Here is a 144,179-nt window from a genome sequence, read left to right on the forward strand (position 1 = left end):
AGAGCTATTCAATCCAAGCACCGGCTTGTTTACGTCAGAAGCAGCAGTGGATGGACAGACAGACACTCTCCTACTTTCTGGGGTGTGTCTCACCTGCAGGCACACGGGAAGCCAGTGCCCAGCCACAGACTCAGAGGAAGGAATTACACTGAATGATAAGTATAATGAGGCTGATAAGTCCCAGGCCTTCCTGCCAGCCCTGTTTAATTGTTCTTATCTTTCTTTATTCCCTGCATCAACCTGCAAGGAACCGAGATGATCCCTGTCTTGTGCATGAACTCAGAAAGGCTGATGGCCTGGCCAGGTCCCACACTCTTCAGCTAATCTCAACAGAAGGAAAACTAGGGCAGATGCGTGTTTCCTCCTGAAAAGTGCTGCTTGCTCCACCAACAGCCTGGTGGGACTGACCAGGCTGCTTAAGATGGGGCATGATCTGTCTCTGATTAGCAAGATCCCCAGAATAGTCCAGAGTACAGGCTCACCCATTGACTCAACACAAACCTGGACCCCCCAACCTGCCTGGAACACACAACAGTGGCAGCTGGGCCCGAGTCAAAGCTTTCGGTCACCATGACAAAATACTGGAGCTATAAACTTAACGTGGGAAAGCTTTCTTTTGGTCCCTACTTCCTGTCCATGGTTGGTTGGCACTATTGTGCTGGGCCTGTGGCAGCGTCGTAGACCATAGCTGAATGATGGAGGAGGTCTGTTTGCCTTATGGTGTCCAGGAAAAAGCAGAGAAACAGGGCCCCAAGATCCCCTTCAAATGCATGTGTTCAATGACCTAGCTTCCTTCTGCTAAGCCCACCTCCTGAAGGTTTCTCTATTTCCTAATAGAGCCAGGACTGGAGACCAAGACTTGAAGATGTAAATCTTCAGGGGACATTCAAGATCCAAGTTATAGGACCCCTGAGTGAGAACAAGGCTGGTGCCCACGGCATCCGGGCAGCGACTCAGAAATGAATGCACCCACTTGATGAGCTGTCTGATGGGCTACCAGGGTCAGGTCACAATAGTCAGTAAAATGGTTTGTCCTAGTTCCCTAGTTGTCCCTGGAACTGCTGAGAGTCAGCTTAGTGTTGCACCCTCCTGGCCTCAAGGGTTCTAACTGACAGCCAGAGCCTGCCACATCTCCCATGGAGAGATTTCTGATCGGGGCCGAGCTCAGCCCTGGCTCTCCTACAATATCAGAGGCTGGATGGGCACAGTTAATCCACAGGCAAAGTGCCAGTGGTTAACTGAATCAGGCACAAACAGGCACACACACACATGCGTGCACACACACACACCGTGCTAATGCACTTTCAAAGTATCTTTTCTTCAGCTACAGCTTAAAGCTTTTGTGGAAAGAAGTCTTCTAGGATATTCTTTGTGCTTCACTGACAGCCTCCTCTAAGCAGAGAAATTGCTACACAAGCAGCAAGAGGTGAGGCTAAAACAGACGACCACCAAGGTGTTTCACAAGAGTTACTGGCTGGCATCACGTGTTGTGTGAGTTTTGTATCTTTATGATGCAAGTTGAACAAGCCCAGGAGTATGCCTGTCCACAATTTTTTGTTGCAAACTAAGTACAGTTTTACTTTTTTGTTGCTATTATTTTATAAATTGGTGTTTTCCCTGCATGCATGTCTGTGTGAGAACATTGGATCCCCTGGAACTGAAGTTATAGACAGTTGTGAGCTGCCATGTGTGTGCTGGGAATTGAACCCAGGTCTTCTAGAAGAGCAACCAAGTATTCTTAACCTCTGAACCATCTCTCCAATCCCAGTCTCTCTCTCTCTCTCTCTCTCTCTCTCTCTCTCTCTCTCTCTCTCTCTCTCTTTCTCTCTCTCTGTCTCTGTCTCTCTCTGTCTCTCTCGTGTGTGTGCGTGTGTGATTTCCTCTCTCAGTTTCTCTTTTTCCCATTAACTAGATGAGATGGGTAGCAGATATCTAACTAAAGGAGAGCCCACTAGGGTGGGTTCCTTCATTACTTAGGCTACTAAAAATAGATGTTCAGGACTGAAGGTCTGAAAACAGGTCTTCAAATGATAACATTATCTTGCAAACAGAATTATTGTGCAAGGAAAATGGGGTGGAATTCCCTATGTGTATTTATGGCTCATCTCAGAATAAGCATCTTCAAAAGAAAGGACAATCGGCTGGGCAGTGGTAGTGCACACCTTTAATCCCAGCACTCAGGAGGCAGAGGCAGGTGGATCTCAGTGAGTTCAAGGGCAGTCTGATCTACAGAATGAGTGCCAGGAAAGGCTCCAAAGCTACACAGAGAAACCCTGTTTCAAAATAAAAATAAAAAAGAACAAACCTTTGATTAGAAAGGGAAACACCCGTACAGTGTTTGAAGGTCCTCTTGTGTATGACTCGCTCTACCTCCCCGGGTCAGGAGGGATGTGACCTGCCTGCACTGCTTTTGGGTTTCTGCCAAGTAAAGGATCAACCTCTGCTTCTGCCACTCCAAGATCTTTTCCTTCTTTTCCCAGAGAAGCGGTACCAAGACTCTCCCCTAAACCTATGGAGCCCCTCTTCCTGAGAAAACCACATAATATGGGAGCAGTTCCAAGCCAAGAAAGGGGATATTTACCCATTGCCAAGTTCCAAATGAAGAGGGCAGCGAGTATGCTTTTCATTACTTCTGAGTTGTGTAACTTGGGAAGACACGCCCCAAGGTCTGAGTGCAGATCCCAGAGGATTTATTTCTACTATGAGGGTGATCTTTATCACTCCCACTCCCACATGAGCAGATTCAAACGGCCTTTCCAACTCTTCTGATGGGAGAAGAAGAGTTAGCTGTGTTGACAGAAGCTAGCTGGTAAGCAGCGTGCTGATCAGCCTGACGACATAGCTCAGAGACCTAGGGAAGAGGCGACACCAGGGATTCCTCCACTTGGGACCTAACACTGGGGAGGGTAGGCCAGTTTAGAACATTTTAGGGGCGTGTGTGCTTTGAGGCAGCCAGTCTGGACTGGATCTGGAGTCACCTAGGAGATACACCTCTGGATGTGTCTTTCAGAGAGATTCCAGAGAGGTATAACTGGGTGGGGAAGACACACTCTAACTGTGAATAGCATCACCCCTTGGTATGGAAGTCGCAGTCTAAATACAAAAAGAAAGAGGAGGGGGCACTCTAGAGGTTTGCACTGCTCTTCTAGAGGACCTGAGTTCTGCTCCAGAACCCATGTTGGTCAGTTCAAAACTGTAACTTTACACTCCCCACTTCGATGGGCCATATCCCCGAAACTGTAAGCTAAACTCGTCCCTTATTTCCTCAGACTGCTTTTGTCAGGTGTCCTGTAGCAGCAAAGAGAGAAGTCACCAATACAGTCCCCAAGGGGATGCAAGAACCACTGCAAGCTAATAAACCTGCAGCTGATTGGAATAAATGGAAGGGCGCCAGCAGATGCCAGCTGAGCTCCCTTTAGCATTAATGCAGAGGCCAAGGGGATGTCTTCAAAAACATGCCTCTTGTGAGGATAGTGAGATGACCCAGTGGGTAACGGCGCTCTCAGATCTCAGTACCCAGATTTGTATTTTTAAGCTACATTTGGCTCTGTGCCCATGCCCATAGTATCTGTTCCCCTGCCATACCATATAGAATAAGGAGTCAGGAGGATCTCTGGGGTTTACTGTGTCACCGGACTGATTCCAAGTTTAGTGAGAGACTCTGCCTCCAAGAAACAAAGTGGAGAGTGATGATGTAGGACCCCAGATCTCTTCCTCTGTCCTCCACATGCACATAAGCTTATGCACCTGCATACCCAGCACATACACGTACACCACCACCCCAAACACACCATATGCACACATATACATAGCAATGTGTGTGTGTGTGTGTGTGTGTGTACACACATATACTTTCACCCTCTGTAATTCTAAAAGGAATAGCAGCCAGATAATATTGGGCAACTACTTCATATCTAAATAACTTCACACGTAGAGAGGAAATTACAGCAATTGTTTATAGTCCAAAGACTAATCTTTCTCAACAGGTAGAGACTGCCCTTATGGTTTTCAACAACAGAAATGTGGCTGAACAGGAGACAGAGAAGGGGGGGTTAAAGCGATCCTCCCCTTGGCAGCTGCCCTGCAGTTCCCTCTGTAACCCAGGAGGAAGAAAGGAGCCATCTCCAGCCAGAGTCCGTGGCTTCCTCCCTGAAACCTGTCACCCACTAAAACTGGCACTGAAGCAGTGTACATTCTGCAAGTAGGAGGGACAGTGGCCAGGGGACTGCCCAACTGCTCTTGGGAAGGAGGGTAGGGGACCAAATCAGTTCATTTCAGTTCTCTCTTGAAAAGAAAAAGACTAACAGGGTTAAGGGGCTCTCAGCCTAGCTCCTTTAGGACCATCCAAGTGTGCACCAATGAGGCCTGAGTTACCTGGGAAACAACTGGCAGGGAAGTTGAGATCTTACTGACATCCCAGGCTGGTCACTAAATAAGGTACCATATCCAAAAAGGACTGAGACAGAGGTTGGGAAGAGGAAAAACTAAACTTTTTCTCAAGCTTTTCACTTATGACATGGGTTCCTTTTTAAAAAAATAGAAATTAAAGACATTTTTGTTTATAGCCAGGCAGTGGTAGCTCACACCTCTAATCTCAGCCCTTGGAAGACAGAGGTAGACAAATCCCTGTGAATTCCAGGCCAGCTTGGTCTACAAAGTGAGTCCCAAGACAGCCAAGGCTGTTACATAGAGAAACCCTGTCTCAAAAAAACAAAACAAACAAACAAGCAAAACCAAACAAACCAAAGAGCGCTGGTTGCTCTTGCAGAGTACCTAGGTTTGGTTCCCAGTACCCACATGGCAGCTCACAAGCATCTGTAACTCCAGTTCTAGAGAGTCTGTTGTCCTTTTCTGATCACCGTGGGCACCAGGCATGCACATGCTGTACATACATGCGAGCAAAACACTCACACCAATAAAATAAAAATAAATAAATCTTTAAAGTGAGGCTCAACATGCTTCTTCAGGCTTTCCTATTTCCATCTTACTGGTTAAGAACCAGGGATGGGAGAATGTAGGGTCTGTGAATCATAAAAGAAATTATGTAAAATATTCATCCTATTTTTTCTGATCCCTATGCTTTATTGGCAAATATTCCTGGGGTAATAAGTACCCTGGATTTAAAGGGCTCCTGTGTTCCACTGGACTGAGTTATTTGCCTTCAAGTGGAAGGATTAGAGACACTGCAGGACTGTGTTCCCACATGGATTCAAATTCACCCCCGTGAAGGACATACCATACTCCCTCTGACCAGGCTTGAGGAACATGGAGGAGGAGAAAGCAGAAAGGTTGTGAGAGTCAGATGTTGAAGGAGGACAGTTGCAGAATGGTGTCTTCTGGAAATGAGACGATCGCTGCGCTCATGAACTGTGGTCGCCTGCGCATGGCCTGTACTAGGTCAAGCGAGTTAACATCCCAGCACAGATGGGGGAGGGACTCACCAAGCCCTACCCCGAACTTGGGGAGCTACAAGCATTTGACGGCTACGAGGGGAGGGAAGGCAAGTTTTCTTCAGGAATGTGGCTGCTGGTAGGTTACCCATGCTTCCAAAGGACAGCTCCTGGAACATAAGGATAGCATGGCCTGGACTCAGTGAGTTATTAAAAAGATAAAAGGAAGACATAAGGTTGGGAGGGGGATTGGTGAGGGGCCTGGAAGGAGTTGGAAGAGGGTAGGAGAGTGGATATGTTTAAAATACATTGTATACATGTATGAAATTCTCAAAAAATAAGTTAAAGATGCATTTCAAAAGGAATTCTCCCTACACGTTTCGGAGAAATCTTGAGCAAGAACTGAAGACAATTAAGTCTGAAAGATGAACCTTGTTACCATATGTAGACAAACCGCAGAGTGAAAGCCAGTTAAGGAGACCTCGGACAGAGACAGTAACAGTCTTAAACTGGTTGACTGATAAGGCCTCCAAGGCCTCCAGTGGGAAAGCACAAGTATCTAAATACATGTTTAGTCTAGTTTCTGTAACTGTGATAAGCTCCATGACCCAAACAATAACATGGAGAGGAAAGTGTTTATTTCAGCTTACAGACCGGAGGAAACCAAGGACAGAAACTTACGGGTTGATGGGAGCCATGCAATTGAGCCTTTAATAAACTCAAGTGGTCACTACTGAGTGACCCCACATTCAGTCTTCCAGACATAAATAAGCCACTTGATGGATATGGTCATGAGCAAGAGATGGCTACTGGTGTATTGGTGCAGTTGTTGGATCCCTTAAGAGGGCTAGTAGCTTATTTCTCTAAACCATCAGTTCCTGTGTGGTGGGGTTGGCCACCTTGTTTGGGGACAGTTGCTACAACTTGCCTTTTCGTTGAAGAGGCGGAAAAACTATGGAGCACTGACAGATGTGGTACCAGGTCCGCATTGTTCTAGGAACAAAAGGCCGACTCTGGCTGAGAAGCAGTCAAAGGTGACAGATCACCCTTTCCATCTGACTTCCCAGACCCTCAACCCTGCTCCCCTGCTGCCTGGCTCACAAGAGACCTGAGGGTCAAATGGCCTTTTCACAGGGTCTACCTAAGGCCATTAGAAAACACGGATAATTACATTATGATAATGGTAGCAAAATTATAGCTATGAAGAAGCCATGAAAATAGCTTTGTGGTTGGGGGTCACCACAACACGAGGAACTGTTTTAAGGGCCACTGCATTAGGAAGGCTGAGAACCACCACTCTGGTACATGACTGCCTGGAAGGGAAGGATCCACCACACCCAAGCAGATCAGACCTACTTTTGTGAGACGCTGGAGAGTGTGGTGGTAGACAGGAGCGGCAACAAGAGCAGAGTCTATCTGTGGCTCTTACTCATCAGTCTCCCTGATCTAGGCCAGTTCCCCAGCCCAGAACATATTGCTTTAAGGCAAAGCCAAGTATCTTTCTGGAAGAGCCCGTCAATGAAGCCAAGAGTGTACACAACAGTGGTTTCTCCCGGTCGCTTCCCATGAAGGATCTGTGGCCTTTTCACCACAGCAACTCTGGCGGGGTGGGAGTGGGGGAGAAGAGTAGGAGCTGGTGTCTGTACTGGAGCAGGAAGCAAGTCACGGGCTCTGTTACTATCTGCATGAAAAATGTCCCTCTCAGGCTTATGTGCTTGAACACATGGTCCCCTGGTGGGAGTATTTGGGGGAGATCTTGAATACCTTGAGGCAGGAGGCATAGTGGAGGTGCGTCCCTGGGAGAGTTTCTCTGAGGTCTCTAGCTCAATCTCACTTCCAGTCTGGCTTTCTGCTTCCCACCGCCTCACACTCCTGCCAGCATGGCTTCCTGCCACAATGGACTGTACGCTCTGATTCCTAAATTAAAATAACCCCCCCCCCCCCCCCCCCCCCCCCCCCCCCCGTCTCTCTGTTTCTCAAGACAGGGTATCTCTGTTTATCTGTTTAGCCTTGGCTGTCCTGGAACTTACTCTGCAGATGAGGCTGACCTTGAACTCAGAGACCCACCTGCCTTTTACAGGCGTGCACCACCACTGCCTGGTGAAAAAAAAACAAAAAAAACAAAAAAAAGAACACCTCTTTTAAGCTACTTCAAGAGCGGTACTTGGTCACAGTGGCATAAAGTAACTAATAAGCTCCAACTAGGAAGAATTGGGGGGGGGTCTTATGAGAACTCGGTGATAAATGAAGTTCTTAGACAAACATGAGTCTCAGTAAGCAAGTTTCTGAGCTGTCCTAATGCAATTGCGAAGTCTAGGGGGATGGAGAATGTGCCAGATAGCTTTCCATCACTATAGCCAAACATCTGAGATGATTTGCAAAGATAAAGGGTTATTTAGGCTCCTCATTTGCAGGATTCAGTCCATGCTGGTTGGCCTATTGTTGGGGCCTGGAGCAAAGACGTACTTCATTCCTTGGGCGTGTGGCAGAGCAAACACATTTACTTGAAGCAAATGAGCAGAAGAGAAGCAGGAGGAGTCGGGGGTCCTTTTGAGAACACACCTCCAATAAGTCACCTAAGGTTCTCCTGTAAGGTTCATCCCTTAAAGGTCCCACCATCTTTCAACAAGGCTACCCAAGGGACACATAGCCTGTGGGAAATGTTTAAGATTCAAACTACAGCAAGGTGGGGAGAGCTTAATGGGAATCAGTCAGGTTCCCTAGGCAGAGTCAGTGGAAAGGCTATGGGAAGGGCTGGCTCAGGGGTTAAGAGCACTTGCTGTTCTTGCAGAGGACCAAAGTTCGGTTCCCAGAATCCATGTCAGGAGACTTACACTTGAATATAACTCCAGTTTCAGGGGATCCAGTGCCTTATTCTGGTCTCTGCAGGTACCCATACACATGTGCACATATATGCAGTCACACACACAAATAAAATAAGATAATTCTTTAAAAGGTTAGGTTGAAATTTTGACTTAAATCCCATCCTTGGTAAACCACCAGGACCACTTTACCTTCTCGTGTGCAATCATTCTGGCCTGTTAGGCCTGCTTCTTCCCTGTTTAGGACAGCCAAGGCTAAACAGATAAACAGAGATACCCTGTCTTGAGAAACAGAGAGACGGGGGGGGGGGGGGGTATTTTAATTTAGGAATCAGAGCGTACAGTCCATTGTGGCAGGAAGCCATGCTGGCAGGAGTGTGAGGCGGTGGGAAGCAGAAAGCCAGACTGGAAGTGAGATTGAATAAATAAACTTCATTTATCACCGAGTTCTCATAAGACCCCCCCCCCAATTCTTCCTAGTTGGAGCTTATTAGTTACTTTATGCCACTGTGACCAAGTACCCGCTCTTGAAGTAGCTTAAGAGAGGTGTTTTTTTTTTGTTTTGTTTTTTGTGTGTGATTGTCTGGCCTGCCTGCCCCTGCTTCTCCCTATGTGCTACCCTCTCACTCCAGAACAATTTTGCCCTTCACATTATCCCATCCCTCATATCTACAGCTAGTGTTGGCTCCTAGTCTTGAATGAAGTCCCGATCAAGAGAAAGCTACATGGTTTGTCCAAGTATGGCACAAGTTTCCTACCACTTGGCCCATATAAGCAGTGTTTTCCTTCTGAAAAGTTTTTAAAAAGGTTTGCTGTAGTTGGTCTTTTCTTTGGGCTGCCGGCTCACAAAAATCCATACCAATGTAAAATATTTGAGACTAGTGATTGTTTAAAAGTAGACTCAACAATTCACTCTTCAATTCCATCATTTCTATATTATGTATATTTCTATATTATAAATTATATGTAGAAATAATGATATAAATATATATTAATTACATTATTCAAATTATGAAATTATATAGATATATAAAATTATAAAACTTTAACATATATTTTTATATTATAAATTATATATAGAAATGATGGGATAAAAGGGTGGATTGTTGAGTGTTATACTAAACAACCACTAGTCTCAAATATTTTACATTGGTATGGATTTCTGTATATTGATACAAATTTAAAGTTACTTTTGTTAGACTGTATCTATTTTTCTACTTTTGTTTAAGGTATTATACCTATGCAACTCTTTTTAAAAGTTATATAAAGTTTTAGTCTTTGAAAACTATTTAGGATATTAAAGAAATACGGGCTAGTAGTCTATCTATAACAATCAAACTTATAGTCATGTTAGGCATGTTTCCAAGGTCAAACAGAAATATATTTTAAATTATAGATGGTCTTCAAACACTTCAAAGACATATAGAATATAATATCTAAACTGTTTTAATAATATAAGGCTTTTCATGACAATAAAACATGTCTGCTCCTGGCAGCACCATTCTACTTCAGAGAATATGATGGGCGTCACAAAAATCTTCATATAGCATTTGCTTTCTTTGTGGCAAAATTTAGTCACTGGGAAAGAAACTGTCCTTGCCTTGACTGTTGAGAGTATGCTGTTCAAATTGAACAAACAAGATACAAAAGAAAGTTATTGCCAAACTTTGCCAAGACAGGGTTGGACAGTTGTTCAAGAATACCTGCTTTACAGAAAAGTCTGTCAGATATTCTAGGCCTGTAGACCAAAGACGGATGCCCCAACATTACAGAGGAATCCTGGGTGACTGTCCACATAGTCAGCTATTTGTCATTTCTCCTAGTTTTGAAAGTTACTTGGTCTGCACTTCCTGTTTACTCAGGTAATATTATATCCTTCTCGGGTCTTTGAAAGGGTTGAAGACTAGATAGTTACAGTTACCATTTTCCTTAGTCTTAATAGAAAGTAATTAGATCTGAAACTTAAGATTCATCAAGATAAACTAGGTAAGGGAGTATTTTCTCTTAATTTGCCAAATACAAATGGACTGGACATTGTGAATGTAAACCTTACATGATAATTGTTTTTATTGTATATAGTTCCATTTGTTAAAGTTAATACCTTTCTTTTCTAATTAGATAATACCTGATCATTGTTCTTATTGTACATAGTTTTACTTTGTTAGAGTGAAAATCTATCATTTTTATTTACACAGAAAGGGGGAAATGCTGTGGGATAATCATTTTGTACACTGTGAAGGTGTATCCCTCTGATTGGTTTAATAAAAAGCTGAGCAACGGTTTCAAAACAACAAATTGGCACCCAACATGGTTGACTATATTCACATAAAACCTGAGAAAGTATAAAAAGGAATCCTAAACACAAAAGAACTGTGTTAAGCATCATTTGGTAGTGGCATTTTTCTCGGGTGGGCTCTGTTTGCTAGAAGCAAGTAGAGACATGATTCCTTTAAGAGATCTCTTCCTGATTCAGTGGTAGAAAAAATAAAAATAAAAAACATGTGGTTTTGAAATGGTGACTTTCTGGGCCAAAGGGCTCTGACTCTTTCAGGAGGTCCCACTACAGAGCACTTGAATGGGATTTGTGGGCCCATGTGCTTGTATGCCTTCTTGGGGGATAGGAGGAACTGAGACCATGCCTGTGGCTCAGTGTTCCTCCCCCACTACCCGCCTGGGCAGGCAGCAGGATCAGGTGTGCTAGGAGTGCACAGGCAGGAGACCATGGCAGATTTCCGCCACCACACACAGAGATATTTCCAGGCTGCGCATTGCGCTGCATGACAGATTTAGCTTTTACTCAGAGAAGAAGGGTTTATGTGCTGCACACTCTTCTCAGAGTTAAGTTGATGAGCGTGGCTGCCACACAGCAGTCTCAGGGGCAGTGAATGGACTTTTGTCACATTGGACTGGGCAGAGCAAGCAGGCAGGACTGCATTTGCCCTAGCAATGCCACCACTTAAGAAGAATTACAGATATGCAATAGGACAGATTCAGACATAAAAGATCTCTAAATGGGTCACAGTGTTGGATAAATATACACAGGCTTGGGAAAGAGAAGGAAAAGAGTATAGAGGGTTATAAAAAGAAGGAAATCATTTAAAAAAAATAAAACCAAGTCTTTAAAGAGACAGAGTACAGATAGTAATAGATGAAAGAAGTAAAGATAATAAAATAAATATTAAACTTGAAAAAAAGTAATAGAGTAAGAAAATAAGCCTTGTAAAGATGGAATATACACAGAGAGTCTAGATTGTGTATATTATTATGTCTTATTTGCATTTTGACTGTGAATGAGCTAAGTACAGAGAGACATTTCATTGTATGGACTACTAAGATTAACCAATATAAAGGTATCTTGACTTTAAAATTTGGGTCTAAGGATTTGTTGCTTTGGAAAAGTGTTCTACTTTTTCCACAGAAGATTAGAACCTATGGATTTTTTCCAGAATAATGTGGTTTGATGGATCAAGATCCCCCAAAAGGTCACCATGAACACCCCCCAAAAATTACTTCACACAACAGAAAGCAGGAAGAAGTTTGGAGAGAACTATACCCAAATTTCCAAAATGATTGTTTATAAATGTTTGCTTACATTTAAAGGGGAATATGCATGGAAATGTATACTTTGCATTGATATGGATCTTGGTCTATCAATACAAATTTTACATCAGTCTTATTATGTGTATATTTCTGCTCTTGATCAAGGTATTGTGATTGTGCAGTTCATTTAAAAATGTAATGTATAATTAATAAATATAGGCTAATAGATAATCATCTATAATAATCAAGCTTGTAGTCATGTTAGTTGTGTTTTCTAGATACATAGAGATATATTTCAGTTAGATAGGTATTCTCCAAATCAGAGACCTTCAGAATAAAACATTTAAAATGTTTTAGAAGTTATGACTTTTCATGACAATAAGACACATCTGCTCCTGGCAGTACCAATCTACTTCAAAAGGATGATGGGCACCAAAGAGGCTCCTTATGGCATTGGTTAGACATTTGGGCAAGAAACTGCTCTTGTCTGGACTGCTTGATGTTATACTGTATGAACTGGACATGTAGGACCCACAGAAAGATGACTGCTGAACTTTCCTAAAGGTGAGACCATCCTTCGGGGTTCCTGCTTCATGAAAGTGTCTGCCAGACATTCTGCAGGACACAGAAGAAAGTGACTGACAAACTGCCAATATAAGTGGAATTGTCTTTGAAATTTCCTGCTTCATGGAAAAGTCTTCCAGATACTATGGGCCTGTAGGCTGAAGATAGATGCTCCAATGGTATAGAAGAACTTTGGGTGACTGTCCAAGCAGTGAGATGTCTCTGTCAATTCTAGAGTTTTGGAAGTTCCTTACAATGCACTTTCTGCTTACTTAGATAATATTATATCCTTCTGGAGTCTTTGATAGAGTTGAAGAATAGATAGTTATAATTATAGTTTTCCTTAGTTATGACAAAAGATAAAGTAGATATAAATTCTTACTTAATACCTGTTTTGTTATATGTAATTTTTCTGTGTTTAAGTTAAAACCTTCCATTTTATTTAAACAGAAAAGGGAAGGTGATATGGGATTCCCCTCTGTATGCTGTGAATACCATTGGTTAATAAAGAAATCTGCCTTGGCCTGTGATAGGGTAGTGTAGAGCTAAGCGAGGAAAACTAAACTGAATGCTGGAAGAAAGAAGGTAAAGTCGAGGAGATGCCATGTAGCCGCCACCAGGAATAGACATGCCGGAACCTTGCCACTAAGTTACAGCCATATGGCAATACACAGATTAATAGAAATAGGTTAAATTAAGATGTAAGAGTTAGTCAATGAGAAGCTAGAGATAATGGGCCAAGCAGTGATTTAATTAATACAGCTTCTGTGTGATTATTTTGGGGCTGAGCAGTGGGGAACAAACAGACTCCTACAACAAACAGCCAATAGCTAGGCAGAATTTTTGGACAGAGAGAACGCTGGGGAGAAGAAGGTAGATGCCAGGAGACACAGAGTAAGCAGGGTGGACAGTAAGGAGATAAGGTAATAAAGCCACAAGACAGAAAGTAAATTAATAGTAATGGGTTAATTTAAGTTACAAGAGTTAGAAACAAGCTTAAGCTAAGGTTAATCTTTCATAATTAATAATAAGTCTCCATGACATTTTTTGTGAGCTGGTGACCCCAAAAGGAAAGTCTATCTATAGTACTCTTAGCTCTGGACCCAGTAAACTTATTTCCAACTGCTTCCTAACACTATTGATAATGTGTGTAGGGGTCTCTGTGATCACTACAGTCAGCAATTTAACAATCCATGGAAGACAAGGAGGTAGTTTGGTTCAACATGACTAAGTAGCTGGTGCTGGAGTATTTAAGCACAGCATAATTCTGTGGAAATTTCCCTAGTGATAATTAACTCGATCTATGTGCACAATAAAGCTTATGACACAACTGTACCAAAATCCTTTGGAAAGTACATGTGACATTGTCCATAAAGATAGGTTGTGTAGACAGTCAAGCTCATGATAAGGGTCTGGGGAAGATCTGGTGCAAAGATCATCAGGCTATTGACTATGTCCATCCCAAGCCTTCTGGGCAGATAACAGGCAGTGCATCCCTCCCTTTGAAGAGACAACCCTGTGCTTAACCAGCAACATTCCTGGTTCCCCTCGTGCTTACCTGTGAATACAAGAACCTTCATACCTCCTGCAATGTGGTGACTTTATTGTTGCAAGATATTTGGTTACTCCGTGTAAAGTTTGTTACTGTGATTGGTTTAATTAAAAAAAAAAACAGCTAAATGGCCAATAGCTAGGCAGAAAGTATAGCAGGGACTTCTGGACAGAGAGAACTCTGGGAAGAAGAAAGGTGGAGTTGCCAGCCGGACACAGAGGGAATAAGACATGCAGGAGAGGTAAAAGTCATGAGTTATGTGACAACACATAAATAGAAATGGGTTAATTTAAGTTATAAGAGCTGGTGGGACAAGCCTAAGCTACAGACTGAGCTTTTATAATTAATAATAAGTCTCTGTATCATTTTTGTGTGTGTGTGTGAACTGGCAGCCCAAAGAAAAATCTGTCTGCAATTTATTCCAGTTTTTTCTCTGGCTAGAATCTTGTGATGGTTAACTTTGTCAATTTGACATAACCTAGAATTGCTTGGGAAGAAAGTCTCAGTGAGGGATTGTCTACATTGGGTTGAACTGTGAGCATGCCAGTAGGGGATCATCTTAATTTAATATATGTGGGAAGACCCACCCCAGTGTGGGCACCACCATTCCCTAGGCAGGGTATTCTGAACCGTATAAGAGTGGGAAAATGGAGCTGAGTACAGTGAGCATGCATTCATTTCTCTGGGTTCTTGACTGTGGCTATGACTAGTTGTTAGAGGTTTCTGCCTTGACTTCTCCACAATGAGAGACTTTAACCTGAAGTTGTAAGCGGAAATAAACCCCTTTCTCTCCTAAGTTGCTTCCTGTTGTAGCACGACAATAGAAATGAATGCAAAAGAGATCTATTACAGACTTAAAACTATTTGAGCTGGGCACAAGGCTGAAGTGGGAAGATCCCTCAGGCCCAGAGGAGTTTAACAGCTGCCTGGACATCTTAGCAAGATCTGTGTCTACTTGGTTGGTGGAGTGCTTGCCCAGCACCCACAAAGCCCTGGCCAATGTCTGATGCCTCACATTGCATCAACCAGGCATTGGGGTACACATTAATATTTTAATAGTCTTGATATTGTAATGTTAGTCAACTAACATTTAATATTTTGTTGTTGGTTGTTTTTTTTCTCTTTTGACTTTTTGACTCTTTTGGGGGGGGGGCCTCACCACCCAGCTCCCAAATAAAACATATGGGGGCTTAATTACTACTAATAAATGCCATGCTATAGCTTGACTTGCTTCTTGCCAGCTTTCAACTTAAATTATCCCGGCTACCTTTTGCCTCTGGGCTTTCTTCCTCCCCCGACCCCCGCCTTTTAGCTTCTGTATATCTTACTCCATGGCTAGCTGGGTAGCTGGCCCTTGAAATCCTCCTCCCCTTGTTCTTCGTTGCTCCCCCTTGCCTCCTTTCTCCTTCTATTTATCCTCTCTGCCTGCCAAGCCTGTCTGTCCTTGCTCCTGCCTCCCTACTGGCTGTTCAGCTCTTTATTAGACGGTCAGGTGTTTTACACCGACACAGAACCACAACTTCACACAGGTAAACAAATACAGCATAAACCAAAGCCACATGCCTTAAAACAATATTCTCCAACAGATCATTAGTCAAAAGTAAACTGCTTCATATAAGTTCTTGTCTCTGGTTGGGTTTTTTTTTTTTTTTAGTAGTTTGAGGTGGAAGACAGACATAGAGGCATACATCTTTAATCCCAGCACTTGGGAGGCAGAGACAGGCAGATCTCTGAGTTGAGGCCAGCCTGGTCTACATAGGGAGTTCTAGGACAGTCGTGGCTACATATAAAGACCCCATCTCAAACAAACAAATAAAATAAAAATAGAAGGCATAACCCAGAGCTGTCCTGGCACATTAGGCAGCATGGTCTTAAATGACAGGAAAGAAAACTGAAGTGGTGGGAAGTCGGCCTAATAGTAGGGGTAAGACTGGAGGCTGCCAAAAACAAGAACAAGCAGAAGTCCCCTTCATTCTCTCAGAGAGGGTCTGGAGAAGCAAGCCCGTTTGTGCAAAATGATGGGTTCCTCAGTCTGTCATATCGCCAGCCCCATGGATCCCAGCCTGGACTAGGACAAGATGTTCTCAGGGCCTTAGATGTGGATACTGAGCAGAGAGAGGAAAAGGCCCTCCTTTGGCCACCCTGGCAGATTTGAGAGCCAAATCTCACTAGTTTGTCCTCGTTCTCTTCCTTATACCCTTGATTCCTGGACAGGGAACCGGCCTTTCTGCAATAGAAGGCTTTCCTGTCCAAAAGGCTTTGGCACCCTGCCGCAATGAAGAGCCCTGGGTGCCTGGAGAGTGCAAAAGGACAAACACCAGAGCCCTGGTGAAAAATACGACTCCATTGCTCCCTAGTGGGCCTGCATCCCTCTGGTGTCTCCTATAGAGGTCCCAGGAAATCTTCAAGAGGACACAGGGACAACTCGGAGGCCTGTGACCCGGCCCTTTTAGTCCAGGGCGTGTCTCTGACTCAGCACGACTTCGCGAGTCCCAGGCCACAGTTTCTTCTTTTCAAGGTGAGGATCCTGCTGTTCCAAGGACATTTCTCCGGTCCCCCGCTGTCCAGTGACGAGCTAGAGCCACGCAGAGGCACAGAAGTGAGCTCCCACGCGGGTGTGTGTGAAGAGGTGGCATTCCTGTCACCCACAGAGGTCTCCTGCGAGCACGGATTTGATTGTCAGGTCCGCTCGCCGGAGCTCAGACTCTAGACTGGCACCGTAGAGCAACGGACACCACCCCCGGGCTAGGCCTGGCACGACGTGGACATTGAAGCCAGGGTCAACCCCTTAGAGACCTTGTTCTCCGGACGCGGCCCCTCCCTGTTGCTCACCCTCCCACGTGGGGCTGAGAAAATCGGAGCTCCGGACTTGCTGCAGGCACGTTGCACAGCAGATTCCTAGCTGGAGGCCCTGAGTGGAACCGAGCTGGAGGCGGAGCCGACCCGGGAGCACCGCCCCCAACGGTGAACGGACTAGCCTCTAGGTGCCTCACCCGCACGGGGGGTGTGGTCCCAAGGACTTGGCTTTCCCCAGCTCCGCGCCAGCTCCTGGGAGATTTGTAGCACCTGCAGCCCGTTTGCACGCAGCCACACCGGGAAGGCCCCGGCCGGGAGCCTCAATCGCCAGATCCCCTCTTAACCCTCTCGTGCAAATTGTGAAGGAAGCATGCGGGATTACGACGAGGTGACCGCCTTCCTAGGAGACTGGGGCCCCTTCCAGCGCCTCATCTTCTTCCTACTCAGCGCCAGCATTATTCCCAACGGCTTCAATGGGATGTCAGTCTTGTTCCTGGCAGGGGCACCGGAGCACCGTTGCCTTGTGCCTGACACCGTGAACCTGAGCAGTGCATGGCGCAACAACAGCATCCCGTTGGAGACGAAGGACGGACGACAGGTGCCTCAGAGCTGCCGCCGCTACCGACTGACTACCATAGCCAACTTCTCTGCGCTGGGGCTGGAACCAGGACTAGATGTGGACTTGGGACAGCTGGAGCAGGAGAGCTGCCTGGATGGCTGGGAGTACAGCAATGACGTCTTCTTGTCTACCATCGTAACCGAGGTAGGTGACAGTGCTTTGCTGGAGACAGACAGTAGGAATGGACACTCCATTGCATCAGTGCTCCCCAGCAGTCCCTGGCAGTGCCTGGGCTAATGTCGCACTCAGTCTCAAACCTCCCAGGCACGGAGTGAAATTATAAGTTCATTTTCAGCACAGGCTCAGAGCTGATAAATTTCTGTGTGGCATGGAAGGGATGGAAAGGAGTGTTGTCACCAACTGCCTTTTCCTTTCTGAGTTTCACAACAGATAGATTTTCTCAAGAGCCTCAATGCTTCCTTCCCTGGGCAGGCCAAACCCCATTCCGTCTCGATACACAGAGATACTTCCTGGCCACAGAGGAGAGAAGGAATGTGGTAGTCTGTTGAGCTCAAGTAGGGACACACACCAAGGAGCTTACGACAGAGAAGGGCCTCTGTGTTGAGGCCCCAGTTTCTCCAAAAGGAGGCTGCTGTCCCTTGTTGCTGGTTGGAAGCAAGGAGTCAAAAGCAGAAGTTGGCCTTTGGACACTCATGGAGGGACCCGTACTCCTGTGGGAAGTGTCAGCTGGTGGGCAGGGGCTCCAGCTGGGACCACTACCTCTAAGTAGTCTAAGAAGGGGTTCCCCAAGTCACTCGAGTCTGGATGTGGACCTGTTCCCTTTCCCTGCTTTCTGCTGCACAGAATACTCACAGGCTCTCGCCTCTTAACATATTGTGTTATTGGAAACAGGTATTGTGTTTCTTAATAATGACCAGGTGATATCAGGTCAAGACACACGCTCTTTCTGGAAAGAGCTTCCCCAAGGACTGATTTCCTGCTTTCCCACCTCCCAAAGCTGCTTCTGTTCTAGCTTTCTCCCAAGGGGGGGGGGGGGGCAAGGGCAGGGGTAAAAGCAACAGTAACAAAAACAAAAACTATGTTCTTCTCAAGGGAGGGGGGCGACAGCTAACAGCAGCCTCGCTTACTTCTTTATCTCTTTCCCTCAGCACCACATCGCAGTCATCAAAAACATGTGTCTGGCCCTAGGGTGCAGACAGCTAGGGTGTGGGTCCCAGCTGCAGACCTGAGATGCCTGTGGGGGCATACCAGCTGTGTTGAGAGTTAACGTCAACCCTACTTAGTGTTGGATGTCAGAAACCAAAATTCAAATCTTGGCTTGTTTTATGTGTGACTTTGGGTAAATAAACTCCCTTCTCTTCATGGAATAACTAGATCTGGAGATACATCAGGAAGGAGTCATAGAATGTGAGGCAAATCTGGAGACAAGATATGGCCCTGTTTAGCAAAGAGCATGGCCGGTTCTGGAAATAGGAGCCCTGTAGATTGGGTAGGTGGAGTTCAGGAGCGGTTAAGAGGCTAGAGCTGCCTCTAGGGCCAGCTTGCGCGTGTTCTGAAGAACTGACTATATTTTGAGGACCCTGGAAATAGCAAGCCTATGACTTATGTTTTTATTTTCTTTTGAGACAAGGTCACAGGATATAAGCTTGTCTAGTGTGTAACTCACTGCACAGCCCAGACTGGCTTTGAACTCACAGTAATCCTCTGCCTCCTAGATACAGAGAATTAGAGCTATATACCACCTCTCCCAGCCCTATCTGTGCTCTTAGAGTCCAATCTAACTGTTATGGAAAGCAAGATTGGGAAAAGGCTGTGGAAGTCACTCCTGCAAGAGAATACTCAGTCAAGGGTGGCAGCTGTGGAGGATGCAGGGCTCATGGAGAGTGGGTGAGCCTGTGCCCCCCCCCTCTGAATCCCTGATGCTAGCACCTGCCTGTCTCGGGTGGCTTGCCGTGCCTGGCCCGGGGCATCTAAAACTGAGAACCAGCTCATTCTTCAGTTCTGGAATTATTTCCTGCTTTAGAGTTGGAGGTTAGACTCACTAGCTGCAGCCTTCATGGGTGTCTGGCTTAACCTGGCTGCTGTCCTGGATGGTTTTGTTTGCCTGAGGCTTGTGATGGGGCGGGGGGGTAACTACCAGCTTCCCAGTCTGTAGGTGCCCCACCATGCTGTCCCTGGGGGCCTCTTGGCACTCCTAGTGACTCCTTCCTCACATACTCACATGTGCACACGTGACCTGCTTTACTCGGTGGCCTTTCTCTCCCTCGCTTGCTTTTTTGGATGATGGGAGTCAAAAGGCAAAGGGCACTGGTAGCTCGAAAGAGAAGGAGAGGAAGCAAGGACCAGAATGAGTAGGGTGGGGTGGGTCTCTCCAAAGAGGGCAGTAATTCAGAGTCTGGGTGGCAACTAATCAAAATAGAAACAAGTATTGAGGAGAAAGGGGGGACGATGGAACTTCCGTGTTTTACCAGTGAGAATATGTCGCTCAGTTTCAGTTACCACTGCAAGCCCCTGACATAAGCGGTTTATAAAGAGACAAAGTCCAGGCCTGTGATCATTGCCTCTTGTCACTCTGAAGACCTGTGGTGAGGCGGAGCATCCTGGTAAAGCGTGTGCGCTAGAGTGAAGCAGCTTTCCTTGTGGAGAAGACACGTAAGAGGAGAAGGAGAAAGAGACCAGGGCCCCCAAATCTCCTTCCAAAGACCTAGCTTCCTTCCAGTGGGCCTCACCCCTTCAAGAACCCCCAACCCAACCCACAGCAGCTTTAAGCTGGGAGCCAAGCCTTCAATAAATACCTTTCAAGAGACACGTAAGATCCAGTCTATGTCCCAGCACCCAAGCAGCTGAGGCAGAAGGATTGCTATGAGTTCTAAGCCAATCTAGGACACAGCATGAAACCCTGTTTCCAAACCAAAAAAAAAAAAACCCTCAAACCTCAGGAGAAGGCGCAATGACACAGCTGCCATGAGAAGAGTTTTACTGTCCTTCAAAAAAGTAAAAATAGAAGAAACTGGGTGTGGTGGCGCATGACTATAATCCCAGAGGCAGGAAATGGAAGCAGAAGCCCAGAGTCATTCTTGGTTAGATGATGAGTCTCAGACCAGCCTGTGATACAATGACCCTGTGTCAAAGAGTAGTAGTAGTAGTAGTAATAGTAGTAGTAGTAGAAATAATAGTATAGAATTACCATACAAACAACCCTTTCCACTTTAGGTACACACCAAAAGAATTGAAACCAGGGTCTCTAAGACTTACCTGTTAGGCTGGGAGAGACTTATCTGTTAGCAGCCTGTGCTCTTGCAGAAAATCGCAGTTCAGATGCCAGCATCCAAGTTAGGGGGCTTCCGAGCACCTGTAACTCCAGCTCACACCTGCACTCTCCCATGTGCACATTTATTTTTTATTTTTATTATTTATTTATTAAAAATTTCCACCTCTTCCCTACCTCCCTTTTTCCTCCCCCTCCCCCTTCCCCTCCCTCTCCAGTCCTAAGAGCAGTCAGCAATGTGCACATTCACAATGAATAAATATTGTAAATTACCCACCCATGCGTGTTCATAGCTGCATTATTCTCACTAGCCCAAAGATGAATGCACCCTGATCTCCATCAACTGTTCAAATGGATAAGCAAAATGTTGTTTATATGAGCAACAGAGTTTGATCTCACTCTAAGAGAAGGCAAGTTGTGGGCACAGACTCTATGAATGGCTGGTGAAACAGGCTAGTCCCACAAACACATCACTTACAAGACTCCGGCAAAGCACAGACATGATAGTGCACCCCTGGAATAGCACTGAGGAGGGGGAGGCAGGAGGATCGAGGTCAGCCTGGGATATATCATGAGACTCTCTCTCAAAACGTGAAGCGGGGAGGGAGATAGAGATGTTGAGGAATATTATTTTCAGGTATGTGACTTTTGTTTACACTGCATTTGTTTAATTCTGAAGCTGTGTTACTGTGCCTGTCTAAAACACCTGATGGTCCTAATAAAGAGATGAGTGACCAGAAGCGAGGCAGGAGCAAGGACAGGCAGGGCTGGCAAACAGGATAAATCGAAGGAGAAATTAGAAACAAGGGGCAAGAGAAGAAGGAGAGGAGGACATCAGGGGCCAGCCACCCAACTACACAGCAAGCCATGGAGAAAGAAGTAAAGTCAGGTATACAGAAATGGAGAAAGATAAAAGCCCAGAGGCAAAAGATAGTTGGATAATTTAAGATAAGAAAAGCTGGCAAGAGACAAGCCATGCTAAGGTCAGGCATTCACAACTGATGATAAAGCTTCTGTGTGATTTGTTTGGGAGCTGGGTGGTAGGCCCCTGAAAAAGCCAAAAGAGTAAAAAACATCACACAGCAGAGAGAGAAAGAGAGAGAGAAGGAAGAAAGAAAGAGGAGGGTGGGATATGAGATAGTTGTAGGTTACTGTTGCTTAATGTGCTTTGGGGACACACCGCCATTCCCAGCATTTTTGTTGTTGTTGTTGTTTTGTTTTTTTGAGACAGGGTTTCTCTGTGTAACAGCCCTAGCTGTCCTGGAACTAGCGCTTGTAGATCAGGCTGGCCTTGAACTCACAGAGATACATCTACCTCTGCATGCTGGGATTAAAAATGTGCAGCACTACAGCCCAGCTCCAGAATTTTTTTTTATTATTATAGATGCTAGAGTCTTCATTCAGAGCCTCATGCCTATGTAGCCAGTGCTCTTACCCACTAAGCCGTCTCTCCAGCCCTCTTTATACAATTTCTCAAAGAGTAGATGAGCAGTGTCCCCCTCAGAGCAGTGGCCTGGTGTTGATGGGCCATATCATTTGTGGCACCAGCAAAATGGCGTCACAGGTTGAGTAGTGAATAGCACTAAGGATAGACCCTGGTCATCTTCTTGCCTGCATCTCTGTCTTTGGGCATTGTGGGCATTTGGGGAACTTTCCTCAATGCTTGGGTTGTGGCAGATGGAAAACGTGATGACATTTGTCGGATGAGAGTTGAACCCGTCCCCACAGAGGCAATGCCAGGACTCTGAGAACAAGAGATGTGCCAGAGCCCGTGCTGACTTAGCCAGTGACAGTGAGCAAAATGACCTCATCCTGTAAGACTGAGCCCAGGGCTCCTGACAGGTCCCTACATCCTGTGACAAAAATAGGACTGTCCTAAGAATGTGCCTCTGCCTCATACTCCACACCCTGATATTCTCCAGAAGAGAAAAGTCCCTAGGCCCCTCCCCAGGAGGACAGGGTCGGCCAGGAGTCCAGAGAAATGCCTTTCATAGATGCCAGGAGATGGGAACCTGGTGTCTGGATTGTGGCTCCCATGTGTACACCTGTGGGAGCCCATGTGTCTCTGGGCTTCCACATACAAGTCATTTTCTTCCTTAGGGGCTGTGTGTGTGGTACAAGCCATTCAGTCTGTGTAGTTACTAAGAATCAAATTTCTTATCCTTATTTTGAAATAACTTATGATTCAAAGAAAAGTTATTAAAATATACAGCTAGCTTCCTCTGACCTTAGCAATTTATTGTTTTTCTCAGACAGGGTTTCACCCTGTAGCTCAGACTCACTGTATCATCCAGATCGGGCTCCTCTTGACTCCGCCCCCCACCCCCATGCTGGGATGGCCGACACGTGTCACCACACCCAGATCTGGCACTATCAATTTAAATTGCCCATCATGCATTTATCGGAGCCGGGAAATTAACATTGGTCAAAGTACCACTAGCGTCGCATGTCTGTGTTCTGACCCGGTCCATCGTCCCACCACACTTCGCAGTCACGTCCCGGTCTCCAGCGTGAGACAGTTTTTCTGCCTTTCCTGATCTTTTAGGACCATGATGTGTTTTCTATGTTGTTTTAATGAATGTCTCTCAATTCAGGTTTGTGTAACTTTCCTCTGCAGTTTGAACTATGCAGTTTGGGGTAAGAATGCAGCTGAAGTGTTACGTTTTCAGGCCAGATATATAATGCTGACAGGGTCTTAATATGGACATTGTTCATTTGGTTAAGTTGGTGTCTGCTGGATTTTCCCGCTATCACTGTTACTGTTTTCCCTTTCGTAGTTAATACACATTTGAGGAGAGATATTTGGAGGTAATACAAACTTTACCCCCTGAGTTTGACTGAGATGACTAGTTCCATAGTCTTTACCTAGCGGCAATCTGAGATGGTTCTAGAAATAAATGCTTCCCCTCCACAGCCGTTTGTTTCTGTGTATATTTATTCATGTATGCATGGGCTCACGTCTATCTATCTCATTTAACCAGTTATGCCTGTGACTGTCCTTAATATGTCAGAATATTAAGCTATATGACTTTGAACTAAGTTGTTATTTGCTTTAAGGAAAAAGAATAAGAATATGAGGTGAGGGTTTTCCATCTCTGGACTCTGGGCTGGAAGATTCTGTGACCACCCCGGGGAAAGGAGTGTCTATCCTATCTAGTAGCTAAGTTACCCACAGGGTGGTGTCTGTGCAGGAACAGAGAGAGGCAAAGATGTGTGGGACTTGAGATAGGGAGCTTCTGTTGGGGAAGGAGGGACCCTGCGCACCCTAAACAACCTGCGTGATAGTGGACGATTTTCTGTCATGGTGGTCCTACCCTTATCTCTAGGGTCATGATTTAGTGCTCCAGTAGCTATACCTGAGTAAACTCAGATGTCTCGTGCCGAGGCTGAAGGAGCAGAAAAGACAGGCAAGGGTAGGGCACTGGGCATGAGCTGGCTCTTGCGTGTCTTCTTTCCTCACAGAACACCATTCGGTATCCTTGGCCTTAGTCCACAAACTAGAAGCACCTACGTGAACCAGACACAGATTCACCTAGGCTCTGTGCTTCAGGCCTCGAGGGAGTCCTGTGTCCTGAGGGCCAACCTGCTCCAAAGACCCTTCAGTAGCCTAACATGGAGCTGCTGTCCACCCTAACTGCTTTTGCCCTCTTCTGCATGTGGCTATATCCCTGGGAGTCTGGGGATGTGGTAGCTGGAAGTGTGACTCCCTCAGATAGAACCTGCACAGAGGGCCTGTGTCCCGGGAGGCACCAGCCTTGTGCCACCCTTCCTGGGGTCAGGTCACTGGTTTCACTCATAGCCCCAAGGTGGGCCAAGTTTTCCGAGGAACATAGGGCCCCATTCCAAGTTCATAGGGAGCTTCAGAGGATGGGAAGGAAACAGGGGCACTCACTAAATCAGTATGGGGCTGGCCACTCCAGCAGACTTCATCTTGCCACTGAACTTAATACAGACCATTTTCTCTGGGGTCTAGGCAGGCCTGGCCAAGGGAGTAGTGGACAGTTCACTTTGTTCTACTCCGGCTACTGGAGTTGTACAGGTCAGAGCCTGTGACAGGTCAGAAGTCCACCACTGGGGTCCTGACATGAGGCTCAGGTTTAAATGATCAAGGTGTGGTCCCGCCCATCATCCCCGTCTGGACTCCAATCTCTCCGGCAAAGTGAGCTGACAGGCTGCCAGACTGTGTGAGATTTCTTTCCAGAAAGCAAACAGGCCCTCTGGCTGGCACCAGCTTCCCAGAATTTTCCTTCTCCCAGGAGCTCCTAGGAAAATTACAATTTCTCCAGGACCATTATTGCAGAGAGGAGAGTACAGGCGTCTCTTTAGATTACTTTCATTCCTGCCAGGATGGGTATACTCTAGGATACTGCTGGAGGCCAGGATGAGACACTTGTGCCCTTCCTGGAGTCATTAAACTAAAACAATGGAACCCAAGACACCGAATTGGCAGCGTGTCTGTCAAGACGACTTAAGTATTAACTAAATCCCTCCACACTCAGATTTGCTCTCATGGTTCCAAAGCCAGCGTTCCAGCCAGCTCCAAGGAGACTTTATTTCCTGTCAACCTTCAGAAAACATGCATTTGCCAGTAAACAGAGCAAGACTCGGGGACTGCCCCTGACTTGTGTGTACTTCCCTGTCGGTTGGCTGCCCCGACACCTTAGGGCTGTGTTCCTCTGACAACCGGCTCTAAGATGTCAGAATGCACCTTTGTTCTCAGGCTGTTTCACCTGCTGCCAAGGCTTGGGATAAACAGACTTTGTCCATCCCTCCCAGTGGGTAGCAGAACCCATAGACAGAGTTCAAGGTGGCATGGTGGCAGCAGTCAGGCAAGCTAGTCAGGAGGGGGCCTGGCAAGTGCCGTGGGTCTCAGGGAGCACTGCTGTTCCTTCCTGTTGCTGGTTATTTCCTTATGTGGAAGGGCTGTGTTGGTACCTAACGCATATCTCCAACCCCCACCACCACCACCAAAAGACAAAAATCTCTATGTGACCTAGTCAGTGTGGAGGGAATTGGGGGGAGGGAGTGGAGAAAGGATGGGGTTTACTGCTATTATGCCACAGGTTCCCAACCTGCTGCGCTCTTATAAGAAGTATGGGTATCCCAGGCTAGCAGCTCCCGCTCAATGTTTGCAAGAGGGCTGACAGATGCAGCAGCCCATGCCTGCAATCCCAGAACAAAGGAAGCAGAAGCAGGAGGATTCCAAATTTGAGGACAGCCTGGGTTACACAAAGAAATCCTTCTCAAAATGAAATAACAACAACAACAAAAAAATCACTGTGCCTGGAGCCAGACTCATCCTGACACCACTGATGGGGGGGGGGGGTCCCTGAGCAGCTGCTGGAACAGATCCAGTCTATTTGTTCATAGTCCCAGAGTTGGGCCTGGGAGGGCCATGATAGACCCTGTCCCCAAATACAAGGACAGATTCAGGGCCCCTAGGGCCTCTTTTCATCTCCTTAGCTCGCTTTTCCAACTCCATCTTGTTTCTCAAACTTTCAACTCACTGCTGTTAGCAGAGCCCCTTGCTCCTTGGCCATTGCTCTAACCCAGAAGTTAGACGCGAGTCAGTAAAAGATGGCTTTTTTTTACACTTTTGGACCCCAAAGAGAAAAATTCTTAGCTTAAGTCCACCTTGTCTATAGCTATATTGCAATTTATAGAAAGGATTAAACAAAAACCTACTTAGGAGGCTGGGGTGTAGCAGGGTTTGATTCCTGATGTTGCATAAACTGGGTGTGTTAGCCACACCTGTAAGGCCAGCATCTGGCGGGCAGAGGCAGGATTGCCAGGAGTTCAAGGAGCTGGGATACATAAGAGCTCGCCTCAGAGGAGAAAACAAAAGCCTGCATATGATTTATAAGTCTGCACATGTAGATTTGATGATAAGTTAACCAGAACTATAAAACAGCTCTTTTCCCGTAAGTCAGCTCTTCTGGCCGCAGCTCACAGTCTGCCCCTCGCTGTTATGCAAAACTTTCTGGATAAAATATAACTTTGTAGATCGTGTTACACTGTTACAGCCAGTTTTTGTTATGGTGGTGGTGTTGGTAGAACCCCAGACCTCTTGCATCCTAAGTGAGTGCCCTCACACGGAGCTGCTTCTCCAGCCTTGGGTAACCGCAGAACTCCTCACTGACACCTCTCCACCTTTGGTAGCTCTTTCTGTAACCCAGTCCAAAGGAAGGAAGACACCGAGAACATTATTAGTTTTAGCACTTGCTTGTCTTCCATTGTTTATAAAGAAACATATGAGCTGGGCAGCGGTAGCACACACCTTTAATCCCAGCACTTGGGAGGCAGAGGCAGGTGGATCTCTGTGAGTTCGAGACCACCCAGGTCTACAAAGTGAGTTCCAGGATGGCCAGGACTACATAGAGAAATGCTGTCTCTCAAAACCAAGGAAGAAGAAAGGGAAAAAAGTATAATAAGTAAATAGCCAAGAGGACCAAAACAAAACAAAACAAAAAACTTGAAGCAAAATATTTGCAAATCATGTATGTAACAAAGGCGGGTGGGGAGATGGCCAATCATTAAAAGGAAATACTGCACCTACAGAGGACCTGAGTTTGGTTCCCAGAATCCACATCAGTTTTCAGTCCAGGAGATCTGATGCTGTCTTCTGACCTCTGAGGTCATCTGCTCTCTTGCTCTCTGAAAAATAAGACAAACTTTTATGTCAGAACATATGCATTAAAAGACTTGTATCCAGAATGTGAAAAGAACTCTTAGAATTTAATAATAAAATGGCATGCTTACTTCGGCAGCACATTTACTAAGATTGGGAAGATACAGAGAAGATTAGCGTGGCCTCTACACAAGGATGGCATCCAAATCTATGAAGTGTTGCTTATGAAAAAAAAAGACAAACCAGCTTTCTTAAAGGGAAAATCACTTGGTTATTTTGGAGAACAGGCATTTCTCCATTTCAGAGAAAATTTACAAACCAGCAAGTAAATGAAAAGATTCGCAGACTTCCCAAACAGCAGTGTCTGCTTCCTGATGAAACAGACTTGTTACAAACTCTCTCTCCAAAACAAAGCTAGCGTGACAACCCTTCTCCCCCACACCTTGGCACACAGAGATGGATACAGTCAAGAAAACAGGATTCTTATTCCCTGTGACTCACACTGTTTCACCCAGAAAGGCCACCAAGGCCGGCCCCACCTCATCCCTGCATTCCCTAAGCTCTGGGTTACAGCAGCTAAAACTGGTGAATGCAGCCAGGAAGTCAGAGGCTGCTGTCCTTTCTCCACCCAGGCCCTGCAAACAGTGGCAGCTCTGTCCACCAGCCATTAGGTCCAGAACCCCAGGGCCTTGATTGCTTTTTCTCCTGCTTATTTCTGGGTCACAGGTTCCATGCAAGAGAAGAAAGCCAAGAAAGTTGGTGGGGAGAGAGAGAGAGAGAGAGAGAGAAGCCAAAACCACACAAAGGGCTTGCCCATGCTCAGCAACTTCCTAATGAAGAGGTGCCACCCTGAGAGGAACAGGCCGCTTTCCCTGCCCGCTGCTCTTACGGTTTCACCTAGGATACAAGTGGCCCAAAGATCACTGAAACTGTCTGTACACAGGGGAAGAAGCCTAGGATTGCTCCAGAAAACAGCAGGGCTGTTATGGTAACTCAAAGGTCTCTCTAATAGAGCAACCAGCTAATCCACAGGTCACCTCATCACCAGAAAAAAAAAAAAAAAAAACACTGAAAAAAGCAAAAAGCAGCTGAGAGCATCCTTTCCGAGGTCAGAGCAAACCTCAAAATGACTCCACCCAGTGTCTAACTAGAGGTGACCCAGCTTAGTGGTAAACAGGGGCAAAACCTGAACTTTAGTCCACCAGGAAGTGACATATCCTTGTAAAAATAAAGAGAAGTAACCCAGACTTCTGCTTCTTCAATTTTTAAGTTTTATTTGCAATTCTTGATTTATTTTGTACGTGTGTGCGTGTATGCAGCAGCATGTAGACTTCAGAAGATAACTTCTCCCCTTCCACTCTGTGAGTAACAGGGGTCAGTCTCTGGTTACCAGCCTTGACAAGTGTCTCTACCCACTGAGCCTTCTTGCCACTCCCTGCTTCTTCAATTTTAAATAAATGAGTTGAATAGTAAACTCCAAAATATTTGCCTAATTTTACATTATTACATATTTAAACTTTCTATTTTATGTGCATTGGTGTTTGGCCTGCATGTATGTCTATATGAGAGTGTCTGATGGCCTAGAGTTGGAGTTACAGACAGTCGTGAGCTGTCATGTCAGTGCTGGGAATTGAACCTGGGTCCTCTGGAAGAGCGGGCAGTGCTCTTAACCACTGAACCATCTCTCCAGCCCTCATTATTCCATTTTTTTTAAAAAAATATTAAATTTTTCATTTATTTTTCATACCAACCACACAGCTTCCCCTTCCTCCTTTCATCCCATTCCCTTCCCCCACCTTCTATCTTCCCCATCCACTCCTCCTCTGTTCAGAAAGGAGCAGACCTCCCGTGGGAGTCAACAAAGCATGTCATATCACATTAAGACATGACCAAGCTCCTCCTGCTACATCAAGGCTGGGCAAGGCATCCCTACATGGGAAATGGATTCCAAAAAGCTAGCTCAAGGACCAGGAACAGGTCCCAATAGCACTGTTCCACTGCTAGGGGACCCAGAAACAGACCAAGCTACACAACTGTCATTCATACGCAGAGGGCCTAGGTCAGTCTCATGCAGGTTCCCTAGCTGTTGGTCCAGAGTCTATGAGCTCCCATTAGCTCAGGTCAGCTGCCCCCGTGAGTCTCCCCATCATGGTCTTGACCCCCCCTTCCTCTATAATCCCTCCTCCTTCTTGTCAACTGGACTCCTGGAGGTTGGCCCAGTGCTTGGCTGTGGATCTCTGCATCTGTTTCCATCAGTTACTGGATGAAGGCTCTCGGTTGACAATTAGGGTAGTCACCAATCTGATTATAGGAGACCAGTTCAGGCACCCTCTCCACTATTGCTTGGAGTCTTAGCTTGGAGTCATCCTTGTGGATTCCTGGTAATTTCCTTTGTGCCAGGCTTCTCCCTAACCTCAAAATGGCCCCCTCTGTCAAGATATCTCTTTCATTATTCTCCCCCTTCATCCCACCCCCAACTCAACCAACCAGATTCCTCATGTTTCCAATCCCCTCCCTGCCAGCTCCCAGTTTACCCATGAGACCTCATCTATTTCCTCTTCCCAGATAAAAACATGTGTCCCTCTTAGGGTCCTCTTTGTTACCCAGATTCTCTGGGGCTATGGGTTGTAATCTCCTTATCCTTTGCTTTACATCTAATATCCATCTGCTTATGAGTGAGTAATAACATGTTTGTCTTTCTGCGTCTGAGTTATCTCACTAGGGTGATTTTTTTTCTAGTTCCATCTATTTGCCTGCAAATTTCATGATGTCATTGCTTTTTACAGCTGAGTAATACTCCATTGTGTAAATTTACCACAGTTTCTTTATCCATTCTTTGGTTGAGAAGCAATAATACTGCTATGAACATAGTTGAGCAAGTGTCCGTTTGAAATGATTGAGCATCCTTGGGTATATGACTAAGATTGGCATAGCTGGGTCTTGAGGTAGATTGTTTTCCAATTTTCTGAGAAACCACCATACTTATTTCTAAAGTGGGTATGCAAGTTTGTACTTCCACAAACAGTGGAGAGTGTTCCCCTTACTTCACATCCTCTTCAACATATGCTGTCCTCAATATTTTTTTTTAATCTTAGCCATTCTGACAGGTGTAAGATGGTATCTCAGAGTCATTTTGATTTGCATTTCTCTGGTAGTTAAGGATGTTGAACAATCATTTAAGTGTTTCTCAGCCATTTGAGATTCTTCTGTTGAGAATTCTCTGTTTAAATCTGTATCCCATTTTTAATTGGATTATTTGGTACCTTTATGCCTAATTTATTGAGTTTTTTATATATTTTGGAGATCAGCCCTCTGTCTGATGTGGGGTTGCTAAAGATCTTTTCCCCTTCTGTAGGCTGCTGTTTTGTCTTGTTGACTGTGTCCTTTGCATTAAAGAAGCTTTTCAATTTCAGGAGGTCATTTTTATTAATCATTGATCTCAGTGTCTGTGCTATTGTTGTTATATTTAGGAAGTGGTTTCCTGTGTCACAGTGATCAATGCTACTTCCCATTTTTTCTTCTATCAAGTTCAGTGTAACTGGATTTATACTGAGATCTTTATCCAGTTCTCTCACTCAGGATGAGTGAGTTTTGTGCAGGGCAATAGATATGGATCAATTTGCATTCTTCTATATGCTCCTACCCAGTTAGACCAGCACCATTTGTTGAAGATATTTATTCTTTTCCCTCGTATAATTTTGGCTTCTTTGTCAAATATCAGGTGTTTATAAGTATATGGATTGCCAGGCAGTGGTGGCACACACCTTTAATCCCAGCACTCTGGAGGCAGAGGTATGTGGATCTCTGTGAGTTCAAGGCCAGCCTGGTCTACAAGAGCTAGTTTCAGGACAGCTAGGCCTTTTACACAGAGAAACCCTGTCTCACAAAACCAAAATAAATAAATAAATACTTATGTGGATTTACATCAGGGTCTTCAATTCAATTTTATTGATCCACCTGTCTGTTTATATGCCAGTGTGATGCTGTTTGTATTACAGGGATGGTGATACCTCCAGAAGTTCCTTGATTGTGCAGGACTGTTTTAGCTATGGGGGGGGGGGGTTGTTTTGTTTTTTTTTCATTTTTTTTTCATATGAAGTTCAGTATTGTTATTTCAAGGTCTGTGAAAAATTGTGCTGGGATTTTGATGGGAATTTGCCTAAATCTGTAGATTGCTTTTGCTAAGATTCCCATTTTTACTGTGTTAATCCTACTGATCCATGAGCATGGGAGATCTTTCCATTTTCTAATATCTTCTTCAAGTTCTTTCTTCAAAGACGTAAAGTTCTTGTCATGCAGGTCTTTTACTTGTTTGGTTAGAGTTACCCCAAGATATTTTAGATTATTTCTGGCTATTGTAAAGGGTGTTGTTTCTCTGATTTTTTTCTCAATCCATTTATCATTTGTATATAAAAGGCTGCTGATTTTTTTTAATTGATCTTGTATTCAGCCACATTGCTGAAGGTGTTTATCAGTTGTAGAAATTCCCTGGTAGAATTTTTGGGGTCTCTTATGTATACTATCATATCATCTACAAATAGTAAAAGTTTAACTTCTTCCTTTCCAATTTGTAGCCCCTTGATCTCCTTTTGTTGCCCTATTGCTCTGGTTAGAACTTTGAGTACTATATTGAATAGATATGGAGAGAGTGAACAACCTTGTCTTTTTTCTGATCTTAGTAGAATTGCTTTAAACTTCTCTCGATTTAATTTAATGTTTTCTGTCAACTTGCTGTATATTGCTTTTATTATGTTTAGCTACATTCCTTGTGTCCCTGATCTCTCCAGAGCCTTTATCATGAAGGGGCATTGGATTTTGTCAAAAGCTTTTTCAGCATCTACTGAGATGACCATGTGGTTCTTTTTCTTTATATGGTAGATTACATTGGCAGGTAACTGAAACATCTCTGGAATAAAGCCGATTTGATCATGGTGGTTGCTTTTTTTTTAATATGTTCTTGTATTTGATTTGTCAGAATTTTATTGAGTATTTTTGCTTCAATGATCATGAGGGAGATTGATCTGTAATTTTCTTTATTGCATCTTTGTGTGATTTGGGTATTGGGCTAACTGTGGCCTCATAAGAAGAATTTGGCAATGTTCTTTCTGTTTCTATTGTTTGGAACAATTTGAGGAGTATTCTTTGAAATTCTGATAGAATTCTTCACTGAAATCATCTGATCCTGGGCTTTTTTGAGGGGAGGGGATTTTTAATGACTGTTTTTATTTCCTTAGGAACTATAGCTCTAATTAGATTGTTTATCTGGTCTTGATTTAATTTTGGTGTGTGGCACCTATCAAGAAAATTGTCTTTTACATTTTCCAATTTTGTGGAGTACAAGTTTTGAAGTATGACCCAGTGATTCTCTGGATTTCCTCAGTGTCCGTTGTTATGTCCCCCTTCTCATTTCTGAATTTGTTAATTTGTGTATTCTCTCTCTGCCTTTTGGTTAGTTTGAATAGGGGTTTATCTATCTTGTTGACTTTCTCAAAGAACCAACTCTTTGTTTCTTTGACTCTTTGTATTGGTCTCTTTGTTTCTAATTCTTCATGTAGGCATTTACTTAGTGCAATGAACTTTCCTCTTAACATTATTTTCATAGTGTTCCATAAGTTTGGATATGTTATGGATTCATTTTCACTGAGTTCTAGGAAGTTCTTTATTTCTTCCTTGACCCATGGTGATTCCGTTGAGAGTTGTTCAGTTTCCATGAGCTTGGAGGCTCTCTGTAGTTTGTGTTGTTGTTGAACTCTAACTTTAACTCATGGTGAGTTAAAGGGGTTATTTCAATTTTTTTTTGGTATCTGTTGAGTTTTGCTTGATGACCAAGTATGTGGACAGTTTTAGAGAAGGTTCCATGAGGTGCTGAGAAGAAGGTATATTCTTTTGTGTTTGGATGAAATGTTCTGTAGATGTCTATTAAATCCACTTGAGTCATAACATTTGCTAGTTCCCTTGTTTCTCTTTTTCTGTCTGGCAGACCTGTCCATTGGTGAGAATGGGGTATTGAAATCTCCCACTATTAATGTGTGGGGTTTGATGTGTAGTTTAAGCATTAGTATTGTTTCTTTATAAATGTATTTGGGACACAGATGTTCAGAATTGGGACTTCATCTTGTTGGATTTTTCCTTTAATAAATATGAAATGTCCTTCTTTATCTTTTTAAATTAATTTTAGTTTGAAGTCCATTTTGTTAGATATTAGGCTAGCTATACCAGCTTGTTTCTTAGGTCCATTTGATTAGAGAATCTTTTCCCAACCTATTACTCTAAGGTAATGTCTATCTTTGAAGTTGAGGTATGTTTCTTGTATGCAGCAGAAGGATGAATCTTGTTTTCATATCTATTCTGTTGTGTCTTTTTATTGGCAAATTGAGTACACTGATATTAAGAAATGTTAATTAGCAGTAATTGTTAATTCCTGTTATTTTTTGGTTTTGGTGATAGTGGTGGTAGTGAGATTTTAATTTTTGCTGGTGTGAGATTATCTATTACCTATGTTTTCATGGATGTAGCTAGCTTCCTTGGGTTGGCGTTTTCCTTCTAGTACTTTTTGAATGGTTAGATTTGTGGATAAGCATTGTTTATATCTTATTTTGTTATGAAATATCTTATTTGCTCAGTCTATGGTGATTGAAAGTTTTACTGGGTATAGTAGTCTGGGCTAGCATCTCTGGTCCCTTAGTGTCTGCAGCACATTTGTCCAGGACCATCTGGGGTTTAGAGTCTCCATTGAGAAGCTGGGTGTAATTTTGATAAATCTTTATATGCTACTTGGCCTTTTTCATTTGCAGCTTTTACTATTCTATCTTTATTCTGTATGTTTAGTGCTTTGATTATTATGTGGCAAGGAGACTTTTTTCTTTTTCTTTTTTTCCTTTTTTTTTTTCAGCCTATTTGGTGTTCCGTAAGCTACTTGTACCTACATAAGCATGTCCTTCTTTAGGTTGGGAAAGTTTCCTTCTATGATTTTGTTAAATATGTTTTCTGTGCCTTTGAGCTGGGATTCTTCTTCTTCTATCCCTATTATTCTTAGGTTTGGTCTTTTCAAGGTGTCCCAGATTTCCTGGATGGTTTGTGTTATGAATTTATTGGATTTAATATTTTCTTTAACTGATGAATCTATTTCTTCTATTATATCTTCAACACCCAAGATTGTGTCTTCCATCTCTTGTATTCTGTTGGTGATGCTTGCATCTGCAGTTCCCATTAGTCTACCCAGATTTTCCATTTCCAGAATTCCCTCGGTTTGTGCTTCTTTATTGTTTCTATTTCAATTTTCAAGTCTTGAACCATTTCCTTCACCTGTTTGATTGTTTTTTCTTGGCTTTCTTTAAAGGATTTATTGATTTCTTTCAATTTTTTCTTGATCTTTTCCTCGATTTCTTTAAGGGAATTTTTCATTTCCTCTCTAAGGGCCCCTATCATCTTTATAAAGTTATTTTAAGGTCTTTTTCTTGTGTTTCATCTGGGTAGGAATGTTTAGGTCTTGCTGTTGTTGGATCACTAGGTTCTGGTGGTGCCAAATTGCTCTTTCAGTTGTTGAATGTATTTTTGTTGTTGTTATTTGCTTTCAAGACAGGGTTTCTCTGTAGTTTGGGAGCCTGTCCTCGATGGAACTCACTCTGTAGACTAGGCTGGCCTCGAACTCACAGAGATTCGCCTGCCTCTGCCTCCTGAGTGCTGATATTCTTACACTGGCATTTACTCATCTGTTCTTCCAACTGAATGAGTTGTGCCTGTGCCTGTTCTTCTAACTAGTGTGGTTTGTGCCTGTACCTATGTAGTCTGCTGGTGTTGTAGGGAAGGGGTTGCTACGGAGAGGATGTTCAGATGAGTGGGGTTGGGCAGTAGAGTGGGTCTTGGAGGGACAGAGTCCAGTGGTTAGCAGGGGTGGTGGTGCAGCAGAGGTAGGTCTCTCACCTGCTTGCAGACTGGTAGGGACTACACCAGAACTATGGACTTCCACCAGAGTTGGAGGCCCAGCTGCCTTATTGGTGCTGGCATGGGAGGGGGAGAGGCATGGGATGCACCCTGGAGTTTAGGGTCTGGACTTTGGGGCAGTCCAGTTGGGAAGCCAGTCACTCACCTGTTTTTCCGACTGGTGTGGTTTGCGCCTGTACCTATGTAGTCTTCTGGGGTTTCAGGGGAGGGTTGGCCATGGAGAAGATATTCAGGTGCATGGGGTTGGGTCATGGAGTGGGTCTTGGAGGGACAGAGTCCAGCGAGTGGTGCAGCCTGGAGGAAGGTCTCTCACCTGCTTGCCAACTGGTGGGGACTGTACCACAGTCCATTATTTCATTTTTAATAATGTTTTAAATACTGCTTTATATTTCATCTGAAACTTTGTTTAAACACCTAATGCCTAAGCATGAGATGCAAAGCAATGGGAAAGTGTGACTCCATCAGTAGGGAGAGGGAAAAGAGGTGGCATGAGCTGTGCAGAAGGCCTGCTTGTCAGATCTAACAAAACCTGCTGCTATAATATGTTCAAAGAACTAAAGGGAATTAGGATGGTAAAAGTTAAAGGAGGCATGGAGGACATTCTCATCAAATACAGAATACCAATAAAGAGGCAGACGTGTGTGTGTGTGTGTGTGTGTGTGTGTGTGTGTAAATAGAAACTCTGGAGTGAAAATAAACAAGAGCTAAAAATAAAAATCCCAAGAAGGTGTTGGTGAAGAATTGGACTGGCAGAAGAAAAAACCAATTAATTTTCAGCTAGAAGATTAAAAATTATAAAATTCAAAGAACAAAGAGAGGAAAGGAACAACAAATGCACAGTCTCAAAGAAACGGGGATGTCACTAACGCACCAATATATACACAATGGGAATAAGAGGAAGATAAGAAAAGAACAGCAAAAAAAAAAAATATGCCCCAAGAAGACAAATTTGGTGAAAAACGTTGCTCTCCCTGTCTTAGCAGCTCAACAAACAAAGTAGAGTAAGACAAGGAAATCATTAGTCAGATATGTCATAATAAAAATAGTGAAAGATAAACACAAAAAGGAAAGTTTGAAAGCAGCAAAAATATGACTTGTCACATACAAGTGAATTCAAATGTGGTTAGCTTTTCGTGTTCATAAATAACCAAAGACCAAAGGTAGTGGTGGTAATGGTGGAGGCACTCTAACTGCTGAGAGAAAACAATGCTCACTCCTACCAGCACCTCTTGGTGTATACCTCTTTAATTTAGACCATCCATTGCCGGGGGGGGGGGGGTTGTAAAACAGGACTGCCACTTTGGAAAATAGAATGAGAACTCCCCTAAGGGTTTAACAGAGACCTACCCTATATCCTAAGTATTACACCACTATACATATAACTAAGAGAAATGAAACTACATGCCTCCACACATAAATACTTATGAAGGCATTTTACACTGTAGCAAAAAACAATGCAATGCCTGTACATTTAGATATAAAACACATGCTATAGCAATACTGTGAGTATCATCCATCAATAAAGAGGAAAGAAGCACTGACCCAGGCTTCCACAGCATGATGAACTTTGAAAGCATCACCCTAAGTGAAAAGGGCCTATGATAAAAGACAGTATAACAAGTCAAAGATGTGGCTTAGCATCAACATGCTTGCCTAGCATGGGCAAAACCCTCTGTCCAGCCCCTAGTACTACAAAACAAAACAAAATCAAACAAATTTAGGTCTATATGGTATGAACTATTCCCCCAAAAGAAACTCACATGATCAGAAAATAGATTAGTGTCATAGGCTGGGAAGAGAGGCCAACAGGGTTGCCTGCTAACGGGCTTGAGATCTAGTTCAAGAGTGACGAACTATTCTAAAAGTAGGTGTTGGACCCGGGAGATAGCTCGGAGAGTAAGGTGCTTGCTGCACATGCATGAGGACCTGAGTTTGGATCCCCAGCACCCATGTAAAGACAGATGCAGAATTGTGTGTCCATGATCCCAGGGCTCCTATGACCAGATGGAAGGCAGAGACAAGAGAATTCCCAGAAGCTCATGGGCCAGTTAATCTGGCATACACAATGGCAAGCAAAAAGAAACCCTACCTCAAACAAGGCAAGATGCCCCAACTTCTCTGACCTCCATACATGGACCATAGCAATCAGACACTAGCATTATCACACATAAACACACATATGCATATATGTATACACAAACACACGAGAACACAAGGACCATGGCAATCAGATACTAGCACTATGACACAGAAACACACATAACATACATGCACGTGTGTGCACACACATAAACACACAAAGGATAGAAAATACTGCTGACTCAACTCTATGGCTATAGTAAGAACTGCAGAGCTACGCATTTTACAAGCATGACTTCTGTAATGTACATTATATCTCAACAAACCTGTCATTAACAGAAGGAATTAAACACTCGGGGTTCTTGTTTGTTTCTGTTTTTTTATTTTGCAGATGATCAAGAAATTTCACAGCCAAGTTATAAAGAAGGAGCTGGGGTGGATTTGTACTTTGTGGTTAACTGTCATCTCTTCCTTTCCTCCTGGGAGGAGGATGGCCCGAGAGGACACTGTAGAGACCCGTTGCTAATTCTTAAGTGGACTGATGCTAATTTCTCACTCACAGTCATCTCTGGGATTAAGTCTGTTTAGAGAAGGATTTTATACCCTATGGTAAGAGCTTTCTAACTTTCTTCATACTTGAATGGAAGTTTTATTTCTAAGAATCTTTCCTCAAGCCGCATTCAAGAGTAAACACTTAGCTTGTTACCCATGCCTCTTTAAGCCATGACTTTCCTTAGTGGAGAGGCACAGGTCATTTGAGAGGGAATTTTTTTCCTTAAAGAAGTTTGCTTGCACTTACGCTTCCTGTTTCAGGAGGGACAATGGTCTCTTCTTTAAAGATGACGAGAAGGGAGACTGGGGAGATGGCTGCATCAGTAAGGTCCTCATGCCTATCTCGAAAGCTTGAGGACTCTGTTCAGATCCCCAGTAACCACATAAAAGCCTGATATGATGGTATGTGCCTGTAACCCCAGTGCTGGCAGGTCGTGGAGACAGGCAGACTCCTCTGACTCCAGGTTCAGTGAGAGACCTTGACTTGACACAGTGGATACACAGGCACCCTGACCTATGGCCTGCACAAATACACCCACAGGCACAGGTATGTCTACCTGTGTGCATGCATACAAACACATGCATGAACTCCACATACATACAATTTTTTAAATAAAGCAGCAGGCTGCTAGAGATGAATGTGCGGGCAAAGTCACATGTCAGAAGTGCCAGAATCTAAAAAAGACTGTGTTCTTTTCTCAGCATCAGACTGCCTTCTGGGGTTTCCAGTTTTGTGCAGGATGCATATTTATGATCCTTCACAGCTTTGATATCAGCTCACAGTCATCTCTGGCTTGAACTGCTTGGAGAATTAAAAATCAAAGGTGTCTTTCAAGTGCAGTGCATGGTACTCCCTAGCCCTAAGCCCTATTTTTCTGTTACTCTTAATTGGTTAGTATTCATTCATCAACAGTTTAGGTATGTACCACATGTCCAGCCTGTGTTGTTCTAGGTCATCTAAAACACAATTGTACCGATTATTCAGGTATGGGAACATTACCCTTCTGATGAAGAAGGAAGGCTGCCTTTTTTTTTTCTTTCCCTCTAGCTAGAGAGCAAGGATGCAGTAGCCCAGACTAGAACCTGCTCACAACAATGTTGGGTTCATGCAGACACATGGGCATAGCTGGTCTGTCTTGCTTGACCTTGAGCTTTATGAAGGAAAGAACTGTCTTGTGCATGCGCAACACAGACCCTGGCCTGGGGCAAGTGTTTAAACCCAGCTGACCAAATGATTAATTAACTCCACTAAACCAGTCCACTAAAAAAACAATTTGGACAAGTCCCTTCATTGCTCCCATGCCTTCATATATTCACTTATGAAACAAGAAAAAAAGGAGTACCCATCCCATAGGACAATGTTGAGAACTCCTGAAGCAGTAAAACATGCACACTAAGCCTCTAGTATGGTCATTGGGTGTGGGTACATGTCTGTAATCTTAGCACTTGGGAAGATCAGAAGTTCAAGGTCATCCATGGATACATAGCAAGTTCAAGGACAGCCTGGGCTATCTGAGACATTGTCTCAAAATAAAAATACACTATGGTTGTTATTCTTATTATGATTGATGTTGGGAAATGTAAGAAGCCGAGAGTGACCTTCCATCTCTTCTTCTCTTTTTTGTTTTCTTCCCAGCAGTGATAAGGTTGAATCCAGAGCTTATATAAGCTGGTCAAGCACTCTGCCACTGACCTACATCCCCAGCCTGTTCCTCATGACCTTTGTGACCTGGTTTCTATCTACTGAAACAGAACCGAAGGACACATGATGCAGCTAGGTAGATCACACTCTGCTCTGTTGTAGGAACCCCAGTCCTAGACCCTGAGGATCTAGGGGTGCACATCTAGTCCTCCTCCCCATGCCTAGCTTGAGTCAGCTGGTTGCCACATTTCACCCTCTCAGAAAAGAGAGGGGAAGCCTGTTTTGAAAACATTAACGTTTGGCATAAAAGGTCATCCCCAGAATGAGACCAGCCATGCCCCAGCTGGTCAGTGGGGCTTCCTCTGATCCTTTAACTAGAAGTATGTTTGTGTGTTCATGTGTGTAGCCACATGTGGGGAGAAATTCCATCCAATCGAGAGAAACAGGTCTTCCAACAGATCTGCTATATGCTAGGGGAGTTCACTGGATCCTGGCTAGTGGGGTCTCTGTGACACATCCCTCAAATTCCAATGAATTCAAAGCAGTCAAAGTCTGGCTTCCCCAACAGCAGACCTTTTGATGGTCTTTCCTTTTGTGGTACTGATTGGTTTACAGGACTTAAGTTCCACAAGCCCCAACTAGGACTTTGTCTGCAAACCCAAGCTCCTGATGGCTTTCCAAAGAGACTCCTTGGGCACAAAAGCCCTCAAAAGGAGACTGGAGCCCTAGAGCAAACCATGGACAGCATGTTATCTAATCACATTTACCGGGATCTCCAAAGACTTGCAGTACCCCATATGGGGCTGAGGCAAATGACTGCTGTGTGTTCATAACTGGTCAGGATACCTTGTTGGGCACCCCTTCCTCTTCATGGAAGGAAAGAGACCCACAGCTGTAGATGGAAGTTTCTGTCCTACCTGGTCCCGCAGCCATTCAGTCCCAAAGAAACACATAGAGGCTTATATTACTTATAAACTGTTTGGCCTATTGACTCAGGCTTATTATTAACTAGCTCTTAACCACTTAAATTAATTCATAATTCTTACCTATATTTAGCCATTTGGCTTGGTGTCTTTTTTCAGTAAGGTATTCTCATCTTGCTTCCTCTGTATCTGGCTGGTGACTGCCTCTCTGCCATTCCTCTTCCCAGAATTCTTCTAGTCTGGTTGCCCCACCTATACTTTCTGCCTGGCTACTGGCCAATCAATGTTTTATTAAACCAATACAAGTGACAAATCTTTACAGTGTAGAAGAGTATTATCCCACAGCATTTCCCTTTTTTTCTTTTCAAAACAAGAACCCTGAATCTATTCTCCTTTGTTTAGTTTTTTTTCTGATCATTATCTATAACATCTTGTAACCAACATTCTAAACAAAGGCAAACATTCACAATCCATTTTGGGGGAATTTGGGCACAGTTTTCTAGGCTACTTCCTGACTGGGGGCACTAATAATCAAAGAAAATTTAGGATTATGGTCAAATCCTGACTGGAGTATTCTGTGAGGCTAAATGATCTCAGTCAGCAGTCTTGAAGCTGTTCTGAATGTAGAACACAGAGGAAACCACAACAGAGGCACTCTGAAACAATGGAACATCTGGGCCATCTGTTGCCTTTGGTGATTTTTCAGGGGGTCTTCCTTGATCAAGCCTTATTTTTCTTAACCCAGAATGAATCCACAGCCTCTAATTTCTGGTGGAGACAAAATCAAAACCTGTTATCCACAGTAACATATCTTTGAGCTTAAATTTTGAGTTGAGGCGTTTTTAAAATATTTAGGTTGGATTAATCCAACATTTATAATCAAATGTCTTTTAGCAGCTGTTGCTTCTTCAGCAAACAATTCAAAGACAACACAATAACATACAGTATCCAGATTATCTGTGTGTTTTCCATCTTTACATTGCTTTTATTTTTTACTCTATTCGTTTTATTTTTAATTTTAAATTTTGTTGGGTTTTTTTTTTCTGAGTCAGGGTTTCTCTGTGTATCTTTGACTGTCCTGGAACTCACTCTGTAGATAGGACTGGCCTTGGACTCACAGAGATCCACCTGCCTCTGCCTCCCAAGTTCTGGGGTTACAAGTGTGCACCGCCATACCTGACTACTCTATTACTTCTTTTAAGGACTTTCTCTATCCTTTTTCTTGTCTCTCCCAAGCTTAAGTGTGTGTGTATGTGTGTGTGTGTGTGTGTGTGTGTGTGTGTGTGTGTATAAACACACTGTAAACCATTTAGAGGCTTTTCCCTGAATTTGTCTTTACTATATATCTCTATCTTTTTCTGACCACAGGAGTCTTTAATCCGCTAAACAGCATGGCTAGGATTAAAGCTGCAGCTTTAGCAGCTGGCTCCACCCTATTCTTTAGCTGTTTGAGAGTCTAGCTTCATGATGGAGGTACTGGCACGAGCCAGATTTATTGCCACAGCTCTGTGAAGTTTCTAGGTCCATGCCACCACCAAGAAGCCTGGTGCTGGTTGATCATAAGCGCCATCTAAGTATTTGGTGGCAGAGCCTCTTAAAGAGCTGCAAAGTTTTTGCCGCTAACGCTGAGTCAGGAAGCCTCTCTTAAAGCTGCCAGCAAACAGAGTCTACCAGAGAGAAGACAGTTTCCAAGAAGCTGCACTTGACTCTCTTTTTATTTGTCTAGAATCTCTCTCTCTTTTTTTTAAAGCTTTCTCAGGCTTTATGTGGAAATTCTGGTCAAACGTTTGGGTACCATTTGTAGATGGAAGTTTTTGTCTAGCCTGGTTAAGCAGTTATTCAGTCCTAAAGAAACACACAGAAGGTTATATTAATTATAAACTCTTTGGCCTTTTAGCTCAGTCTTATTATTAACTAGGTTTTACAACTTAAATTAACCCATAGTTTTTGTCTATGTTTAGTCACATGGCTTGGTACCTTTTCTCAGTAAGGCATTCTCATCTTGCTTCCATGGTCTCCAGGAAAGAGAGTTGCAGGAAACTGATCCAGTCCCCCCACCCCAGCGCTCATGCTTCTGTCCAAAGAAAACAAATCTGATTGACATTCCCAACAGGCTACCTTATGATAGGCAACCTGTGCAGTCACACAGGGCCTGCACACTTGATCACAATGTTCTACTTTGGGTGCTATGAAATTCTTTTTTTTCCTTTTTTCCAAACATTTTTTTTATATACCAGGACTTGCTGTATAGTGTTGTGAAATAATCTTTTCATGAAGATGTGTCTTTGCCAAGGTGCCTTCTGATTGGGTTAATAAAAAGCCAAATGGCCATTCGCTAGGCAGGAGAGACATAGGTAGGAGAGTCACACAGAGAACTCTTAGAAGAAGATGGGCAGAGTCACCAGCAGGCACAGAGGGTACAAGACATACTAGAGGACATGTAAAAGCCACAAGCCACAAGGCAACACATAGATAGAAGTTGGTTAACTTTAGTTGTAAGAGCTAGTTAGTAACAAAACTAAGCTATCGGCCAAGCCTTTATAATAATACGTCTTCATGTCACGATTTGGGAGCTGGCTGGCAGGATGGAAAAAAAATCCACCTACAGTATAGCACAGGCTATCCTCAAAACTCTTAATCCTCTAGGCTTACACCACCATACCTCTCTGGAAACCCTCAATTTCAGTGACTAGGAAGATGGCTCAGTCAATAAAGATTTGCCATGCAAACAGAATGACCTGAATCTGCTCCCCAAAGCTCATGTGAAAAAGTTCAGTGTGGTGGAGTACATTTGTTATCCCAGCACTGGGGAAGGTAGACAGAGCAACCTCTGGGGTTTCCTAACCAACTGGCCTCGCCTAATTAGTGAAACCCTGTCTCAAAAAATAAGGTGGCTAGCACCTGAGGTGTGATAATCGATGTTGACCTCTGACAGGTGTGTGTTCATGTGTATGCACACACACACAAGCATGCACACACACACGAGCATGCACACACACGCTGAAAGAAAAAAGAGGGAAGGAGAGAGAGAAGGAGAAGTGGAGGCCACCTAAATTTTGTCCTTGCCACTTTTGAACCAGGGGTCCAGCAAGTTCAGTTGGCATTAGGTAGAATTCCCACCTCTTGTTTCTGCTCACACTGGGTCTGGCTCTATCTCCATAAGCCTCTCTCTCTTTCCTTCCTGTCTCTAAGTCCATCTATTTACTTATTTATCTTTAGTGTCTCAAGGTTTCTCTGTGTAGCTCTGGCTGTCTTGAAGCTCCCTATGTAAACCAGTCTGGCCTTGAACTCAGAGACCCACTTGCCTCTACCTCCCAAGGGCTGGAATAAAGGCATGCACCCCCATGCTGGGCACTGAGTCCTTTCTTGCCTTTCTTGAATTTCTCTAGTTCAAATTTCTGACAATGAAACAGTTTTTTTTTTAAACCACAAAGCAGAGAACGTTCTATGAAGCTCTTTGCTGCCCAGATGCAGCTGAATAGTGACGGTTAATGGTTGGCATGGTAAAACCACTGCTGGCATAAGATTTGTTGCATTCCGTGCAAGGCTGAATGCGGTGATGGAGGCCTTCTACCCCAAGTCCTGAGCAATTATTGTCTAGTGTCATATTCCTGGAAGAGTGGGAGCTCTTTGTCCTGCCCTTGGAGATGCAATGACAAGTCTCTGTGTGTCAGGGTTCGATCTCAAGCCACTTTCCTAGCCTTGGCCAGCTTTTGGGGAGGAAGGTAGCCACTTGCTCAGGCACACTGAGCCTACTCCTTCTGGTCTGTAGGGTGAACAAGCCTAGGAACCTGGCTGGACAGCAGGAGAGAGCTGATTGCCTGTCCTGTCTCTCGGAGCCCATTCAGGGACCTTAGGTCCATTTTCATTTCTGAGTAATGTCCTCTTTAACTTTATTTAACATTAGTGTGGGTGGGTGGGTGAGTAATGTGGGGGGAGTATAGGCGTGGGTGCATGTACCACAGTGTGCATGTACCACAGTGTGCATGTGGAGGTAGGCGTGGGTGCATGTACCACAGTGTGCATGTGGAGGTCAGAGGACAACTTTATGAAGCTGGTCTTCTCCTTCCACCCTCACATGAGCTCCAGGAATTGAACTCAGGTGGCCGAGCTTACTCACCAAGCACCTTAACCCTTTGAATCATCTTGCTGGCCCCATTTCTTGGTGATTTATAAAGAAAAAAGACTTGGGCTGGCAAGATCACTCAGTGAGTAAGAGCACTTGCTGTGTGGCTGCTCATATACCTGAGTGTGAATCCCTAGGACTCAGGTAAAAAAGCCAGGCATGGCTGCACACATCTGTGACCCTCGCATTAGAGGTTGGAGACAGGTAGATGCTGGGAGCACACTGGTCAGCTAGCCTAGTCTAAATGGGGAGCTTCGAGTTCAGTGAGAGTGAGAGGCTCTATTTCAAGAGAATACAACAAAACGTGATAGAGAAAGACACCTGACATCTTCTACCCTCTAAAAGTGTGGATGCACACTCACATGTGTGTAACACACACATATAAAACCATATACATATACCAACACACACAATAGAATAAAGTCGAGGTTATGAGTGCTGAGAAGTTCAAGGCCAGGGGCTATGTCTAGTGCAGGCCTTCCTGCACAGGGCATCTGTGCACAGGGCATCAGTGCAAGAAGACATAAAACTTGTTTTATCTGTTTTCTAACAAAGCTGCTGTTCCCCTTGGATTTGGCCCCACCCTGATTACCTCATTTTTCTCAATCACCACCCAAAATTCCTATCTCCAAATACCATCATTGAATTAATTATGTTTACTTCCTTAACACCTCACGATAGGGATTACATTTCACCACGAGTTTTAGTGGGAACAGTCACACCATAGCACCAAGTGAGGCAACGTCATTCTGGATAAGTGATTGATAATCTCAGATTGATCCTTGGGTTGCTTCTGAAGGTGAGGGAGCTGAGTTCCTGGTCCATGTTCTTCTTCTGCAGAGCCATGCTTGGGCATCCTACCAGCATCGTGAGCCTGGAGCGGCCTTGATGGGAGGAAGTCTATAGGGGAAGCCTTAGGTCTCGGAACCTAGGCATGCAGAAGACATGACCACGAGGGTCACCAGGGTCACCAGGCCCTTTTAAGCTGTGTGGCTGGGGTAGCGGAAGCCATTGCCACAGGCAGACCCTTGGGCATACAGTCTGCTGTGACTCCTGACTTGAGTTTTTATCGCTTCCCTGACTTTGTTCGTCTTGATCGTCTTAGCTTTTCATCTGTTAGTGTTTCTAGGAGCCCCCGTCCCCCAAGCACTACAGAACTAGAGTGCAATATGGATTAATGCATATGCAGGAATTATTTTAAATCAACTACACTTGGAAGGCAGCCGTGGGGAATAAGAACAGACCTGCTCCACAAATGCCACAGATGTAGGATGCCTGCACAGTGGGGCAAGGGGTAGGCTGGAGGGTCCCTCTCCTCTGCCAGCCCATCTTGTGACACACTGCTCCCGCACACAGCTCCAGGCCAAAATATATGAGCAGAGGTCACCAAGCACACTTTGAAATCTCTGCAGCCTCCCTTGAGACTGGGCTGAGTTGACTCCAGGGGAAATCTGGGAACAGAAGCTCTGGCTGAAACTGGTTTTATGGATCCACCAGCAGGAGCTTGTTAGTGTGGTAGCAGTCCACAAGGCCTGGGGACTGGGAGGAACCACACTGCTGGGAAGGCAGGGTGGGAGGGAGGGTAGAGGAGTGGAGGAAGGAGGCTCAGACACCCCTTGAAAAGGGTGGGGCGTGCTGGCACAGTGACCCCTGGAGTGGGTTAGATGCTCCACCTAGGTTGGAGGGGACCAGGGAACCAAGACTTCCCAGAGAAGTGCTTAAACACCTCACAGTGCTGAGGCTATTTCAGTCTTCAACAAAGGAGATGACGTTTTACTCCTGGACCAGCTAGCTGTGCCCTCTGCCCTTCTCTTCTGCCCTTCCAACCCTCTCTCTCCTATGAAGCAGAAGAACGTGGATCTCTTCGCTTCACACTGCTTTGTGGTTGTGGGCTTGCCAACCTCCTTATAGATAATGCGAGCAGGTTGAAGCCATCTCCTCCCTCCTGAAGAGGAAGCTGTGTCTCAATGGGAGGCAGGAGCATGCCCCCGGGCTTCTTGTCACACTGAATGGCAGAGTCAAACCCAGAGCTATGAGACCTGTTCCCATTCGAACAGAGCCAGCAGGCTGGCGCAAGGGAGGACAGCGCACCTGGCATCCATCTGGCGCTCCTTGGAGCGGGGCACGGGTGGGTCCTGCTGGAGGACTGGGCTCACGTTGCATGCTGTCTTGTTGGCAGTGGAATCTGGTGTGTGAGGATGACTGGAAGACACCCCTCACCACCTCCCTGTTCTTCGTAGGCGTTCTCTGCGGTTCCTTCGTGTCTGGGCAGCTGTCAGACAGGTAAGGACTCTGGATGGGGAACAATGAGGTGGAGCTACTTATCAGTCCACAGCCTGGCTTGACGCAAGGCCAAATTCGTAGGCTTTTTACACAGACAAGGATCCTCGAGGCACCGAGTGGATAATAGGAGAAGCCTAGCATTTGGGAGGCTGGGGTCTGAGGAGAGAATTAAAAGTTCAATGTCAACCTGAGCTCTATATCAGGACTGTGTCTGGCTAACTAAGTAAATCTTTCCCAGATAAACCTAGTGTGCAACCTTGACTATAGCACCCCTACATAACAAGACCTGCTCTATCTAACTACCAGAGTGACAAACTAGCTAAGTAAATAAGTCCTTCACAGATGGTACTAACATGTAACCCTCACCTCCGCATCCTGCCAAGACTTCCGTCACACTCCCAGTCTGAACTCACGGGGCTTTGACCATCTTTGATCAAAGTATCGACCCCAACAGAAAGCAGGGCCCTTGTGCCACAAGCCCCTTCACAGAACAGGATGCTGGTATTATCATTGCCCCTGACTCTGCCCCCAAATCTTGACAGGGCAGGGGTAAGTGGCATGTTACTGCTGCACAAACAGCCAGCAGCTAGAGTAAAGCCAAGTCCTGTCAGATAGGCATTCTCTGAGGCTGGGAGCGGAGCCATGGCTGGGCCTGCAGCCACAGTACTGACCCAGACTGGCTTTTGGTCACCAGAGCCTGCAGGCGTCAGAGGGACATGATTGCATTATCCCGAGTTGTGGCCTGCTTGCTCTATATGTTCTCTCAGGTGGGAGTGCTGAATAGCAGAGCTGGACAGCGCTTCCTGGGAACCTGCACCCCCCAGCTTTAAGGCCTAGAGGGAATGGGGCAGGGATGCTCCACCCTGCCCACTAGTCACTACCAGAATAAAACGTTAAAGCTTAAACCAACCAGTGACACAGCAGACATGGCTGACAATGACATCGTCCCAGAAAGCAAAGGTTTGCAGTTTTAGAGGCACATCGTCATACCTGGGCAACTGCATAACACCCCAAGGCTCAAATAATATTTGGGAGAAGTCAGGTGCTGGCATGAGTGTGGGTGTTCCTTGGCTTTCTGTAAGCCCTGTCCTAATAAACCAACCCTCAACTGAAGAGATTAGATCAAAAAAAAAAAAAAAAAAAAAAAAAAAAAAAAACTTCACACACCTAACATGACATGCTAGCTCGGCAAACAGCCAGATGTCTGTCAGGAGTGTAGCTCACTGTCGCTGCTCAGCACAGAGAGGCCCCCAGGCCGCATCCCTGTCCAGCAGGGAGAGTGGGGAAAATATGAGTACAGAATTCCAAGCAGGGATTCTAACTAAATGCAGAGCACTTCCCACCATTGCAAAATCATGAAGTCCTAAGCCAAACGACTGTGAATCAAGGATTGACATTTTTCAAACTCGCTGGGTGGTTCCAAGTGCAGCGAAGGTTAAGAAGCAGCAGCCCCTCAGGGGGTTTCTAAACATACAGAATTCCCATGTGGATGGTAAAAGTATCTGCAATCTGCCCTTTGTGTCTTATCTCACAAATGGTGTGGCAGTTTCTGCCAGTGGTGCCTCTTTCTTTCTTTTTTTCGTTTCTTTTTTTTTTTTTTTTTGAGACAGGCCCAGGATGGTCAAGGATGGCCTCAAAACTACTGTGTAGTCAATGTTGTCCTTGAGCTTCTGCCCCTCCTGCTCCACCTCTCAGGCGCTGGAATTACAGCTATGTACCATTCTGGGGATCAAAGCCAGAGCTTCATTCAGCTAAGCAAGCACTCTACCCACTGAGTCAGACCTATAGCTCGCCTACGGCTCCTTCTAAAGATCAGATTTGTCCATGCAGTTATCACAGAAGATGCCCGTTTCCTCCAGAAGCAAGACTTGGCACCCGGGAAGGTAGTTCCTGGGCAGGTGGATGCTGGAAGCCTCTCCAGGGAGGAGGCTAACAGGATGTCACAGGGAAGAGAAAATATCCCAGTCTTGAGACAAGACAGACCCTACAGTAAAGCTAGGCTTGGTGTTACAACACACCCTGAGTTACCCTGTTGTGTTCTATAGGTTTGGCAGGAAGAAAGTCCTCTTTGCAACCATGGCTGTGCAGACTGGATTCAGCTTTGTGCAGATTTTCTCCACCAGCTGGGAGATGTTCACTGTGTTATTCGTCATCGTGGGCATGGGCCAGATCTCCAACTACGTGGTGGCCTTCATACTAGGTAAGAATGACTTTGGAGACTCGGGGTCCCTTCTTTCCACCCTGTGAAATGCCAGGCAGGAGGGGGCTACTGAGTGTGAGTCCAAAGTGTCCTCAACTTTAGATCCATGCGTATATCTAAGGGGCGCTGCAGCTATGGGCACCTCGAGCCAGTCACAGCCTGACAGTGGCTCAGAGGGGGCCATCTGTACTGCACTAAAACCAAGAGCTGGGGCTGGGAAGAAGTAGCCACACAACAGTAGACACATCCTCAGGAGCAAGGGGCTTGGAACAGAAGATCCTGGGGGGTGGGGAGACAGCAGGGATATGAAGTCCTTGATCTGAGCTATAAAGGCATAAGCCTGGTGGCCTACAAAGGGTCTTAGAGGGGTTGATAAGGCATATATACTCAGGGGGAAGTCTCTTGCTCAATGGCAAGAATTTGCCCCACCTGGGCAGATCTGCTGTGGCCTGGATCTGAGTTCCCGCCCAGAGCAGATGAGCGCTGCACAGGACAGCTGTGCCTCTCTGATAAGAGTTCTCCTGTCAGAAGGAAGACCAGGCTGAGAGGGCGGGCAAACCATCAGTTCCTAGGCCCTAGGACGGTCCTGGACCCTCTACAGCTTATCTGGGAAAAAGCGAGGTGAGCTTCATGGAAAACCATTCAGGGCTGTTCTCAAAAGTGTGAGCCTCACCACCAATATACTCTCTGATCCCCCTCCTAATCAGGACGAGAGGAAATGAGAGTCACCTCAAGCGCGATGATCATCAAGTCCTACAATCTTTAGAACAACCTTTCTAGCCTACCCCAAATTACCCCAGTATGTCCCAGCATAATTATTGATTGTGTCTCTTCAATAGCGCTCTAATGCCTTTCTTGCACCTGGCTATGTGGCTCTGGTTGCTCTCAGGAACCTGTGACTCACTGGCCTTGGCAATGGTGTGTTCTATTAGCCAAAGACACGCACACCCTCTATCAGGTTGCCAAGGTGGAATTATCCAAATTCCATTCCATTAATTATTGGTGAAGGGCTTCTTGCCACAGGCCCAGCCTCATGTATGAGGAGGGAGGACACAGGAGGAGACGGAGCAAGCAGGAACCACATGGTCCCAGCAGGTAGCCCTCTATTGAGCAAGCCCTGGCATGAAGAGAGCAGTTCTCATCTGTCGGGACCAAGAGTGGAGCAGGAATTTTTCCGAGGTCATCTGTGAGGCTGCACACATGTTATCAGGCAGCAGAGACAGGTGAAGGCTAAGTTTTAGGACAGCCTGGGCTATGAAGCAAGACCAAAGCTCATAAAAGCAAAACAAAACTCACCATTAAGAAAAATTGCCATTCTGTAGAGAGTGGAGAAGTTTGTGCTGACGGAGGAGCTGCAAACAGTGACTGGTGTGGCCCTGGGGGAGAGCTGAAGGTCACTCTGGGTAGAAGGACAAATCCAGAGCAGCCCAGGCTGGGATCGAGGAAGGGTCTATGCAAAGCAGTCACCCTTCTGTTGCACCTGGCTTATTTATTTAGAGTGTATGTGTGTGTGTGTGTGCACATGCACGCACACACACAAAAGTGTGAACACTGGAGTGTGGGCAGGTAAAAAGCTGAGGGAAACACTGGGAGTTTTTCACAATTGCTCTCCGTCTATTCCTTAATGTAATGTTTATTTTGCGTATGGAAGGGGTGCACACGTGCCTTAGCACATGCATGAAGGGCAGACAACCGCTTGATGGAGTTCATTTTCTCCTCTCTTCCCGTGGGTCCCTTGGCTTCACCTCAGATTGTCATGAGCCAACCAGCTAGTCATTCACCTTATCTTTGGACATAAGATCTTACACTGAACCTGGAACTCTCAGGTTAAACAGGCTGGTCAGCCCACCCCAGGGATCTTCCCGTCTCTGCCTCACCTACGCTGAGATTTCAAGCATATTTCACAGTACTCGACTCTTTTAGGTGGGTCCTAGGGATTTGAACTCACTTTCTCATTCTTGCACGGCAAGGGATTTATCCACTGACTCAGCCTCCCAGGACCCCAACCCCAGCTGTTCAGTCTCACGGAACAAGACCTGCTTCTCCAGAAAAACAGGGGCTCCAGCTCTGAGAGCCTTTGCTGCGAGAATAGGGCAGTGCCACAGCTTTGGCCTTCCCGCTCCCCACGTGGCTATGGCTTCACTGCAGGGTAGGGAAGGAGAGGGCCAGGTCAAAGGTAGGTTGGAGCTGAGGTGTGTCACATCAGCAACCAATAGAGGGCTCCCTGTCGGCTTGGGTCCACACCTGTCATCCTAGCGGGCTCTACAGGAAGCTGCTGACATTAGGTCCTGGGATAACATTTGTACTAAGACCTCAGGTCTGAAAGCCTATGAGTGTCGCTGAAAACTGATCTGCCCCAGACCAGGCGGAGTTCCCAGTCTGTTCCTGAAAGGGAGGACTTGGTGGAAGGACAGACTCCTCCGTGGCTGCTGGTTTTCCTGCGGCGCAGCAGCGCCCTCTGGTGTGTCAGGACTAAAATAGCTACATTCCAAGGGCATTTATTGGGGTTTTTCTGAGAAGCCAGATTTGACCCCAACAGACTTTCATTTAAGAAATTCTGTCAGTGCCTGCACTTTATCCTCCATGCTCTGGGAAAGAATCTGGGAAAGATGCTTGGGATGGTAAAAGTTCAGCTTGGAAATCAATCTTTGCACTGATTGCAGTAGCTGAATTATTCCCAAAGCTGTACGGAGTCTCCTTCTGGGCTGCACTTAACTCCCCCAGGCTTGCCAGAGTCTTAGGTTATACAAAAGGCCAGTCAAACTCGTCCCCAAAGCAACACAGAGTGCGGAGGAAGTGGGACTCAAGACCAAGGTCAATGACCTCCGGCACCCCAGCTTTCCCCCAGACTCCATGTCATTCTCAGGCACAGCACTGTAACCTGCCCACAGACTTCTGGGTAAAATGGTAGCAGCTCCCTCCTTCATCTTCTGTAAAAGACTGCTTCTCTGTTTTCTACAGGAAAACCTAACCACCTCCTGTCTCGGCTGATTCATCAATTCAGTATTTTCCAGTGCTTCTAACATCAGCACCCGACCACTGCCCTACCCCCACCCCACTATCCCACACTAGGACATGCTAAAAGCTTGCCTCCTCTGGTCCATATGTTTCCCTTCAGTAAGGGTACAACTGATGGCAGCTTCTATAGCTTTAGCTCGCAGGAATCTCAGATTTCTTTGAAATTGAACTACACCAGTTATGTAGCTTTTATCAGCCTCATATTTATTTTTATTATTTTCACTTATCTGTTAATGTATTTATCTTTATGATACTGAGAAGCAAACCACGGGTCTCCTGAATACACTGTGTATTTGATGTACACTCCAGTCCTTAAATGCCTTTAACTTGAAATGTAACTTTGACTTGTTATTTGAATGGAATGACGTAGCCAAATACCAGACTGGCTTAATTCAAAAACCAAAATTTTATTTTCTGCATCATGACAGCATGGCATTAGTCCCCTGGTCACACTGTGTCATTAGTCAGGAAGCAGAGAAAGATGAACACCTGTGTCCAGTGCGCGCTATCTCTCTCTCCCCCTCTCCCCTTCTTCCCCTCTCCCCCTCTTCCCCTCCCCCTCTCCCCCTCCCCCCCTCTCTCTTCAGTCATGCACCCTAACCCATACCTGACACCATCCACATTTAGGGTGGATCTTTCCTCCTCACTTAACCCAATCTAGAAACACCCTCACGAGTATACCCAGAGATTTGTCTCCTAGGTGATCCTAAAGACCATCATGTTGACGAGCAATATTTTAACCATCACTGGGGGACTTAGCATAGAGGAACCTGCACTTTTCCCCCATTGTGACATACGGCACACCCTCAGCCCATCCTAGCAGATGCACATTTCGCAGGCTTGTTTCCTGAGCTTGAATCAGCTGCAGGCCTCAGCTGCATTGAGGTGTATGTCCTGCTGCCTCCCCGTGATGTGTGCTAGTGATTCCTGGAGCTGACTAACAAAGATATAAAGCAAAATCCTCCTGGATGGAGGAGCCAGTGAGTGGGGACCATCTCCTAGGGCTGTTCATGGTCTCAGCAGAGCCAGGACACACCCTTTGATTTGGATGTAAGGTTTCTGCTCTCGAGAGACACTGAGAAGCCAGGCTTTGCCTACAATCACGAGTCTATGGGGCAGAGTAGGAGGACAGGAATCTGATGAGCAGAGCTGGAAAGCATTTCTGCCACAGGTCTTTTTTCTGGGTGAGCACACAGAGAGTTCATTACATCTGCCTACTTGAGGCCCTCTCCTGATGTTCCCTAGAGAGAACTGCTTGGTTATTAGCCAGTTTAATGATCAGCCCAGGAAGGACTGAAAGACATCCAAGGTCTCACTCTTCTCCCTCGTGTCTCCACTAGCATCCCAGCTGAAGGGCTGGTCCATAAGACTGCGGGTTTGATCAGGCAGTTTTCCTCCTGAAGGCTTAACATGCATAGGTTGATAAACATCATCGACATCACTACATCACTGTGTTAGGTTTATTTGTTTGCTATGGGTTTAGGGATTTTTATTTGTTTGGATTTTGTTCATGTGTATACATGCATGTGTGATGTTCATGTGTACATATGTGTATGTGTGGTACCCCTGTGTGTGCATGTGTGGAAACCAGAAGTTAACGTCGTATGCGTTCCGCTATACTCTCTCACTCAATCTGGAACTTACCCATTTCAGCTACGCCAACTGGCAGGAAGCTCTCAGGATCTTCCTGTTTCCATCCCCGAGTGCTAGAGTTACAGATGTGTGCTGCCGTGTCTGGTGTTCATATGGGCTCTGGGGATTTGAACTCAGGTCCTTATGATTGGCTGACCACCACTTTACCCACAGAGCCCCCAAACTATTTGTTTGTGGGGTTGGTTTTTGGCTTGTTTGTTTGTTTGTCTTTGAGACATGGTTTTATGTAGCTCAAGCTGGCATTGAACACAGTGTGTGCAGTCAAAGAACTCCCGAGCATCCCCCTTATACTTCCTGAGCGCTGGGACCTTAAGTGTGAGGTGTCGCATCCAGTCTGCATCACTGTCACAGATACACGAATGTAGACAAGTGGTTTTAACTCCTTATGTATGCCTCAGCTGAATATTTGTAGGGCAAGAGTCAGAGTAAGCAGTTAGCCTGGAATGGGGCTTTAAAATGTGCTCAGAAAAGTGATGGCTGTGACGATGGTGGTGGTGACCATGGTGACAACGATGGCAATGATAATGATGGTGGTGGTGATAATGATGCTGCTGATGGTGGTCATAATACAATAATGATAAGTTATAATGACTGATGACGGTGGTGATCCTGTATATCTTGGTTGCTGTTCTGCGGCGGTGATAACACACTCTGACAGAAAGCGACTGAGGGAAGAAAGGGCTTGTTACAGTTCCAGAGGGGCTGGAGTCTATCAAGGTGGGGAAGGCGTGGCAGCTGGAGCATGGGGCTGAGCTGGCAGTCAGGAAACAGGGTGGTGACATTTTCTCCCCACATAAACATGGAGAGAGAAGGAAGTGGAGTCAGGCTATAGAACCCCACAGTCTGCCCTTAGATGTACATCCTTCAGCAAGGCTCCACCTCCTAAAGGCTCCATCATCTTTCCCAATAGCGCCACCCGCTGAGACTAAGTGTTCAAATACGCGAGCCTATGGGGAGCATTTCTCACTCAAATGACAGCAATGTATAAGGAAGGCAGAGACCCCAAAAGTTATAGAACATTAGGACTAATAAGGAGTTGTTTGTACCGTCCACCTTGATCCACAGGCTGGCAGATCTCTGTCTTTACCTGCTACCTGGAGCATAGCTAACTCATCCTGTGTCTGTTAGCATCTGCTCTGTGACCCTGTCCCAATGCTACCGTTTATCTACCGACCTCACACACAAATGAGAGCCTCACTTAGTCCTCTGTGCTTTTCTTTTCCATGATCAGATTCTCTGTTTCTAGATTTCTGCTTAGGAAGAACACATGCGCATGCGCGCGCGCGCGCGCGCGCACACACACACACACACACACACACACCCATTCATTATCACATCATAATCCCAGCCAAAGACAGCCAGGCTATGGTAGAATGTGTTCATTCATAAATTAAGGAAAGATCTGGAAATGATACTCAAAGTATCCAGACACCACCCTAGGGAAAGAGTCTGCAGGCAGTGGGATGTCCCTGGGATTAGAAGTCTGGTCTGCAAAAAAAAACTGTGGAAATTGGGAGACACCCAGCAGGAGACTATGAAGTTCAAGGTCAGCCTGACTGTTCTCAAGAAACTGAAAGAAAGATCAGAAGGAAACCACAGAGGGGTGTGACTCCCTTTTTCTAGGACCACATCCCATGCAGTGGTGCTGCCCACATTTGGGAGGGGTGTTCCTAGCTCGGTTAACCCAATCCAGAAATTCAGACATGTTTTACAGTTTTGTCTTCTGGGTGAGTCTAGATTTTCCAATTGGGCAATCAATATTACTAGTGTGGGCAGGCCCTATACTAAAGGCCAAGCTCTTGCCCTTGGACTTATCTCTGTCCTTAAATCAGAGGACCCAGAGTGGATAAAATTCTAATGTGCTAGAATCCTGACCCGAGCGACAAGGACATCTCTGAAGACCCGCTGCTCGTGACCTGCTGTGTACTTGCTACACAAGACAGAAACCAGCTGCCAACACATCCTTCCCCAACACTGCCAACTGCGTGCGCCCTTGAGCCTTTGCTCTGGTCACTGGGTGTGTGTCCAGTGCCGGGGCTGCCACTGCAGGGACAGCAGAACAGCTCCTTCCCTGCTGTCCCATCAGTGAGCACTGTCTGCCTGGGGAGCATCAGCTACAGTGCTGACCGCCAGTCCTGGGAAGATCCAGAGGCAGCTGGCTTCTGGGTGTCACGTCCAAGGGTTCAAGGACAGGAGTGTGTTACCCTCTCAGTACAGTACGCACGCCACTATACCGTATGTACGCGAGTTGGGCAAGGACCTGGAGATTGAAAGAACACACAAGAGACCTGGGTCATTCGAAAGGAGATCAGCCAAATGCTATTTATTCAACTTTGGGGAAATCCTATTATACCTTGCTGCTGCACAAGGATTTCCACCCAGGCAGGTGGGAAATTACCATACCAAAGATGAAACAATACCCTACAGCTAATCACCAGGTGAGGCAGAGGGAGCACAAGAACAAACAGAATGTTTTAGCTGGCTGACCAGAAACTGTCCTCTAGATGCACTCCAGGAGCAGGGGCAAACCTGGGCCCTACAGAGTGTGTCCTGACAGCCAGAAGTGTCACTGTTGTCTTCTAGGTCAGTGTCTGTTTGCAGTCGTGGACAAGCGTCCCACACCCTGACTCCACACAGTGTCTCAAAAGAACCACTTCTTGTCTCTTGGACAAGACTGTCTGTGTCTCCCACTGGCCTCTTGTTCTGAAAATGCAGCATTCTCAGAAGGCAGGTGTTTGAGTTTCATTGGTAGGGCCCTTGTCACACGTACATGGGTTCAATCCCGAGTAATGGAAAGAAACCCTATCTCAAAAAGCAAACGCTGAAGAGAGCAGATATGCTAACTCTGCCCCTTTGTTTTGAACAGGAACTGAAATTCTGAGCAAGTCAGTTCGAATTATCTTCTCCACATTAGGAGTCTGCACATTTTTTGCAATCGGCTACATGGTGCTGCCTCTGTTTGCATACTTCATCCGAGACTGGAGGATGCTGCTGCTGGCGCTGACACTTCCTGGGGTGCTGTGTGTTCCCCTGTGGTGGTGAGTACAGCCACCTTTCCAAGTCAGCCTTCTGCTGGAGCAGGCGGGCCCAGAGATGAGCCCACTGCCCACCTAGCTGCATGCTCTTTACTGCAGCTTGCCCCAGTGCCCCCACGCCTCCAGCACTCTGCATCTCTGTGACTGGGCGCATGCACTGTACAAAGCCTGGTTCTCGGGAATTCCAGCTTTCTTCCAGATGCTTCCCACTCCAGTCCCATGTCCATTTTCTTGTTGTCTGTGGAGCTGGTACTGTTGGGCAATGTTTTAAACTCTGTCCTCAGTTTTGGGCCCCTTTCCTTTCTTTAGAAATCCTCTTTCTCTATTCAGCCACAGTTCAGTTGGTCCCAGCTACCCATAAACTCCACATATATGATGCAAAGAACAGAACCAGAAAATAGTGCCTCATTTTTCTTCTTATTTCCCAAACTATACACTCCAGCCACTCTTATACTGTGTTTGCATTTTATTAAGTGTTGAGAGGCTGATGGTGGGTAGCTCAAAGGCAGAATATCCAAGGCCTATCTCCAGCAAACTCCTCACAAATGGAGTGATACATATTGTGTGTTGGATATTATAAGTAATCCAGAGACATATGTATACAAGATTGCATAGATTATATATAAGTCTTATACCTATTTTATTGGCGTTTTGTTTTCTGTGCTGGGATGGAATTCAAGATCTTGTGCATGCTAGCAAACATTCTTCCACTGAGACACACTTCCAGTTTGTTTTAGATGAGACCCTGCTGTGTTGCATAAGTTGGTCTTGAGCCCCTGACCAAGCGTTCTCCCACCTCACCTTCCTGAGTAGCTAGTGTACAGGCACACAAACCACTGGGCCTGGCTATGCCATTTGATGTAAGAGGGTAGAACATGAGAGAATTTTGGGATCTGTCAGGGATCCTGGGATCAGTTCTATAGAAACCAAGAAACATGTAACTGTTCTTCATAATTAGTATCAACAGTGTATTTGTTACATATATGTGCTTTGTCCTGAAAATGATAATTATTTTTCAGCACAATTTCCTGTATTCTAGGCTTGCCCTGGACTCCTCAATATGAGCCAAGGGTGACCTTGTATCCTTCTGCCTCTACCTCCCGAATGCTAGGATAACAGGTGTTTGCCACTACAAACACTTTATGCAGTGCTGAAGATGAAGCCCTGACCTTCATGCATGCTAGATAGGCTCTCCCTGAGTTATATGCCCCGCTCCCCAAATCAGTTGTGTTTGAACAGTCTTAGCGAAGGTGTTATTTCTCCTATGGCAACCCTGCCCCCATGGAAACATTCATTTTAAGATGGAGATTGAACCTAGAGCCCTGCGCGTACTGGGCAAGTGGTGTGCCACTGAGCTGATGCCCTCCAAAGCTTCCCCAAGCCAGCTTTAGGACAGCAGTTGTGGAAATAGCCAAGTTTGGAGATCTTGACTGAGTCTTACCAGGCAGGGGTAACTGGAGGCTTCTGGAAGAGAACGAATTTCTTGTTTGTTTGTTTTGCTTTTGTTTTTTTTTTTTTTTTTTTTTGAGACAGGGTTTCTTTGTTTAGCCCTAGCTGTCCTGGAACTCTTTTGTAGACCAGGCTAGGCTCTGACTTAGAGATCCACCTGCCTCCGTAGCCCGACTGCTGGGATTAAAGGGGTGCGCCACCGCCCGGCAAGAACAGATTTTTACAAATAGAAATAAAGTTCTAGTCACAGCCCCCATTCAGAATTTCTCTGTTCTCTCATATTTAAACAGGACAAAAGGAGACTGCTTGCCCTGTTATTTGTTTCCTCTCTCCTAATTCATCTTGATTTTACTGTCAAAATCCAGTCTTCTAGAAATGGCCTATTTTACTAACTGCTCAATTGCCACCTGCTTACATGACTAACATAATAAAGGTTTCTTTGGTCAGTTTGTGGCATTCACAGTTTGATTCTCTTGGTCACCCTGTGACAGTTGCCTGGGAAACTGGCTAGAAGGACCTTTATCTTTCTGTAGCTGCCATGCAGCCACGGGAGTTGACAAGCGTCCCCCTTAGTCTTTTCTGAGGGGATGGCTCAGCTGGCCTCCTCCAAGGCCACTTCCTTTATCTCCCAGCCTGCTGTGGTTTTACAGCAGTAACATTTGAGAATGAGTAGCATATGAAGGTTTAGGAAGAATTAGTATTTGAAAAAAATAATAACCTTTCCTTGTTTGCTTTGCTTTGTTTATGATTTCACTGGGGTTTGAAAGATCACTTAATTTTTTTCTTTTTTTATTGTTTGTATTAAGCTATATATTTTTCTCAACTCCCTTGACTTCCTCCCCTCTCCCATTCTACCCTCTCCTGTGACCAGATTTACTCAAGAGATCTTGTCTTTTTCTCCTTCCTATGTAGATCCATGTATGTCTCTCTCAGGATCCTCTTTGTTGTCTAGGTTCTCTGGGACTGTGGCCTGTAGGCTGATTATTCTTTGCTTTATGAGAGAGTGCATACTATATTTGTTTTTCTGGGTCTGGGTCATCTCACTCAATATGTGCTTTATAGATCCATCCATTTGACTGCAAATTTCAAGATGTCATTATTTTTTATCATTGTGTAGTACTCCATTGTGTAAATGTACCACATTTTCTTTAACCATTCTTTGGTCGAGGAGCATCAAGGTTTCCATGTTCTGGCTATGACAAACAAGGCTGCTATGAACATAGTTGAGCACATGTCTTTGTAGTATGATTGAGTGTCTGTTGGGTATATACCCAACAGCAGTATTGCTGGGTCCTGAGATAGATTGAGTCCCAATTTTTGGAGAAATTGCTATACTGATTTCCAAAGGGGCTGTACCAGTTTGCACTCCCACCAGCAATGCAGGAGTGTTCCCCTTATCCCACATCCTCTCCAGCATAAGTTGTCATCAGTGTTTTTGATCTTGGCCATTCTGACAGGTGTTAGAATCTCAGAGTTGTTTTGATTTGCATTTCTCTGATGGCTAAGGATGTTGAGCATTTCCTTAAGTGTCTTTCAGTCCTTGAGATTCATCTGTTGAGAGTTCTCTATTTAGGTCTGTAACCCATTTTTATTGGATTATTTTTTCTTTGAATGTCAAGTTTCTTGAGTTCTTCTTATATTTGGATGAAGTTCTTTTCCCATTCTGTAGGCTGTCATTTTGCCTTGTTGACCGTGTCCTTTTGCTTTACAGGTTCAGGAGGTCCCATTTACTGTTTCAGTGTCTGTACTACTGGGGTTATATATCGGAAGTGGTCTCCTGTACCAATGCATTCAAGTGTACTTCTCACTTTCTCTTTTGGGAGGTTCAGTATGGTTGTTTTTATGTTGAGGTCTTTGATCCATCTGGACTTGAGTTTTGTGCATGGAGTTAGATATGGATCTATTTTTATTCTTCTACGTGGTGCTGCCATAACTGGATATTAACATTTGTTGAATATGCTTTCTTTTTTCCATTTTTTATTTTTAGCTTCTTTGTCAAAAATCAGGTGTTCACAGGTGTGTGGACTGATATCCAAGTCTTTGATTCTGCTGTCTGTTTTTATACCAATACCAGGCTGTATTTATTACTGCAGCTCTATAGTAGAGTTTGAAGTCTGGGACTGGGATACCTCCAGAAGTTCTTTTGTTGTACATGATTGTTTTGACTATTCTGGGTCTTTTGTTTTTCCATATGAAGTTGAGTATTGTTCTTTCAAGGTCTGTAAATTTCACTGGGATTTTGATGGGCACTGAATTGAATCTGTAGATTGTTTTTTGGTAAGATTGCCATTTTTACTATGTTAACTCTACCTACCCAAGAGAATGGGAGAAAAAGATCACTTAATTTTTAAAATGTTTATACATATGGGTGCTTTGTCTGCATGTCTGTCTGTGCACCATATGATGCAGTGCCTGGGACAGCCAGGAGAGGGCCTCAGATCCCCTGGAACTGGAGTCACAATAGTTGGTGGTGACCATGTGATGCCAGGAATTGAACCCTGGTCTTCTGGAAGAGCAGCCATGCTCTTAACCTACTAATCCTGGAAAGACAGCTTTGTAAGAGTTAGATATTATGCTGACTTATCTGGAAGTTTCCAATGGAACCCAGGCTGAGGGTCAGTAAGGAAGGGCAGGCCACGCTCCACACAACTCTGTGCCGAGAGAAGCTCCAGATTAGTTACCTTTCCTGTTGCTGTCACAAAACACCTGACAAGGAAGGAAGGGTTTGCCCAGGCTCAGGGTTGGGGTACAGTCCATCACTGCAGGGAGGCCGTGGGAGCAAGGACTCGAGGCTGCTGGCCACACTGTGTGCACAGACAGGAAGCAGAGAGCACAGAGAGCTGGCGCTCAGCGCACTTTCTCCTTTTATTCGGTCAGCTGTGTCAGGTGTCTTCCCGCCTCAGCTAGCACAGTCAGAGCTTGTCCCGAGCTTGCCCAGAGGTCTGATATAGATTCATTGAAATGCCATGCTGCATGCTAGAAATGGAATTTGTGTGCTGATTAAAACTAGAATATTTGCAAAACTAAAATGACCCAGGACCATTTTGCTGTGTGTTTGCTTACATCAAATCCTGTGGTTATAAAAGGTTATGAACTATTGCAAATAAATCCTAGGTTTATTCCCGAATCTCCCCGGTGGCTGATATCCCAGAGGAGATTTGAAGAGGCAGAACAGATCATCCAGAAAGCTGCGAAGATGAACAACATCGTGGCCCCGGCAGTGATATTCAATCATCTGGAGGTGAGTGCGCGCGTGTGTGCCGACACCTCCTTTAGAGATCAGCTCTGCAGTCTTTCTTTTATGGAGTTTAACGCAACTCACTATTTGTTAAGTGCCCACAATGCACCAGGCACTCCACTGGGCATCAGGGATGTAATCATGGTTACATTCTCAGGTAAAATCTTGGGAGGCATGGGGCTGCATGCACACCTGTGGTCCAGCCTTCTCAGGACATGAAGGCCTGAGACTTTTTATGTCTAGGCACTTAGGGCCAGCTTGAGTAACATAGTAAGATGCCATCTCTTTTACTAAAAATATTTATAAAATATTTATTTATAAATTAAAAACAATTTTAGGCATTTGTGGTGTTTTGTTCTTGTTTTTTGTTTGTTTGGTTGGTTGGGTTTTTTTGGTTTTTTTTTTTTTTTGAGACAAGATTTCTCTATGTAGTCATGGCTGTCCTGGAACTTGCTCTGTAGACCAGGATGGCCTCAAACTCACAGAGATCTGCCTGCCTCTATCTCCCGATTAAAGGCGTATCTCCTGGGATTAAAGGTGTATACCACCACTGCCCAACTTGTGTATTTTGTTTTGTTTTTAAACTGTCTTTCAATTCATAAGTCCAGTTGTTGGTTGACAGTTTTATTCCCTTGGCACCTAATTTGTGTGATTCTTTGTGAATTCTGGATATTAACCCCTTGTCCTGCACTGTTGCTAGTAAAGAATTTCTCCCAATTCTATGAAGTACTTGCTCTGTGATCGTTTGCTGTGTGAAAACTTTTAATTTCATGTTGTCCTATCTGCTGGTATTTGGGGATTCTCTTCAACTGGTAAGGTTCTATTCTTCCTTACCCCAATGTCTGGAAGGATATTTAAAGGGTTTTTTTTGAAGTTTTAGCATTTCCAGTTTTAAATTAAGACCTTTTGTCCACTTTGACTTGATTTTTGAACAGGTAAAAGATAGGAAACTGACTTCATTGTTTGCAGGTGGAGATCCAGTCTGGCAGCATCGTTTGTTGACCAGGCTGTCTTTTTATTTTGCAAGTTTCCAACTTTGTGTTGGCATTTGTGCCTAACCATTGCAAAGTTATACACTGATGATTTTTATAATGTAAAACATATAACATAAAACACATAACATATCTATTGGTTCTTTGAGAATGTCACGTCATGCACCCCAACCCCACTCATCTCCCGGTCCTTTCATGTCCACCCTTCACCCCTGTATCCTTCTCCACAAAAAAGAAAAACAAATCCATATCCTTCCTCCATCTTTCCCACCTCTCCATCACATACATGTTCCTTTGTCATAGTGGCCTTGGGCTCTACAATGTGTCACACCATATTCCTTTTGCCCAAATAGCTTAAAACTCACACAGAACGTGATGCCAGCTAGTAACTCTTGTGAGACACCTTGGTGGTCGTCTGTTTTAGCGTCACCTCTTGCTGTTTGTGTAGCAATTTCTCTGCTTAGAGGAGGCTGTCAGTGAAGCACAAAGAATATCCTTGAAGACTTCTTTCCACAAAAGCTTTAAGCTGTAGCTGAAGAAAAGATACTTTGAAAGTGCATAGCATGGTGTATGTGTGTGTACACGTGTGTGTGTGTGTGCCTGTTTGTGCCTGATTCAGTTAACTACTGGCACTCTACCTGTTGACTGACTGTGCCCACCCAGCCTCTGATATTGTAGGAGAGCCAGGGCTGAGCTCGGCCTCGATCAGAAATCTCTCCATGGGAGATGTGGCAGGCTCTGGCTGTCAGTTAGAACCCTCGAGGCTGGGAGGGTGCAACACCAAGCTGACTCTCAGCAGCTCCAGGGACCACTAGGGAACTAGGACTAACCATTTTACTGACTATTGTGACCTGACCCTGGTAGCCCTTCAGACAGCTCATCGAGTGGGCTCATTCATTTCTGAGTCGCTGCCCGGATGCCGTGGGCACCAGCCTTGTTCTCACTCAGGGGTCCTATAACTTGGATCTTGAATGTCCCCTGAAGATTTACATCTTCAAGTTTTGGTCTCCAGCCCTGGCTCTATTAGGAAATAGAGAAACCTTCAGGAGGTGGGCTTAGCAGAAGGAAGCTAGGTCATTGAACACATGCATTTGAAGAGGATCTTGGGGCCCTGTTTCTCTGCTTTTTCCTGGACACCATAAGGCAAACAGACCTCCTCCATCATTCAGCTATGGTCTACGATGCTGCCACAGGCCCAACACAATAGTGCCAACCAACCATGGACAGGAAGTAGGGACCAAAAGAAAGCTTTCCCACGTTTAAGTTTATAGCTCCAGTATTTTGTCATGGCGATCGAAAGCTTTGACTTGGGCCCAGCTGCCACTGCTGTGTGTTCCAGGCAGGTTGGGGCGGTCCAGGTTTGTGTTGAGTCAGTGGGTGAGCCTGTACTCTGGGTTATTCTGGGGATCTTGCTAATCAGAGACAGATCATGCCCCATCTTAAGCAGCCTGGTCAGTCCCACCAGGCTGTTGGTGGAGCAAGCAGCACTTTTCAGGAGGAAACACGCATCTGCCCTAGTTTTCCTTCTGTTGAGATTAGCTGAAGAGTGTGGGACCTGGCCAGGCTATCAGCCTTTCTGAGTTCATGCACAAGACAGGGATCATCTCAGTTCCTTGCAGGTTGGTGCAGGGAATAAAGAAAGATAAGAACAATTAAACAGGGCTGGCAGGAAGGCCTGGGACTTATCAGCCTCATTATACTTATCATTCAGTGTAATTCCTTCCTCTGAGTCTATGGCTGGGCACTGGCTTCCCGTGTGCCTGCAGGTGAGACACACCCCAGAAAGTAGGAGAGTGTCTGTCTGTCCATCCACTGCTGCTTCTGATGTAAACAAGCTAGTGCTTGGATTGAATAGCTCCGAGTCTCCGTCTCCGAGTGACTGGGGAAAGAGACATACTCAGACCTGGCTAGTGGGGTTTTTTAGTGTACATGACTGAGGACAATACTGGGCCCTGTAGGAACCATGGAGGCCTCAGCCTTACAGCCCCAAATGGGTCCAGGTAAGATACCAGTGCAGATGAGGTCTGATTTGTTTGGGGATCCAGACATAACTCTCCACAGTGACAAAAGGACACAGAACAGTTCTCACCTAATACAGCACCTCTTGAATACCCTTAAGCACTTTTACGGACTCTGCTTCCATTAAGTAATTCAGAGGGAGCTGGGTGTGGTGGTACAAGCCTGCAACCCCAGCACTGGAAGATCAGCAGTTCAAGGTCAATCAGCTTTGGCAATACAGCAGGTCTTGAGAAGGCCAGCTTGGCAGGGTCCTTGGTTACAGAATGCTAGCACACAGAAGCATTTGGGCCCTTCCTACCTGTTCTTTTTTCTTTGGCTCTTAGGGAGTAAGGTGAGCGATAATAAAGCTTTGTCTGTCATTCAGAGAAGCAGAAGGCAAGGTTACATTTCAAATTCAAAGATCAAGGGAGCATGGGAGCATCTGTTAGGGGGTTGGATGGTGAGCACAGATGGGCATCACTGGAGTCCTAGGTGTATGAGCGGGGGTAGGAGGGCTGACCTCACAGGGCCTCATGAGCAGGGGTTGGGGTTTTAGACTTTGTCTATGAGCAGTGAGGAGCCGTGGAAGACTTAATAGACAAGTAGCACAACACCGTGGCCTTCAAACTTCTCTTTGTTCTCACGTGGGGACATGCCTGAGGACAGGACTGCACACTGGGAGACCATGCTCTCACAAAGCCTGGGCAGGACAGGTAGAGGATCTCGACAGGGGCAGCATTAGAGGTGGAGGAACGCGCCCTACTTAGGAATTAGTCAGGGATGGACGCAGTCATGCTTCCCACGTCCACCTTTGCCCCTTACAGCAGAGTCTCCCCACCGCAGCCAGAGCCATTCTGGTTAAACCATAAGTCCAGATTATGCCAGCTCTCTGGCTTCCTGTCTCAGGGTACAAGCCAAAATCCTTGCCAATGTCTACAAGATGAACACAGTTATGTTATCCACCCCCACATGGCCCTGACCTAACCTGCTATTCAGCCATCTCGCTCACACCTCTCCAGGTACCGCTCACTGTTCTTAGAACACAGGAGCACAGCTTCTTCCTTGGCCTTTGCATTTTCTGCTCCTTCTGCCTGTCTAGCCGACAGACGCCACCACCACCACAGGTCCCTGTTTGTGTCACTTGCTCTCTGAGGGCTTTCCAGACCCCTTATATAAAGATAATTATATATTTTTTAAATATCTATTTATTTACTTATTATGTATACAATATTCTGTCTGTGTGTATGCCTGCAGGCCAGAAGAGGGCGCCAGACCTCATTACAGATGGTTGTGAGCCACCATATGGTTGCTGGGAATTGAACTCGGGACCTTTGGAAGAGCAGGCAATGTTCTTAACCTCTGAGCCATCTCTCCAGGTCCCCAAATAGCTTTTCTTGCAAGTGTTCATTGCAATGAGCTGTTGGCCATTGATACACCATCAGCACTGGACCATCACTGAATTCCTCTAAGATGTCTGCTATTGTCCTGAGTGATGGAGATCCTGTAGCTATGGTTCTGTAGGACCAGTCCCTTCATGTGCTCCAACAGCTCATAGATGGAGTAGCAGTGGGTCAGCTCAAAGCCCTGGATGTAGGCCTGGGTGGTAGCTGTGTTAGTCAGTCTGGGATTCCACCTCTCCTGCACCCCTGCCCTAGGAGACAGCTCTCCTGCTCCTGTGCCCAGGGCTGGGGCTAGCTCTCCCATGAGGGGTGGTGCCAGCTTTTCCACTGGGGTGGCTGGTGAGGGTTAGAGTCAGTTCTCCTTAGGCCAGTGAGGGACAGGGCCAGCTCAGCACAGGCAACAGTGCAGTGTGGCCCCAGTGGAAGCATGGCCCTTGGGCATCAACATGGCTTCCATGGTGGTCCAGACCACAGGCATCCATATGGCCCTTGGTGGTAACACGGGCCATGGACATCAACATAGACTCCAACTGTAGCTGGACCACAGCTGGTCCTCAGCTGCAGCCCAAGCCAGAAGTTACCATGGCCTCAGGTGGTAGCACAGGCCTCTCTGATCAGTAGGGCCCCAGAAGCAGCATTGCCCTTGGGCATTAACATGATCTCAAGTGGTGGCCCAGACCACAAGCCTCCACCTGGCCTGGCCTTTGATGGTAACACAGGCTATAGACATCAATATAGATCCTGGTTGCAGAGGGCCGTGGACCCAGGCATGTCCGTTGGTGGCAGCAAGGACATCACATGTCCTCAGGTGGTCACACAGGCATTCATGTCAGTCTGTTCTTCACTGTCTTCCCGTCTTCAGTTTCACCTCTCTCCACAGCACATGGACCACTCTGCTTATCTCTCCAAACATTTCCCCACCATTTGCACATGGTAGGGACACTCGCTGTATGACACCCAAAGCAGGCCTCTTATGCTGATGGCTTTTAAATACTCACCATACCTGGAAAAAGTACACCTGAGGGCTGCTCGGCCCATGATTCCCACTGTATCCTGAATTACACCAAAGCCGGCTAGAAACGCAGTATGTGTCTTCGGTTGTTGTGTCTGGCATGTCCACGTCCTCAATGCCCAAGAACATGGGTTCAAGGCTCCGCTCCTGAAGGCAGGAAGCCATGAGGAAATGCTGATATAACATGGGGTTTGCTCATATTGTGACAGTGAGGACTTTTGGGGTGTCATGTTAGGCTGGTGCCTGGAGATGAGAAAGCTGGGACAGAGCCCCCACGCAAAACTGAAGGAGGCAAGCGCGGTTGATGCAAAGGGAAACGATGACAGAGGAAAGACGCTAAGAACTCCAAGGAACAGACACTACATGGCAGCCGTACACAGAAAGATAGCAGGGTGGCCAAAGCCTGAAGAGGCAAGTTCACATTTGGAGGATGGTGAGATTAACACAGATGAGCAGAGAGGTCAGGGTACTGCTGGCCGGATAAGGGAGAGGACCCTCAAGATCCTGGTGACTGCATTAGTGTTACGCATGATGAATGCAAGGGCTTACACTACTGATTTCACCAGCAAGCAAGACTCTGTGGGGGATGATGGGACATGTCAGTGACAGACCCCAAGGACTTCAACCGTCCCTGGCTCTCAGGAACCTGTCCAGAAGCAGCTACCTTGGCCATGGCTGGAATCTTCATTTCAGTGACCATGAACCCAGACTCTCAGAGGGCTACCTGGACAAAGCATCCTTAATCTTTGCTGTTTGAATTCAAAAGTTCATCCCAGTCCCTAGTAAACTTAGCTAGACACGAAAAGGATGTTATCATAAATAATGCTTCTGCCTTTCAGGGCTATGTGTGTATTAGTGTTTATCAGATAGAAAGTTTCATTCCTATCTTCAAGAAATGTAGTGTGACAGTGTGGTTATGGAGATAATATCTACACCATAAAATAATTGACATGAACAAAGGAAGAATGAAGTCCAAACGCACAAACCCCTGATGGGACCTTTCTTCTGCCTGCTGTGATGTGCATCTGTCTTGAACTGGACACACCCACTAAGGGAAACAGAACCCTTGATTTCCTAGCCCTGACAGCTCCCCTGCCCACCACCTGCTCGGACCCTGTGTAGGAGGGTCCGCAGCAGCCTGCACCAGCCAGTGCAGCCTTCTCAGAAAGCCGGTGGAGATACCACGAGGTACAAGGCAGTCTGCCTGACTCACGTGATGCTCATGGTAGCCACCACTAGGGCTCTAGCTATGAGCTTCATTTTTCAGGAAAGGAGATGGAAGCACAGAGAAGTGACTTGCCAGAGATCACATGCTACTGAGCTGTGGTTTTTCCTGGGTTTCTCTGGGATCAAGGGCATGCTCTAATGAATGGCAGTTTTCCGTTTATGTCGAGGGTTATGCTGTTAACTTGAACCGGAAGCCATGTAGAGTCACAGCATCTTGAAGAGCAACCTTAAGCTTCCCTGGCTTTGGAAGAAGCCCCTTCAACCTACCCATGTACCTTATCCAGAAACATTTGGATGGCTCATTCCAGATCAAGGACAATCATGGATTCAATAATATACTTGTCCTGGTGTTTTTGCGCCCTTGTCACTAATCATGGTCACCTAAGAAGCTTTAAGTAAACAGGTTCCCAGGTCTCCAGTCCCAATGAAAGATTCAGAGGAAGCTGGCCTGAGGGGACCTGGCAGTCTGCATCTCAACAGAGGCCCTATGGAAGGGGGATATATTGATCCAGCCTGGCCCTTAGTCCTGTGATGTATGTGGAATCCCTAGAGTCCTGCATGGAGATGTCCAGGTCCCACAAGTTTAAGCTTTCCTTTGTGCTAACAACCATATTATAATATATTATACTATAGATTGCTGAAGATAAATCATCCACACCTTGCAACAGAGAAAGGGCACCATGAGGGCTGAGAAGATGGCTCAGTAGTATAAGTACTTGCCACATAAATGTGAGGACTCAGGTTCAGATCCCCAGAACCCATGCAAGTGTCTAGTAGGCATGGTGGCCCACTTATATAATTCCAGCCTTGGAAGGTGGAGACAGAGTGTCTTACTTTTCCATTGCCGTGACAAAACACCATGACCAACGCCACTTAAATCATTTAATTGACCTTGGGTTTCCGAGGTTTAGCCTCTGATGGCAGAGCAAAGGTGTGATGGTAGGAACAACTGAGCACTTACATCCTGATCCACAATTAGGAGGCAGAAAGAGCACACTAGGAGGAGTGTACCCTTCAAAACCTAAAATCTGCCCCCAGTGACATTTCTCCACCAAAGCCATAGCTCCTAATCCTTTCCAAACAGTCCTGCCAGCTAGAGCTAAGTATTCAAATATATGACCCTATGGGGGCATTCTCATTCATTCACCACACGTGGGATCCCTAGAACTATCAGGCAACAAGATTAGCCATGGTAGAGACTCTAGATGTGGTTGAGAGAGTCGGTCTCAGCAGTGAGCTGGGAGAGTGATGGAAGTGATTCCCAGCCTCAGCCTTGGGTCTACATGTGTACACGTGCTCACAAACACACACACACACATATGCATGTACGTGCACACACATACACATGCTCACACACGAAAATAGGGGGAAGCATCATAGCTGAGAGCTATGCAAACATGTGTCTAATTAGCTGGAAGAAGGAGGCTAACACTTAAGGACAACCTGCTAAAAGGACCACCGTACCTCCTCACAGCTGAAATGCCTTCCTCCGCCTCTTACTGCACACATGCCATAGGGCCATACATAAGACTCCTACTTCACTCCCAGGAGATCCCCTGCCTCACAGCCGTACAACTTTTTTAGCCTCAATTCTAGTCAGCTTGTTTCTCTAAGTTCATAGCTCATGGTAAATGAGTATCAGTGAATTAGAAGTGGGGAAATGAAGACTGGCATTGGAAACAGGAAAGAATCACCTTTAACCACGAATGGATAGCCTCCTTCTTTGACAGGGAAGTAATAACAATAATAGTTAAGATGTACTGGGCATTTATGATGGTTTTTATACATTTTATACATTATTGTATACATTATTTAATTTCTTTGATCCCCAGTTATATCTTACAAGAGAAGTAAACTGAGGCTTAGAGAAGATATACAGTAATTTGCCCAGGACTTTAGCTACCCTGAGTCTTTTTTTTTTTTTTTCGTTTTTCGAAACTGGATTTCTCTGTAGGTTTGAAGCCTGTCCTAGAACTAGCTCTTGTAGACCAGGCCAGCCCCTAACTCACAGAGATCTGCCTGGCTCTTCCTCCCGAGTGCTGGGATTAAAGGTGTGTGCCACCACCACCCGGCTCAAGCCTAATCTTGGTTTATAGGCAAGTGTCACCAAACCTGACTCCAGAATCTTCTCTGATGTTAACAGACAAGGGCTGGGAATATAACTTGCCTAGGGTGCACAAGGCCCTTCACACACACACACACACACACACACACACACACACACACTGCCCCCTAGGCATTTTGGAGCATCGTGGGTCCCTCAAATCACTAAGCTCCGCAGATCCCAGCTCAGTGTGATAAAGGCTACTCACAGGTTAAAGTTGAGTGGAGGAAAAGTTGGTCAACACTCATCGATGAGGCTGATGTCATTTATTTTGAAGGCTTCTATCTAAAATGGGTTACATTAAGCATTTTAAAGCATTAGAAACCCGGGAAACAATATGGGAGTTGGGCAAAAGAGCGAGAGCCAGATGATGAGGAAACGATGTGAAATGCTAGCTTTTGGACATGGCATAGCCATTGCACTAAGGAACTCACAGCAGCTGTGGTTACTGCAAGCCCCAGCCCTTCAACATCCCAGCATGGGAGTGGGAGATCACATCCATCTCTGGTTCTAGCTGAGGAGTTATTAGTCGGTAATGGCTGCTGGCGGGGAAAAAGTAATTTTCTTCATGGGTGTAACCAGATATGAAAGGAGGAGAGCATGCTGGGAAGAAGACAGATTCCAGAGGGAGTGGGAGAGGAGTGTGATCAAAATCCACTAGAGGAATGCATGAAATTGTCAAAGCTTGAATTTAGAATTATGTTGTAAATAGAGTTGGAATAAGTACCACACTTGAAGATGTTCTTGCTGCCCTCAATTTCTGGACTTAAAGGGCTATCGAAGGTTCTATAAGAGTTGTGGGAGTGGGCTAGGATGTAGTGCCATGGGTAGAGAGCTCACCTAGCACACAAATAGCTTCAATTCCCCAGCATCAAACCTGGCATGGTAATGCATGCCAGTAATCCCAGCACCGGGGAGGTGGAGGAAGGAGAACCCGAAGTTCAAGATCATGTTCATCTACATAGTGAGTTAAAGGGCAGCCTGAGATACATGAGACACTATCTTCAAATAATAATAACAGTAATAATGATAATAATATTTTTAATAATTAAATAAAATTAATTTTTTTAAAAAAGAGTTGTATGCCCAAGTTTTCCCCATAGGTACTTCCTGCCTGCCTCTTTATTTCATGTTTTATTTATGTTATTTTAGCTACAGGAGCTAAATTCCTTGAAGCAGCAGAAAGTCTTCATTCTGGACCTGTTCAAGACTCGGAATATTGCCACAATAACAGTGATGTCTGTGATGCTGTGGTAAGCAATGAGCGCTCTGGGAATGCAGATGTGTGACACCCAAGTGTGCAACTGGTTTTCTCTAGTTGGAAGGAATGTGACAAAGTCTAGGCATCCCCTGCAGCAAAATGAGGACTGTGGAATGCTAGACGTGTCTCGGCTTGATTGAGTGAACCGAATACTGGGAAAGCTATAGGTAGCAACAAGTCTGCAGTATGGGACCCCACCGTGGAAGGTGATGGGCTTGAGGCTGCAGATGCCCCTGAGGACCAAAGCACAAGTGTTAAGTCTCCACCTGTTTTCTGGAGCTGAACGGTGAAGTTAGTGTCACCTGCCTCCCCAGTAGCAAGTTAACATGTGATTTTAAGGCACAGAAGTAATGACCTAACTTTATTAACTAGATTTAGTCACAAATCTTCAAAGAAATAAGGAAGGAAAAGTAATAACAACCTATCTGCCCCATAGATAACAACACACACACATACATGTAATATGAGGGCCTGCTTGTTGGGGTTTCTGTCCTGCCCAGTTCCCACAGTCCATAAATCCCAAAGAAAATCACACAGAGGTCTCCATAAGTTATAAAACTGATTGGCCCATTAGCTCAAGCTTTGTATTAGCTCTTATAACTTATATTAACCCATTATTATCTATGTTAGCCACATGGCTCAGTACCTTTTTTGGTGGGGCAGGTCACATCTTTCTTCTTTGGTGTCTGGACAGGACTTGGAGGGAATGGGCTTCCTCCTTCCCAGAATTCTCCTGTTCTCCTTGACCCGCCTGTACTTCCTGCCTGGCTACTGGCCAATCAGTGTTTATTTAAAACATAATTGACAGGATGTAGAATTCTCCCGCACCACATACAGACACACATGCACACACATACATGCATCTCTGTTGCATAGCTAATTTGAGGCTAGCTCAGGCTGCATGAGACACTGTCAAAAAACACAAACAGAAACGGCAGGACATATGCACACACACACAGACAGACATATGCATACACACAGCTGAGTACCAGAATTGGCAGGCTCTCTACTTTAGAGCAATGCTGTTTTGCAATTAGAAAAACAACAGTGAGAAATACCCTGGGTCACAGCCGCTGTGAGCTCTCTTCATTCTTAGCTGTGTGTACACATCACTCGTGCAGCATACCCCACCTAATGGCACCAGGAGCACCACGCGTGAGAGTCACTGGTTCTCTGCGGCAGTAAAGTTAACTTTTTCATGTTGTTTTGGATTAGTCCTGTGTCCCCACCTGGTCTAATAGAGACCCAGCATATTATGAAAGTTTTTTTAGAGATGTGTGCTCTCCCGTCATGGTCAGATGTCCTCACAGGGGCATCTGCACTGTTGGCTAGTGGTCTATGCAGAGCAGCACTGTTCTACAGCACTTTCTGCAGAGACAGGAATATTTATAGTCTGTGTTGTCCATCATGGTAGCCACCAGCTCATGTAGCCACTAAGCATGTGAAGTGTCATTTCAACTGAGAAACTGAACAAATAATCTCACTTTAATGTATTTCCATTCAAATAGTCCCACATGGCTAACACCTACTTGGAGGACACGGGACCTAGACCAATTCATGACCATCATAAAAGTTTAGAGAGCCATGGGCCACTTCTTTTGTGATTGTATCATTCGTCTGTCTTTCAGGATGCTAACCTCAGTGGGTTACTTTGCTCTGTCTCTCAATGTTCCTAATTTACATGGAGATGTCTACCTGAACTGCTTCCTCTCTGGCCTGATTGAAGTTCCAGCCTATTTCACAGCCTGGCTGCTGCTACGAACCCTGCCTCGGAGATACATCATAGCTGGAGTGCTGTTCTGGGGAGGAGGTGTGCTTCTCTTGATCCAAGTGGTGCCTAAAGGTAAGAAGTTAGCCCAGGCTAACAGCATCCCAGAAAACCTGGATACATTAATGACCTAGAGTATCAGTACTGGTGACCAGATTCTCATGAGTCACCACTCCCCCATAACACAGCTCTGACATCACCAAACGTTCATCAGATAGGCAGGTGACAGCTGACTGTGACATTTCCTATGTTCCCAACAATGGTGCCAGCAGGGTATGGTGGCCCATCCCTGTCATCTCGGCACTTGGGAAATAAAGGCAGGAGGACCAGTTCAAGGGCAGTCTCAGTTGCGTAGTTAATTTGAGACTAGCTCAGGCTGCATGAGACACTGTCAAAAACACAAACAGAATCAGCAGGATTCAAAAACACAAACAGATCAGTGCATGCAGAATGGTCCAGTGGGTAAAGGTGCCTTCCACCCCACGCTAAGGACCCGACTCGCATCTTTGGAACCCCATGGGGGAAGGAGAGGACTGACTCCAGCATCTCTTCCTCTCCCCACACCCATGCCCTGACACACACTTGCCCACAGACATAAATAACTAATAAATGTGGGGGTGGTGCAGTAACACTAAACAAAAACTCCAAAGTCAAAGATAATACAAAAGGAGATGTATTTCCTTTCCCTAATGTGTCTAGCTTTCTCCTTTTGTTAAAAGACAAACTGATAAATTATTGATATATTGTAATATGTAAAGAAAACTGTTTCTTTTTGCTGTTAACTTTTTAACCCCTGCAGTACTAAGGTCGAAACCCAGGGTCTTACACTAGCTGACTATATCCCCAGCCCTTTGCTTATTTTTATATAGAGGCAAGGTCTTGCTAAGTGACCCAACCTGGCCTTGAACTCATTACATAGCCTAAGCTAACTTTGAATTTATGATCCTCCTGCTTTAGCCAGTGAAGTATTAGTAGCTGGGATTACTAGCATGCACTGGGAGTTGGAAGGATAGCTCAGTGGTTAAAGTACATAAGGACCAGAGTTCAGATCCCAGAACACAAATTGCTGGGCAGGCATGACGGTTCACCTGTAATTATAGCCTTGCATGATGACACACATAGAAAATCATGCAAACAGCATATACATTTGTACACCACATGAACAAAAAGAAAGAAGAATTTCTTTGAAAGCATGCACCACTGAGCCCAACTAGAACTAGATTCCGTAATAATAAAAATTAGGAAAGGAAAGACTGGCTCCTCTCTTTAGAGATTAAACCTAACTATATTAACATCTAACAACTCACAGTGAAACTGCTGTAACACACACACACACACACACACACACACACACACACAAAAACCCACAAGTGGACAGGGGCCTCAGTATACATTAATAATCCAGAATAAGAGTAGCTCCAAATCCAAGCCCACCCCTTGCCTTCCATTGTCAACCATGTGCTGATGGGGATGTTTGAGGACAGAGTCTTGTCCAGCAGTACTTTATGAGGGAACCACCACACCGCAGCAAAAGGAGACCATAAGGTAACTGAGTTCAGTATCAGTTCTAGAAGCACCTGTCTGAAATGAAGTTCTTTTCCAGACTATAGCTCCGTGTCCATCGCCCTGGTGATGCTGGGGAAATTTGGGGTCACCTCTGCCTTCTCCATGCTGTACGTCTTCACTGCAGAGCTCTACCCAACCCTGGTCAGGAACATGGCCGTGGGCACCGCCTCCATGGCCTCTCGGGTGGGCAGCATCATCGCTCCCTATTTTGTTTACCTGGGTGAGATTCCTCTTGTTCTGTCTTTAAATTCATGGTTCATTTTAATTTTTTATGTAATTTGCATCGTGTGTATGACCAAGGGCCTTCTTTGGCCAACCCCCCCACAGCAGGGGTTGGTGGGTGTCCTGTGCTGGTCACATACTCTGACTGCTTAGTTTCACAGCCCGGCTGCAGGAACATTTCATCTTAAAGCCCTCGCCAGTTTCTTTTCATGATGATTCCCAGTGACTCCTTGGATGTAGTAGTAAGGAATCCTCCTGCTATAACTCTGTTAGGTTCCCTTTATCCCCTCTCTCTCTCTCTCTCTCTCTCTCTCTCTCTCTCTCTCTCTTTCTCTCTCTCCTTCCCTCCTTCCCTCCCTCTCCTTCTCCTTCTCTCTTTCTCTCCCCTCCCCCTCTCCCTCTCTCTCAATTTAACAAATTTTGTATTTTATGTATATGATGTAAGTGTAGCACCCTTGTCCCTGGTGTCCAGGGAGGTCAGTAGAGAGTGTCTGATCTCCTGGAATTGGTGTTGCGGAAGGTATGAGCCACCATATGGGTGCTGCGAATGGAACTTGGACCCTCTGCAAGAGCAACAAGTGGTCTTTACCACGGAACCATCATCCAGGCCTGAATTCTTACATGGATAACCCCATCAGTGTGAGCAGGAAGCAGGCAAAGGGGTGGAAAACGCAGAGATTCTAGCTAGTGGACAGGAGTTAGGGTTCCTTGTTCTTGGTGGAACCATCATCAGAAGGGTTGTGAGAGCGGGGCAGACAGACACAGAGTGTCAGGATGAATAGCACACAGAGGAAGCTGTTGAGTCCTCCCCAGTGGTTCGGTGGCTAGACTCAAATTTTCTCTGTGGTATGCATGAGTTCTTTACAGTACAAAGAAGTCCATCTTCTGTATACATTTTATACATATTTTATAAATATTTTCCTAGGTAATCATTTAGAGTTTACTTATATTTTTATTTTGGGTTGTTTGTCTTCAAGAAAGGGTTTCTCGGGGCTGGAGAGAAGGCTCAGAGGTTAAGAGCATTGCCTGCTCTTCCAAAGGTGTTGAGTTCAATTCCCAGCAACTACATGGTGGCTCACAACCATCTGTAATGGGGTCTAATGCCCTCTTCTGGCCTGCAGTCATACACACAGACAGAATATTGTATACATAATAAATAAATATTTAAAAAAAAAGAAAGGGTTTCTCTAAACAGCTTTGGAGTCTGTCCTAGGACTCTCTCTGCAGACCAGGCCTGCCTCAGCTTCCTGAGTGCTGGGATTAAAGGCATGCGCCACCACTGCCCTGTCCAAGACAGAAATTTTTAGTTTCTGTATAAGCAAATATAGCAGTCTTAAATAATATTAAAAGGAGATTCAGTGGGATGTTGTTCAGTGTTTTGAGCCTAATCTTCATTAGGAATTGCCTGGCATAAACAGACTTCCTTATTTTTCTTCCTGATATGTTGGTTATATACCAGATCAAACAAACACACACACCCCAGACATGAATTCTCAGGAAAGGTACACTCTAAATCCATACAGAGAAAGAAACACATATTCCTAAATTTAACACATCCTGCACAGTTGCCCTGAGCACAGTTGCTGAGCAATACTGTGACAGCATACTCTATAGGGTGGTGTCAATTCTCACTATACTTCTCAACTACACTTAGATGATCCAGTGCTGGGCCACTGGTTCACAAGAAGCTGAGCCCAAAAAAGATCCTTTAATATAAGATGCTATTTCTGTTAGCCATACAAGGCCACAGAGAAGACAGAAGACTCAAGAGAACTGTTTACCTTATCAGCCAAAAAAAAAAAATACTACATGCATAACTATTGTTTTTCTGTTCTCCCTGTGTAAGAGGGGCAGCAGGATGAGGGTCTCTTGTCCTCCTGTCCAGTAGCTCCATAAAGAGAAGTCGAGCAGGGCTGGCATGAGGCTCAGTCAGTACAATCCTTGCCTACTAAGCAAGCACAAAGCCCTGGGTTTGACCCCCCACCACCACTGTTTATCCATGGATAAAGTCACAGAGGTGAGGGCAAGAGAATCAGATGTTCAAAGTCATCCTCAGCTACATTGCTAAGTCCTCTCACCACCCATCTCAAGTTACCACACCTATGGAAGCTTTGACAGTGAAGACTTTTATCCAAGGAACATCTGTCATGCACAGTTGGACATGCACAGTTAGCTTAGAGCCTAGCAGTATGCTAATGTACAACCAGGGTTAAAGAATTGTAGGAGCAGGCTGTGGCATCCCATTGTGGTATTTTGCTGACTTTCCTTCTTCTGAAAAAGTTTAGCCTAAATCTGCTCTCACAGCCTGTCTGCACCTTAACAAAATGACTCCCAGGAGCACGTGCGTATCTAACTGATACTCTGTGTCTGCTGCTTTACAGGGGCCTATAACAGACTCCTGCCCTACATTCTCATGGGCAGTCTGACCGTCCTGATTGGAATCATCACGCTTTTTTTCCCTGAAAGTTTTGGAGTGGCTCTACCAGAGAGCTTAGACCAGATGCAGAAAGTGAGAGGGTAAGTAGCAAAAGGATTGGAAGAATAAACGTGGGAGAATATGGAACATGGCCTGAAAAAGAAGAGCTCTGAGTGGAGACAAGCGGAGGGGCACTGAGGAATATTGGCATAGCAACAGTGGAGGGATAGAGACCAGTGGAGCAGGAGAGAACGAAGCCCAAGAAAATAAAAGATCTGGGCTCGTTATATAGTGTATATATAGGTATACATATACATATATAATATGTATGAAGACTGTAAACGTTAAGACAACCAGTGTTCTTCTTAGTATATTAGTATATTGCTTCACACTGAAGATTGTCTGTATCGAGCTGTTTCTAAAAGATGTTTATTTTCCTTAAGAGATAAAAATACAGTCATTGCATTCAGAAAAAAAGTCAATAAAGATACCACAATAGTTTGGGAAAAAAGAAAATAAAAGAATTCAGAATATGGTTTAAAACAAACTAACCAACCACGTATCAACTTAAAATCCTTTGGTAAGAACAGGACACACACCTGTAGTCCAAGCTTCAAGGGAAGGGAAGGTAGGAGGGTCATATGAATACAGGAGTTCAAGACCAGCCTGGACCAAATGATGAACCCCCTCAGAATCTATTCATCCATATATACATGCACACATGCATATGTAAAAATAATCAGATTTTTTAATAAAGAAAAATACATCAAGCAAATTCTAGAAAAATATTTAGAACTGAAAATACAAAATCATGAATCTACAAGAACAAAACAATTTGTGTAAATGTGAACTGAGCAAAGAGGGGGGGAGACAAAATCAAGAGTTAAAGGTCATCTTACACACTGAGACCCTGGCCCCAAACCAAACAACCAACAAAAAACAGTAACAAAAATCAAAACTGATAAGCAGGGGGGAAATATATAAAGCACAAATGCAGACAGAGGGTGATGTCCCAAGTTCTGCAGTCGTGGGGAAGAGGTGTTGCCAGCAAAGGACAGGAACTGGCTGCTTAGAGAAGGTAAAGTTTAACTGTGCAGCACACATGAAAATCAATCTACTCGTCATACATGTAAAGAAATAGAGGAGCCCGTGAGATGGCACAGAGGGGTGAGGGTGTTGACCACCAAGACTGAGCACCTGAGCTCCGTTCCTTGATCCCAGAGTAGATGAAGAGATCTGATTTCCCCCAGTTATCCCCTGTAGTAGATACCACTCTGTTGTGGTGGTAAAATGTTATAGCCAAGAACAGCTTACACAGAAAGAGTTTATTTGGCTTACAATTCGTTAGCATCCTTGTAAAAACCAGGCACGGCTTCTGTAATCCCAGTACCCAGAAAAGCAGAGGCAGCGCTGACCCTGGGGCTTGCTGGCCAATCAATCTAGTCAAATCAGTGAGCTCCAGGTTCAGAGAGATAATGCCTCAAAAACCTAACATGCACCTACATACATATTTGTTCACACACACACACGAACACACGAACACCAATCTGGGTGTTCCCACAATCTGGCTCAATTCTGACACCACACCTAGCATCAGACTCCCTAGGTGTGAGGGCCCAATCCCACTCCTTTCTCAAACTGTGGGTGCCAGGTGCAAGTCATTCTCACTAATGTTTGACTTGGCTACAAAAGTCTGGGGTCCCACAGCTCCTATCTTTGTGTTCAGCCATTTGTTAGGAAGCCTCACAGCTTAGGGAAACACTTCCCTCGCCAGCCTTCAGCACTGTCTGAGGAAGAATACAGGCAGGTGGGTGCTGGAAACCCTGAGTGTGGGGCTACTGCTCTACTGACAGCAGAGGCAGCCCGTGGTTCAGAAGCTCCCCAAACCCCACTGGATGCAGATTCTCCATCCTGTGGGCTTGATCACTCAATCCCCACCCTGCCCTTCTCTGCAGAGCCTGAGAGAGCAAAGCCACGAAGGTCTGTGCTCTTAGATGAAGGCTTCTTCCTTCTGGCAGCTGGTCCCCATGCTGGGCTAGCCAAGCGCCCCTCATAGACCTCAGGAAACCACAGGAGATTCGGGAGCTCTGTGCCAGGACCCAGAGGCAAAGGCCAAACAGGCGTAAAGCTCAGTGCTAGATGGAAAGACTGAGACTCTGAGCTGCATCGGCCTGGCTCCGAATTCCCAACTTATGGCGTAAATTAATTAATGGGGAAAGTATTTGTTTTCTCAACCGTCGGTCTTCCCACTTATTACATAGGAATATTTCACATGGTTGCCTGGGGGCTCTGTGAGATCAAGTGTTAGCCATGGCAGGCCATAATAAAGCTAAGTCCATATGTGTAGATACTGGTCTGTCACAAATTTGAACAGGTACCCACATTTGGTAATTCATCTAATCATTATAATTCTTCATGATAATTCTTAAGTACTGCCATGAACTTCCTGCTACCCCTCAACCCTTTCTTCATGGAAACTGAAGAGCTTAGATTCTAGGCTTTGTGTTTAATCAAGAAAGTAGCTCAAATCCTAAGTCATGAGGTCTGCACCTGTTAGGTTCTTTAGTTAGAATTCACAGGTTTTTCACTGGTCGAATGGGGAAGTGTTTTCCGATGTCAGTCTATTGTTTTAAGGAGAAGAGTCCTAACTGTTTAATTTTCTTCAGCCATTGTTTTCTTTCCAGGTTCAGATGTGGGAAAAAACCAGCAACCTCTGCGGACAGAGAAGAAAACCCCAAGGTTCTAATCACTGCGTTCTAATAAGGGTTCCTCTGCACTCGGCAACCTGAAACACAGATGTGTGAGATGGCCTGGGGTGATGGAGCACACCTGTAATCCCAGCGCTGCGGGGTGGGGGCAGGAGGATCGGGAATTCAAGGTCAGGAGTGCCAGACCAGCCTGGACCACAAGCAACCCTGTCTCAACAAAACAAACCAAATCCAAGCCTTTACTGCTGGAAGGGGCTAACAGGAACAAGGGCATTAGACTGGACTTGCTGTGGAGAAAGGCATGTTGTCCTCTAAACTCTGGCCCACTCTTCCAGATAACCTTCTTGTTTTTAAGAACAAACATTTCTAAAGTGTCTTGACCACTAACTAGTCAGAGGCACAGGTTTGTAAGATTTCTCTTGAAAAGGTGTTAGTCAAGGACTGGCAAAATATGAAGATTAACACACATTTCCAAAATGCTATCCAAATAAAATTGATCGTATTATCACAACTACTTGATGATAACTGTGTGTGTGTGTCTGTATGTATAAGGGTAGAGATGATCCAGCATGCTCAAAATGAGACTAGTTTCTGCAGCCAAATGCTCCTTTGGACAGTAAGTCTTGAGCCTTTGATGGGTAGTTGCCACCCTGTGCTAAAGAGTCAGAGTCATATCAAATAGATGTACAGTTCATCCATTGATCTGCAGACTCTGCTGAACACTGTCTTTATACATATCACCTGATCATAACACCAATGCAGGCAAAGAAGTCGTTCCAGATCTGAGGACATGGCTCAGTTAGCAAAGCAATGATGGAGCATGAGGATGTGATGTCAAAACCTAGGAAGGCTGAATGTATAGCCTTTATAAAATATAACCATGACTATTAAAAAAAAACTAGCCTGCACAGGCCCTGGGTTAAATCTCCAAAACCAAAAAAATCCACACCCCCCCAAAAAAAACCCACAGGAGAAAAGAACAAAAAACATTGAAATAAATTTTCATAAAATAGGAACATCTTGTAATGTTCAAACTATTAGCAGCACCCAAAATTTTAAAGGCCTTAAAATTATACTATCCAGTTAGGCAGCCATTAACTAGAAGTAGCTGCTAAGTATTTAAATGTGCGTGTCACTAGATTTAATTGAAATGTCCTGTAAAATACACACTGAAGTCTTAAGACTAAGTATGAGAAATAGGGATTAACGATTTTTGATAAGAATCAAACGCATTTCAATACTTTCTATGCCAATTTTATGATGAAATGATAACATTTCAGATACATGGGGTTAAATATATTATTACAAGTTGTTTCATACATTTTAAAGAAAAGTTTTTCTTACAGTGGTGGGATCAGACGCAGGGCCTGGCACATGCGAGGCAAGCACTCTCCCACTGAGCCACATGTGGTGATATTTTTTGTGTGCTCTAACAGATAAACCTTGCCTGAAGATCAGAGGGCAGAGCTGGCCACTAGTTAACCAGGGAGTGGAGGCACACATCTTTGATTCCAGCACTTGAAATCTCATGCCTTTGATCCCAGTACTTGGGAGGCACACGCCTTTCATCCCAGCACTAAGGAGATGGAAACAAAGTGATATGGCTGGGTGGAGAGGGGAATAAAAGGCAGTAGGAGACAGGAGCTCAACCCCTTCTGTCTGAGAATTCAGTAGAGGTAAGAAGTCCCTTTAGTGGCTGGCTCCTTTATTTCTCTGATCTTGCAGTATTTGCCCCATATCTGACTCCAGATTTTAATTAAGACCAATTAGAATTCACGCTACAGCCCCACCCCAGCTCTAAAAGCTTTGAATATGCAGCATTGCCAGGTAGAGCCCAGGACACCTGCTGACAACCCAGTTTCACACATCCCTCCCTTCAGGGGACATAATGATAATTAAAATTGCTTCTTCTTTATTTAAAATTTGAGTTTAACCAGGTATATTTTTCATTTATTAAATCTTGAAATTGTATTAATACGGTTAATTTTAATTGTGATGGTTAATGTTGCCAATTTCACGGCATCTAGAATCATCTAAGAGAGACACCTCTAGGCATACCTGTGAGGACGTTTCTAGACTGGGTTAGCTGAGCCGGAAAGACAAACCCTAACAGTGGGCAGCATCCGTTCCATGGTCCGGGACTAAATAAAAAAGGAGAAGACAAGCTGAGCACCAGGATTTGTCACTCCTGGCTTCCTGACTGAGGACAAGTGACAAGCAGCCTCATACTCCTGCCACCATGCCTCCCCAGAGTGACTGACTCCACCCCCAACCATGAGCCTTCCTTCGATTAGTTTTCTCCAGCATTTTGTCTCAGCAATAGGAAATGTAACTAATACAAGAGCTACCAAAACAATTTTAATTATAATGTACACCTGTTGTGCACACCTGTTGTCCCTGCTACTTGGGGGAATGAGAGAGGTGGTCATTTGGGGTCAAAGTGGTAGAAAAAAATCAGGTCAATATATCAGGCTCCACTTCATAAATATAAATAAAAAATATTACTTTAGAACCACACAATTGCTATTTTTATACTCTATCTTTTTCTAATTTCAGGAAATATCATTTGCACAAATAATGGCTTTCATTGTGAGGTTATTTGTTTTGAGGCTGTGTTTCATTGTGTATCCCTGGCTGGACTCAAATCCACAGAGATACTCCTCCCTGTGTTCCTAGTGCTAGGATTAAAGGGCCCTGCCACCAAGCCTAGCAGGTTTTTTCTTTGATATTTTTACCAGTCAGCTCCTGAGTTAACTGTAAAAATAACTAATCAGAGGGTTTAACCCTAGACTAAGACCCTTAATCTTGAAGCTAAATTTTTACATTTGCTTAAATCAATTTGATGAAAGAATGATTTCTTAAGAACATAAAGCACAGAAAGGAACATGAAAACTAAAGTTCATTGTTCGCAGCCTCATGACCACGGTCTCAAAATCTGTCTCAATCATTTTAATGAATATTATTTTATTTTATGTGAATGAGCATTTTGCTCGCATGTGTCTCTGTGTACCACGTGTGTGCCTGGTGTCCAGTAGGGGAGAAAAGGGCTTTCGTTCCCCTGAAACTGAAGTTACTGAAGGTTGTAAGCCACCATTGTGTGCTGGGAATCGAATTCAAGTCCTCTGAAGGAGCACTCTCGGCGGGACACAACGAAAAGTTAAGAGGGTAGGCTATTTAATACTTAATATCTAAGCCTTCCCGCCCTGAACACCCGGCCTGGTCCCCAAGTCCCTAAAGGGGCCCTACTCGGGGGTGTGGCCTCAGAAGGCCCGCCCCCTTTCCCAGCGGAGGCGGGGAGCTACAGAAGCCCCGTCCCCCAGCGGCCCGCGCCCACGCTCCAGGAGACCTCAGCTCAGGGCTCCTCTTCACCACCCGCCCAATTCTGGAGCCAGGCTCCAACCCGCTTCTGCACTGCCCAGCCAGCTCGGAGACCTGGACCGGGTCCGGCGCCCACCGCGGGTCACCCAGCCTCCAGCCCTCCCCACCACGCCGCGCCTCAGAGCTGACCCGAGAGGCGGGCCCTGTGGCCTAGGCCCAGACCCAGAGCCCGTCATGGCCTCATGCCTAAGTTTGGTTGGCGCTGGCGGGTCTGAGGCGGCGGGAGGAACTCACGAGCCTGTCCCTTCGTAAAGGTCAGCAAAAGCCGCCCTCGGGCCGCGGGTGCGCGGCGGGTGCTCCGCACGCATGCGCACTGTACACTGTGCCCCGCCCCCTGCGCCCAGCTGTCTTCAGGGTCTCCGCCAGACTCCGTGAGCGACTAAGGACTGTATGTCAGCCTACGATGACCTAACCGCCTTCCTGGGCGAGTGGGGCCCCTTCCAGCGCCTCATCTTCTTCCTCCTCAGCGCCAGCTTTATCCCCAATGGCTTCACTGGTTTGTCATCCGTGTTCCTGACAGCGACCCCGGAGCACCGTTGCCGCGTACCAGACACCGTGAACCTGAGCAGCGCGTGGCGCAACCACAGTATCCCGTTGGAGACGAAGGACGGACGACAGGTGCCCCAGAAATGTCGCCGCTACCGACTAGCTACTATCGCCAACTTCTCCGCGCTAGGACTGGAGCCTGGACAGGACGTGGACCTGGAGCAGCTGGAGCAAGAGAGTTGCCTGGATGGCTGGGAGTACAGCAAGGACATCTTCCTGTCCACCATCGTGACCGAGGTAGGTGGCAGGCCCCTGTGAGGGTCTGGTGATACCAGGGGTGGCTCTTGTAGTCTTTCGTCCAAGGCACAGGCTCACTGGTGATGGGTATCCTCCAGTCAGGATGCTCAGGAACACAGATTTATGAAATGACTTCTAGCCACGGTATGTCCCTCAGAGCACAAGTGTCAGGCTGGCCATCCGTCCTTAGAGCCACATTGAAGATGAAGTCCAGAAGGTCCTGCTTCTAGGAGAAGCCCTAAGGCTCTGAGTGGTGCGACTTTCTCTAGTGATGTGATCCAGAGGAGCCCAGGACTTGGTCCAGGGAAGTGCCTGCGTCTCAGCTTCTGTGTTCAGAAAGGGATGCTCGGCAGGACTTTTCTAAGTTAAGGAAGCATGTGTCCCAAACTCTCTTCCTTTTCTCTAGTTACTCTCCCTCCTTCACCCATCCTCACCCCAAATGAAGTCTTATCCTGCCCCATAAGTAACGCCTCATGAGAGATGCCCCATGAGAGATGCTCCATGAGGGATGCCCCATGAGGATTCCCCATGAAAGAGGGAAGATGCCCCATGAGAAACTGGGTTTGTTTGTTTGTTTGTTTGGGTTTTTTTTGATTTTTTGATTTTGTTTTTTCAAGATGGTGTGGGAGAATTGTCTGTATTCTGTCAATCATATTTTAATAAAATGCTGATTGGCCAGGCAGGCAGTATAGGCAGGAAAGCCAGACAGGAAGTAGGGGTGGAGCAATGAGAACAGGAGAATTCTGGGAAGCAGAGAGGTTCCTCGGCCATTCCTGTACAGACCACCGAAGAGGCAGCATGTAACTTGCCCAGCAGAGAAAGGTACGGAGCCATTATGGCTAACATAGATGAGAATAATGGGTTAATATAAGTTATAAGAGTTAACAAGAAGCCTGACCTAATGAGCCAATCAGTTTATAACCTTATGGAGTCTTGTGTGTGATTTTCTTTGTTGCTTGCCGGCTGTTGGGGTACTGGGAGGGACAGAAACCCCAACAAGCCAGCCCTCATGTTACATATGGCGCCCAGACGTGGATAACTGAATCCACAGAAAGCTTGAGAAAGCTTGGGAAAGAATAGAGTAAAGCATGTTTTGTTGGTAGCAGCAATTTCTCGGGTCTACTTTGCTTGCTAGAGGCAAGCAAGGCTCTCATCTAAGAGAGGCTTCCTGACTCAGCTTTAGCTGCAAAACCTTGCAGCTCATTAAGAGGTCCTGCCACGAAACACTTAAACGGTGTTGATGTAAAGCTGAACGCATGCTTTTCGGTTTTCAGCCGTAGCAGGAGAAAAGCTGCGCCGTTTTAAAATGCTGGCTTTCTGGACTGTCCTGCCAGGGAAATCTCTGACTCTTTCAGGCAGGCAGTCCGACTGAGTGTGGTCTGTGAGCAGAATGCTTCAGCTTGCTTGCTGGCACGGACCTTGAAATGCCATAGAGTTGTGGCAGTAAAAGGCTCCAGTGGTACATCTACCATGAAGCTGGAAAGCTAAGAAATGGCCTAGATCCAGCCGTCAAAGCCACGGTTTTAGGCTCATGTGGTCAGAAAAAAGGAGAGATATACTTAAAGAGAGATTCAACGAGGAAGAAAACCTCTAAATGGTTTATAGTATGTTACAAATAAATGCAGGATAAAAGTTAAAGTTCTTAAAGTAAAAAGAGAGTGGTTATGAGTGGTGGTACACACCTTTAATCCCAATGCCTGGGAGGTAGAGGCATATTGACCTCTGTGACTTCAAGAGACTGAGGTAGGGATTGACCTCTGTGACCTAAAGGTGTGGTAGTACACACCTTTAATCCCAATGCCTGGGAGGCAGAGACAGAAGCATCTCTGAGTTCAAGGTGTGATAGCATACACCTTTAATCCTAGCACTGGGGAGGCAGAGACAGTGGATCTCTGTGAGTTCAAGGACAGCCTGGTCTACAGTGTTATTCCAGGACAAAGATATACAGAGAACCTGTCTCAAAAAGTAAAAGTAAAAATAAAAGAAATAGAGTTTAAAATAAAGATGGAGAATACACAGAGAATCTTGATACTGTATGCAATTATGCTCTCTTTGAATTGTTTGAATGTTGAGGAAGGAGCAACAGCTGCTGAAAGACTTTTGTTTATAAATGCTGCTGAACTAACCCAAGATAGACATTTTGAAAATACCTTGGCTTCAAAATTGAAGTCAAAAGGTATGTTACTTTGGAGAAGAGATTCTGCTTTTGTTTCCACAGAAAATGAGAGGCTATGGATTTATTCAGAGTTAAGAAAAATCATCTTTGACCAAGGGAGGCCACCTGAGAAATCGACAGGAACAGATGGCCCAGATGACAGAGTTCTACATCCAGAACTGATTCAAGACTGCTGCCTGAGATGATCAAGACTCCCAGGATACTTCAGTCAGGACTTGACTATAACTCTAAATTTTCTTTAGGTCCCCTTAAGACTATCAGCGCCCCCAACCAGCAGGAAGTAGCCTGAAATACTACGCCCACATTCCCAACAAATGGACTATGGGTATTTTTCTTTGTTTAAAAAAAAAAAGAGAGAGGGAAATGGTGTGGGAGAATTGTCTGTATTCTGTCAATCATATTTTAATAAAATGCTGATTGGCCAGGCAGGCAGTATAGGCAGGAAAGCCAGACAGGAAGTAGGGGTGGAGCAATGAGAACAGGAGAATTCTGGGAAGCAGAGAGGTTCCTCGGCCATTCCTATACAGACCACCGAAGAGGCAGCATGTAACTTGCCCAGCAGAGAAAGGTACGGAGCCATTATGGCTAACATAGATGAGAATAATGGGTTAATATAAGTTATAAGAGTTAACAAGAAGCCTGACCTAATGAGCCAATCAGTTTATAACCTTATGGAGTCTTGTGTGTGATTTTCTTTGTTGCTTGCCGGCTGTTGGGGTACTGGGAGGGACAGAAACCCCAACAAGCCAGCCCTCATGTTACATATGGCGCCCAGACGTGGATAACTGAATCCACAGAAAGCTTGAGAAAGCTTGGGAAAGAATAGAGTAAAGCATGTTTTGTTGGTAGCAGCAATTTCTCGGGTCTACTTTGCTTGCTAGAGGCAAGCAAGGCTCTCATCTAAGAGAGGCTTCCTGACTCAGCTTTAGCTGCAAAACCTTGCAGCTCATTAAGAGGTCCTGCCACGAAACACTTAAACGGTGTTGATGTAAAGCTGAACGCATGCTTTTCGGTTTTCAGCCGTAGCAGGAGAAAAGCTGCGCCGTTTTAAAATGCTGGCTTTCTGGACTGTCCTGCCAGGGAAATCTCTGACTCTTTCAGGCAGGCAGTCCGACTGAGTGTGGTCTGTGAGCAGAATGCTTCAGCTTGCTTGCTGGCACGGACCTTGAAATGCCATAGAGTTGTGGCAGTAAAAGGCTCCAGTGGTACATCTACCATGAAGCTGGAAAGCTAAGAAATGGCCTAGATCCAGCCGTCAAAGCCACGGTTTTAGGCTCATGTGGTCAGAAAAAAGGAGAGATATACTTAAAGAGAGATTCAACGAGGAAGAAAACCTCTAAATGGTTTATAGTATGTTACAAATAAATGCAGGATAAAAGTTAAAGTTCTTAAAGTAAAAAGAGAGTGGTTATGAGTGGTGGTACACACCTTTAATCCCAATGCCTGGGAGGTAGAGGCATATTGACCTCTGTGACTTCAAGAGACTGAGGTAGGGATTGACCTCTGTGACCTAAAGGTGTGGTAGTACACACCTTTAATCCCAATGCCTGGGAGGCAGAGACAGAAGCATCTCTGAGTTCAAGGTGTGATAGCATACACCTTTAATCCTAGCACTGGGGAGGCAGAGACAGTGGATCTCTGTGAGTTCAAGGACAGCCTGGTCTACAGTGTTATTCCAGGACAAAGATATACAGAGAACCTGTCTCAAAAAGTAAAAGTAAAAATAAAAGAAATAGAGTTTAAAATAAAGATGGAGAATACACAGAGAATCTTGATACTGTATGCAATTATGCTCTCTTTGAATTGTTTGAATGTTGAGGAAGGAGCAACAGCTGCTGAAAGACTTTTGTTTATAAATGCTGCTGAACTAACCCAAGATAGACATTTTGAAAATACCTTGGCTTCAAAATTGAAGTCAAAAGGTATGTTACTTTGGAGAAGAGATTCTGCTTTTGTTTCCACAGAAAATGAGAGGCTATGGATTTATTCAGAGTTAAGAAAAATCATCTTTGACCAAGGGAGGCCACCTGAGAAATCGACAGGAACAGATGGCCCAGATGACAGAGTTCTACATCCAGAACTGATTCAAGACTGCTGCCTGAGATGATCAAGACTCCCAGGATACTTCAGTCAGGACTTGACTATAACTCTAAATTTTCTTTAGGTCCCCTTAAGACTATCAGCGCCCCCAACCAGCAGGAAGTAGCCTGAAATACTACGCCCACATTCCCAACAAATGGACTATGGGTATTTTTCTTTGTTTAAAAAAAAAAAGAGAGAGGGAAATGGTGTGGGAGAATTGTCTGTATTCTGTCAATCATATTTTAATAAAATGCTGATTGGCCAGGCAGGCAGTATAGGCAGGAAAGCCAGACAGGAAGTAGGGGTGGAGCAATGAGAACAGGAGAATTCTGGGAAGCAGAGAGGTTCCTCGGCCATTCCTATACAGACCACCGAAGAGGCAGCATGTAACTTGCCCAGCAGAGAAAGGTACGGAGCCATTATGGCTAACATAGATGAGAATAATGGGTTAATATAAGTTATAAGAGTTAACAAGAAGCCTGACCTAATGAGCCAATCAGTTTATAACCTTATGGAGTCTTGTGTGTGATTTTCTTTGTTGCTTGCCGGCTGTTGGGGTACTGGGAGGGACAGAAACCCCAACAAGCCAGCCCTCATGTTACATCAAGACAGGGTTTTTCACTGTGACTTTAGAGCCTGTCCTGGAACTAGCTCTTGTAGATCAGAGGATTGCTATTTCTTAAGGATCCTTGGGTCTGAAGATCTATTCAGTGTGACTTTTGGAAGAGGGGTTGAGAGCAGGTTTCTTTGTAGCTTTGGAGCCTGTCCTAGAATTAGCTCTTGCCTTTTCCTTCTTCTGGATTTTTTTTTTTTTGTCAAGGCTTCTGTAGCTTTGGTGCCTGTCCTGGAACTAGCTCTTCTAGACCAGGCTGGCCTTGAACTCACAAAGATCTGCCTCTGCCTCCCGAGTGCTGAAATTAAAGGCATGCCACCACTGCCTGGCTATTCAGGGTGACTTTCTATGGAGTATTTTCCACAGTATTCTGAGATAGGAGCTCTGGTGGGGTTTAATGATGGGATGTAGCCTTCATGTGGAGAATGATGGAAACCTAAGTCCTATCCCCTTGTTCTTTATTCTTTGGTGACTCTGTCCGACCCCTTGCAGTCTCTCAGCTGGAGATGTGACATGCTGTTTAACAGTGCATGTGGATGTGTTTTGGGGACTTAGGCACCAATTGTCATTTCCTGGGCTCTCAGCAGTACTGAGTATGCAGAACAATGAAAGAGCCTTATGTGATAACCATTGGGCAACAGGGTCACTGAATGTCAGGGATAGGGATTGATCAGTTAGGCCTCTGAAGGAGATAACTTCTTGGTGAACCTAACCATTAGGTTCAGATCCAAGAACAAGAAATGGTTACAGGAGGATGCATAGCAATAGCAATAAGGAGAAGCTTGGGGTCCATGTGTAGCATCTCAGCCTCCTGGAGGTCAGAGATTGAGCTTCCCTTCTTACAGAGGCTCCCAGGTATGTTGCTTCAGGGGATTGTGATCCTTCAAGGGTAGAGTCTGAGAGCATCCCTGCAAAAATCACTGCCTGCTTTCTTTGGATGTTTGAGGTTTAGTATCTCCAAAATCTGTGCCTACCTGCTACCTAAGTAAGTAGTTACAGTGAAAGTTAAAGGCCGTGCTTTAATCCCAGCACTCGGGAGGCAGAGGCAGGCTGATCTCCGTGAGTTCCGGGCCAGCCTGGTCTACACAGTGAGTCCCAGGACATCTAGGACTACACAAAGCAAAAGCAAAACAAAAAGCCAGTACTGACCAAGTTGGTTAGTGCTTTTGATCTATGAGTCCACAGAGAAGAGATTCTCAGTTGCTCCACATCATCCTGGTCTCCAAATTCACAGTACTTGGAAGCAAGTGAGACTCCGACAGAGGCTATTGGGTGACACCCGTTCCTCAGATCTGTTTCTGGCTGCCCAGAGATGGGGCAGTTGAAATCTGAAGGGACTTACTGACATCTCTTGAACTTTTACCTGACCTTGAGGGTACTGGGCTTGCCCTGTGTCACTTGCCCTCACTCACTGTCATGCTGCTTGCTGCCTAGGGTGGACACAGTACTGGTGAGCTCCCCAGAGGAAAACTAAGCAGCAAAAGTCCAGATCCTTTTGACCTACCGCTGCTGCCAATGTCATCGTGTCTTTTTTTTTCCCAATGGATCTGGATGTTATTGAGCTGTCTTAGCAGTTTCGTAAGAGCTGTATGCCCTTTCACCTACTTACAGGTCAGCAGTCTTTGCAGGAGGCGAGTTTAATACTTTACTTAGCCCTTCTGTTTGGGAATACTGGAATGCCTGACTTGAAGTTCAAGGCTTTTCGTCTTAGATGAGCAACTGCTGTTGAAAGCTGCTGTATTATCATTCTGATGACTTTTTCCAAGACCTGATCTCTTTCAACTCACACCTAGCCTGCTGACCACAGCAGCTATTCGGTCCCCTGCCTGCTAAATGTCTCTAAGCCTGCCCTCTATCCCAAATCCAAGTAGAGGTCTTTTAAGTACACTAGTATTGAATAATTATTCTCCTCCTCCTCCTCCTTCTCTTCCTCCTTCTTCCCTTACTCTCCTCCTTCTTCTCTTCCTCCTCATCATTCTTCTCTTTCTCCATCTCCTTCTTCTTCTTCTCCTCCTCCTCCTTCTTTTCTCCTCTTTATTCTTCTCTTCCTCCTTTTCCTTCTTCTCTTCTTCCTTCTCCTTCTCTTTCTCATTCTCCTCTTCCTCCTCCTCCTCTTCCTCTTCCTCCTTTTCTTCCTCCTCTTTTGTCTTCTCTTCCTCCTCCTCCTCTTCTTCCTCCTTCTTCTTCTCTTCCTTCTCTTCCTTCTTTCACCTTTGAGTTAAATTATATGCATGAAATACTAAACTTTGTAATAGATTAGATTTCTGTTTCTCCCTGAATCTTGACAGGATACTGGATGAGGAAGATTTTTTATTGAAGCATCTTTATTGGACGATTGGGTGAATAATTTATGAGACTTTTTAGAATGCTTAAGAACTAACTGATAGACAAAAGATAAGCTTGAGGAGCCACAAGATTGACTGGAATGTTTTCAGGGAAATGTGATTCTCCCCTCCTCCCCCACTTGGCACTGTGTGTATTGAAAACCAGGCAGTGGGGTTGACCAAAAGAAAGAGATCCTTTCTATGAGGTCAGAGAGCATTGTGAGCCCACGTTTCAGGAAAGCTTGGTGAGGTACATGCTTGTAGGCTGGCCCCTCTTCCTGCCTCTTGCTCATCTCTGGGGCACCTGGCAACTCCTACCCACCATGCTGTGCTTCTGATCCAGGACTACCCCTTCTTCTGAGAACCTGCCTGTTTTTTACATTGCTGTGCCACCTGCTCTGTGGTTTCACGGAAACGCTGCCAAGCCTGCAGGCAGAAACATTTCTGTATGGCTTTCTGGTGCCTATGAGTTCGGGCTCCTTCAGCTGAAGTCTGGCATGGCTCTGCATTGTCCTACACTATACCCGTCTCTGCTTTCCATGAGTATCTTGTCAAAGCATCAGCAGGACTCCAACTTGTTCTCTGGTGCTCTCTGGTGTTCCAGACTAGATTTTCCATCAGTCTTGCCTCTTGCCTAGGTCGTCTTGGAAAATGGGAATTCTTCCCACTGTTATCCACAGCCCACTGGATGAAAACTCTTAGCACCCTAGTTGGTGGGTTTGACATGAGTCTGAAAAATAGAGACCAAAGAACCCTGGAGCCAGGACCTTACTGCTTACCTGTGTTAGCCACCCCCTCGTCCGCGCCCTGACCACTTCTGAGATTCACAGACACTCATCTTTGCCTTGGTAGCTAAATGGCAAACCAAAGCCACTTGCTGGCCCTAACTCCTTGTGCACGCACAGCCATAGTAGACACAGCTGATGGGAGCAGTCACACTGAGCCCTCTCTTACTGAGAACCAGCACTCTGGGTCAGGGTTCGATAGTGACACAGTCAGGAGTCATAGAGCAAAGGAAAGAATTCATCCTACAGATGAAAGTCTGGAGTTCATCTGGACTCTGCGCAGATGTGCCCAACACCGTAAAGGAAATGATAGTGTTGAAGGGCAGTGGCCCTTTTATCCATTGAGCCACTCAGCCATGTATCGTTTAGTTCCCAGGTCATTGCTCTGTTCAGGGCACGGTGGGCATGACAGAGGTTGTTAGAGCACGTACTACTTCTCTTTCCTGAAAGCCCTGAAGCAAGGATCCTCTATTATTTTTTCTTCAATTTTATTTTGTGAAATTGATTCTTGCTAAGTTGACTAGGCTGACCACAAGTGATCTTCCTGCTTCAGATTCCTGATTGTTGGGACTATAAACTCTCACCGTTAATTGTAATAAGATTCACCATTAATTGTATGGGGGACAAAACACAATGTTTTAGGGAAAGTAGGAAGTGAGACCTGCTAGTGTGCTTGCTCACTGATGCAGACACACTAGGTACATCTCAGGGAGACTTGTGTCTCTTGGACATAGATCCTATCAGTTTTCTTTTCCTGCTGGTTCATGGGTTCAAGAATATTTAGTCCCAGAAGATTGTATCCTCTCTTTCTCCCTCCCTTCATCCCTCTCTTCCTCTCTTTTTCTCCCACCTCTTTCTTCCCATTTTTGAAAGGAATGGCTCATTATTTATGAGGTAGAGATGTGCTTCTTTGGGCTGAGAGGTGACTCAGGGTAAGTATGCCCTAAGAAAAAGGAAGGGAGGGAGGGAGGAAGAAAGAAAGGAAAGTATTTTCTGAGGTTTCTGTCCTGCCCGGTTCCTACAGTCGTTAAGCCCCAAAGAAATCACACAGAGTTCTACATTAGTTATAAACTGATTGGCCCATTAGCTCAGGCTTCTTATTAACCTTTATAACTTATATTAGCCCATTATTCTTGTCTGTGTTAGCTACGTAACTCGGTGCCTTATTCAGCGGGGCAGTCACATTTTGCTTGTTCCATGGCTGGGCCAGGACTGTACATTAGGACTTCCTTCTTCCCAATTCTCCTGTTTTCATTGACCCGCCTATACTTCCTGCCTCGCTACTGGCCAATCAATGTTTATTTAAAATATAATTGACAGAATTCAGACAATTGTCCCACACCAGGAAAGGAATGTGGGGCTTATGAGATGTCTAAGTGTTCAATAGCATTTTGTGCTCATCCAGAGGACCTGAGTTCTGTCTCTAACACCCATGGGCAATTCACAACCACCTTTGATTCTGGCTCCAGAGGATCCAATACCTTCTGGTCTACACAGGCAAGTATACACGTGTGATATACACTCACATAAACACAAAGTTTAAAAAGTCATACACAATTTTTTAATTCATTTTTAAAAAGAAAAATAGAAAGCTGTGTGTGGTGGGGCACACCTTTAGTATCAGCACTCCAAGAGGCAGAGGCGGTGACTCTCAGAGTTTGAGACCACAGCCAAGCCCTGTCTCAGAAAGCGAAAGTGTGGAGGGAGTCAAGCATAGCTATGCTCTTTAGTGAGAGATCCCATCTCAAAGGAATAAAGCAGGACACCCAACTTACTCCTCTAGTTTCCATGTATGTATGTATAAAGGCCTGTACAGACATGCATACACATATACTACATATGCATTACATAATAATAATAAATAATAAAAATAAAAGTAAAAGATGTGATTCTTCTTCTTTTAAAAAATCTGAACAGTTGTTTTTTTTTCTTAAAGATTTATCTTTGTGAGTGTTTTGCATGCATGTGTTTGAAGTACCACATGCATGAAGTGCCAAAAGAGGGCATGGGGTTCTCTGGGAAAAAAATTCTCTGGTGATTGAGACATAAATGAGATAAAGAGTCAATCTAAGTGGACAGTTTGGAGAGTGCTAGCACCTATGTTAATATACCCTTGAGCCCACTACTACTAGAGAGACACATTTCTGACTAGAAAGAAGTGTGGACCCTGGTCATAGCTGTTCTCAATTCTCCAAGTTTGGGTCCCCTCTTCCAGTTCTCCATCTATGAAGCTTGATGCATGGCCAGTACTACAGAGCCACCTACCAAGTAGAAGAAGCATTGATGGCCTAGCCTTCGGGTGCCTTAGTTATAGCTGAGTAGCCAGATGAGTACAGAAATACTAGGTTCGTGTGTGAGCTCATCAAGCTGGAATGTGTAACTTTGACTATGATCCCACCCCTCCAACAAGAATTCAGGCCAAGTCCAAATGCCTACTGTATTGGATATAAAGGTTGGCAGGTGAATGAATAGGTGGGACTCAGTCTGTGCTTTTGAGAACTCTTGTCCTTAGCTAACTATTCACAGGCTCCCTATAGCCAGTAGGAGACAAATATTAATGTAAGCCAGGCCCTGAGAGTTATCAGGAACTGTCAGTGGGAGTCCCTGTAGGTGTCCAGGTAGGGAAGAAAACCCTGTGAAGAGATAAGAATGAAAACTCAGTTCAAATTGACTTCATCAAACTGGATCAGACTTTGAAGAATCTAATAACAGGTGGTTTATTCCCAATATATTTATTTAAGCCTAGTACAATTTGGAGGGAAAAGTTTCCTGCTGTAATACTATTCCCATTGTACAAAGAAGAACAATTACGTTGAAATGCAGCTCAGGGTACGAGTCATTTCATCCAAGAAGATGGGTTCTAGAGATAGGCTGCTTGTACTAGTTTAAAGGTCTAAGGTTCTGGCCTAGTCTGTCATATAGATAGCATAGAGGTCATTTGAGCTATTAGCCATCTCAAGTCCTAGTTGTAGAAGCTTAGGGGAGCCTCTGGCAATTAGGATCATTTAGATTACTAGCCACCTCCAGTCCTAGTTGTAGGAGCTTGATATGGCTTATGGCCTGGCCAGAGAGATAACACAGATTACCAAACAATTAACCACTTGCAAGTCTCAGCTTTCTGGATGGAAGAAGAGGTTTTCATCTTTCTTATTGGAAAAACAATCCTGTGTGCTTAACATTCCTGGTTTGTCTGGTGATCTGTGGGTACAAGGACCTTCATGCTATGCTCCCAACACTGTCAGTGGTGAGTGACAGCGTAGTTATTTCATTGAGTTCACCTCTTACCCAGACTAAGGACAGGATAAATCAAGCAGCGGGAGTGAAAGCCTGAAAGATTCTGCCATGCCTGCCTGTAGATGAGTTTGACCTGCTTTTATATGCTATCCAGCCTCAAAAGTGTGTTTGGGAGACTGATTGAGGTCCACAGCTCTAGAACTCAGTTGTAGAATCCTGTGTACATTTTCTTTTCCTTTTTTTAAATTTAAATTTATTTTTTTAAAACAATCTTTTCTCATTTTACATACCAATCCCAGTTTCTACCACCTCCCCTCCTCCTGCTCGCCCACCTTCCCCTCCACCCCATCCCTCATTCACTCCTCAGAGAAGATAGGCTTCCCATGGGGAGTCAACAAAGTCTGGCACATGGCTTTGATGCAGGACCAAGACCCTCCCCCACTATATCTAGACTGAGCAAGGTATCCCTCCAAAGAAAATGGGCTCCAAAAATCAATTCAAGCACTGGTGCTAAATCTTGATCCCACTGCCAGTAGCCTTACAGACTGCCCCAGCCATACAATTGTCACCCACATTCAGAGGGCCTAGTTTGAGCCTGCTGTCAGTCCAGAATCAGTGAGCTCTCACTAGCTCAGGTAAGCTGTTCCTGTGTGTATCCCTATCATGGTCTTAAATCCTTTGCTCATATTATTGTTCCTCCCTCTCTTCGACTGGATTTTGGGAGCTCAGCCCAGTGCTTCACTGTGAATCTCTGCATCTGTTTCCTTCAGGCTCCACAACCATTAAGATAGTCATCAATCTGATTACAGGGGAAGGCAAGTTCAAGAAACCCATCCAAAATTGCTTAGGGAACACTCATATCACAAGGACTTTGCTCAGCTGTGTTCATAGCAGTTTTATTTGTCATAGCCAGAGCCTGGAAACAACTGAAGAATGGATAAAGAAAATATGGTACATTCTTTTCCTTTTTTACCTTTCCTCCTCCACATCTTCCTCCCTTTTTTTTATACAAAAGACATGATCTGGTGTAACCCAGATTAACCTTGATATTAACAACCTTGAACGTTGACATTCTGATTCTTCTTCCCAAGAGCTGGAATTATACATGTATGAATTACCATACATGCTTTGTGCAGTACTAAAGATTGAATCAGGGTTTCATGTATGCTAGGCAATCACTCTACCAACTCAGCTTCATCACAACCCTCTGAATGGATTTCTTGTCTAGCATGGATTTATCAGTTCCAAACCATCACAATGAACATGGTGATAAACAGCTTCCAGCAACTTACCCTCATTTCATCTTTGTTTTAGCAGAAGTAATACATTTTATCATATTTAAGGGTGACAATAGCCATAATGTAATCTATGACAAACAGCTTCACAGAAGCTCAGATGCTGCCTACCATCGTTGACTCCTTCAGCTTTATGACCCCAACCACTCCTAGTGACTTTAGCAGTCACATATGGATGGTGGTCATGATAGGAACATTTATCCACCTACCCAGTATCTGGGTGTTAGCACCACCAAGACAGGTGGAACCTGGAGGAGCGAGGGCATCTAGGTCCTGATGCTCAGCATGCTTGACTCCTGGTGGTCTCTGCTTGCTCTTTGACTTGGAGATCAGCTATCCACAATTATCCCCTGGGTTGGGGATCACCACCCATCTTAACTCATCCTAAAGTACGTCTTACTCCAAAGTGGAGAGCTCGTAGTATGCCTGAGGCAGCAGTGGAGGTTCTTTATGTGCAGCCAGCTGGGTGCCCTCCACACCCAGGTATAGGTGACTGCATGAACCAGGACAGCAGAGAGGCCCTGCTGCTTATTCCTCTGCCACCAGCCTAGAAGACATTCTTTGTGAGAGCAGCACTCTCCCAGCCTCTGCTGAGTACTGGGGAGGCAGCAGGCTCTGTGGAAGGCAGACAATAGTTTATGAGAGACAAGATGGGGGAGGCACCTGCTTTCTCTGAATTGCTGCTCAGATGAGCCATTGCTTGTGTTAGTGAGCACATATACTCAGAACATTCAGGGATGCAGGGTATTCCAGTTCATTTAACAAGAAGCCTTATATTTCAGAAAAGAAGTGATGGATGCATCCCTTTGCTTTTCCTACAGTGGAACCTGGTGTGTAACGATGACTGGAAAGGCCCTCTCACCACCTCCTTCTTTTACGTGGGTGTGCTCTTAGGCTCCTTCATTTCGGGACAGCTCTCAGACAGGTAAGGTGTCTGGTACTGATCCAGGAGTATGTACCTTTCCTTCAACTGATGGTGTTCTCTTAGACCATGGCCATTAATTTCAGAAGCAGCAGCATCTATGTGTAGCATAGACTTCCAACAACTTCCAAATGGGCCAACAACCTCACATAATTTCCCAGTTTTTGTTGAACAGAGAAACCTGAGCTTGCTAAGCCATGTGTACCCATGGTCCAATGACCAGTTGCCTTGCCATGATTCACTTCTACATATGTGTGGCCTCCTTTCCCTGGGAGATTATAGCACTCTCGTTTAGGAAAAAAAGGAAAGAGAGGTTGACGCTGTACATGTGTGGATGTGCTATTGTATTGTAGAGCACTAGGCAATACCATGCTGCCCACCTCTGTATTCTAAAGATAGGGTTCTTTCTCCCTGAGCAAGGTAAGAGCAAGGTAAGGAAGATTGAGATCTCACTGATCAGTTAGTGGTGTGAGGAGCAGAACTCTATTGTCCCTTAGCTAAGTGGCCTGTGGTTATGACACTTACTGTATGACCAGGATAATGAATGTTATTTGTTACAAGCATGGTATTTATACAGATTTAAAGCTTTTATCTAAGTTACATCAATGGCTCAAAGAATTTTTAAAAACTTGAAATTAAAGAAATAGGTGGTGGTGCACACCTGTAATCCCAGTATTCAGGTGCCTGAGACCACAGGAGCCAGAATTCAAGGCCATCTTGTCTACTCAATGAGAACCTGTCTCAGAAGCCAAAAGTAACAACTCATAAAATTATATGCTACGGTTAGGGATTATATATGCGGAGTTGTAGTTATTGTTTGAACAAGGTCAGTAGCTTTTGTGAAGTTCTCAGAAGGGTCTATTATGCTATATCCCTTTCTTGGAGCTTTGTGATCTATCACAGACTCCTGAGGTCAGAAAAGAGTCTTGCTCCAGAGCTTTGGCCATGGTAGCTCCGATAGAATTCTTCTATACCCAGTAGAGGGTGCTACAGCATCCGGCTCAGAGAAAAGTCCAGGCTGAGACAGAATGTTATTCTGTCTGGGAAGTAAAGCTGCATTGCTCTGTCACATACAGTCAAGGTGATATGATTACATATTTTTATCTATGGATCATCGTCACATCATTACTCAAAATTTTGGGGCTTTGTGTGTTGTTTTATATATTTTTATTTATTATTTGTGTATATATATTGGAGGAGATGTATGTATACCAGAATTCCAAAACATGCATTTGGAGGTCAGGAGAAAACTGTGGAATCACACTTTTACTTCCAGAGATCCAACTGAATTCATGCTTTTTGTAGGTCCTTTTTTTTTTCTTTAGATAAGGTCTTTCTTGCCTTACATGACCTGGTACTTGTTATGTAGGCCAGGATGATATTAAACTTGGGGCTGTCCTCCTGCACCACCTTCCTGATGCTAGAAATAAAAGAATGTACCACCACACTCAGCTAATGAAAATTTACGTAAGTATATATTTCATTAGATTTATTTTCAGGAGTCACCAAGTGATTAAAAACAAAATACTCAAAGCTACCAAGGTGCATTAAAGAGGTCAGGATGCTGCCAGTTGTGGTGCACATTTCTTGAGTACTTGAGGAGGCAGAGACAGGTGGTTCTCTGAGTTTGAGACCAGCAGTGTTTTCTAGGACAGCTGTTACACTGAGGAACACTATTTCACAAAAACAGGAAAAATTAAAAACTAAAGAAGTCAGTAAGCTGTGACCATAGATTGCCGACTCTGGATTTCCCTGCTGGAAAATGATGTTTCTCTTAATCTAGTAACAAGCATCAACTGATGGCTTTCATTGGTTTAACAAATATGTAGTATGTAATGAGTGTCAAACACTGCTCTACATACAGCAAACCCTAAATGCCAAAGAGGTAACCATACCTTACAACCCTCTGAAGCAGGAACTATTATTCCGGTTCTATAAGAGGGGAAAGTTAAACATGGTGGTTAGGTTACATAGGGGCAAGTAGCTGGTTATACTGAGGCCCAGAAATTCTTGATCCTTTGGTTTTCTAGACTACTGTTAAAGACTTCTGCTCACCTGGAACTTGCCTATTGGCAAGGCAGATAGATGGATTCAACTTACTGAGGAAGTGAGTGTTTTCCTTGGCAATGGGAAATAATAATACCAGAGGCCAGGATACTGTGAGAGTGTCTGACGGGGCCAAAGAAGGCTTTACTGAGAAGCAAAGCATGAGCTGAGAGTGGAAAGATGAGTAGAAATTTGTGTCACAAGTGGTGGAGAGATGAAGAGATTTCAGTCAGGAGAACAGCCATGCATTAAAGTCTCGACCAAGGCTGGGGAATAGAAGTCCACTGTGGCTCAGGTCTGGAGAGTATCGTGGAGACAAAGGGCCATTAGGCAGGCAGAGGCCTGAGCAGATGGGCAAACTGGGCTTAGCTTAGATCACAACGAGGCATTTGGGTTCAGTGAGAAGCCTTGAGAGTTTTTTGTTACTTTTTTTAAAACTTGACTGTGACTATCAGACATGCATTTTAAAAAAGAATTTGACAGTCTAGTATTGATGGAAGGAAAATAAGAAAAACCTTTTTTCTTATGCACACACACTCTTTCTTTCTCTTTCGTTTTAGTTTTTGGTGTTTTGTTTTTTCAATACAAGGTTTCTCTGTGGGACAACACTGGTTATCTGGAACTCCCTTTGTAGATCAGGCTAGCCTTGAGCTCACAGAGATCTGTCTGCCTCTGCCTCCTGTGTCCTGGGATTAAAGGCGTGCACTGCCACACCCAGTTTACAAGAGAGAACTTAAAGGGATCAATTAAAATATTTTCAGTGGTTCTTGCAGATGATGATAGGGGCTGAGCATAGGACCAAGGCTGGAGAGGTGAGATGAAATCAGGAAGACTTGCTGACTTGTCACATGTGGAGAGTGCGGACAGAAAAGGCTCTGGCCTTCATAGCTAAGACAAAGAACCACATTTGCAGGGAAGGCATTGGATATAATAGGAAGGAATTGAATTTGGGGTGATTACAAGACCCCTAATTGGAGAGATTCAATGTGTTGTTAGATGTATAGCCACTCCGTGAGAGGTTCCTGTAGGTGTAATTGCAGAGGAGGCGCAGGAGCAGGCTGAGAGGTTCTTCAAGTAGAAGCGAGGAATTTAAGGGTAGAATGACCACTGAATCTCAAAGGAATTGATTTGATGTCAAAAGCAAGGAGGAAGTGCCCAAGCTTCCAGTTGTTTGCTTGGTTAAATAGATCTTTATGAACCATCTTAAAAACCTGTGTATGTGCATGGAACACTATGATCACCTGAGGAAAGGGGAAGTCCCACACTAAAGGGTTTGCTCCCAAAGAAACAATGGAAACAAAATTCATGAGCATGCTAGGCATCACCTTCCCTACAGAAGGGAGATGGAATGTGTTGGAGACCTTCTCTGAAATTTTTGAGGCAGGGAGCTAGGAATGTAGCCCAGTTGGTGAAGTGTTTGGCTAGCATGCATGAAACCCTAGGTTTGATCTACACACTGAATAAACCAGGTGTGGTAGTGCACCCCTGTAACCCCAGCACTTAGAAGACAGAGGCAGTAGGATTACGAGTTTGAGGTCATGTTCAGTTACATAGTGACTTACAGGCCAGCCTGGGATACATGACACCCACCCCTCTCTGAGTGTGTGTGTGTGTGTGTGTGTGTGTGTGTGTGTTGGCTTTTAAACCTGAAATCTCTCTTAAGCAAGCTTGCTCACCCTGGAAATGCTCAGCCTGTAAATGAAAGCACTGAGTGCTGGGTTCTGCCTGCGTCCTTGCCTGCAGCACCCAGCACTGCCATAGCCTGTTGCACAGCCAGAGACGTGCTGGGGCTTGTGAGGACGGCTCTGTACCTCACTACTTCTGAGTACCAGGCTGACAATCAAACCAGATTATGGCCTCAGTTGGTGTTCAGAGGAGCAGCAGTAACTTTTTAATATGGGAGAAATGTTGAGCTTTTTTCCTGGCGTATTAATAAGTCGAAATTAAAATGAAATTAAAATAATTTTATATTGTCATGCCTTCCCCCCTCCCTGAGATAGAGTTTCTCTGTGTAGCCCTAGCTGTCTTGAAATTCACTCCATAGATGGCTAGCCTCGAACACAGAAATCTGACTGCCTGAAATTGAAGGCATGTACCATCCCTGCCTGGCCCATTGTCATGCCTTTTATGTGACATTATCAGGCTATCTTTCTGTATTATGAGAGGTTCAGCACTAGGAAAAAGTAGATTAATAGTTCCTGGTTTTGTCAATATGTATATTTGCCATTTTGTTGACAGCCTTTAAAAGTGAGGTCTGTGGGTGGGAGAGATGGCTCTGGGTAATGGTACTTGCCAAGCTCAGCCACCTGATTTCTGTCATAGGGACCCATGTGGTAGAAGGAGAGAACCAACTCCAACCAATTGTTCTCGGACTACCGCATGTACCCTGCCACCACCCCGTCCAGAAATATAACAAATTAAAAATAAAGTTCAAAATGAGGTTTTCTGGTCTAAGTATGGTTATGCATGCCTATAATCCAGGCCCTAGAGCCTAAGCAGGAAGATAGACTTTGAGGGTTACCTGAGCTATATGATAATACTTGGTTTTTTTTTAAAAAAAAAAAAAAAGCCCAACACCTGGGAGGCAGAGGCAGGCGGATCTCTGTGAGTTCGAGGCCAGCCTGGTCTACTACAAGAGTACAAGAGCTAGTTCCAGGACAAGCTTCAAAGCCAAAGAGAAATCCTGTCTCAAACCCCCCCCCAAAAAAAAAAAACCAAAAGCAAGTTTCTTTTCTTCACAACCTCCAGCTGCCAAAGAGTAGTGGCATGAGAGGGTTCCCTAGGTCTCTCTCATCCTGAGCAGCCTTCGGAAGGAAAGGGGTAGAGTTTGCACTGTCTGCCTTGTACTTGTGGCATGCCCTCCTTACAGAACAATGCACAAATGGGAGTTTCCTTCTTCACTGTCTAATAGCCAGAATGCCTTTTGTATTTTGAGCTCCCTTCTTCCTCCAAAAGCTTCTGTTGGGCAGTTAATGCTTGCCACTCAAGTCCTGTGTTCATCACACACACACACACACACACACACACACACACACTCCCCAGCCATAGTGTGTATGCTCATAATCTGGTTCCTCTCTCCTCTTAGTGCTTTTTCCTGGCCACACAAATGGCTCATGGTGGCAGTTTCCACTACCTCAATTCCTGGACTTCCTTCACAGCACCGAAGAAAGTTAGGAAATGGAAAGTGTGTCATAGGATTAATGATGGTCTCGCATTCTAGGCTGAATGCTCCCCCTCTACCAGCAGTTTCTTTTTCTTTGGACCTCGCCAGTGCCCCATTGTCAGGGAGATCATCTCAGAATGCCCAGTCCCTGCCCTTAGAGTCTTTTGTGTCTCCGGGAACCTGGGGAGTCATTCCTTTTATGCCCTTGTCTCAGTGTGTAATGGTGTGCCTGGTAGCATGGTTGATTAAAGTGTGATTGATATTGTCTCACCAATCAGACAGTAGCCTCTTGAGGGCAGAGGTGGCATTCTTTTAAAGCAGAAATATTCCCAGTCCTAATATAAGAAAGTAAGCATTCATTGAGTGCACATGGTATGAGCCAGCTCAGACCAGACTCAAACAGAATCTTCTGCTTTCCCCAGATTGACTTGTTCCTTCCTGTTTTGGAACCCACTTTAGCACATTTGTTTCTTTAAAGTAAATACAGATACAGAAAGTATCATAGAATAATTGTGTGGTTTGATGAATTATTCCAGGAAGTAAACCAAAAGGTTTTGCACTTGTAGTTCAAAGGTGGGAAGGAATTGAGGTGGATTGTTCTTTTGGAGTGGGAGATTTATTAAAGTAGTTATTAATAGATAGGCGGACAGCAGCATGACAGGAAGAGTTCAGGCCCGCATGCATAGTGGTGGTCTCTTCTACACTTTTCATAGCAGGGGGTCTGGGAGGGAGATTGAAAAGTTTCCCTTTTAGTCCATGGTTGGCTGTTGCTGGGAGTAATCAGGGAGTTATAAGTTCAAGAATGCAGGTGATGAATAAACATCTCCATTGAAGGGTCATAACTGGAGGAGTCTTTAAGGATGGGGAGGGTGAGAACCTAGAAAAACAAGTTTACTTTAGTTCTGGAAGCCAAATTACTTTAGATTCTGTCATTGTCACAATTCAAACACAATGGAGGTTGTCTGACAACTACCAGCAAGTCAAGCGGTAGAACTTTGTGCCTCAGAAGCCCATCCAGTGTCTGCCCCACCCAAGTTAGCACCCGTGAGTAACCACTTCCAGGCCTGGAGACTCACTCAGCAGTGAGTGCTCACTGCTTTTGCAGAGGCCCAGAGTTCCATTCACAGTTCCCACATTAGGCGGCTCCCAGCTGGCTCCAGCTCCAGCTCCAGCTGTGGGAAATCTCACTTTCAGGTCTCTATAAGCACCTGTACTGACACATGTATGTACCCCTACCCCACAAACATATATGTACACATTATTCAAAACAAAAATCGCAAAAAAGCGTTCATTGAATAAGGTTATAGAAGAACCACTTCCATGTAAACAGCTGGGTGACTTTGCTTTATAATCCCAGGGATGGAAAAGCAGGAGGCTCCCTGGAGCCTATTTTCCAGCCACCCTAAGCTAATGGGTGAGTTCTAGATGCCAGTGAGAAACCCTGTCTTAAAATGAGGCGGACAGATCCAAGGGTCACCTGATGCCATGTGGCTTGGACAAGCAAAAGTCACCCATGGGGCTGCCTGGGTCCTCATAATCTGGTGTACCTGAAGGCATCCACAGACTCACCAAGTGCCTTGAGCACCAGGTGGGTAGTTGCCATTATGATGAGCAAGTCTATGGTGGAGAAATGGGAAAGAGAAGCAGAATTATTCTTGTGCTATGGTAAGAGGTAGTTCTTAAGAAGTGCAGGTGGTGATGAATCGACTGATGTTGGTGACTTGCCTGACACTGGGGACCAGGGTAATGTCTAGGCCCAGGCTGTAGCTGAGGGTCATGTCTGGGCCCATGGCCCTACTGCATCCAGGCTCTGTGTTGATGTTTGTGGCTTCTGATATGATGAAAGGACATGCAGATGCTAAGGGTCTGGGCCATGTTGGTGTCCAAGGGCCATAGTGCTCAGGAGGCGTGCCAATCTGAGTAGCCTGTGCTGCCACATAGAGCCATGGTGAACCTCCGCTGCTGCCAGTGACCATGTCTGAGTCCGTGGCCCTGCTACAGCAGGGTCTGTGTTGATGTTCTGTGACTCCTGATACCACTGGGGTCTGTGTAGATTCCGGTATCTGGACAGCCACCTGAGTCCATATTGGTGTCCAAGGGCCTTATTGTTACTGTGGCCATGCTGCTATCAGGGCCATGGTGACATCAGGGCCTAAGCTGCAATTGGGGGCTATGTTCCTGCTGCAGCAGGGATCTGTGATGATGTCCATGGCCCATGTTACCATAGAGGATCATAGGAACCATGTATGTTGAAATCCAAGGGCCATACTGAGCCAAGCCTGTCCCTCACTGGCCCTGGGATGGCTGGCTCTGTCCCTTGCTGAACTCTGTAGCAGGAGAGTTAGCCTTGCACCCCTATGGAAGAGCTCCCGTCCACCCACACTAGGGAGAGATGGCCCCAATGGTAGGGGTCTAAGAGAGCTGGCTCTGTCCCTCGCCTGATCGGTCAGCTCAGCTACCACCCAGACCCACATCCTGAGCCTTGGGTTGGTCCACACTAACGTCTACCCCATCTCTGACATGCTGGAGTGCAGGACGGGACTGGTGCTGCAGCGATAACTGCAGGGCAACAGCAGGCTGTCTGAGAGGAGTTTCAGCAAAAGTGCAGTGATGACGCTGTACCAGAGGCCTTGAACCAAACCAGTGGCTCATTGCAATGAACATTTTGCGGGTGGGGCTGATTGGACATACTGCATGAAGCACCACAATTCCTGATACCAGTAGAATGAATGAAGAGATATTAGAAAGATGGAGGAGTGAGGTGAGTTTTGTTTGTTTTTGTTTTAAGTAATTTGGAGGGTATGCTGCAGGGGTGAGGGAGGGATGTGGAGGGACTGGGAGATGGGTGGGTTGGGGTGCGTGATGTGAAATTCCCAGAGAATCAATAAAGAAATAGGTTTTAAAAAATGATGTGGTCCTTCTTTTCTTCCTTTCTTCCTTCCTGCCTTCCTTCCTGTCTTCCTTCCTTTCTTCCTTCCTTCCTGTCTTCCTTCCTGCCTTCCTTCCTGTCTTCCTTCCTTTCTTCCTTCCTGCCTTCCTTCCTTTCTTCCTTCCTTCCTTCCTTCCTTTCTTCCTTCCTGCCTCCCTTCCTGTCTTCCTTCCTTTTTTCCTTCCTGTCTTCCTTCCTTTCTTCCTTCCTGCCTTCCTTCCTTCCTGCCTTCCTTCCTGCCTTTCTTTCTTTCTTCTTTTCTCTCATCTTCCTTCAGTATCTCACTATAAAGGCCAGACTAAAACTTGCTACGTACACTCACAGAGATCCACCTGCCTCTGCTTCCAAAGTTCCAGGATTAAAGGTGTGCACCACCACACCTGGTTTGTTTGATCATTTTATTCAATAAAAATTCAAAATCAAGAAAAAAAAATGATGTGGGCAGCTTCTGAATAATGACACTGAGATTGAACTCTAGTTTCTACATGCATAAATACATGTACACAGGAGAACACGTATACACACACGCCACACACACCAAAGAAAACCTCCAAACTGAGATTCTTGTTGTAAAGAAGATATGTAAAGAGAGCAGACAGCTTATGTCCAGGGAAGGGATTGATGCATTTTTTGACAGTACTCAGGAAAACTGCAACACAGTAAGCAGATGGACACCTAGAAACCTGAGAAAGCATTGTTTCAGATGTATCCAAGGGTGTTTCCCATAGTGTGAGAGTCTACATGGACTAAGGAGAAGGTCCTCCATGAAGACAGTGTGGGTGAATGTATTCTCCAAAAAGAGCCATGACCAAAAGAAAACAGAAGCATACTAATCTAAGAAAGACAGCAATCTGCACTGTCGATAATGATGCAAGTCTCCTGCTTCTCTGGCCGCCTTCATACAGTTGCCTGTAATCTGTCCCTGTAATTAACGGTTTTGTATGTTGGGTTGTTTTTGTAGTTGTTTTTGTTTTCATTTGTGCTGAAAGTTGAATCCAGGTCCTGGTGCTTGCTAGGCATGCCCTCTGCCACTGAACTATGCCCATGTCCTCCCCTTATTTTGAATTACAAATAGCATTTTCTGTAATTCATCACACTACATATTTTGTATTTGTATCGTATCGTTCCCAATAGATACTGTTGTGTGCTGATCTGTGGAAACTTCCACAATAAATGAAGAGATGGATTTTTTTGTACATCTGCACTTGAGAAAGATAAAAATTTCTCCAGATCTCAGCCCCTTGGGAGACCCATGGAGGGTTTTGTTGTTGTTTTTCAGGGTTGTTTGTTTGTTTTCCCAAAGATTGGGGGCTGGAGAGACAGTTCAAACATTTAGAGCACTGGCTGCTTTTGCAGGGCTTAGGTTTAATTTCCAGCACCTATATAAAGGCTCACAACTGTAGCATGAAGGGCCGGTTTCTTGGGGTATCTGTTCCCGCCCGGTACCCCATAGCCGGCAAGTCCCAAAGAAATCACACTCAGGACTCCATAAGATTATAAACTGATTGGCCCATTAGCTCTGGCTACTTATTAGCTCTTATAACATATATTACCCCATTATCCTTATCTACATTAGACATATGGTTTGGTACCTTTTTCAGCTGTCAGCTCACATGTTGCTTCTTTGGTGGTCTGGGCAGGAATGCAGAGGGAGCTTCCTGCCTCCCAGAATATTCCTGTTCTTCCTGGGGGAAGTATAGCCCCACCTATACTTCCTGTCTGGTTGACCCACCTATACTTCCTGCCTGGCCAATCAGCATTTTATTAAAATACATGATTGACAGAATATAGATAATTCTCCCGCACCACACAACCATCTATAACTCTGGTTCTAGGGGATCTAATGCTGTCTTCTGGCCTCTGAGGGTACCAAGCATAAATATTATGCTCAGACATATATTCAGACCAAATACCAATAAACATAAAATTAAAATTTTTTAACTCAAGCAGAAAAAAATCAGATTGCGTGCCTGGTGACCTTTTACATTCTCAACATAAATGTGCTTACTGGCAAACATAATGACCTGAGTTCAACCTCCAGTACTCATATGATGGATGGAGATATCAACTTCATAAGTTGCCCTCTGATCTCCACTTGGGTGCATCCCAATAAATAAAAATGAAAGAAAAGTTTAAAATGAAAAGGTTAGAATTGTGAACTAGGGTATACCTCAATAGTAAAACATTGACCTAGAACAAGGTTTCTGTCCCTGGTATCACAGAAGAAAGACTCAGGTTACATGGTTGCTTCAGCCACCTACAGTTATTAAATCTGAGTGCACACAATTGCCAGGCATGTCTGTTACCACATTGCAGGCTTTGAGCCATTTCTTTGTATTTATAAATACTTTGCTCCTGAATGTTATATACAAGTGACTATTTTATGTTTATCAAAATATGTGTGAATGTTTATTTAATTGTGTAAAGTATATGAAATTTCTGTCTTGCATTTATTTCTCAAACCCTTCTTTTAAATGTAAATAATGCAGTTAAATTTTTTGAACTTGAGCTGGGCGGTGGTGGCGCACACCTTTAATCCCAGCACTCAGGAGGCAGAGACAGGCAGATCTCTGAGTTCGAGGCCAACCTGGTCTACAAGAGCTAGTTCCAGGACAGGTTCCAAAGCTACAGAGAAATCCTGTCTCAACTCCCCCCCAAAAAAATTAACTTGGGAGACAATATACTCAATATGTTATGAAAGTCAAATTGTAATGCAACTATATATTTGAGGTTTTTACATGTATTTTGTCTTTAAAATTATTGTGAATATATGGATTTAAACATAACAAATGCCTTTCTAGCCCCTGTAGTCACTAGCATCAGTGACGCACGGCCTTTGGAGCAGCCTGAATATCCAGGCTACAAATTCATCCTGGAAAGCATGGAATTCAGTGACAACATGGAGACTGAGAATAGGACTACCATGTTGCCAGTCCTTTTAACAGGAGAAAGCTCCTCTCAGTGGAACCAGGTGCTGCTGCCTCCCTCAGCTGTTTCTCTGTGATCCTCCTCTCCTCCCTAGGTTTGGTCGGAAGAATGTGCTGTTTTGGACCATGGCCATGCACACGGGGTTCAGCTTCCTGCAAGTCTTCTCTGTGAACTTCGAGATGTTTACTGCGCTGTATACCCTTGTTGGAATGGGTCATATATCCAACTATGTGGCAGCATTTGTCCTGGGTATGGACATCAGTTGGAGTTCAGTTCTAGATACTGTGTTTCACTTTTCTGGAGACAAGTTGTGATGTCCCTCAGGGAAAACTGGCTAGAATTCCCCAGTAAATAAACCTAGCTTACCAGCTGGGAAATTGAGCCTGACAATGGTTTCTGACTTCTGATGTCCAGTTCTCTTCTGGCCTCTGACTTGTGGCCCCTTGGCCTTATTAGTACTTAAGCCATTAACTAGGATTCACCACGGGGCATCCATTCTTAAAGACTTGCAAGGCAAGGGCCTAGGTAGCCAAGGAAAGAAGGAGGCACACCAGCAGGGGGATGGGCCATGATGGGCAGCTCCCCAGGAAAGGGAGATGCCAAAGAGCATTGGTTGCTGTCAGTGTCTGCCAAGGACAGTGAGCTGAGAGGTCCAGTTGAGGTTCTGTCAGAGTCCACCCTTCAAGGCTCTGACTCAGACAAGCCACCTTGTTCCCACTGGAAAGCTTCTGGTCTCCCTGTTTGAAAGAACCTTGCTGAACCAATCAGATCACTGGGTTCCTTGGGTTGTATTGTGGAAAGGATTATTACTTTTCACATTTCCTAGAACATCCTATTTTCCTCGAAGGATAATGGTTAGCATGTGTGGCTGGGGATGAAGATGATGATGTTTTCATGAGAGCACTGTTGCCCAGGGACCTCAGAGAAACACCCAGGAGCAAAATCAAAGCAGACTTAGTTCAGATGCAACCCTTCCCAGGGCCTCAGAACACAGCTGACTCTGGCTCCCTCCTTGTCTCTGCACTGAAAATGATACCACAGAAAAATCATAAGAAAATAGCCCTAATTAATGATTAACTTGACTCCTCCCTTGTTTTGAACAGGAACAGAAATTCTCTCCAAGTCAATTCGAATTATATTCGCCACTTTAGGAGTGTGCATATTTTTTGCATTTGGCTTCATGTTGCTGCCTCTGTTTGCATACTTCATCAGAGACTGGCGGATGCTGCTGCTGGCAATCACTTTGCCAGGAGTGTTGTGTGGTCTTCTCTGGTGGTAAGTGTGGCCCCGCCCCTTGGGCTGCCTACCTTTGGGGAGGCTTCTGTCTCATGCCCAGTAGAGGGCAGCAGTAGTTCCCAAACCCCAATTCTAGATCCGAGAAAAAGGTAGTGAATATTATTTATAAATCAGGTCAGGAAGTCTTTCCATACTCAGAAAAGCCTGCTTGTCCTGTGCCCTGTTCTAGGCTGTACCAAGAATTGGCTGCATGCAGATAGGGGCCAACCTAACCGCTGAGGAATTCTCAGATCTCAGGGCAAGACAGCAAGACCTGGGCTGTAGATGCCTGATGCTGAGGCCCCAGATGGGTGTCTGGAGGTAAAGAAAGGGAGGCTTCAGAAGGAGCTCCCTTGATGACTCTGCAGAGGAGTGCAGGCTCCAGCTGCGCTTCCAACAGAGAGCCCAGGCCTCAGAAATCAGCCATGGAACTTGACAGCAGAACCAGGCACCAGGAGCCCATCCTGTGCTTGTCTCCTTAAAGCCCACAAGGGGGCAGCACTGCTGCAGACAGGCAGGTGCCAGCCAGAGTAGGGAACCCCTTGGGATGTGCAGGATGCTTGAGTTTTCCTCACTATAGTCAGTGTTCAGCAGAACTCATAGCTTAGGGAGTACTGGGCTATCTCTGTTTCTGGCTTATGAAAACACCTGATACTCCACTCACTCACTCTGCACTGAAACCTCATTTCCTATCTGTAGTTAAGCATGCCTAGCCTCTGGGAAAGCAAACGAACAGGAGGGCTCACTAGAATGCACTGTACTTTCAGGTGTATTCCTGAGTCCCCCCGATGGCTCATCTCTCAAGGCCGAATTAAAGAGGCAGAGGTGATCATCCGCAAAGCTGCCAAAATCAATGGAATTGTTGCACCTTCCCCTATCTTTGTTCCAAATGAGGTAAATTTGTGTGGAAGGTGGTGGGGAGACTCACACTGGTCATTTTAGGTCAGCACCATACAGCACAGCTCACGGGAGCTCAGTCCTTTCTCTACCCAAACCCTAGCCGTCCGTAGAGCAAGGTCTGTTAAAATGCAGAAGTTAAAGGCATAGAGAGATGATTCAGTCTGTAAAGTGTTTACCACATAAGTATGAGGACCTCAGTTCAGATCCCAGCAACCAACCAAAAAGCCAGGCATGGCAGAGTGCACCTGTAATCCCAACACTGGGGAAGCAGGGGCAGAAGGATCCCAGGGACTTAGTCAGGGCTGGCTGGTCCAGCCAGCTAACCAGTCGAGGAGAGATCCTGTCTCTAGTGTAATGTAGAAAAGTGATTGAGGATGACACCCAAAGTCAACCTCTAGCCTACACACACACACACATTCCTGTGGTCCATACACATGTACACCCATGAACATATATACACTTGGACCTCAGAGGATAAGTAATGGTTCTAGATACCTGTTCTTTCCCATGGATTTTTTTTTCCATGTTTACTTTACTTCCTATCCAAGTAACATAAAGTAACAATATATTTTAACCATTTCTCTTTCTTTCTTTCTTTCTTTCTTTTTAATATAGGCTCTCACTATGTAACCCTGACTGGTCTAGAAATCTGTGTAGACCAGGTTGGTTTCAAACTCACAAAGATTTCACTGCCTATGCCTCCAAAAAACTGGAACTGAAGAGATATGCTATCATGTCTGGATTACTTTTGATAATATAAAATGCCTTTCATTAGCAAGAGGCTTCCATCAACTTTAGCTTTCTGGAAAGTCATTGTTTCTTATGCCTCAGGGTGTAGATAGATTTTTTTTGGACCCCCAGCTCACAAATAATAACATAGAGACTTATTATTAATTACAAAAGCTCAACCTTAGCACAGGTTTGTCCTAACTAGTTCTTATAACTTAAATTTGCCCATATTTTTTAATCTACATTGTGGCTCAATACCGCATCTCTCTGTACTTCCCTCTGCTTCCTCTGGGCTGGACATTCAGATGTTTATTATACCAATCACAGCATTACAACTTCACACGGTGTACAGATATCACACAACATCAGGGGTTGTCATCAAAAGATAATCTGAACACTGGTAGATTTGCACTCAGTAGTGTTCTGTCTCTGACAGCTGTTTTTTCTGATGGCCATCTCTTCCCTGTTCTCATATTCCATGAATAACTTCCTGTAGTGTAAGCCGCAGGAATGTTTGAGATGCTCTGGGCTGATGAGGACTGGGGGCTGGTGAGAGAGGAAGCAGTTGTTACAGGCAGCGAAGATGCTGATAGCCACCAAGAGTCTTTAAGTGGTGGCCCAGCAGCCACAGTCACTCATCGTACTCTAGAAGGTCTCTGAGGCACAGAAGTCAGGACTGGAATGTGACTGAGGTCATTTTAAGTGAGGTGACTCTGGTTGCATTTAAGTGGAGTTAGTCTGGGTGAACGCTCTAGCCTCATTAGCACCACAGAGGAAATGGAGCTGTTTCAGAATTTTTTTGAGTCTAGGGTGATTTTTCACTGAACTACTGAGTGGGTAAAAACAAGTTCCCAAAGTGTGTTGGCTAAGAAAGAGCATCCATGTGTTTAGACATGTGATTTAGTGATGGCCATGGCTCTGCTGAATCTCATAGGAAGTTACTCTGGGTGAAGTATGGGTCAGTTTTTCTATTTTCAATTTGATTTTTTTTCTGGAAATAGACCAGTAACTACATAGTACAAGAACTCAAAATATTCATTATTTAAATGTCAGTTCAGTAAAATACACAGCCTTATTTTTCTCTAACTAAGATAGCTGGGAGTCATCCTTGCATGGAAAACCTCAAAGTCCTCCCTGAAAGGTGGCGGTGAGCATGGGCAGGGTAATCCAGTGAAGTGGCTGTCACTTTGTGATGTAGGAGGTCTTTTTGTCTGTGTATTCCTTTTCTTGGTTAATGAATAAAGAAACTGGCTTGGCCTGTTGATAGGGCAGAACTTATGTAGGCCGGGAAGACAGAACTGAATGCTGGGGAAAAGAAGGGTGGAGGCAGGAAATGCCATGGATCCATGGTTGGAGGTAGCCATGCTGAGACTTTACTGGTAGGCCACAACCTCGTGGTGATAAATAAATAAAATGATTAATAAAAATGGATTAAATTAAGATGTAAGAGTTAGCCAGTAAGAAACTAGAGCTAATGGGCCAAGCCGTGATTTAATTCATACAGTTTCTGTGTAATTATTTCTGGTCTAAGCTAGTCAGGTGGCTGGAATAAACAAGCAGCCCTCCTTGCAACAACCTTGGTTTTCAATTGCTGGATACCATTGTCCTTCATTTCCTTTTGTCATTGACTAGGCCTACACGGGGTCTTGGTCATCAAAGGTCACTATATTTCTGTCTTTTCAAAGAAGAACCATAGGATTCTCCCTAAATCTTGAGAAGTAGATGGTGAAAATGATGGGTTGCAGGTCTATAAACATTTTCTCCTCCTGTCATTAACTGTATTCTTCCTGCAGTTACAAGACGTAAGTTCCAAGAAGCCTCACTCACACCACATTTATGATCTGATCCGAACCCGGAATATCAGGATCCTCACCATCATGTCCATAATCCTGTGGTGCGTAAGTGAGACCTGCCTGAGCCTTCCCCACTCTCAGGACTCTTTGTCTACAGGCATGCTCAGACCGAAGCTGGAAACCTCTGTCCTCACATGATGCAAGGTTGTCCTTGTGATGGATGGCAGCCACAGGGACATAACAGTTCTTTTGTAGTGGAAGCCCAGGAAAGGAGAAAGTGATCATAGAGGCTGTAAGGATCTAGGGATCCCACAAGGGAATCCCACAGGTCCCTGCTTAGCTGTTCCTGTCCCTTGTCCCCTCCCTCAGTAGATTCTGTGTGGTAAATAGGCAGGAAGAGACTGATAGCAGCTCTGCTACGCTCATGGAGACAGAGAGAGCTCCCTACAGTGGGGCCACGGTGTCTGTCATTTGCACACACACCCTGCACATCCCCGTGCCTGGCTGTTTCCTCTTAAAAGTGTTCTCTATTGATGACCCACACTCTGGCTGGGACAGTTAGGGGTTTGAAGAAGGGTCTCAGTGAAGACACTTTATCCTTTAGGTTCCAGGGGCTGCTAAGAGCTTTCTGGAAACATGAAAGTGGGATATGGCCTTTCTGGGGTGTTCATAGAGCAGTGGTTCTCAACCTTCCTAATGCTGCAACCCTTTAATAAAGTTTCTCATAGTGTGGGGACCCCTAACCATAAGATTATTGCCCTTGCCTCTTTATTACTGTAATTTTGCTATTGTTGTGAATCATAATGTAAAAATTTCTTGAGATAGAGGTTTGAAAAAAGAGTTGGGATATTGGATTTTTATAAATGTTTTGTTGTAAGATTTTAATGATGAAATGCAGGTTGGGACTTCTCCCCTAATGATTAAGCCAATGTCAATTAATAAATCATTTTGCTGAGACACTTTCTTTATGAAATGTTGTAAAGGTGCATTGGCAAACTTACCCAGGGAAAGTTAACTTTTGTGCTAGGAAGTAAGGCACAGGGTGACTACCCTGTATCAAGAACAGTTCAGAACTTGCTGAAGATGAATGTTTTTCAAGGTGTATGGTTCTGGGGTGATGGGTGCTGTTTCTCCAGGTCTCTTTTGTTCCCTGTTGTAGGCTGACCATATCTGTGGGCTATTTTGGACTTTCTCTTGACACTCCTAACTTGAATGGGGATATCTACCTGAACGGCTTCCTTTTGGCGGCTGTTGAAGTCCCAGCCTATGTGTTGGCCTGGCTGTTGCTGAAACATGTGACCCGGAGATATTCCATGGCTGGTTCCCTTTTCCTTGGTGGCAGTGTCCTTCTCTTATTGCAACTGGTGCCCTCAGGTATGGATGGTGTTTGTTTGCAGGACTGAATCTTCTGTGTTCCACTTTCCTTGAACCAGGAAGTGAATACAGTCAAGGCCATTAGATCTGTGTTACAATGTACACTGTATCACAGTGTCCAATGCTCACTTAAAAATCAAGAGGTTACCCAGGTGATAGTGGTGCACACCTTTAATTCCAGTACTTGGGAGGCAGGAGCAGGCAGATCTCAGTGAGTTTGAGGGCAGCCTGGTCTACAAAGAGAGTTCCAGAACATCCAGAACTTTACACAGAGAAGACCTATCTCCAACAAAAAAGAAAAAGAAAGAAAGAAAGCCAGGAAGAGCATCTCAGAAAACTTGATAGAAAAGGGAATACTAGTCATACCTGTAATCAAAGCAATTGGGAGGAGGATGCAAGAGAATGAGAAGTTCAAGGTCTTTTTTGGTTATATTGGGAGTCAGATGTCAGCCTGGCCTACATTAGAGCTCTGAGAGGGAATGAGCCCAGTATACTTCAGGGTACAAAAGGAACTGATAAGTGAAGAAGAGGGAGAGGCAAAAGAGAACTGAGGCTATGGGCAGGACTATGCTGGTAAAACTGACTTGATAATGCACTAATAGACAGGAGGAACCCTTTCTGACAACCTGGGGAACAGATGACAAGCCTTATTTGTCCATACTTGGCAGAATCATTCATGCCCCCTATGAATTTTGGGACCTCTGGTGGTAACTGTGAGGCTGTACAGGGACAACCTGGTGTGTGGCAGAAGGAACCTGGGAGTGACTGCAGTGCCCTCACCTGAGCTCAGAGTGGCCTGTGGGTCACAGTAAAGTTGATTGGAAGATCATCCCTAAGTTCAGATGACTTATAGATTTTTTTCAATGACTTTATTATACTTATTTATTGGGAGGAGGGAGACATGCTTCCCAACAGACATGTAGAGGTCAAAGGAGAGCTTGCAGGAAGTGGGAAGAGTCAGTTCTCCCCTTGCACTGTGTGGGTCCTGAGAATCACAAGTACTCAGGCTTGGCTGAAAATGCCCTTACCCGCTGAGTCACCTCAAAGCCCAGATCTGTGAACTTGTTGAGTAGACTGTGAGCATGAACTGAGCTAGAGCTGGACTCCCCATTCATATCCAAGTCCTGGTTAATTCCACAGTGCCCTCAGTGTGAGCTTCTGCGGAAGCAGCTCATCCCTAACACAGGAAGACTTCTGGAAGGCAGGCAGATTGGGATGAGGGGGCACATACTGTCTGGGCCTCTAGGTTGAGGAACACATTTACCCTCACATAGCTACAGTGCCCAGTCTCTTTGTAGGAATCCCCTTAGAAAGAAATTTAAACCATAGTGTTTTTCTCCCAATAGGAAGGTATAGAAATTACCCAACTCTCTCCACCCTGAGTCAGGGAGAAAGTAAGTTCATTTTAGACTTAAAGGGAAGAGAACTTCTCCAGGGCAACCCTTACACTGGTCCCTCTTGCCTTTGCTATCTTTCCTTTCTCTCCAGACTTAATTTATTTGTCTACTACCCTGGTGATGGTGGGCAAGTTTGGAATCACCTCTGCCTATTCCATGGTCTACGTGTACACAGCTGAGCTGTACCCCACTGTGGTCAGAAACATGGGTGTGGGGGTCAGCTCCACAGCATCTCGCCTTGGCAGCATCCTGTCTCCCTACTTTGTTTACCTTGGTAAGTACCATGAACACTGGAGCGATGGATGGGACAGATGCTCTAAGTACCTTATATGTGAGCTGAACACAAGCACCTATAATTAGCAGGACACATCTGTACTGGGACCCTGGATGGAGAAGGTGCTTTTCAAGTGTAGTAGAGAGAAGACACCCATTTCAAATGGAAAATATCTCATAGACCAGCTAGATGGGATTGAGAGAGTGTTGGTGTTTCTATTTCGATCTCCCCAGACCCTCCATCACCAATAGATTTCTTCATCCTAAGAAATTCTTTAGGGAGCCAGTTTACTTCAGTAGAGGAATTTCTTCTTGGAGTTAGGAACATGAAGAGAAACCTGTTCATCCAAGAGGTCTGAGTGATGGACTGACAGATGCCATGGCTTAGAACACTTCATTTCTTTAGTGTGTATGTTGAGATCAGAGGACAATTTAGGGGAGTCTTAAAATTAGTTCTTTATTTTGAAGCATGTGGATCCTGGAGATCAAACTCAGGCCACCAAGCTTAGCAGAAAGTACTTTTACAAGCTGAGCCATCTCCCTGGCCCCCATTTTACTTTTCAAGATCGTGGCTCACTAAGTTGTGTGAGCTGAACTTGAACTTGCTCTGTGGCCCAAACAGCCCATGAACTTTATTTAGCTCCTCTTGCCTCAGCCTCCCAGTAGGTGGCACACAGGCCTTCATTGGCACACATGACAGGGTGTTTATGCCCTGTGAAGATCTGCCTTCTGACATTATATAGCAGGACTCCTTCCTGGACGCTGCTGCTCCTCTGCACATCCCTAGCTCTGGGGAGGACCTGCCAGTGTCCTGAGAGTAGCAGGTACTCCGAAGGCTTGGTACATGGCTCTAAAGGGCTGTAGCACCTTGTCTAACCTGCAGGAAAATCTAACGGGGACACATCTGCACAGGTGGGAAGTTGCTCCTGTCCTAGACAAGTACCTTGTGTTCCTTGGGAACCCTGCAGCGTGGTGACTCTGCTTCCCTGTACCTCTCCCTTGTCCATTGTCCATTGGACACTGCCGGACCTCTGGGCATATCTGTGCCAGGACTGGGTTCTGAGACTCTCTAGATGCCAGCCTTCACTCTAGCAGTCTAGGCTTTGGGAAACATTGAAACCCACAGTAATGTGAGTCCTATATAAAGCCCCGAGGAAATATAAGGTCAGAATGAAACCAGTGTCACTGTAACCTGGGTCCTCTGCTTGACCACAGGTGCTTATAATCGCCACCTTCCTTACATCCTTATGGGAAGTCTGACCATCATGACAGCTATCATCACCTTGTTTTTCCCAGAGAGCTCTGATGTCTCTCTCCCAGACACCATTCACCAAATGCAAGAGGTCAAAAGGTAAGATACCTTCCTTCTCACAGTTTAGATGCATTTGGTCAGGTTCTGGCCATGTCCTTAGGCCCCAACCCTTGAAATAGTGGTCCTTGCACACTGTCTCACAAATAACTGGACTACTTTAACCATGGTGCTATAAGGGCAAGGGCCTGATCCTGTGTGAACAAGTGTCCATGTGCATGACCATAGAAGCAGCCACTCTAGTTTAGTGTAAAAACTACGGGAAACTTAGAATCTGCCATGTCTTTGGTTTTTCTCCAGATCTGGCTTGTTTCTTTTGTGACTGATAGGTATTTTTGTAAGATTTGTAAGTAACATTTGTTTTCCTTGTTTTAATAGAATAAAGCGTAGGCATTCCCCACGCCAGAAACAAGTCATCAAAAATGTTGTAAAAGACACTCCAGAATCCTAAAAAGCACAGCCTTCTAACACCCCTCCAGAAAGTAGAAAATCAGCGTGTTGTCAGAAATGCTGTCAATTACCAAGGACTTTTCGGTTCTGTTGACGTTATGTCTAATGTGCTCATGGATGGGTGCATCTGTCCAGAGAGCCACCTTCCTCCAGGGACACCAAGGCTAACTGCAGACAACTTGCCCATCCCATTCCAGTGGTGGACTTGGCCCTTCCTAAGAAGTCAATGAGTCTCTTGAATCAGTGGGACTTGGAAGACTATGCGAAACTTTGTAAGATGGGTAAGGTTGCACAGATGGAAATGCAGGTCCGTTTTTCCCTCCTCTCCCTAACAGACAAACTCGCAGAAAAGGGAATAGGTGTTGCTCGGTGGCAGTGTGCTTGGCTAGGATGCACAGGGCCCTGAGTTCCATACGAAAAACCAGAAGGAAACAAAACTTCTTCAGAAAATAAATGATTCCATGGGGAGTTTGATTTCTCGTCTTTCCTTACTGTGATTGCTTTAACTCACAGCAGGAGAACACAAGACCTAGGGCACCCTAGAGGAAATGAAGGTGGGAGCAGGTACATAACGTCAGCAGTGTGTGGGCAGTGACTGCTCAGTCCCACAGCCAGCTGTGCTGTGTATGTCTGGTCAGAGTCCTGGGCTTGTCCGGGCCATAAGAAATCCACTGTTGAGGTCACGGCTTGGCGCCCAGTGCTGTGTAAATCAGAATCCCTGGCAACCAGACACTTACCTGTGCCTTGAAGGGCATGTATGGGTGACAGAGTGTCCCTTTCTTTTCTCAGCGCTGTCATGGGGATTGTTTTGTCATCTGTTGTTGTGTCACTCTTCAGCAGAGACTTGGGAACAGTGTTTCTCAGCTCTGAATTACCCTGGCTGGTGTGCAGTTGCCGCCACGGAAGTGCAGTTGCACCTCCCAGCCTTAGTCACTGTCACTGCTCTGAGCGCCCAAACAATAGCACTACACTTGTTCCTTTTACGATGTGTAATCATGGGGAAAGTCAAGAAAGAAATGTAAGTTGTGTTGACAGTCTCTCAGAGTTGCTGGCTGTAGCCGTGTGACATCGGCGGGTATTTTGTGTTCAGTGTGATTGTCCCTTCTGATATTGCACACACTTCACCTTCTTTAAAAAAAGAAACAATATTTGGTGGAAACTACTGAAGTTCCTTGGGCAATGAGATGGTCTTAATAAACAGTGATATTTTTAAATAATAACAACTGCCTATAATCTTTATTTCTAAAATTGGTTAGGATTTGTGGGATGGCTAATCTTGGTTGTCCACTTGACTACATTTGGAATTAACTAAAATCCAAGCAGCTAGACGCACATGTGAGGGCATTCTCTTAGTTGGATTATTTGATGTGGAAGACCTCCCCTAAATCACGGTCATTTAATGTCAGAAACTTCACCTTAAACCTGGGCTGCACCTCCTGGTGACAGCTAAGAAAAATAGAACATGGAAGAAGAAAAGTTTTTACTGCCTACTTGCCCTCTCTTTCACTGGCTAGTTCATCAATCCTGTTACCATTCCTTCACTGATGTTAGAATCCACTTCTAAAGTCCAGCATGGGCTGAAAACTGACAGTTCTCTAGGACCTCCTTGGTCCTCCAGTACTGGATGGGATTGCTGAGGCATCCACTCATGTGGAATGAACAACTCCCAGATCAGTAGCCTTTCCATCAGGTATAGCCACTGTTGAACTACCCAGACCACCTCCACAAGCCACTCTAATAATTCCCTTTTTAATATCTTGCTTCATTCTGTCATTTCTGTTCCTTCAGAGAACCCTGACTAATCTACCTAGAAACACCAGCATGCAACTCTTCTGTAGGCTAACTATCAGTGTTCAGGGTTAAGATTTAACTTGTACTATGCTATATAATAGGCATCTACCCAATATTGACCGTGATTTGCACCAGCCTGGTGCACTTAGCCTCGGTCTCCCTGGAAACAGCCTGAGCTAGGAGCTTCTGTACAGTTCTGTACTCTACCTGGGAATAAGACTCTGAGGAACAGGAGTGCAGAACAGGGAAGGAGGGAGGCCCATTCCTAGGATGCTTACTGTGTTGGGCAACACCTAAGAAACTGCAGGGTCCTGAGTCTCTGAGGAAGCCTGGGAGATGCATCTCAAAACCGTCTTGCACCATGGAGAAAAGTGGGGAGCATTTGCCTCATCACCCATTTAAAAAGACAACACTGGGGTGTCTGTTCCCTATACACACAGAGATCCTGTCCCTTGGATGAAATGCATGAAGCTCAACACTGCTGACCCAAATGAAGCTCTTTAGGCTGCACTGCATCAAAGCTGCCCAAAGCCTGCTTGAACCGGCCTTGGAGCTCCTGAGTAAGGGGTAGAGCAGAGAGCACTGGGCTGGAGTGGTGTACAAGACACACATGTCGATGACCAGTGTTTGCCAGGGTGACCTGTGCTGGAAAATATGATGGGACCTAAGTCCAAAGCTCAACTGTTGCTTGAACAACTGAAGGCCATGTCACATGCCAAGCAGGGGCTTCTGGCTCAGGAGTAACACAGAGCAGCATATCTGGAAGATTCAGTTTCCTCCCCTCAAACCAGGTCCTGAGCTGACTTTCCAATGGCATGCCTTCTTAGGAACCCCAGATTTTAATTGCCGTTCTCCCCACCATGTCTTTTGCTGTGAGTGAACAGTTCCTTCACTGGCTTTTATTCTTGGTGTCTGGTTCCAGATATTCAGGGCCTCCTGAAGCAAACACTGAGCTGCCTGAATGCCCTGAGCTATCTCTGTTGGCAGTGGCAACAGTCCAAGGTTCTTCTCCTGAAAACCCTCACCGTCTACACAAGCCTGCTGTACTTATATAGTCTGTTTCCATTGGAGCGATGACTTCAGAAGGACCATCTTCAGGAGAGAGGCATGTGAGCGATGAGGCCCTGAATGCCTGTGGTCATTGGAGCTGGTATACACATAGACACCAGGAATGAGGAAAGATGGAGAACAAGATCTTTAAAAAAAAAAAAAGAAAAAAAAAGAATCTCTCCACAGTTCAAGGTGAAGACAAGGATCCCAGTATGGTGGTACACATCCGCTACCCCAGAATTTAGGATGCAGAGACAGCATCATCATTTAAAGGTCTGCCTGGGCTACATTATGATACCCTGGTTTCAGAGAAAAGGTAAGGGTTTGTGTAACATGGAGGGCCAGCTTGTTGAGGTTTCTGTCCCACCCGATACCCCACAACCAGCAAGTCCCAGAGAAAATCACACAGAGATCTCCATAAGTTATAAAACTGATTGGCCCATTAGCTCAATCTTCTTATTATCTCTTGTAGCTTATATTAACCCATTATTCTTATCCATGTTAGCCATGTGGCTCAGTACCTCTTTCAGTGGGGCATGTCACATGTTGCTTCTTCGGTGATCTGGGCTGGACTGCTGGAAGAGCTTCCTTCTTCCCAAAATACTCCTGTTCTCAAGCCCTGCCTCTACTTCCTGTCTGGTTGACCCACCTATACTTCCTGCCTGGCCAATCAGCATTTATTTAAAACATGATTGACAGAATACAGACAATTCTCCCACATCAGGTTTGCCCCCTCATTATTATCTTCCTATTCCTGGCAGCTACCTTCTTTTTTCCCCTGTGTTCTCGTGAATTGCTCAACAGCTGTTATTTGGCAAAGAATTATTCTACTCAACACTTCTCTAAGTGATACTGCAGAAGATGTGCAGAGAGCCCTCTTCTGGGTAATAAGAAATTTTTAAACAGCACACTTTTGAGTTAGTTTTTTTTCATTTATTTATGTTTAGAGATATGGTCTTCAATATGTTATCTAGGCTGGTCTCAAAATCATGGGCTCAAGTGTTCCTCCCACATCAGCCTCCAATGTGCAGGGTTTATGGGCATATGCCACTGTGCCTCACTTCTGTCTATAAATGCTTTTCCTAATGGTCTTTGAGCTGATAAAAATTCTGGGGCAATATATCATCAACCTTGCTATGGTTTTGAACTGACACATCCTCCACAAGTTTGGGGTTTGAACACTGGTACCCAGCTGGTGGTGCTATTTTGAGGGGTTGTGAAACCTTTAGAGGAAGAGCTAAGCTGGTGAACTTAGTTTACTAAAGCCATGTCTTAAAAAGTATAGCTGGGTCCAGAGTTACGGTCTACTATGATGTGAGAAACTTCTAACACATGTTCCCACCAACTACTTAAGTCATCTAACTTAATGTGTTCTTATTAAAAATTAGTTGGGACTGGAGAGATAGTTCACTGACTAAAAGCACTAGCTGCTCTCACAGAGGACCTGAATTCAGATTCCAACATGCATATGGCTCCTCACAACCTTCCATGATTGCATTTTCAGAAAATCTGATGTCTTCTTCTGGCCTCCATGGTATACCACATACATGCAAGCAGACACTTACTCATATAAATCAAATATATTTATATGTGTGTATATGCATGTGCATATGTATATACATATATATCTTTTTGTTTTTTTAAATACAAGGTCACTCAATATAGTGGCTATCCTGGAACTTACTATGTAGATCAGGCTGACCTTGAACTCACAGAGATCTGCCTGCCTCTGCCTCTCTAGTGCTGGTTTTAAAGGTGTGAGCTACCATGCTCAAATTAAAATTAAATTTAACAACACAACATTGAAAAGATAAATCATTTATCTAATATATATATTCTAGTAATCAACTTCAGGTACCCTGGCTCACACAAACAAGAGCCTTTACCCACTGAGCTGTGTCATTGACCCTTGGCCAATACTTTAGTAATTTATCCCTTATTGAGAAAGATATCAGAAAAATGCTCTGTGTGCTGCTTGTGTTGTTGAGAGTGAAGCCTGGGCCTCAAGCATGTTGTGCAGGTGCCTTACCAGGGACTGTGTCCCCACTCCTAGTAAATAGTACAAAAATACAGAAATACTTATTTTATGTCAAACTAAAATACATTAAATAAATTAAATAAACATGGTTTTTAATCCTTCATATAGCCCAAATGTATTCTTTTTGTGTTTCAGTCCAAGCTTTCTAAGGGGACCTAGAGTCCCTGACCATGTGACATCCTAGAGAATCAGTGTCCCAGCTCAGGTAGTCAAAGCCCATGAGTGCTCAAGCCTGCTTCTGTAGGAAGAGCCTGTGGGGTCTGAAGAGCTCTGTCTGCACAGGTGATTCTGTCACTCGGCCAAGCTGACAGAGCTCAGGGACAGGGCCACCCTGCAGCTTTCCAAGGGCGCCTTGCTCAGAGAGGCTGACTTGGGGTGAGCATGCCTTTGGTAAGCAGCTACTTCTCACGTCAGATGACAAGGATTCTGTCTTTGGGACAGAATAAAAGGCAGGGTCTTTCACCAGGGGACACTTTAAGAGTGACATTATTCATCCTTGATGGCTCAGGTACAGACTACTCCTATTCTTGGTATCTTTTAAGGGGTGGGGGCTTGTTTTTCTCTAGAGGGAAAGAGTTCCAGCACTAAACTTTAATCAGAGAGAGGATGGAGGCAGGTTGTGGGGGTCATTTATGGAGCAAGACCTTAAAGATGAGACTGGACCCCCACAAGGAAGACATGACTGGTAACTTGGTATTGAGCACATAAACATAGGTAAGACATGGTGATTCCTTGCCTTCCTGGCATCTTGCTCACACTGCACAGAATGGAAGATTTGTGTGGCAGTTTGAATGAGAATGGCCCCATAATAGATTTGATCCTCAGATGGTGGAACTGTTTGGGAGGAATTAGGAGGTGTGGTCTTGGTGGAAGAGCGGAGTCATCAGAGGTAGGCTTTGAGGTTTCAAAAGCCCATGGCATTCCCAGTTTTCTCCTCCTCTGCCTCCAACTTGGGGATAAGATGTAAGGTCTCAGATTCTTATCCTCTGTCATGGCTGCCCATCTGCTGCCTGCCTGACCCTTCACCACGATGGTCATGAACTTACGCTCTGAAACTATAAACAAACTGCCAATTACAACGCTTTTTTTTCTTTGCTTTTTTACTTACTTATGAGTTGCCTTGATATGGTGTCTCTTCCCAGCAATAGAGAAGTAACTAATTTTCCAAAATCCAAGGCTCCAGTAGATATGAGGCCATCTTTGTGTCTGTGTGGGTCCTCCCACAACCAGCAAGGAGACAGAATGAAGGGTGAGGTGTTTACGGGTGAGAGTAGGAAGCATAAACAGGAACAAAAAGCCTAAACCTGGAAAGACTAAAGTCTCAATGCAGTTCTGATGCCAAGAAAGGGAAGTGGGACAGAAGGAAGCTGAAGTAAGAAGAGCTGCAGGCAGAAAGGCAAAAGTATGGGCTATACTCACAAGAAGTCCGAGAATTCAGACTTGATGATGAGGCAAGTTCCACCTGCTAGTTGTTCCTACAGGATTTAAACAGGATTTTAGAATCTAGATTTAGATTTGTGTGTGTGTGCGCGTGCATGCGCACACATGTGTCAGGGCCTGTATGTGCAAACCAAAAGACAGGCATCCTCTTCCTTCTATAATGTGGGTCCTGGGGATCAAGTTCATATCATCAGACTTGGCAGCAAGGGCCCTTACCTACTGAGCCATCTCATTAGCCCTTGTCCAGCATTTAGGATGGTTTTCTAGATTTGGGCTGATTGCTCTTATTTCCTCACTAAAGTATGTGTCTCGAAGGCAAAGGCCACATTTATGTCTGTTTGCATTCGATCATCAGGTTTGGCAAGATGGCTGCATTTTTTTGTGGTTTCTACCTAATGTGTAAAGTTTGTTTTTGTGTGTGTGTTTTGTTTTGGGGTTTTTTAATTATTACACTAATTTATTGGAAGGCACACCAAAGCACACATGTGGAGGTCAGAGGATGACTTTTGGGAGTCATGTTGTCTTCTCCTTCCAACAGATGGGTCCCAGCGATTGAACTGCTGAACCATCCCATTAGCCTGCTACCTACCACTGATTGAATGGCATATGAAAGATGTAAACTCGGCACTCTCATTTGTATAACAGCACTAATCAATGCTAGCATGCTGAAAATCAGTGAACTTTTGGGTCCCCAAAAGCCTAGGACCAAATATAGACCCACAGAAATCACCAAGACTCTAGGCAGCCTTGACTTCCTAGCACTCTTGACAACTGTGCTGTCTGTAATAAGGAACCATGTGTGGTGGTTTGAATGAAAATAGCCATCCCATAGACTCAGGGGGTGACTTTATTGGAGGTGTGTCCTTCTTGGAGTATGTGTGACCTTGTTGGAGGAAGTATGTCACAGCAGGGTGAGCTTTGTGGTTTCAGAAGCTCAAGCCAGACCCAGTGTCACTAACTTCCTGCTACCTGCCAATCCAGATATAGAACTCTCAGTTATTTCTCCAACACATGCCTGCCTATGTGCTACCATGCTTTCTGACATGATAAAAGAGACCTCTGAACCTATAAGCCATCTGAAATTAAATGTGTTCTTTTATAAGAGTTATGTGGTATCAATGAGAAACGCAACATCCACGCTGCAGCTCACCAGGTGCAAGTGCTCCCGTATCCATTCACCCACCATCAGTAATTTGAAAGGACCATCCAGAATCCTATAGGATCCACGTGAAACACGCAGAGAACTTTCCAAAAGCTGACTGCTCCCAAGGCTGTCACCAAAGCAGACCATATTATCAAGCCCATAAAAGCAGAAGATGTGGGTTACCAATCCTCCCCAAGGTCTGACCTGTCTGTCATGCAGAGCAGTCTAAAACGACGCTCCAAACATCAGAAACAGCTGAAGAAGAGAACTCAATAGATTGAATTGTCAGAGGAGTGTCCTGACCATTCCTCTACTTGTCCTATGCTGCAAAATGAATTCCAAAACTGGCTTAATACACTGTGAGTAGTTAAGCCATATCTTAGAAATAAAGGCATTTTTACCTTAAAAAAAAAAAGTTAAGTGGTTATGGTATCTCTTCACAGCAATAGAACACTGACTAAGACATCATGGACTTGGAGAGATGCCCCTGACAGATGATGCCCCTGATGCTCCATAAGCTTGAGAACCTGACTTCCATCCCCAGAACCCATGAAAAAGCCAACACTGGGGAAATAGAGACAGGAGGATCTCTGGGGCTTGCTGGCCTGCCAGCCTAGCTGCATCCATAAGCTACAGGTTCATGGAGAGCTCTTGTCTCAGAAAAATAAGGTACAGAGTGATTAAGGAAGACATCTGATGATGACCTCAGGCCCCCACACTCAAAGGCACACACACACCTGCATGAAACCAGGATTTGGCTTTACCTGGGGGAATTCCTTCCTCTCTTCATGGCTGTTCTAGTCTAGAGTCTGTTGCTGTAATAAAACACTGATCAAAATCAACTAGGGAGGAAAGAGTTCATCTTACAGCTTACAGTTCATCGCTGAGGGATGTCGGGAGGACTCAAGGCAGGAGCCTGGAGTCAGGAAGCTTACTGGCTTGCTACCCCACAGCTGCTAAGCTTCCTTTTTTATACAATTCAGGACAACTTGGTCAGGGCTGTCACCTCCCACAGTGAGCTGGTCCCTCTTGTGTCAGTCATCAGTCAAGAAAATGTGCCCTCCCCAAGTCTGCAGGCCAGTCTGATGGAGGCAATTCTTCAGTTGAGGGTTCCTCTTCCCAGGTGGATCTAGTTTCTTTTTAGTTGAGAAAAGTTAAGCAGCACCCTGTCTAAAACCTTGTAAGGCTTTGTTTATACAAAAACAGCCAGAGTTCCACTCTGCTCCCATGAGTCATTACTGCCCTACAATGAGCAAGAGACTTGCTGCAAGGCTTGCCTTGGATTTCTAATGTTTTCCATTTTCTTCATGCTGCAGACAAAAAACACCTTTTGAGGAAGAGCTGTGAGCTGCTGTTTTCCTAATGCCATCATTTGGGCTGTCTCCCTTTCCCTCTGCTCCTGCAGGAGACACAGAAACCTCCTGTGTATAATAGACCAAGGCCTCCATCCTGCAGGGCATGTGCAAGGTACGGAAATGCAAAGCAAGTCACTCGCAGTTATGCAGTTCATTTGGGTTTTTATTCCAGTTCTGAACTGCTCTCTGGGCTCTGTAAAAATTTTCTCCATATTTGCCCACACACACACACACGCAAGGAGAGGGAAACAAAGATATAACTAACTGTATATGTCCTGTCTTTCCCAACAGCAAGTGTTAAAAATGCTTGAAGTTGTCACATACTGAACTGAGCTTAAAGCATTTGGGCAAACTGTATGACAGTTTCAGCCTTGGTAAAAACTTGTTTCAGTGGACTAACCTCAGCAAATTGTGAGACTTAGTGTTAGAAGCCTTCCCCAAAGATTGCAGTGCATCCTCAGTGCTCTGTGTGCAGTGATAAAGTCTAGACTTCCAACTGTCCTGTCGTCATGTAGACACTGCAAGCAAGGTAAGTGCATCCCCTGGTACTCAAGGGTTTGTCCTTGTGGAGAAGGCACCAAGTTCCAGGTCCATGGAAAGTCAGGCAGAGGTGGCGCATGCCTTTAACCGCTGCACTCAGAAAGCAGAGGCAGGTGGGTCTCTGAGAGTTTGAGGCCAGCCTGGTCTACAGAGCAAGTTCCAAGACAAGCTCGAAAGCTACACAGAGAAACCCAACCCCCCCCCAAAAAAAAAAACAAAGAAAAGAAAAAGGAAAGAAAGAGAAAGAAAAGAAAAAAGGGGGTCTGTGTTTGAGAAAGATGACCAGTTGTCCTAATTTATGAAAACATGAGGTCTCCCTGTGCTTCATCCTGGTGGACGTTGCTTTAGCACATTCCATCCAGTAAGTCACAGTAATTGGGTTGTCAGCCCTCATTTTGTGACTTGTTTTCTCAAGCTATGCCTTTTCTCCAGGACTCCTTTCTTTGTCCAAGCAAAAATGAAGCAGCAACTGTGGCAGCTTCCTTTTCTTCCCTATGAGTGAGGGTGGGAAAGAGCGGTGTCTCCAGAACCACAGACACTGCCTCCATTCCTGTGAAGGAGGGCAGAAGAGAGAGGTGTCTCCAGAACGACAGGTACCACCCTCCGTTGGTTAGATTGGACCTTAGGTGTTTGGATCATGATTGTGTCAGGGTCTTATGTAGCCCAGGCTGTTTGAAGCTCATGGTTCCTGATTTTCCTACCTTTCTACCTCCCAAGTAATTATTCCAAGTGTGACCTACTGCACCTTTACTTTCTGTCTCTATAGTTTTACATATTTCTTGCATTTGCATATAAATGTGATTATATAATATAGTATCCATTGTGACTGGCTTCTGTCATTCAGTCACATCGCTTTGAGGTTTATTTGCATGTGACACGGGTCAGTAGCTATAATGGCTAGTCTTGGTTGTCAATTTGACTGTATCTGGAATAAAACCCAAGTGATTGGGCACACTTATGAGGGATTTTTTTTTCTTAATTAGATCATTTGGAGTGAAAAGATCCACTTGTAGTCTGGATCTTTAAGGCAGGAAGATACAAGTTTAATCTGGACCACATCTTCTGTTAGCAGCCTATATGAAGTTTTGGGAGTCATCAGAGTCCAGCTACTGACTCTGTGTGTGTGTGTGTGCGCGCATGCGTGCGTGTAACTAATATATATAACTATATATATATAAAACTATACATATAACTATATATATACATATATATAGTTATATGTATAGTTATATATATAACTATATATATATCTACTTGGCAAGTTCTCAGGGACACATATATTTCAAGATACGTAGCAAAACTTATCAGCTAATTTGTAGCCGACTGCAGCTGCCGCTGTGGGGAGGTTCCAGCCATCTCTTTTTTTTAATATTTATTTATTTACTTATTATGTATACAATATTCTGTCTGCTTGTATGCTGGCAGGCCAGAAGAGGGCACCAGACCTCATTACAGATGGTTGTGAGCCACCATGTGGTTGCCAGGAATTGAACTCAGAACCTTTGGAAGAGCAGGCAATGCTCTTAACCTCTGAGCCATCTCTCCAGCCCCTCCAGCCATCTCTTAAAGGAGCTGCTACAGGTTACAAAGGAAGAAAACTAAACCATTGAGAGAGCTAAAGAAAAGGCAAAGAATAAATGCATTATTTTACATTTCTTAAGTGTGATTAATAATATCTGGACAGAGTTAGTCAATTAACAGCCTTTTGTATCACCTGAATATCAGGACCTAAACAAAAAGTCTATTCCATCAAAACCGGTACAAAGTGTTCATTGCTATTTTGAGTCAGAGCAGGGAGGTGCAGGTGAAGGATGCTTGGGGAAACATAGGTGCTATAGCTCTCTTGAAGGACTGTGATATAACAAGGCTGGACGCCTGCAATTTCATAAGTAAAGTCTGTGAAAGTTCCGTCTGTGGTCTGTCCAGAAGGACACATGTCTGGCCAAACTGCTGTCAGTAAGCCAAGGACAGAAAACAACAGGCTTCTAAGTTTCTAAGTGCCCATGAGATTGAGATGCGATCATGAGATTCCAGATGCACATCACTTGCGATCATACACTACAGTGCAGCTATTGGGGAGACACCAGAGCTGCTCACCAGAGCAACAGTCTCCAGAGCCGATGGGCCTGTGGGCTTATCCTCCGTCAGAGACCCTTGCCTCTGGTGGGTTGAGATCTGAACACTAGCTGTCACCTGCTGTAACTCTCATGGTCTCTGTCAATGAAGGAGATGAAAGAGGAAGCTCTCTTTTTCTGCTTGTTCTCACTCTCTCTAGCAAGTCTGTTCCTTCACTGGCATTAGAGCACTACTCCTTCAGGATTCTGGTATACACTGAAGACCAGCTGAGACATCTAGTCTCATAGACTGAATAATTACTAGATTCTTGGACCTTCTGTTGATTGGAAACCATTGTTGGATTAGCTAGACCATACATAGCATGTAAGTCATTATAATAAATCCCCTTTCTATATATAAAAGATTTATTTTGTAAATTCTGTTGCTCTAGAGAACCCTGACTAATACAGTAGTTTTTTTTTTTCTATTGTCTAGTAGCACCTCATCTTGTACACTGCATTTTACTCATCCATTTGTTAGTCAGTGACTATCTGGGTTGTTTCTGCTTTCTGCCTGTTCTGAATACCACTATGACATTCACACACAAGTGTGTCAGAAGTCGCATAGAGCACTGCAGCTGCCTGATTCCGGGGCATTGGCACCTGGGCTTGGCTATGCCTCCTGTGACTGCGACCTTCTGTGTGAAGTAGTTCATCTTACTGAAGGACCCCTCGTTTTAACCACAGTTATGCCGTTTTGCAAAGGTTCACAGATAACTAGCTCAGGACCTCCGGAATGCTGAGCAAATAACAGGCTTAATTCAGGGCCTCCGGAATTCAGGGCCTCCGGAATGCTGAGCAAAGATACCTGAGGTTAGAGCAAGGACAGCCTTATCTGGCTGCAAGACAGGGATTTATGGACTGGCCATAGAAACAAAGAAAGAGAGGATTGCGAGGCCTGAGTCACGTATAAAGCGGGGCTCTCACGAGTCAGGGGCTGTGCAATCAGACATCGGGTCGCCTGCCAGGAAAGGGGGGGCAGGATAAGAGGAACAGTAAACCGCTGAGTAGTCCCCTCATTGTTATTTAGGTTAAGAATTTACCACCCTGCATCTTGCTTCTGTAAACATCGCTTTTTGCTCTCCTATAAAAACCCCTCACCCACAACCTGCGGGCGCGCAAGTCCTCCGAGAGACTCTGTCGCCCCAGGTACCTGCGTATCCAATAAACCTCTTGCAGTTTGCATCCGGCTGCGTGTTTTCGACTGATCTTTGGGCATGGGGTCTCTCCTGAGGGAAGACGCCCACGGGAGTCTTTCATTACCTGAGTGCTTCCTAAAAGGTTCAAAGTCTATGCAAAACTTGGTTGTGATAGAACCCAGAAAACTGAGATGTCCTGTGACTGGGAACTGCTTTGGTGTGGGACCCTGTCCTCCCTGATCCTTGAGACCAAAATACTGGATGCAAATAATGTTTACGCTAACCAGCTAAGCTTCCTGCTAGTTCCCGTCCTTGGTTCTGCTACAGCCTGGTACATTAGCCTGAGGGATCTATTTTACTTTAAAATGGTAATTTCTCAACCTTCCTCAAAGAAGCTCAGGCGCCAAGGCCCATCTAACCTGTCTGACATTGCCTTGAACCCTCGACCACCTGCCTGGGGAAAAACTCCCACAGAGGCCAGTTTCCCCAGCCCCCTCTGGGTGGGAGGAGTTTTCCTTTACTGGGGCCTTTATTCTCCTTCCTGCTTCTGTTGGGAGGAGGCCTTGCCCTTCTGATCCCGCTTGCCCACTTCTATAAATACCCGACTTGAGTTTAATAAAGTTGCCATTTACTCTTGGTAAATGAGCAAAGGTCTCTTTTTTGTGTGTGTCTGTTTTAAACCCTCAGGACAATCGTCCATTCTCGTGGGCCCGAGTTCGGGAAGGCGCACGCCTGGATCGGGTGTGGATATCCACTGGAAGGCGGGTTCTAACAGATGGTGTCCCTCGGTGACCTTTGAAGAAGAATTGAAGAATCGCATCCTGCCGTCAGTGGATCCACCACGAGAACCCCAATAGAGGTGAGAGTCACCCCACGATCCGGAATCTGGCCAGTTTTGTAGTGTGCAATTGTGCACATGTGATAGGGGGTGAATAGCTTGATGTGTGGAGTATGGGTGCCGAAAGATCTGATCCGGAGCTGAAGGCCAGTGGGCAAATCAGCTGCTAAATTTCTTAAAGAGACTAGGCACCAGGATTAAGATGACACTGCACTAGAGACCGCTTAGATGATTTTAAAACTCAGTCCCTGGCTCTCACATGCAGGGAACTTTAATTTTTGCCTAAGAGCACAGGCTGGGCGCAGTTAGCTCCCAGCGGGAATCCGTTCCCAAGGCAACAGGGCCAATGTAGCTGGCGACTAGCAAAGTAAATAGCCGAGGGCCCATATAGGTGCGGGCCTTGGGCTAAGAGAGGATTAAAAATATATTTGTAAGTTCTATTAAGAGTTTTTGAGTAACAAAAGAACAGCTTCACAGAGCTTGTCTTTCAGGGAGACTAGAAAGCTCCCATGCATGTTTGAATGCAGGTCACAGGACCGCACTTGGTCCCTCATTGTGGCTGAGGTTCTGCTAGGTGCACTTAGGAGCAGAGAAACAGGCTGCTGAATGGCGCAGGGAGAAGTGCAGGCAGCCGCCAGGCCCTGCCTATGAGCGGCAGGGCCATTACAGGCAGGCCAGGGAGTGTAAAATGCAGCGGTGTGCCAGTACACTCAGCCGCGGGTGCAAACTCGTCCGGGAGGCACGACCGCGCTGACCAGACACAGAAAGGCAGTTGCAAAAGGTGACACAAAAGGCAGTCGCGTATACTGGCTCCCTCGCCCAAGGCGGCCGGTGAGCGGCAGGCCGCAGGAACCTGGGGCAGGGCGCTATGCCGGTTGTGGCGGCGCCTGAGCAGACAGATAAAAAAAGAGAGTTCTAGGCGGCCGGGAAAAGCGGCGATGCCTGACTGAGGGTGACCATGGCACCGACTGACTACAACAGGGATGTGGCGGGCACGCTAGGCGCCTGGCGATCTCCGGCACCTCCCGAGCGGGGGCTACAGGAGGAAGGTGCAGGGCAACACAGGGCGCGGCGCTGTTCTGACACCTGAGCTGCCTTGGAGGGCTTGCCTGGACAACAGAGGCAGCCCACAAAAAGCGACAATAGCCAGGCCTTGGTGGTACAAAGAATAGTTAAAATCCGCCCGCCTAAACTCAGGTGACAGTTTGCAGCTGGAGCTGAGCGGGTCTGTGTCCCGCCCCCCCGCTGTGCAGCGCAGTTTCAGCAGTTTTAAGTTAGAAACTGTAATAGATTCAAAGGTTTTACAGACCCAAAAGAGGTTAGCTAAATCTTGGGATGGTTTGTTGCCTAATTTTCTAAAAATCCAAACTATGCCAGTTTGCATTTCCACCAGTGGTGGAGGAGTTTCTCTTAAGCATAGGTTATGAGCAATATTTAATCTTGATCATGTTAAAGGGATAAAATAGAGTCAAGAGTTATTTTGATTCACACTTCTCCAATGATTAAAGATGTTATAATTGAGGATTTTTTAAATGTCTTTCAGTCATTTCAAGTTTGTCTATTGAGAGTTTTCAATTTAGATTTGTTGCATATATTTTAATTTTATTAATTGCTCTTTGGAGGACTAATTTATGGAGTCCTAATGTTTTTTATATGGATTGATGACTGACAAAGATTTCCAAATCTGTAGCCAGATATGTCGATCCTATTAATTATTTCTCTAATTTTGGCGGGAGGCAATGTGCCCCCATAAAGATATCAATTTTGATAATGCTGTCCAGTTATGTAAATGCTCACGTACTGGATCAGATAATTATTTTCTGCCCCTGGTAAAGTTCCAGGCGGAACTAATTCTAAAAGATGTTTTGGAGCTGACCATTCAGCCCAGTTCAAGACCTGCTATGATGGTGCAGGCCAATAAAAAAAAAAAGATGCTTTGAGGTTGACTATTCAGCCCTATATTTAGGCCAGTTGCTATGGCACAGGCCAATAGAATTTGCTCTTTGGAGCAGAGACCTACAGGTCTGTAAGTTCAAGACCAGCCTACTTCCAGTACTGACTGTGCTGAATTTTTACACTGAGTTTTTTAGTACTCTTAAATGTTAATTTGGGAGAAGAGTTTTGTTTATGTTTTTTCTAGGAATGCTGACATGCATCTGGGTACTATTCATGCTGTGGATTCATCTGTCCAGAGGCCTGAGGACAAAGTCTCTGCTATGGAGCTGTCTGACCTGATTACTGCGGAGCTGGCGGGTTCCTGAAAAGTGATCCAGCTCCTACCCTTGTTCTATCAGTTATTGCTGTACTGTTATTGCTGTACATTGCTATATTGTTATTGCTGTACAATTGCTGTACTGCTGGATTTCCCCTTGATTTGTCAGTTATTGCTTGCTATCAGTTTTTCTTATCTTGTCAGCTATTTCTGCTGAGCACTATGGGTATCTTCAAGGCAGGTTGCAAAATGCCATGGTTGTTCAAATTAAAAATTGGATACTGAGGTTAATCTTGACAGATTGGATATGGTTTTTTGACCTTTGCTGGTCACAGAATAGGATTTTTACTGTTTTTCATGGTCCCTAAAATACAAAATTTACTAATTGGCTGTCATTTATTCTAGTTAGCTTTCCAGGGACCTTACACCAATGCTATTGAGACCTTACTTAAAGGGGCTCTATTCTGAGCAGAGTTTTCAGGATTGTGCCAAAGCACAATCTCCTTTGGGAATGCTTGTATATGCTGGAGCATGACATTCATGATCTCATGAAGCCAGAGTCAGGACTACTCAGGTCAAGTCCTTTTGGCATTCGCCTCAAAATATCTTTCAGCATAATCTGGCTGGACTCAATGTATGACTAGTAACCAAAGACGGGTAAGGATTGAATGGGAAGAGACTCTGACCTAAGACAGAAAGGTATTTTGACCTGGAATACTTTTTCCACGACGGGTAAAGAGTCTGCCTGGCCATCACCACCTAAGACAAGGTGCTAGTCATCATATTTTATATAAAAGGGGGACTTGTGGGACCCTGTCTTCCCTGATCCTTGAGACCAAAATACTGGATGCAAATAATGTTTACGCTAACCAGCTAAGCTTCCTGCTAGTTCCGTCCTTGGTTCTGTTACAGCCTGGTACATTAGCCTGAGGGATCTACTTTACTTTAAAATGGTAATTTCTCAACCTGCCTCAAAGAAGCTCAGGCGCCAAGGCCCATCTAACCTGTCTGACATTGCCTTGAACCCTCGACCACCTGCCTGGGGAAAAACTCCCACAGAGGCCAGTTTCCCCAGCCCCCTCTGGGTGGGAGGAGTTTTCCTTTACTGGGGCCTTTATTCTCCTTCCTGCTTCTGTTGGGAGGAGGCCTTGCCCTTCTGATCCCGCTTGCCCACTTCTATAAATACCCGACTTGAGTTTAATAAAGTTGCCATTTACTCTTGGTAAATGAGCAAAGGTCTCTTTTTTGTGTGTGTCTGTTTTAAACCCTCAAGACAATCGTCCATTCTCATGGGCCCGAGTTCGGGAAGGCGCGCGCCTGGATCGGGTGTGGGCATTCACTGGAAGGCGGGTTCTAACACTTTGGCATGTGTCCCTTTGGAGAACTTCAGACAAGAGATTTTGGTATGTGGAAACTGACCTGCTAAGATGTGAATTGTATAACAATAAATACGTCTCTTGCAAAGCTACAGTCAGTTCACCAGGAGCTGCGAAGGCTAAAAGTCACCCTAGTGGGACCCTGTTTCTTTCACAGACCTACATGAAACCAAACACCTAGCACAGTAGACAAGTACTCCCGTGAGCATATATCTTCTTTTACAATCTCATTGACTTCAATTGTTTAATTGCTTTACTCTCCTGTGCTCTGAACCCATAGGGAATGAGATCCTCAGCTCAGTTGCTTTCCTGGACAGAGCAATCTGACACTAAGATGCAAGATATCCAATATGTGACCCCCAAAGGGGTCTTGACCCACCGATTTAGAACCACTGCCCTAGGGGAATCTAGGATGAAGTAAAACCTTTCAGTGTTAAGTATCCATGGTTTCTCTTTGTTTTTTCAGGCTATCTTTTGGGGTAATGAGTTTATTGTTTTACATATATTCGTTTATTGTGTGTGTAGCAGGAACGTGTGCTAAAGGACAGCCTCTAAGAGACTGTTCTTTCCTTCTGGTGGCAGTGGTGGACAGAGAGAGAGACAGAGACAGAAACAGAGAGAGACAGAGAGACAGAGAGGAGAGGGAGAGGGAGGGAGAGAAAAGGAGGGAGGGAGAGAGGGAGAGAGGGAGGGAGGGAGAGAGGGAGAGAGGGAGGGAGAAAGGGAGAGAGACAGAGAGAGAGAGGAGGGGGTCAGGTCCACTTGACTTGGGGTTGGGGGGATTGGGAGTGGGCAGGGCTTGTCTCTTAAAGGGACAGGGTACCCAGGTGACAGAGCGGGCCAGCAGATTTATTACAACAGTATATTTCTAGGAATTGAACTCAGTTCTTAATGTTTGGTGGTTAACATCTTTATCACCGAGCCATATTGTTGCCCCCATTCGTGTCTTTCTGCAGAGTTTTAGATTTTCCTCCTCAGGACTCTTATCCACTCTTTACTAAGAGAATGCTTTGACTCTGAGATATTACTATGGCTAATGATATCTTATTTTGTCACATTATTGTTGTACAGGACTGCACTCCAAGTCAAACAAACACCAGCTTTGCTTGACTACAAAAAATCATCCTATCTGGGCTTCACAGTTTGTATCCCCTCACAGACGACCTGGGAGGGTCACCTGAGTATCCATCTACTCCCTGCCTCTTGTTGGATGCAATGCATCCCTAATAGCACGTGGCCTCAGAGAGAGACTGGAGTGTATAGACCAGGGAGACTAAGGGAAGAGGGATGCTCTAGCTGTGTGGCTACGGGAAGCCCTCATCCCTAATGCATGCTTTACGTTCTGGCCTTTTGTGGGGGGAAGAGAACACCCACACTCCAGTAAGTATCTCCCCTCATCTTTGCTCTGAAAGCTCAGTAAGTTTATGGTTCCCCAGAAAGAACTGTGGCAGAATAGTACAGAGGTTTGTCACTGGGACCTTGAGAGGAGGGTTGAACTTTGGCTATGCTCCCCAAGGGAAGGAATCTAGCAGCAATTGTTTACTGTGCATTTCCTCTCACTTAGTTGCTGGCCTATGGTGTGAATAACAGCCATCAATTGTTTTTAGTTTGGTCTCACACCTTCCTACCTTTCTGGACTCTCGTTCATTCCAACGGCTTTCCTGTCAGTTATCTTGAGACTCCTATGCCACTTGCGAGTAGTGATGGCCTTTGCCTCTTCCTATGTCGTATCTGTTTTCACTTCTGTCTCCTCACATGGCCTCTCCTTTCTCTGGAGCTACATGACATGATAGGGAGAGCAGACACCCCATCTGGTTCCACTTCTTAAAATCATAGTTTCAGTGCTGGAGAGGTGGCTCAGTGGTTAAGAGAACTGACTGCTATTCCAGAGGACCCAGGTTCAATTCCCAGCACCCACATGACAGCTAACAACTGTAACTCCAAGATCTGACATCCTCACACAGATATACATGCGGACAAAACACCAATGTACATAAAATAAGAATAAATAAATTATTTTTAAAAGAACACATTTTCTTTGTTAAGTAAGATGTTAGCTGTGGATTTGTAGAAGGTAACCTTTATCAAGAAAAAAAATAAATCCCTTTATTGGGTGGCTCTGACATCTCACTGAAAACAGGAAAAAAGCAACAGCTTCCTTCTTCCATGTCCTTTTATATGGGCTGCCCCCAGGTGTGGCCAGAGCTAGGGTGGATATTCCCATTATAGCTCTTGGGGTTTAGTTGGTTCCAGGTGTAATTAAATTGACAACCAAGATTGGCCATCATTGAGACAGGGTTTCTCTGCATAGCTTTGGAGCCTGTCTTGGAACTCACTCTGTAGACCAGGCTGGCCGCCAGCTCACAGAGTGCTGGGATTAAAGGCGTGCGCCACCAACACCTGGCTGTAGCAAATGTTCTTAACTGTTGAATCATCGGTCATTTATGTGACAGTTTTATAACTTTTAAAATATCAGTTGTGTTTTTCATTTCCTACTTTTTATATAGACTCATTTTATTTTTAATTTTGCATGTGTTCGGGGCTCAGTCACATGACTCAGCACACATGTGACAGTCAGAGGACATATTCTAGAAGTTTATTTTCTCCTTCTGCTATGTGAGTCCCTAAGACTGATTTCAGGTTATCAGGCTTGGCAGCAAGCACCTTTGCCCTCTGAACCATCTCACCAACCAATTATTTTGTCATAATTATTTATTACTATTATTATTATTTGCAGTGTTTGGAGCTGTCTTAGTGTTTTTATTGCTGTGATGAAACACCATGACCAAAATCAAGTTAGGGAGGAGAGGATTTAATTAGGCTTGTATTTCCACATAACCATTCTTCACTGAAGGAAGCCAGGACAGAGACTCAGACAGAAGGCATGGGGCTGCTGATGTGGAGGCCGTGGAGAAGGGTTGCTTACTGACTTGTTCTTCATAGCTTCACCAGATTGCTTTGTCATAGAATCCAGGACCACCAGCCCAGAGGTGACTGTCAGGGGCCAGCCTTGACAAAAATACCCTCTTCCAGAGTGGAGGTGTGGGAATTTAGAAATACAGTAAAGACTACAAAGATGCAAACGAAAATATTAAAACACAGAAACATATAGGATAGTTTTGGGAGGGAATTTTTCAGTGAGTACTGAAAATTTGCCTGTGTTTAATTTCCAACTGGTTAATATACCCCTGACCCTAAAACGTAGGGGTAAAACAAAAGACTGCATTAACATACAAATTGAAAGTCATGGGCTACATTCATTGCTCTTGCCCTAGACTCACGCCCTAAACCAAACACTCTGTAGGCAAACCACTCGCTGGATGGAATCCCAAGTTATTTCCATAAAGGGAACTGGAACTTAGTTGGATCCTTAGACTTTTGTTTTAGGTAGGAACCAACTACTTCCCTTTTCCAGGAGCACAAGGGCTGGCAACCAGCCACACCTGTTGACAATAGCCTTGAGAGAGCAGAACTCACAACTAGGTGGGACCTTTGAGTTAGAAGCACAAAACATTGAATGAACTAAAAACACGCCCCAAACTCTCTGACCTTGTGGCCTCTTTGGGCCTCCACCGGTGACACCCGTAACACCGTGTCCAGACCCACAATAGGCTGGGCCCTCACCTGTCAATCACTAATTAAGAAAATACCCTACTGGCTTGCCTATAGCCCGATCTTATGGAGGCATTTTTTTCAGTTGAGGCTCCCTCCTCTCCCATGACTCTAGCTTGTGTCAGATTGATACAAAATTAGCCATCATAGGAACTAAGCCCAGAGCCTTGTGCATATTGAGAAAGTGCTCTATACAAAGCTATAACCTGACCCATATTAGCTACCTACAAGAAAAGACAGTTGCTCCTAAGAACCTTATAGTACTCCTGGGGTTAGAGGTCAAAATTGTTGGTAAACTGCTTGTCTAGCATGCACCAGGTCCTGGATTCTCTCATTAACTGCATATAATTCAATGTGATGATGCTTACTAAGTGCAGCACTGGGGAGGTAGAGGCAGGAGGATTCATACTTCAATGTCATCTGAAGCGCATACTGAGTTTGGGGCCAGCCTGAGATATATGAGACCCTGTTCTCAAATATTATTATTTTTTAAAGGAAAAAACAATCAACTACAAATGTGTTCCTAACTCTTAGTAACATAAAGCACTCCCCCTACACTGAAAATACCGAAAATCCCAGACAGAGAAGACTTTGTAAGACCTACCTTGGGGGCTCTAGTATGTTCCAATTGGAGGAAAGAAGATGGTGTCTGTCTTAAAGACACCAGTGTGAAGATGGGGGGAAAGGATAATGAGAGTCATCACACTAGACAGGGTAGTTGAACAGATTTGGAGGACATAGGACTTTAACTTTGATACCATAAAAAGAAAGAAAAAGAAGACATGTGTGTTGTGGAGGGTACTGCAGCTATGGGCACTTTGAGTCAGTCACAGCAGAACAGGGCTCATGGTGGGGGCATCTGTACTGGGTCAGGATGGGGCTAAAAGCAAGAACTTGAACTTGGAAGAAGTAGCCACACAACAACTGATACATTCTCAGGAGCAAGGGGCTTGGGACAGGAGGTCCTGGGGGAGAGACAACAAGGCTATGAAGTCTGTGATTTGGGTTATGACAGCAGAAGGCTGGTGGCCTACAAAGGGAGAGGGGACAATAGGGGAGTCAGAGCAGCTCAGGTTAGGAGCAATGGGGGGATCTGTGCCAGGTAGTCAACCCTCAGTGTCTTTTCCTTCCTTCTCCCTTCTTTCCTTTCTTCCTTCCTTCCTTCTTTTTTTCCTTCTTCCTTTCATTCCTCTATTAATTTAGTGTGTGTGTATGTGTGCATGCTCATGTGTGTGCATGTATATAAGTGTGAGCACAGAAGTGTGGGCATGTACAGACTAGAGGGAGTCATTGGATATCTTTCAAAATTGTCCCCTGAAGTGCTTATTTTGATTTTTTAATGTTTGTGTTTGGAAAGGGATGCACACTTACCACAGCACATGTGTAAAGGGCAGAGAACAGCTTGAGGAAGTTCATTTTCTCCTTCCACCAAGCGTGCTCCTGGACTTCAACTCAGATTATCAGGATTGGCACTGAGCACCAACTAGCCATCTGCCTTATCTTTTGACATGTACTCTTATATTTAACCTGGAGCTCTCAGGATAACGTGGTGGTCAGCCCACCCCAGGGATCTTCCTGTCTCTGCCTGCCCAGCACTGGGATTATAGACATGGTCCACAGAGCCCAGCTCTTCTAAGTAGATGCTAGTGATGCTAGCAGCTGCACATGAATCGCCTGATATTTTAATTATTATCTGTGTCCCAGGGCCCCTCAATCAGTGCTCTTCTGGCCACTTAGGCCAAGGCTGAAGGGGCTTCTGGTCCCACAGGCCCAGCTCTGCTGTGGCCATGATATGTAGGTTTAAGTTAAGTTTATATCATTCTGTTTATCAATAAGACTTGGGAGTCAAAGGCTGGGGTGAACACCTGCTAGCTCAGAGAGATTGAGCAGCAACTAGCTGACTTGCTTTCTAGCAGTTTTTTATACTATCCAAAGTCTCTCCACAGCTGTTGTTCCTTTCTCATTAGTATTTTAAACATTTAAAGTTGAGATGGAGCGACGACTCAGGGCTGGAGAGGTGGCCCAAAGGCTAAGAGCACTGGCAGCTCTTCCAAAGGTCCAGAGTTCAATTCTCAGCAACCATGTGGTGACTCACAATCATCTATACTGAGATCTGGTACCCTCTTCTGACATGCAAGAATATACTCAGGCAGAATCCTTTCTATATAATAAATAAATAAATCTGAAATTTTAAAGTTAAAAAGCACTGTGTAATCTATCTCTAGGGGGTCATCATTATCCCTTTCTGTTTATTAAGTATATCTTTTAAAGCACAATTTTATCTTTCTATACATGTTTATTCTGTAGGATTGTGTGGTATATTGTAATATGTTTTATGTTGTAATATGCAAAAGCTGTTTCATTTTACTAGAGACATATGCTGTAGCATTGTCAGTCTTAATTTGTACAGGTATCTTCATGATGGCCATGACATCTAATAGATGTGTAATTACAGAATCGGGCTTTTCAGAACTTAAAGCAGTTGCCCATTGAAATCCTGAATCTATGATATGGTGCACATACTTTATTTTTTCAAACTCTGCAAAATGAAACACATCATTTGCCAAATTTCATTTCTTGGGAGTTTTATTATACAAATAGGGTATCTCCTTTTAATTTCCCTGACCTGTTGCCATGTGATAGAAAAATCTTTCATCAAAGTTTTGCTGTTAACAAGGTGTTTCTCATGAAATTCTTAGACTTCTAAAACATTTTCTACCAATAGCTTGCTATGGGACAATAGTCTTTTATCCTGTCACTTGTATTATTTTTAATAAAATGCTGATTGGAGAGTAGCCAGGAAAAAAGTATAGGCAAGGCAGTGGCAACCAGGCAGGAAGTGGAGGTGTGGCCACAAGAATGCTGGGAAGAGAAAAGCTCAGTCTCCCATTATGACCCAGACACAGAAGAAACAAGGTGTGACTGCCTCGCCAAATAACATACCGAGCCATGTGGCTAACATAGATAAGAATAATGGGCTAATATAAGTTATAAGAGTTAGTAAGAAATCTAAGCTAATAGGCCAATCCGTTTATAATTAATGTAGACCTCTGTGTGATTTCTTAGGGACTAAATGATTATAGAATCGTGTGGGACAGGAACCTCAGTCAACAGTAGTGGAGTTTGGTTATACAAATAGGGTATTTCCTTTTAATTTCCTTGACCTGTTTCCATGTGATAGAAAAATCTTTCATCAAAGAACATGAACAGAAGAACCTCCTGCACCAAGTATAAAATGTAGGTGCTCCAGAAATTAGTTTTCCCTTTGTTATATGAGAGAAAATCCAATTAGTTCACTTTATAAACTGAAGTCTCTTTCTTCTGGGATATTTGTTGCTAATCTCTCCAAAAAAAAAAATTACTGCAAGCTCTTTGCCAGTGTTTATTTCTGCCCATAATGAGGCAATTTCAGCATATACCACAATTTCTGTTGGGTCTATTCCTGATAATTGACAAAGTCTCAATTTTCCTTTCAGAATCAATTCAGAAACCTTTTTACATAGGTCATTAATTTTTACCCTGTTTCTGTGGTAAAATATCCATTTTAAAATATTATCTTCTCTCTGCATAAGAATTGCTATAGGAGATTGTGCAGAAGGTAGAATAACCAGAATACAATAAAGCTCTGTATCTAAGCGATTCGCATATGCATCCTGTGATTTCTTTTCTGTCAGAGTCAATTCTGTCTCAGCCTCAGCTGATAGCTTTCTTTGACTATTTAAGTCTTTGTCACCTTGTAAGGTTTGAAATAAATTACTTAGTTCTTGAGTTGTCAATCCAATTGTGGGTTGTAGTCAGTTAATATCTCCCAGCAATCTTTGAAAATCTTTAAGAGTTTGTAATCAATCTCTCCTGATTTGTACTTTCTGTGATTGAATTTTCTGTAAACCTATCTTGCATTTTAAATAATTAATAGAATTTCTTCTTTGTATTTTTTCAGGAGCAATTTGAGATCCCCAACAAGCAAAATACTCTTTACTTCTTCAAACCTGTTTTTCTTAAGGTATCTGCATCTGAATCCATAAGATATCATCCATTTAATGGTAAATCATAGATTGAAGGAACTGTTTACAAAATAGTTCTAAAGGCTGTTGTACAAAATATTGACATAAGACGGGACTGTCTAACGGTCCTTGTGAAAGAACTTTCCAAACGGTTCTTGTGAAAGAATTTTCCAATGATACCTTTTAACAGGCTAGGAATTATAAATAGTTAAAAAAAAACAGCCTTTAAAATCAGTCACTATAATAGGCTATCCCTTATGTAATAAGAAGGCAAGGGAATTCTAGGCAGTAAAGAGCCTCATTGGCGGAATCAGATTTTTTATGGTTATTAAATCTGTTAATTTCTCCATTTTCCAGATTTCCTTTTAATGACAAATACAGGGGAGTTCCAAGGACTGGTTAATTTTTTAATATGTTAAGTATTTAGCTGCTCCTGTACCAGTTGTTCTAGTACCTATGATTTTTTTTTTATGTCAAAGGCCATTGTTCTACTCACACAGGATTTTCAGTTCACCATTTTAAAGGTAGGCTATTGATCCTTTGAAATACAAACAGCTGCTGTGCTCTGCTTATGTACATCTTGAACAGTCTGTGAGTATTATTCATAATAGCTTTTAATATTTCTCTCAGAAGCACTCTTTATTTTCTGGTTTGTTTCTGACACTGGAGGAATGTCAATCTGCATTTTCCATTGCTGCAATAAATTACATCCCCCTAAGTTCATTGCTATGGTAGCCACATATGGCTTTAATTTTCCTCTCTGTCCCTCTGGCCCTATATACTCAACTTACCTGAGAAAGTTCCAATCCCTCAAAGGTGAATATTTACCTCCTCAAGAGGTCAATTTGGATGTCAAGATTTTGGTGAAATTATTGTTACATCCGTACCTGTGTCTATCAAATCCTCAATTTCAATGCCATTTATTTGTATTTTTGGCTTTGGTCTCTGATCATTTACAAGAGTTTGCCAAAATACTTGCTTTCTGGTCTCTCCTGAACTTTTTTTTTAATATTTATTTTATTATGTACACAATATTCTTTCTGTGTGTATGCCTGAAGGCCAGAAGAGGGCACCAGACCTCATTACAGATGGTTGTGAGCCACCATGTGGTTGCTGGGAATTGAACTCAGGACCTTTGGAAGATCAGGCAATGCTCTTAACCGCTGAGCCATCTCTCCAGCCCTCTCCTGAACTTTTTGTTGTATCTGTTGAAATTGTTCTGTATTTGATCACATCCAGAGAAGTGTGGCTTCTAACAACAGGCATTAAGTCTTCTCATTGCTCTGTGGATGAGTTTCTCTGACACTGACAGGGAATGATTGAGCCAAGTCTGATATTAGGGCCTGCAGGAAGCCCCTCATGTCATTTTCTGATAGCAAAGTTTTATTTTTCCTGTCCCTTGTTGATCTGCA

The 144,179-nt window shown here is 44.8% G+C and overlaps 2 protein-coding genes and 1 non-coding gene across 9 annotated transcripts; all 3 read left to right on the forward strand.

Annotated features, from left to right (window-relative positions):
- Positions 1–16,211: 16,211 nt before the first annotated feature.
- On the forward strand, positions 16,212–80,467 carry Slc22a4 (solute carrier family 22 member 4). Of its 5 annotated transcripts, XM_087910627.1 has the most exons (12): positions 17,288–17,427; positions 37,555–37,772; positions 39,352–39,493; positions 46,647–46,689; positions 48,735–48,889; positions 56,427–56,598; positions 61,159–61,285; positions 71,168–71,268; positions 72,905–73,119; positions 74,648–74,830; positions 77,214–77,349; positions 79,933–80,467. In XM_087910627.1, the coding sequence occupies exons 3-12, from the start codon at positions 39,481–39,483 to the stop codon at positions 80,006–80,008; spliced, it is 1,221 nt and encodes a 406-aa protein (XP_087766753.1). In that variant the 5' UTR covers positions 17,288–17,427; positions 37,555–37,772; positions 39,352–39,480; the 3' UTR covers positions 80,009–80,467. The 5 variants fall into 5 exon arrangements, with proteins under 5 accessions (XP_087766752.1, XP_087766753.1, XP_087766755.1 ...); XM_087910629.1 differs by lacking the exon at positions 39,352–39,493; XM_087910626.1 differs by lacking the exons at positions 37,555–37,772; positions 39,352–39,493 and having other exon boundaries at positions 16,212–17,427; positions 46,586–46,689.
- On the forward strand, positions 27,264–27,370 carry LOC125402826 (U6 spliceosomal RNA). Its single transcript, XR_007232766.3, has one exon. It is a non-coding gene; the product is annotated as a U6 spliceosomal RNA (small nuclear RNA).
- Positions 80,468–83,263: 2,796 nt separating the features above from the next.
- On the forward strand, positions 83,264–119,337 carry LOC125402757 (solute carrier family 22 member 21). Of its 3 annotated transcripts, none has more exons than XM_087910631.1 (10): positions 83,264–84,117; positions 97,448–97,551; positions 108,709–108,863; positions 109,718–109,889; positions 110,657–110,783; positions 113,312–113,412; positions 114,471–114,685; positions 116,174–116,356; positions 117,571–117,706; positions 118,250–119,337. In XM_087910631.1, the coding sequence occupies exons 1-10, from the start codon at positions 83,725–83,727 to the stop codon at positions 118,518–118,520; spliced, it is 1,857 nt and encodes a 618-aa protein (XP_087766757.1). In that variant the 5' UTR covers positions 83,264–83,724; the 3' UTR covers positions 118,521–119,337. The 3 variants fall into 3 exon arrangements, with proteins under 3 accessions (XP_087766757.1, XP_087766758.1, XP_087766759.1); XM_087910632.1 differs by having other exon boundaries at positions 83,265–84,117; positions 118,043–118,395; XM_087910633.1 differs by lacking the exons at positions 83,264–84,117; positions 97,448–97,551 and adding an exon at positions 105,292–105,518.
- Positions 119,338–144,179: the final 24,842 nt, after the last annotated feature.

The sequence above is a fragment of the Myodes glareolus genome, chromosome 9 (genome assembly GCF_982192425.1).
Source record: "Myodes glareolus chromosome 9, mMyoGla1.1, whole genome shotgun sequence".
NCBI lineage: Eukaryota > Metazoa > Chordata > Mammalia > Rodentia > Cricetidae > Myodes > Myodes glareolus.

Bases quoted from the DNA above. Each gene is read 5' to 3' on its own strand.
- LOC125402757 (XM_087910631.1), top strand. From the start codon at position 83,725: ATGTCAGCCTACGATGACCTAACCGCCTTCCTGGGCGAGTGGGGCCCC. The intron at 97,552-108,708 runs GTAAGGTGTCTG...TCTCCTCCCTAG, and splicing joins TCGGGACAGCTCTCAGACAG to GTTTGGTCGGAAGAATGTGC. The intron at 117,707-118,249 runs GTAAGATACCTT...GCATCTGTCCAG, and splicing joins CAAATGCAAGAGGTCAAAAG to AGAGCCACCTTCCTCCAGGG.
- Slc22a4 (XM_087910626.1), top strand. From the start codon at position 17,035: ATGCGGGATTACGACGAGGTGACCGCCTTCCTAGGAGACTGGGGCCCC. The intron at 46,690-48,734 runs GTAAGGACTCTG...TGTGTTCTATAG, and splicing joins TCTGGGCAGCTGTCAGACAG to GTTTGGCAGGAAGAAAGTCC. The intron at 71,269-72,904 runs GTAAGCAATGAG...TCTGTCTTTCAG, and splicing joins GTGATGTCTGTGATGCTGTG to GATGCTAACCTCAGTGGGTT.